Source organism: Cetorhinus maximus, chromosome 8 (genome assembly GCF_964194155.1).
Source record: "Cetorhinus maximus chromosome 8, sCetMax3.hap1.1, whole genome shotgun sequence".
Classification (NCBI taxonomy): Eukaryota; Metazoa; Chordata; class Chondrichthyes; order Lamniformes; family Cetorhinidae; genus Cetorhinus; species Cetorhinus maximus.
In genome coordinates, this window is record NC_135886.1 from 4066624 (window position 1) to 4210802 (window position 144179).

At 46.3% G+C, this 144179-nt stretch overlaps 1 protein-coding gene across 2 annotated transcripts; it reads left to right on the plus strand.

Annotated features, from left to right (window-relative positions):
• Positions 1-7391: 7391 nt before the first annotated feature.
• On the plus strand, positions 7392-119662 carry LOC144683376 (N-fatty-acyl-amino acid synthase/hydrolase PM20D1-like). 2 transcript variants are annotated; one of them, XM_078546329.1, is made up of 12 exons: positions 7392-7705; positions 26117-26349; positions 29044-29130; positions 41736-41869; positions 48672-48791; positions 54470-54545; positions 70901-70962; positions 75622-75700; positions 89611-89682; positions 92528-92693; positions 102047-102146; positions 119632-119662. In XM_078546329.1, the coding sequence occupies exons 1-12, from the start codon at positions 7411-7413 to the stop codon at positions 119633-119635; spliced, it is 1428 nt and encodes a 475-aa protein (XP_078402455.1). In that variant the 5' UTR covers positions 7392-7410; the 3' UTR covers positions 119636-119662. The 2 variants fall into 2 exon arrangements, with proteins under 2 accessions (XP_078402455.1, XP_078402457.1); XM_078546331.1 differs by lacking the exon at positions 119632-119662 and adding an exon at positions 108253-109333.
• The last annotated feature ends 24517 nt before the right edge of the window (positions 119663-144179 follow it).

The window sequence follows — 144179 nt, forward strand, 5'->3', positions numbered from 1 at the left end:
GTTGTGGTGGGTGATTTTAACTTTCCCTATATTGACTGGGCATCACGTAGTACTAGGGGTTTGGATGGTGCAGAATTTGTAAGGTGCATCCAGGAGGGCTTCCTGAGACAATATGTAGATAGTCCAACTAGGGAAGGGGCAATTCTGGACCTGGTATTAGGGAATGAACCCTGCCAGGTGGTCGAAGTTTCAGTAGGAGAGCATTTCGGGAAAAGTGACCATAATTCAGTAAGTTTCAAGGTACTGGTGGATAAGGATAACAGGAGTCCTCGGGTTAAGGTGTTTAATTGGGGGAAGGCTAATTATAACAATATTAGGCAGGAACTGAGGAATCTAGACTGGAGGCGGATGTTTGAGGGCAAATCAACAGCTGACATGTGGGGGGCTTTCAAACATCAGTTGATAAGAATTCAGGACTGGCATGTTCCTGCTAGGATGAAGGATAAGTATGTCAAGTTTCAGGAACCTTGGATAACGAAGGATATTGTGAGATTAGTCAAAAAGAAAAGGGAAGCATTCATAAGGGCTAGAAGGCTGGGAACAGATGAAGCCCGTGGAGAATACAAAGAAAGTAGGAAGAAACTTAAGCAAGGAGTCAGGAGGGCTAAAAGGGGTCATAAAAAGTCACTGGCAACCAGGATTAAGGAAAATCCCAAGGCCTTTTATACATTTGTAAAAAGCAAGAGGGTAGCCAGGGAAAGGGTAGGCCCACTCAGGGATGGAGGTGGGAATCTGTGTGTGGAGCCAGAAGAAATGGGAGAGATACTAAATGAATACTTCGCATCAGTATTCACCAAAGAGAAGGACTTAGCGGTCGATTTGTCTAGGGAAGAGTGTGTAGATAGCCTGGATCATGTTGAGATCAAAAAAGAGGTGTTAGGCGTCTTGAAGAATATTAAGGTGGATAAGTCCCCAGGGCCAGATGGGATCTACCCCCAGAGTACTGAGGGAGGCAAGGGAGGAGATTGCTGGGGCCTTGACAGAAATCTTTGTATCCTCACTGGGTACGGGTGAGGTCCCAGAGGACTGGAGAAAGGCCAATGTTGTTCCATTGTTTAAGAAGGGCAGCAGGGATAATCCAGAAAATTACAGGCCGGTGAGCCTTATGTTAGTGGTAGGGAAATTATTGGAGAAGATTCTTCGTGACAGGATTTACTACCATTTGGAAGCAAATGGGCGTATTAGTGAGAGGCAGCATGGTTTTGTGAAGGGGAGGTCGTGTCTCACTAACTTGATCGAGTTTTTCGAGGAAGTGACAAAGATGATCAATGATGGAAGGGCAGTGGATGTTATCTACATGGATTTCAGTAAGGCCTTTGACAAGGTCCCTCATGGTAGAATGGTACAGAAGGTAAAGTTGCACGGGATCAGAGGTGAGCTGGCAAGATGGATACAGAATTGGCTTGGTCATAGAAGACAGAGGGTAGCAGTGGAAGGGTGCTTTTCTGAATGGAGAGTTGTGACTAGTGGTGTTCCGCAGGGATCAGTCCTGGGACCTTTACTGTTTGTATTATACATAAATGATTTGGAGGAAAATGTAACTGGGCTAATTAGTAAGTTTGCAGACGACACTAAGGTTGGAGGAGTTGCAGATAGCGAAGAGGATTGTCAAAGGATACAATGGGACATAGATCGGTTGGAGACTTGAGCGGAGAAATGGCAGATGGAGTTTAATCCGGACAAATGCGAGGTAATGCATTTTGGAAGGTCTAATACAGGCAGGAATTATACAGAACCCTTAAGTGCATTGACGGGCAGAGAGATCTGGGCGTACAGGTCCACAGGTCACTGAAAGTGGCAACGCAGGTGGATAAGGTAGTCAGGAAGGCATATGGCATGCTTGCCTTCATCGGCAGGGGTATTGAGTATAAAAGCTGGGAAGTCATGCTGCAGCTGTATAGAACCTTGGTTAGGCCACACTTGGAATATTGCGTGCAATTCTGGTCACTACATTACCAAAAGGATATGGAGGCGTTGGAGAGGGTGCAGAGGAGGTTTACCAGGATGCTGCCTGGTCTGGAGGTTATTAGCTATGAGGAGAGGTTGGAGAAACTCGGATTGTTCTCACTAGAGCGACAGAGATTGAGGGGCGACTTGATAGAAGTTTACAAAATTATGAGTGGCATGGACAGAGTAGATAGTCAGAAGCTTTTTCCCAGGGTGGAAGAGTCAATTACTAGGGGACATAGATTTGAGGTGAGAGGAGAAAACTATAGAGGAGATGTGCAGAGGGTAGCAAGTGTCTGGAATTCGCTGCCAGAGGAGGTGGTGGAAGCAGGTACGATAGTGGTGTTTAAGAGGCAGCTTGACAAATACATGAATAGGATGGGAATAGAGGGATACGGACCCCGGAAGTGCAAAATGTTTTTGTTGACGGGCAATATGATCGGCACAGGCTTGGAGGGCCAAAGGCCCTCTTCCTGTGCTGTACTTTTCTTTGTTCTTTGTTCTTTGTTCAGCTTCTGCTGCTTAGCTAATTAGCCTGAAAGCACAGTTTATGTGGTTATCTGAAGCTTCTGTTGAAGTTTTGGCAGTGGAGCAGGAGCAGCTCTGAGGATCTTTATCTCGCGGTTATAATAGAAGCTTAACATTTCTATAACATATGAAGAGATGGTTTGGAGAATCATGGATAGATAAAAAAGCAGGAGGGAGAAAGGAAGTGGCAGGATGGGGGAGTGGGGGAAAGGGGGAGGGATCTTAAGGGAATATTAGAAAAGCAAGACTTGCATTTGTATAACACCTTTCACAACCTCAGAACTTCCCAAAGTGCTTTGCAGCCAATGAAACACTGAATTGTCGCCACTTTTGCACAGTAGAAAATGTGGCCTATGATTTGCACACAGCAAGATCCCACAAATGGCAATGTGAAAATGAGCATATTATCTGTTTTATTGATGTTGATTGAGGCATAAATATTGGCCAGAACACTGGGGATAACTCCCCTGCTCTCCTTCAAACTAGTGCCGAGGTGTCAGCCGTGGCTCAGTTCATAGCACCCTCGCCTTTGAATCAGAAGGTTGTGGGTTCATGTCCCACTCCTGGAAACCAAAAACTGTGATTGTACTCGAAAGAGTTGCAATCTGTGACTGTTGATAACTTGAAAGAGTTTCAAACTAGTGCCATGGGATCTTTTATATCCACCTTAGAGTAATTTAATGTCTCATCTGAAAGATGGAACCTCCAACAGTGCAGCACCACCTCCAGTCCTGGCACAGGGAGTATCAGCCTTGGTTCCTGTGCTTAAAGCAGGGATAGAGTTTGAGAAGGTAGGAGTGTAGTGGAAGAGGGAGCAGCCACTGATGTTTCAGTACAGGGATCAGGGAATGAGACATGGGCTGATATGTACAGGATCTTCAGAAATGGGGCAAGAGAGAAAAGTCATGTGAGAGTTTAGCAAGGGCAGAAATAGATTCTCTGTTGCACAGGAACCCCAAGCATCTTGTAATAACGAGCTTAAACCAATAATTAAAATTAGGATTACGCCTCAAATCTCCACCAGTAAGCAAATTCTCTTTTTACTGGATATGAAGAACAAAAGTGATCCTGCACAAAATTAAAAGCTTCATGTATATCAGGATGAGTCATTACTGGTACTGCCAGCAGTGGAAACAATTCTTTTCAATAACTGGTTAATCTGCTTTAGCTTCAGTTTCTCTTTGGGAAAACATGGACAGTGACCAAAGGGATTAAACAAAACAGTTGTTCGCTGAAATGATAAGCGAAGATAAATATTGAGATAAAAGCAAAGAACTGCAGATTCTGGAAATCCAAAACAAAAACAGAAATACCTGGAAAAACTCAGCAGGCCTGGCAGCATCGGCGGAGAGGAGCACAGTTGATGTTTCGAGTCCTCAAGATTCCCCGAAGGTGTCCGCAAGTATGACCCAGACCTCCCTGTCGCTTGCCATTTTAACACTCCACCCTGCTCTCATGCCCACATGTCTGTCCTTGGCTTGCTGCAATGTTCCAGTGAAGCTCAACGCAAACTGGAGGAACAGCACCTCATCTTCCGACTAGGCACTTTACAGCCTTCCGGGCTGAATATTGAATTCAACAATTTTAGATCTTGAACTCCCTCCTCCATCCCCAACCCCCTTTCCGTTTCTTCCCCCTCCCTTTTGTTTTTTCCAATAATTTATATAGATTTTTCTTTTCCCACTTATTTCCATTATTTTTAAATGTATTTCCACCCATTGTTTATCTCTACCTTTTGGCCTTTTTAGTATTCCTTCCCCCCACCCCACCCCCACTAGGTCTATCTGTACCTTGTTTGTCCTGCTTTCTACCCTTAATTAGCACATTCCTTTAGATAATATCACCACCTTCAAAACCACTTGTCCTTTTGTCTGTGTCATCTTTTGGTTATCTCCACCTATCACTGGCTTCTTGTCCCAACAAACCCACCCGTGTCCCCCGCATCCACCCCCCCACCCCCCCCTCCCCACCCCTTAAACCAGTTTATATTTCACCCCTTTCCTATTTTTACTTAGTTCTGTTGAAGGGTCATGAGGACTCGAAAAGTCAACTGTGCTCTTCTCCGCCAATGCTGCCAGACCTGCTGAGTTTTTCCAGGTATTTCTGTTTCTGTTTTTGTTGAAGATAAATATTGATTTGATCAAGATAGCATAGTGGGTGTTGCAATGGTGTTTGTTTAGTATCTGCTTATTATAAAGCCATTTAAACATGTTTTGAACCCAAAGATTCGAAGTATTTCTTTAATGTAGGGCTGAATTCTGTCTCCTAAGCGTACGTCTTGAGGACCTGCATTTAACTAATTAGTTGCTTACCATGTCTTGTAAGAGCTTAAAGAGGCAGGAGATGCTGTGCATAGTTACAAAGGTGAGAATCAAAGGAAATGGGGCTGATTGTTATTTATAGAACATATGGGGCAGGTACTGGGGAGTGGGTGGAGCCAGCATACCAACTGCATTTATATAGTGCCTGCAACATAGCAAAACGACCTAGACTGCATATCAAACAAATCATGACACCAGTCAAAGACGGAGATATTAAGGCAACTTAAAGGGGGAGGTGGAGAAATTTAGGAAGGGAATTCCAAGCTTAGCATCTAGACAGCTGCAGGTACAGCTGCCAATGGTGGGTGGAGGAGAGTGGAGCAAGCATAAGAAAGCAGAACTGGAGGAAAGCAGAGTTCTCGGATGCTTGCAAAGCGGGAGGAGATTGCAGAGTTAGGGAAGGTGATGGGATTATCAGGGAAGGAAATTGGAGAAGTTGGGGTGGTTTCTCCTTGGAGGGGAGAAAGCTAAGAGGAGACCTGGTAGAAGCTTTCAAAATCATGAGGGGTCTGGACAGAGTAAATGGGAAGAAACTGTTCCCACTCGTAAACGGATGGAGAAGCAGAGGGCACAGCTCTGAAGTATTTTCCAGAAGAAGCAAATGTGAGGCGAGAAAAAACCTCCATCACACAGCAAGTAGTTAGGGTTTGGAATGCACTGCCTGGAAGTGTGGTGGAGGCAGGTTCAATTGAGGCATTCAAGGGGGCATTGGGTGATTATTTAAATAGAAACAACGTGCAGGGTTACGGGGGAAAAGGCAGGGGATTGGCACTAAGTTAAAACGTTCAGAGATTCGGTGCAGACGCGATGGGCTGAATGGCCTCCTTCTACACCGTTAGAGTTCTGTGATTCTGCGAAATCTGCTGTGCTTCTCAGTCTGGCCTATATGTGACTCCAGACCCACAGTAACTCCTAACTGCCCTCTGGAATGGCCTAGCAAGCCACTCAGTTCAAGGGCAAATAGTGGTGGGCAATAAATGCTGGCCTTGTCAGTGATACAAAAATCCGATAAATGAGTTTAAAAAAGAATTAAATCAGAGTGTTGGTGGACAGGGAGCCAACGTAGGCTGCTGAGCAAAGGCACGTTGGGTGAGCGGGGTTTGGTGCAGAACAGTATGTAGTGTTAAGATGACCTCAAATGTACAGGAAAAAAATAGAATTCGGGATGCAGAATATTAATTTTAACTGGAAGAATAGATTAGTGGACACGGTGAGATTTGTCTTGGGACTGAAGGAAATCACTTTTAGACAAAGAATGATCAAAATGTGAAACATGCAGCAGAAAGCCAGAATTCTCTGATCCACATAGATATGGATAATTGGACAATTGAAGCTTTCAAGGCTGAGAGCAATGTTTTTATTTTTTGAGTGAGGGATACAGAGTCAAAGCTGGTAAATGAAGATAAGGTACATTCATCAACCATGATCTAATTGAATGGTAGAACAGACTGAATTATTCCTGTTTCTGTATTCCAAAACTTCCAGATGGAGTAGTGAACTCCGGAATCATTGAGGATAATCATTGAGGATGCAACAAAAAAGACTTGCATTTATGTAGCACCTTACACAACCTCAGGACTTCCCAACTAGAGCCAACGAAGTGCTTCTGAAGAGTAGCTCGCCCCTGTTGCAATGCAAGAAACGTGAGCCAATTTGTGCGCAGCAAGCTGCCACAAACAGCAATGTGATAGAGACCAGATCATGTTTTTGTGATGTTGATTGAGGGATAAATATTGGCCAGGACACCGGCAGCGGGGCGGGTGGGGGGGTGGATAAACTCCACCCCAGCCCACCTTGCTGTTCTTCGAAACAGTGCCAACTTTTATGCCCACCTGCGGCGGGGGTGGGGGGGAGCAGGCGGTTTAACATCTCAGCCGACAGACGGTGCCTCTGACAGCGCGGCACTCCGCGGGCAGTGCCGGCCTTAATTTTTGTGTGTGTGTGTGTGCGCACGCGCGCTCTGGAGTGGGTGGCACGAAGGAAGATGGGTCGAATGGCCTTCATGCTTCGTCATGAACCATGTGGCTCTGTGCTCCTGTTCAGAGTTAGTGCAAAAGTTAGTGCAGAAGTTAGAGCAGAAGTTAGAGCAAAGGCCAGCGCAAAAGCTAGTGCAAAAGTTAGAGCAAAGGTTAGTGCAAAAGTTAGTGCAAAAGTTAGTGCAAAAGTTACAGCAAAGGCTAGTGCAAAAGTTAGTGCAAAAGTTAGTACAAAAGTTAGAGCAAAGGTTAGTGCAAAAGTTAGTGCAAAAGTTAGAGCGAAGGTTAGTGCAAAAGTTAGAGCAGAAGTTAGTGCAGAAGTTAGAGCAGAAGTTAAAGCAGAAGTTAGAGCAAAGGTTAGTGCAGAAGTTAGTGCAGAAGTTAGTGCAGAAGTTAGAGCAAAGGTTAGTGCAGAAGTTAGTGCAGAAATTAGTGCAGAAGTTAGAGCAAAAGTTCGTGCAAAAGTTAGTGCAGAAGGACTACAGCTCCCACAGAGCATTGCAATGTGCAGGGCTGTCCGCTATGATGCGACTCCTGCTCCGCTACATTGCAGAGAATCCCTGAGAGCGGCTGCTCCTGTTAGCATTTGTCTAGCCTGCCAGCCTCTCTGTGTCTGTGTCTGTGTCGCTGGAAGGGAGATGAAAAGTGCCAGGTGGAGAGTTAAAATCGCGCTGGTCATCCTCCTCCTGTCCGTCTTTCTCGCCTTTCTGGCCGCTCTCCTGATCAGGACCTACACCTTCGACCCGGCCGGTCAGCCGGCGTCTGGCTCGCCCGGCGGCGCGGGGACCGGTCTGGCCGCTAACCTCAGCCTGGCGGAGGGGACCCTGCTGCTCCGACACTTGCAAGCGGCGCTCCGCATCCCCACCGTGACCCGCAGCCCCACCGACCTCAACACCCTCGCCCTGCAGGAGTTTGGAGACTTTCTGGCCAAAGGTAACCTTTGTTCCGCTGGGGATGGATGGACAGCCGGATTGACACAGCATCTACATGGATTTACCCCCCTCTGGCTGACCCCAGGGCTTCCCTGTGAGGCTGGGGGGTGGGACAGGTTAAACCAAGGCTGGGGCTCAGCTCGACTTAAAAGTGACACCTGAAGATCAATGTTTCTTGCAAAGGCTGAAAACGCTGAGGGAAAACCTCAAGTGGGTCTGAGGGCATCTGTGCAGGAGCAAAGGAAAGGGAGTGAACGTTTGGAGTCCCTCTTCTTCTTCAGGCTCCTCTCCTTCTTCACCAGGGACTCCAAACATGATAGAAGGTTGGCTGTCTGGCAGGAGGCAGAGAGTGGGGACAAGGGGGTCCTTCTCAGGATGGGCGGCCGGTGACTAGTGGAGTTCCGCAGGGGTTTCGTGTTGGGACCACAACTTTTCACTTTTTACATTAATGATCTAGATGAAGGAACCAAGGGCATCCTGGCTAAGTTTGCAGATGATACAAAGAGAGGTGGAGGGACAGGTAGTATTGAGGAGGCGGGGAGGCTGCAGAAGGATTTGGACAGGTTAGGAGAATGGGCAAAGACAGTGGCAGATGGAATACAACGTGGGGAAGTGTGAGGTCATGCACTTTGGTAGGAAGAATAGAGGCATAGACTATTTTCTAAATGGGGAGAGAATTCAGAAATCTGGAGTGCAAAGGGACTTGGGAGTCCTAGTCCAGGATTCTCTTAAGGTTAACTTGCAGGTCGGTAGTTAGGAAGGCAAATGCAATGTTGGCATTTATTTCGAGAGGACTAGAATATAAAGGCGGGGATGTGCTGCTGAGGCTTTATAAGGCTCTGGTCAGACCACATTTAGAATATTGTGAGCAACTTTGGGCCCCGGATCTCAGGAAGGATGTGCTGGCCCTGGAGAGGGTCCAGAGGAGGTTCACGAGAATGATCCCGGGAATGAAAGGCTTAACATATGAGCAACGTTTGAGGACTCTGGGTCTATACTTGATGGAGTTTAGAAGGATGAGGGGGGGATCTGATTGAAACTTACAGAATACTGAAAGGCCTGGGTAGAGTGGACGTGGGGAAGATGTTTCCATTAGTAGGAGAGACTAGGACCCGAGGGCACAGCCTCAGAGTAAAGGTAAGACCTTTTAGAACAGAAATGAGGAGAAACTTCTTTAGCCAGAGATTGGTGAATCTATGGAATTCATTGCCAGAGAAGGCTGTGGAGGCCAGGTCATTGAGTGTATTTAAGACCGAGATAGATAGGTTCTTGATTGGTAAGGGGATCAAAGGTTACGGGGAGAAGGCGGGAGAATGGGGTTGAGAAACTTATCAGCCATGATTGAATGGCAGAGCAGACTCAATGGGCCGAATGGCCTAATTTCTGCTCCTATGTCTTATGGTCTTAACTCCCTTTTCTTTCCTCCTCCACAGATGCCCTCAGACCCGCTTGACTTTTCCCTAAGCGTTTTCTGTCTTTGTATCATTCCCAGCATCCGCAGCATTTTGCTTTTACATAAATAATTATTTGATCAGATTAGCCATAATAGTCCTGCTGTTGGGATTTTCTGCATATTTTCTAAAAGTGTTTTTTTTTGTGGGGCTGGGAGGCACAGAGCCCTCAAGTTAAAGTGCTTCACAGAATAAATGTGACGTGAATTGAAGGACTAGTGTTGCAATAAATTGGCTGTAGCTACAGGTTGTCGGCAGATGGCTCTCAGTGCCCCCTCTCTCTCACCATGGTCTATACTTGCAAAGTGGCATATAGTGCACTGGGAGGCAACTTTGATTGCTGTTCCTTGGATCATTTCCAAGTGACTCGCCAATGACTGAGTGTTTAAAGCAGGATAGAAATTGCATTTCACACACCCTGGTAATGCATTCTGCTTGTAAGAAATGTTTTAAATATTTGTTTACGTTAGGAAACGTGATTCAATGAACATGTGTGGAAGGATGCTTGACTGGGTCCCAACCGCAAATATGAATGTGCAGAATTGCAAGTGCAAGCCTGATTATTTTGTGCAAAACATATTAAAGAGACACTCTTTAATGTCATGAGAATTGCCCCTACTATTGCTTTGTTTGTGCTCTGCCGACTCATGGTGGGTTTGGCTCTGCCAACCATTTGATATTCCTCCCAGACATCACATGACAGCCTGCGCAATAAGCTTTAATGACCCAACTGTCTACGGTTAGAACAACCAATCCCAGTCTTCAAATTTCTGTGTGTAGTAAATGGAAATAGCTAGCGTTCCTCAATCATCCTGTATTGCCATATCTAATGTTTTCAAAACCCTAGCAGTCAGAGAACAAGCCTCTTGTATGGAGGGCACTCTGCCTATGTTGTTCCGCTCCAGTAGAGAGTGCCATTTTAATCTGCCGTTCCGATTTGTGGCATTATTCAACTTTAGCACAACTAACTCCCATGGCATTGCTCCCGGATGGTGTGCACCAGGCTCTTAATTTCTGCCCATTACTAATGGTCATCAGTGCTCGGCCTGTGAGAGAACACACACCTGGGGCCAAAATGGTGGCTATGCCTTGTCCTGAGAACAAGAAGCTGAGGTCAAGGTTTAGATCAGTGGGGATCTGTCATGTTGGGGTATCTCTCTATTTTTTCTGTGGATATGATAGGTCAGTTAGAAAGGAAATTCTTTTTACAGTAGAATGTGGTTGGGGAAATGATTTCTGTGTAAATTAGAAAGAGGGTAATGTAAATGTATTAAATTGGGAGAGATTCTGACAGAATAACTGCAAGGGTATTTCTAAGCTGCTCTAGTAGTTAAGAATACATGAACTATACCAGTAAGAATAGAGATAGTATTCCAAATATTGGGGAAATAGTGGCACAATGATAATGTCACTGGGCTAGTAGCCCAGAGGCCCAGGCTAATGCTCTGGGGACATGGGTTTAAGTCCCACCATAGCAGCTGGTGGAATGTGAATCCACTTAATAAATCTGGAATATAAAGCTAGTCTCAGTAATGGTGACCATAAAACTATCATCGATTGTCATTAAAAACCCATCTGGTTAACTATTGTCCTTCAGGGAAGGAAATCTGCCATCCTTATCTGGTCCGGCCTACATGTGACTCCAGACCCACAGCAATGTGGTTGGCTTGGAACTGCCCTCTGAAGTGACCTAGCAAGACACTCAGCTCAAGGGCAATTAGGCATCAAATGCTGGCCTTACCAACAATACCCACATCCATGAAAGAATAAAGAAAAAGTTAAGGACTATTGGACAGCGTACACACTAACCATCCCTGTTTCACCTGCAGGTGTGCTTTTGACTATTTGTTTGAGCTTGTTAAAACCCAGAGGTATCGCAGTGAACCACTCAGCATAATTATTATAAGTGAAACCCTTGTTTCCTCTTTCCTTCAACACCCCCCAATACATAAATGGTCCCATTTCAATTTCACAACGCCACACTCCTTTTCCCTGCTAAAATGACCCTGTTCCATTCTCTGATTAACCCCCACTGCCATTCCCAGTGCCCACCTGATGCTGGTACCCATGGTGCCCACTAAGACTGATCCATCTGGGGATACTAGCAGCATTGAATAGGAGCCAAGAGTAACTAATCAAGTAAGAGTTTCTTTAGAACTGTGGGTGTGAGAAGTCCTGTGTGGACTAGAAGATGGGGAAGGGGTAAATGTTTCTGTGAAAGGAGGGAGAGATCCTTAAAACAATCTTAAAGGAGGAGAAATTACTTACTAGTGGTACCTTTGAGAAAACATTAAGGACTGTAAGAACATAAGAAATAGGAACAGGAGTAGACCATTCGGCCCCTCAAGCCTGCTCCACCATTCAGTAGGATCATGGCTGATCTTTTTGTGTTTCGATTTCCACATTCCCATCTACCCCCCGATAACCTTTGATTCCCTTGCCTAACGAGAATCTACCTACCTCTGCCTTAAAAATATTCGATGACCCCGCCTCCTGAGGCAGAGAGTTCCAAAGTCGCATAGCCCTCTGAGAGAAAAAAGCTTCTCCTCATCTCTGTCCTAAAAAGACGACCCCTAATGTTAAAGCAGTGCCCCCTAGTTCTGGACTCGCCCACAAGAGGAAACATCCTTTCGACATCCACCTGGTCACGGGGCACCCATGCGCAAGAACCTTGCTACGTCTAGAATGATCTCATTACAATTTAAAAGCCAATTTAACAAACACGATCATTCAAGTTGTTCTCATTCTGCACAGACAATACTTTACATTTATTTGAAAAGCTCATGCTGATTTAAAACTCCTGACACCACCCGGCGGGGCAATGTGGTTGATTTTACTGCGTGTGCATTATAGGATTACACAGTCCCAGACTGTAGGTTTTGCCAGTCGCTCGGCTGAGACTTAGAGGGCCTATCTATCATTGATCGCTTTTTTGAAAAAAACGGTAAAATTCTCACGAGACACTTTGTAGACTAACATTATACATGGAATCCTGCCAATGACGACAGACCTTGCATCGCACCACTAGCAATGATTATAATGATTAAGTGAAACTTTAGTTGACTTGTGCTGCCCTTGCAGCACCAACAAACGTGTCACAGCTCTTACAATGCATGAGAGGCACAGTGATTGTTGGCAAAGGAGAGAGCTGAACGAGAGAAGGCAGGGAGACAGAGAGAAAGAGAAGTTTTAGGCATGAACAAAGTTAATAGGCAAAACAAAAGGCAAAAAAAACTTGGTCTCGTGTACTTTAATTGTTTGTCCATCTCATTACCTAAAGGAATTGCTAAATGTGACTGGATGCTGAGTAAACTCGTCTTCATGTTGCGTCAATTATATAGTTACGGTTAAGGGGAAGCAGGCAATGGGTATTAATTAGTTAATTGCCTCTGAGCATATATAAAAAGAGACTAGCCCGTGGTGTCCACCGATCTGCTTGAGGCCTTCTGTGACCCATAAGCACAGTGGGGTCTGGCATGCATCGTGAGCCCTGGGAATGACATTTTAACTTGATTAGCTAAGCTTCCTTGGATGTTTTGTTTTAGTTACAGTGCCCCATCAGGGGCTGTCACTCCCTTTTATTAGTTTATGTTTTTGATCATTGGTTTCATTGAAAGAGAATATGAAAGGGAACCGCTGGGACATCGGGGGTTAATAGTCAGGAGGAAGAGATCTATAACGTTGCATCCTGTGAATAAACCTACTGTGAAAGAAAAGATCTGCATCTTGTTTCGTACTTCACCACATGACTTGAATCCATTTAACGTGGTAGCAGAAAATGGTCGCCTAAAGACAAAAGTGTGGAAACTAAGAAAAAAAATAGCTTTTTTTTCAGACAGGTGTTTGCAATCTGAGTTACTTTTGAGGGGAATGCCTGAAACTAAGTGTAAAGAGTCAAGTTGTGATTTCCTACCAATTGTTCTCTGAATCTGGACCTTATGACCAATGTAAAAATGAAGTAGATATGTGAACCTTGGTTACACCCAGACCAAAGGCCTTGACACTGTCACTTCCTAACGAAAGCGGGATCCGGTACAAAGTATTTCCAGAGCTAGAGGCCCATCAGCTGGACACTGAAGAAGGTTTAGATATTCCTTTGGCATTTATGGATAAACTTTATAAGAAAGGTGATCTATTAAACGCATGTGAGGCATGGTCAGGCTTTGATAAATTTAGAAAGACAGATGGTTATTCATGGAGGAATATATGATCAAATATAACAGACTATATACGATATTACAGAAATTCTATTTGGAAATTCCTGGTTCGGTGCCTGCTTTCAAATTGTTGGATTGTGCTAAAGTGTTGCACTTGGATGGGCTCCTGTTCTTAACTAGAGTTAACTTTTCAGAAAGAGAGACACTTTTGGATCAGATGTCTGAGGCTTTAAAAAAAATCCTGGGAAAGCAGTCATTTCCAGCTGCCTTCCTGGCAACAAATGGGACATTCGGCAGGCACAGGAGATGGAGGATTCAATGCTCGCGGCATTTCAGGGGCATTCCGAAATGGGGCACAGGTGCCGATACAACAGGGGAACCATAGAGGAAGGAAACGAGGAGAGAGACTTCTTTGACAGATCTGGCAGACGACAGGAATGCAGTAATATTAATAGAAGAAGCAACCTCGGGAATTCCCGGGGACTTATGAACATGTTTCAGATTCGAAATATCATCGTGCAGTGAATCGTGAGAAAAGAAACAACTGGGTCTTTTGAGGCGATGCACAACATGGAATGTTCAGAAGGGGAAGATGGTTTTCCTCAGTCTGAGGGAATTGTATTGGTTACAAGAAGCTTCGGTCCGGGTAATGAGTGCATTAGGCAGAGATTGATTTAATTGCGCTGTGTTGGACAGTGGTTGCACATCCACAGTGTGTGGGATGGATTGATTGAACTGTCATTTAGATTCACTCAGTGTTAAGGATTAAGGAATATGAAAGCTCCACTTGCTCCAGGACCTGAAATTGCAACACCTCATTGTCACTGAAAAGAGTGGTGATTCCATGCAGAGTAGCTGGGGTGAGCCCCTATTACTTGCACAGATGTAATATCTAGTGAGACAGCTTGCTGCTGAGCAAGCCATCCATGAAGAAGGCACAAATGCAACTGGACATGGGACCTGATAAAGCAATTGCCTTTGTTAAGTCAGCAGGTTTACAATGTACCCAAGCAGAACGTTACTGCATCCCTTTAACAAAACCCAGGGTGGGATTTTCCCGGTTCCGCCGAACGTCAATGGACTTTTGGCTGGGCCTCCAGCTCTCCCAAAGCGGATCTTGGCTCAACAGGTCTGGAAAATCCTGGCCCCAGCTTCATTAATCAGGAAGTATTAATGGCATCAGGCAATAGGAATTTGAGTGAAGGAAGGCAGATTGTCTTAAAGCTACATCAACAATTTGCTCATTCCTCTTGTCACAGGTTTAAAATCCTACTAAAAGGATGCAGAGGTTGTTGATGATGAGCACACAAAGCTTATTAAAGAGATTAGTGATATGTGCAAAAAGTATCAGAGGAGACCATCACGGCCTATTTTAAGTCCCCCATTAGCATGAGGCCATAATGAAGTAGTAGCTATGGATTTAAAGGTATGGGACAAGGGTAGAAACATTTTCATTTTCCATCTCATAGACATGGCAACAAGATTCAGCCTTTCTACAGTAATACATAGTAAAAACAAGAAAGAGCGATTGTAGACAAAATCATGGAAAAATGGATAGGGATCAGACTGGGAGTTATCAGCTAAATTCCTAACTGACAAGTCAGAATTTAACACCATCTGTAGCATCCCATGAGAAGCCCACTTAGTTGTACCAGGTCCTGAGCAGCCAACTGGCGATTCTTAAATGGGATACTGGAGACGGGGCAAGAAATAGCCACAAAACATTTTTAAAATCATTGGCTGAATTTTCCCCCTCGTCGGGGGCGGAGGGGTAGTTGATGGGCGGGTGCGCACAGGCGCGCTTCTGATCGGCGCCCCCAATCGGAGGCGCGGCACCATTTTACGCGGGCGGGCCAATTAAGGCCCGCCCAGCGTGATGTCCGCACAGAAGCGCTATGTACTACCTGTGCGGGCAGGGAGGGGGAGTCCCTAAACCTGAGAGTGCGCTCTTTCACGCATGCGCAAGAAAGGACGCACTCATCTCCCTGAGGCTAAGTGCAGCCTCAGGGAGATCAGCTCCAAATGTTAAAAACCTAAAAATAGAAATGTAAATTTTCCCTAACATGTCCCCTCATGTGACAATGTGACACATGAGTTGGGACATGTCCATAATTGCCCATTTCAACGCACCACCCTGCTCTCATGCCCACATGTCCGTCCTTGGCTTGCTGCATTGTTCCAGTGAAGCTCAGCACAAACTGGAGGAACAGCACCTCATCTTCCGACTAGGCACTTTACAGCCTTCCGGACTGAATATTGAGTTCAACAATTTTAGATCATGAACTCTCTCCTCCATCCCCACTCCCTTTCCGATCCCCCTTTTTCCAATAATTTATATATATTTTTCTTTTCCCACCTATTTCCATTATTTTTACATGTATTTCCATCCATTGTTTTATCTTTACCTTTTAGCCTATTTCGATTCCCCCCCATCCCACCCCCACTAGGGCTATCTGTCCCTTGCTCATCCTGTGTTCCACCCTTAATGACCCTATTAGCACATTTCTTAGCTAATATCACCACCGTCAACACCTCTTTATCCTTTTGTCTGTGACATCTTTTGGCAATCTCCACCTATCACTGGCCCTCTATCCAGCTCTACCTGTCCCACCCCCCCTTAAACCAGCTTATATTTCACCTCTTTTCTATTTTTCCTTAGTTCTGTTGAAGAGTCATACGGACTCGAAACGTTAACTGTGTTCCTCTCCGCAGTTGCTGCCAGACCGGCTGAGTTTTTCCAGGTGGTTTTGTTTTTGTTCTAGATTTCCAGCATCCAGCAGTATTTTGCTTTTATCTTAGGAAAGAAAAAAGCTGCTCAAACAGATCATTTGAATGTTGGCACTGTGCTTGCACGCAAACGAGCGCTCCTCACCCAGTAATGCAAAGTCAGCTCATTTAATTATTTTTCTGGTGCTTCTGTCACACGGGAGCAGCTGGGCCATGAACCAAAGATTTGGACACCATCAGACAGTACCGACATGCCTGAGGTCACCGGCAATTTTTGGTGGGGTGGGGGTGTTGCAGGAGGGCAGGGGGTGGCGACAGGCAATACTTCACAATGTCTCCGTCCCCTTTGACTGCTTCTCCCAAGCCATCTCTAACCCCGCTTTAGCTGCCTCTCTTCACTCCCCATCGAGGGCTGAGTGTCAGCTTTTCTCCTCCTCCGTGAAGCATCTCCACGAACTGGTGCTATGTAAAGACGTTGCTGTTCATGCACTCCTTATTGTATAGCTGCTGCTGGAGGTGCTGTGCCCTCATGCCAAGGTTCCACAGCCTACACACTTTCCCAATCAACATCCCACACCATCAGGGATGCCGGTCTGTAGGATTTAATGAAGGATGCGCTGAAATCACATAAATAGCTCCCTTAAGAGAGGAGAAGCTAATGGAATCCCTCAATTGGGGGCAGCAAAGAAAATTAAAATGCAACTCAAGAAACATTAATAAGCGGGGTGAATAACTTCTCTTGAAGTGACTGCCTGAAGCTTTCCTTATCGTTTTAAGTTGACTATATATGTGGAAATTGTGTCGGGAAGTGAGGAAGAGGAATTTCAATTGCAGTAAAATTGTCCAGTTGCTGCCGCCTTAGTGTGGGTTGCATCAGAGAGTCAAATCTTTAAACTCTGGGGGCTTGCTAACGGCTTGTTGCTAAAGTTACTTGGAATTTGCAACAGACTCTGTTTTTGAGACAAATGATTTCCTGTGGCTGAAGTGAAAGTGTTACTTTTAAAAAAAAAACCCATTGCAAAATTGTCACCTTTTCAACTTAAAGGCAAACAGTCATTTCCAGTACAAAAACAAAAATACCTTGAAAAGCACAGCAGGTCTGACAGTATCTGCAGAGAGGAACACAGTTAACGTTTCGAGTCCGTATGACTCTTCATCAGAGCTAAGAAATATAGAAATGAGGTGGAATATAAGCTGGTTGAAGAGGGGTGGTGGGACAGGTAGAGCTGGATAGAGGGCCAGTGATAGGTGGAGGCAAAGAAGAGATGCCAAATATGTCATAGACAAAAGGACAAAGGGGTGTTGACGGTGGTGATATTAGCTGAGGAAAAAAACAAAAAACTGCGGATGCTGGAAATCCGAAACAAAAAATAAAAAATACCTGGAAAAACTCAGCAGGTCTGGCAGCATCGGCGGAGAAGAATACAGTTGACGTTTCGAGTCCTCATGACCCTTCAACAGTTCTGACTCCACCAAACACATCTTCCCTTCACCCCACCGGTGGCATTCCGCAGGGATTGTTCCCTCCGGGACACCCTGGTCCACTCCTCCATCACCCCTTACGGCACCTTTCCATGCAACCGCAGAAGGTGCAACACCTGCCCCTTTACTTCCTCTCTCCTCATCGTCCAAGGGCCCAAACACTCCTTTCAAGTGAAGCAGCATTTCACTTGTACTTCCCTCAACTTAGTCCACTGCATTCGCTGCTCCCAATGCGGTCTCCTCTACATTGGAGAGACCAAACGCAGACTGGGTGACCGCTTTGCAGGACACCTTCGGTCTGTCCGCAAGCATGACCCAGACCTCCCTGTTATTTGCCATTTTAACACTCCACCCTGCTCTCATGCCCACATGTCCGTCCTTGGCTTGCTGCATTGTTCCAGTGAAGCTGAACGCAAACTGGAGGAACAGCACCTCATCTTCTGACTAGGCACTTTACAGCCTTCCAGATTTAATATTGAATTCAACAACTTTAGATCATGAACTCTCTCCTCCATCCCCATCCCCTTTCCGATCCCCCTTTTTCCAATAATTTATTATTTTATATATATATATTTTTTTATATATATTTTTCTTTTCCCACCTATTTCCATTATTTTTAAATGTATTTCCATCCATTGTTTTATCTCTACCTTTTAGCCTATTTCGATCCCTTCCCCCCAACCCACCCCCACTAGGGCTATCTGTACCTTGCTCGTCCTGCTTTCTACCCTTAATGTCGTCATTAGCACATTCCTTATATAATATCACCACCGTCAACACCTTTGTCCTTTTGTCTATGACATCTTTGGCAATCTCTTCTTTGCCTCTACCTATCACCGGCCCTCTATCCAGCTCTACCTGTCCCACCCACCCCCTTCAACCAGCTTATATTCCACCTCATTTCTATATTTCTTAGTTCTGTTGAAGAGTCATACGGACTCGAAACGTTAACTGTGTTCCTCTCCGCAGATGCTGTCAGACCTGCTGAGTTTTTCCAGGTATTTTTGTTTTTGTTTCGGATTTCCAGTATCCGCAGTATTTTGCTTTTATCTTAGTCATTTCCATAAGTTTTTGTTTCAAATGAATGCCATTGTATTTTAACATTTTATTAATGGAAGTTTAATAGTGAATAGCAATTTCGCAATAACCTTTCACCTTATTTCAATCAAGATAATGGCTCTTTTTTTTCCCTCAATATTATAAATACTGTTATTTAGTCAGGTCGTCGGGCAGTGAAGGAGCTGAATCTTTATACACTTATACACTGGTCTTTATACACTGAAAAGCTTTTATTTATAGAGACACATTACATATTACGGCCAGAATTTTTACCTCATCGGGTGGGCACGTGCCTGACCTGAACAAGCATAAAGTGACGCGCGATGACGTTGGGCGAGTGTCCCGACATCATTGCGCACTGCACTCGTGCGATATTTCAGTCAGCAGGCTCGTGCTGGGGTCTGCAGCATAACCGCCGACAGGTAAAAGGCCTGTTAAGGCTACTAAAGTGCCAATTAAATGTAATTTGTCACTGCCCATCCAACCTTACGGTTGGCGGGCGGGCGAAAAGACCAAGCGGCCTTTGCAATTCTTAGGAAACCTCATCCACCGGCGGGATGAGGTTTCCAACAGCAAATAAAAATAAAATAAAAAATTTTAACTTTTTTAATTAATAACGCGTCCCTGTTCATGTGACAGGGTCACACGAGGGGACGTTTTTTTTAACATTTAAAAATTCTTTATTTTTAATTTTTTAAATCTTCTGATTTAATCTTAAATCTTCTCAGGCAGCTCTGTGCCTCTGGGAGCTTTCCGTTCACGCACCCGTGCATATGCACAAAATTCCTTAATTCGCTGTCTTTGTCTGATTGCGGGCGGCTTCCCAACCACTCTCACTCACCCCTGCCTTGCCCATCCGACAAGGGAAAAAAATCCTGCCCTATGAATCTCCAACCTAACACTTATCATTTCAGCCTGCTCCTATGCCTGTGAGCACAGATGAGTCACCAATAAATGCTCTTCACCTGAACAGAGTTAAACACCCAATTAATGTATAATTGAAATTCATTCTACTGTGACTGGACCTTGGAAGATGGTTTAAATTCCTCTTCCTCCCACACCACGTAACATACACAGATAGCCAAAGTTTCTTTATATTGGTTATAAAAACAGCAGTGTGGGATTTATTGTACCATTCACAGCTATAATATGATAGCCTAAGCTTGCATTCCATCTCAATTTGTTTCTGAATTTCATGCCTTAACAGAATTGCAATCTGTTTTCACAACTGAATATTAATGTCTAACTAAGTACTTTGCAGTAGCATGAAGCAAATATTTGACTGGTTTTTACCAAATCAATTTGAAAAGACACAATTTATTGTGGGTAAAATGAGATCGAGGATGGGTGGTAAGGTTCATCAATGTCCTTTCTAATATGCCTTTAAGAGATAACAGCATGCTATCACTAGAAGGGAAGCGTGTCATGTAATCCAGTCTCAGTTTCACTTTGGCCTATGAGCAGAGCAGAGCACAGCTCAGATGTCTCCAAGCCTTCTACCCATGTGTAAATGTTCTTATGTGCTTAGTCTAAATAAATGAACCCACAACATGTTTACCCAATCCCTTAAGAATGATTGGTGCCTTTATATCATTATAAAAACACAACAGGGAGTTCAGGGGTGGTCAAACCGTGTGGCAGCAAGATTGAGTACTGATATGACATGGGGAACAGCCTTAGGTCATGCCACATGGCATGAGACAACCCTTGACGTTTTGGTCAGTCTGCAACGAGATCGCAGCATCAGAGAGAGTTGAAAATGCAGTGCGGTGAGTGCACAGGAAAGCTTCAAAAAGCTTCGGGATAGTGCTCAAGTAAAGAGCTGGTAAGCAGACAGATCCACAGGTCCCTCGTGGTGCAATGTCAGTTCAGTGAGTGGGACAGCGCGTCGAGAGGACCAGCACTGGGTTTGCTCGGTCAGGAAAGGTGAGTGACCAGGATGTGGGCCAGATTGATGGTGAGCAAGGGACAGTCAAACAAAGAAAAATAAAGTCTTCTTAAGATCGGGCCAGAGAAGGTTGCAGTTACAACAGGTGGCTTTGGGAGTTGCTGGACTATAAATTGAATAAAACAAGGAGGAAAGTCAAAGGGATATTGTTAGAATGTCCACAAAATCCCCCAGTTAAATTGGGATGCAGCTGACCTCCTATCCGAATTCAAAATGTTTGAGGAGCTTACAGAGCTATGGTTTCTTGATTCAGGTGTATCTGAACCAGACAGGCAAGCTATAAAAACTGTGGAAAACCATCACTGAAGGATGGCCTCGTTCAATTCAGCATCTCCAGGAACACGAGACCATTTTGGCCTTTCCAGACTGAGCTCAGCATCTCGCATGGAGTGATTTTTTAAAGGCAGGCAGGTCATCATACTGGAAACTCTGCGACCTGATATTCCTCAACAGCTTCTTCACACACACATGGGCATGGCTCAGACGAGCAGACTTACAAGAGAGACAACTTATTGGCCGGTTATGAACAATGTCATTGAACTCATCGTCGAGAAGTGCAAGGCATGTCTAGAACATATGCCAAGTCAGCACAAAGAACCACTGATTCTACATGAATTTGCTACCCATTCTTGGTCTGAAATTGTATCTGACCTCTTTCATGTCCATGGCGCTGACATCATCGCCATCGTTGACTACTTTACCAAGTACCCAGTTATTCAGCAATTGCACAATTCACCAAGCACAACTGTTGTGCACACTCAGTGCTATTTTCAATTTATTTGGTGTGCCCAGAGAGATCATTACGGATAACGGTCTGCATTTCAGGATATGTGTGAGAAGTGGAATATCAATCAGACGACTACTTCTCCTCATTACCCTAGATCTAACGGCCTAGCTGAAAGAATGATTCGCATGGTGAAATCCATAATTCTAAAATGTAGACAGATGAAGCAGGATCTACACGTTGCAATGTTACATCTGAGAGCGACACCTTTAAGTGTAGCTATTCCATCACCGGCAAAGCTCATGTTTGGCAGACCAGTGCGTACCAATTTACCTACTGTTACTCATTCTACACTCTCAGAAACTAGAGAGCAACTTTTAAAACTGCAAGAGAAGATGACCAACGTGTACGACAAAAATGTAGGTACCGAATTGCCCAGTTTACTGTTGGGATAACAAGCTCTCATCCAGGATCCCAGAGGAGGTATGTGGCAACTAGCTAAGTGACAAGGATTTAATTGGAACCAAGGTCCTATGAACACAAAGGCGCAATGGCGAGATGTAACCGAGGACAAATCAGATCCATTCCAGCTCCTCAACCACCATGCAGTCCTATTGTATCGAGGTCAAGATCCCAAATGCAACCAGGAACAACATCTCAGAATGGCAATCCCCCCCACTGATCACTGTGAGCATTTAAAAACACCTCCAGACAAGGTTACCATCACAAGATCTGGGCGTACCAGCAGATTACCTCTACGTTTTATACACTCATAGATTCACCAGTCCTTTACACTTGTAATCGTAACTAAACATGTACATGTATTGTAAATAGTTATACTTCTTTGGAAGGGGGGAAAGTATCCTTAAAAAGAAAGGGGGATGTTGTAATATGCCTTGAATGGATAGCAGCATGCCATCATTAGAAGGGAAGTGTGTCACGTGATCCAGTCTCACTTGCCTGTGAGCAGAACAGAGCACAAGTTTTCCATCCATGCATATACGTTGCCATGTCCCTAGTCTAAATAAATGAATCCACAACATGTTTACCCAATTCCTTAGGAGTTATTGGTGCCTTTATATCATTATAACAACACTGCACCATCCTGTCACTTGAGAACCACTAAGGGTTGATGGTGAAGCCTAGAATGGCCTGATGTTCAAGGCACCTTAACAGAGAGAACTGTGAAAGAGGTGCTTTGTACTGATCTCTGAAGACAAACCCCTTTCCAGCTGTACTGTTTGGCCGTGTTTACAGGTGAAGCTTTGCGGAAGTTTTTTTTTTGAATGGTTAATTGATATCAACACTTGATTCAATTGGGATTGCCACTTTACAATACAGAAACTGTGGGAGGTGGAAAATATTTGTGCTTTCATTTTTCCAACAAATTAACCTTCTCCAGAACCCCTGCGCTTCCTGTCATTGTCCGTAGATGTTTGCCAATGCAACAGCCTCAAAAATGACGGTAAAGCGCCAGTGGTCACATTTTATGTGGAGTGAGAGGAATCATATGGTGAGCTCTATGACAGCACCACTTACAGGAGTTCCATGTTTCCTATTTGATTACCGCCTAGGCTGGAAAGGAAGGGATATACCATTTCCTGTCTCCGCCTCGTCATGTGTGCAATCAGTCTCCGGGAAGCCTCATCCTTTTCCTGCTGCTTCTCACTGGACACAACATGTGTTTCTCCTGGTTGTGTCACCGTGAAACGTTACACTGAGGCACTGCTGTAATAATTACCGACAATTTATAAAATTGGCGCAGGAAGGCAGGGAAGGAAGTGGGCTCAGGAAACAATAAGCCAGTCACAGATTTTTTTTTTTGTTTGGAAGAATATACTTTATTCATAAAATAGCTGAAAGAATATTACAAAACATTTCTAAATGGCCATCAGAAAAAGTGCAACCATATTCAACTTTTACACATGGATCAGGAGGTGCTTCAGTACAATCAATGAATATTAGTCATTTCAATATGGTCATTTACAGAGAGTCAGTGCAATGGGATTGGAGTTATCGACGTACATCATGTTTTACTTCACAAAAGAGGCTTTTGAATCTTTGGGAATACAAACTGATAAGTGTTCATGGCTAGAGGCTCTATATTCACATCCAATCAACCTTGGCTGACTTTGCAGCACTTGCTCTGTAATTCGACTGTAGAAGTATAACTTGACATGACCTTGGGGTCAGGTAGTGTTTGAAGTGGGGATGTGACTTCTAACAAAGAGCTAATCACATGATGTACTTGTCCTGCATTGACTACAATTCAGCAGAATATCATATTGGGTTAATTGATTAATATACTTTGATTACTTGATCATTGCACATAACCAAACTACAAACTAATTGTCAATAATTATTAAACCTAAACCTTTCTGCAAAAGTCTTTACCCAGAGTAAAAGAGTAAAAGTCTTTACCCAGAGATTAGAATACGGAACTTGCAAAATGGAGTAGTTGAGGTGAATATCATAGATACACAAGGGAATGCTAAATAAACTCACGAGGGAGAAAGGGATAGAAGAATATGCTGATATGGTTAGGTGAGGTAGGGTGGGAGGAGATTCGTGTCAGCATAAAGAGTAAAATAAACTAGCTGGGCCTGTCCTGTCTCTGTCTCTGTCAGTCAGTCAGTCAGTTCTCGATCAGTCCTGTGGTCAGTTCTCAGTCAGTCCTGTGGTCAGTTCTGTGGTCCCCTACTCCCAGCTGAAAAGCAGTCTCTTGTCTTCAGTTTCAAATTCAGCGCACCTGATAGCTCAAAGCCAGTGTTTTCTTTTGAACTCTTTCCAAACCACAACCTGTGTGCATGATCAGTTATGTTTTTGAATTCTGATTTGGTTTGGGCAGCGTATGACCAGTCCCTGATTGGTTTAGGTGGTGCATAATCAGTTTCTAATTGGTTTCTTGAGAGTGCTGGTCATCTATTGATGTAGTTTCCTGTTGACTCCTGTTGATCGGCCCTCTAATATGTCAGTTACTTTGTGGGACTGTTCCCCACATGACAGCTTTTTCTGTTATTTCATTAAATTTAATGATTTTCTACTGAGATAAGGAGGCCTTAAGGTAGTTTTGGTGTCTGCTTGTTTGAGATAAGAGAGAGTAGTATGTCAGTCACACTCAATGATTAACATTTGGACTCGTGAGGTGGAATTGTTAGTTTGGCGTGCAGGCGCGCGCCCGACCTGATCGGATGCAAAATCGCGTGAGAAGCATCCTGACATAATCCCGCGCGATATTTTTTTGATCGGCGGACGGGCGCAAAGCGCACCCGCCGACAATTAAAGTTGTTAAAGTTCCAATTGTGCCCAATTTTTCATGGTGAGTCTACCCAGGTGAATCTACCAGGCGGACTTTGCTTTTTTGATGACACCCCATCCAAGGGTGGGCGGAGGCTTCTGTCATGAAATTTTTTTTAAAAAGTAAAAATGTGTGGATAGAATTTCCATCGCGTTCAGGCGACTGATTGGGGCGTGTGGACATTTTTTTTCCTGGATTTTAAAAACGTTACCCATTGGTTTTAAAGTCTTCAGCTCCCTGAGGCAGCTCTCTGCTGATTGGCTGGCCGGCCAGCCAGCGCGAAATTGGGGTTGGGGGCTGATCACGGACGGCAGTCCATTCCCCGGGCATGCCGACTGAGCCCCCACGCTGACCTAAAAGCCTTGCCCGTGGTTCCAAACGTCTAACATAGGTACAAGTATCCTGTAATGTTGTAATGTTTCGCTCCTGTGCTGTAAATTCTGCATTTTTCAAAGATTTTGCAACATGACTCAAGCTTTCAAGGATATTCTATTCTGAACTATTACTGGCGAGGTTATTTTGTAAGTTCAATGCCATTTGGAATATGCATAATGCCTCCATAAATAAAATGTTAATGGCAGCATTTTTCCTCCCATATCACTTCCCACCTCTGAAATTGAGCTGGCAATCGCTGTCATGGTTTCCTTGGTCTGAGAACTGGGCAGAATAACAGCACGGGCCGGCTTTTCATTTCTAAATTTGATTTTAACCTTTCCACCCTGCGGCAAAAGCGCTGGAGTGGCAGTTTATATTCTGATTGGGGTAAGTGACTTTCTAGTATTGCTACTTAGCCACTTGACTGGCTGCAGATTCTGAGACAGTCTTTAATCATTAAATCACAGAACGGTACATCCGGCGCCAGCTCTTTGAAGGAACGAGCCGATTACTCCCACTTTGCTGCTCTTTTCTCTTAGCCTTGCGATTTTCCCCAAGCACTAATTCAGTGCCCTTTTATATAATAACATCAGATTAATAAACGTATTAAATTTTGTGTGTTAAATTATAGATATTCACGTAGTTTGTTCTACTTTCCCAATCTGGAATAAGACAATTTTACTGAATTGCGTCTGGAAAATATTACAGGTTTTTTTTGAGTGATGGCACATCTTAAGCCAAATTGCTCAGTGCTATTTCAAATATGCTTTGTGGATCCCATGCAGTTATGTACAGGCACTATTCTTAGCCCTGTGGGTTAACAAGACCAAGGCTTTCCCTGTTTTATTTGGGAGGCTTAGGAAGGCACCGGGAGCAGGAAGCCACCAAGACATTTTTAACAAACCATAGACATCTGCCTAGAAGCATATTAAATAAGGTCACAGTGAGCCATGTAAGCCTATTTAGGTTCAACAAAAAACCACAATGCAAACCCCAAAAAATTAGCAAAGAGTTCTTGTATAAGCGTGTCTGCGTTCTTAAACAGACCTATAACAGCATTTCTTTCTTATACCAAGGGGATTTCATAAAGATGTTTGTAATAACCATTCCAACTGTTCCAAAAAAAAAACCTCAAAAACTGGCATGGTACTAATTGCCTGATTAGATGATCTATTTCTTGTTTCTTCGCAGCATTTCCTACTGTGTTCTCCTCGAACCTTGTGCAACATGAGGTTATCGCTAACTACAGTCACTTGTTCACTGTACGTGGGTCAAATGACAGTCTGCAGCCATACATGCTGATTGCCCACCTGGATGTGGTCCCTGCACTGGCAGAAGATTGGGAGGTGCCACCATTCTCCGCAGAGGAGCAGAATGGCTATTTATATGGACGTGGAGCGATGGACGATAAATCATCTGTCATGGTACTGTTTCCAGAGGCTTTATAAACAACTCTAATTGTCTCAATATTTCTGTGTAAAACATATTGCCTGATTCAGCTCTGAAGAATGCACCACTTTCCATACAAATCTGTAATCCCAGTCCATAGAATGTTCCAACACAGAATGTTGGAGAACTCTACATTATTCTTTGTGCCAGAAAAATAGTCACCTGGGGCCCAGTTTATTGAGTTCCCTTTCAAAATGAACACACATTGTGCCGAACCCTTATCAACACACAGCAGACTGGGTTTTATTGTGGGCATGTTGAAAACAATGAGTTTTAGCTGCTTTGCACCCTGCACTTGCAGCAAGCGTTCAGCAGCCTTTCAGAGACAATGTTTTGCCTGTCTATGATGTGAATGTGGCTTTTCTTTCAGAACTGGCATGAGATAAGAAAGGGGAACGATAGGCTATCTCACAGAGGACAAAATGATCCTGAAATCTATATAACTGTTGGAAACGTCAGCCATACTAGCACCAAGTTCAGGCTGTTACCTGATATCATGTTTCCTCACCCGTGCTCTCCGTGACTCTGCAGGGTGGTGTGTAGTAGTTTGCCACACAAGATGTGCAGGCAGCCGTTAGTTTGTTTTGTGCGGTCTGTATGGTCCAGGGAATTCAGGAGAATGGACAGAAAAGCCAAGTAGCATCTATTGGGTACAGCACAATGGAGAGAGGGCAAATAGGAACAAAATACTTCAGAGCAGGAGTAGGCCATTCAGCCCTTCGAGTCTGCTCTGCCATTCGATAAGATCTTGGCTGATCTGATTGTAGTCTCAGCTCCAGTTTCCTGTCCGCCCCCCTATAACCCTTGACTTCCTTGTTTATCAAAATCTGTCTAACTCAGCCTCAATGACCCAGCCTCCACAGCTCTCTGAGGAAGAGAATTTCACATACTAATGAACCCTGTGAAAGAGTAAAAAACCCCTGATCTCTGCCTTAAAATTATTTTTAAACTGTGTTCTTCATTCCTGGTTTCTCCCACAAGGAGAAACATCCTCTCAGCATCCACCCTGTCAAGCCCCCTCAGGATCCTATATGTTTCAATAAGATAACCTCTCATTCATAGAAACTCCAGCGGGTACAGGCCCAACCTGTTCAACCTTTCTTCTAAGGACTAGCCCAGGAATGAGATGAATGATCTCGCTCTGAACCACGTCTAAAGCAATTGTCAGATAAGGAGACCAAAACTGTACACAGTATTCCAGATGTGGTCTCACCCAGGCACTCTGCAAGCAGCAGTAAAAATTTCCCTACTTTTACATTCCATGCCCCTTGCAACAAACGCCAACATTACTTAGGAGGCACGCGAGAAGATGGACTTGTTCTCCTTAGAGTGGAAAAGGTTAAGAGGAGATTTAATAGAGGTGTTCATGGTTATGAAGGATTTTGATAGAGCAAGAAAGGAAAATCTTTCCAGAGACAGACAGGCTGGAAACCAGGTGTAATTGACAAAAAAAAACAGAGGTGAGCTGGGGAGATTTGTTTTAAACTCAGCAGATTGATATGATCTGGATTGCACTGTCTGAAATGGCAGTGGAAGCGGATTCGACAGGAACTTTCAAAAGGGTACTGTATGCGTATTTGAAGGTGAAAGAGCGGTGGAGTGGGACTAATCGGATAAGCTCTTTTAATTAGCCGGCATAGGCAAGATAGGCTGAATGGCTTCCCTCAGAGCTGCATCGTTCAATGAATCTATAATAACACGGCTGTGTTGGAATTTATGGAGTGGATGCTATGATGAGCACAAGCTGTTTGGCATCAGACTGTATAAATTTTCAAATGTTATCTAATATGTGTCCTGGTGAGATAATTTTCCCTGCTGCTTGACATATTTTTTTCAAGAGGTCAGGCAGCGTTCATTCAAGACCAGTCATGAGCCATTCACTTTTCAGGCCCACCACAAGTCAGTCAGCGATTTAACCACCCTTCCTTCCTCACTCCTTCATCCTGGGTTGGCTCAAGTTTGGGGGGGGGGTGTGGGGATGGTGCTTTATAAAGATTGCCTGACTTCTACATTGTCACATACTCCTTTCGTCAGCCTCCCCTCACCCTCCTAGAAATTGTTACTGAGTTCAGGATATTCCAGTGCTGGAAAATGGAACAGTGAAGCCACTGGCCAGCCTATATGATGTGGTTTGGACACCAGCATACCAACGAGTTGTGTCACACGGCCCTCTTGGCCACACTTTACTTCATTCGTCCAGCTTTCATGTGTACAGCATTCAAGCCAGGAGGTAATGGGGAGACCCACTTGCTCCCAAGTCTCCATGAGTGTGATTTTGAGTCAGCTGCCAATATGCGCACATCTGAAGCCTATGTATGCCTTTCATGCTGACCTTTCCCCTCTCCTTTCCCTTAAGTGAAGGTGCTGGGCCTCCCCACAGCAGCCCAGGGTCTCCATATAATTGTGAACAGGCTAGTGCCCTGGAGCGGACACTCCAGTTTCACTGCAGACTGTCGGGTGAAACACAGAACATTGACAAGTGACCTGTTCATGTGATGTAGCATTTTGTGATATGATGAGAAAAACATGCCCACTCACTGGATCTCCAATTGTAGGATTTTTCCCAAGACGTGATGCTTAATCTTCGTAACTCACGAGCAATCCGGAATCTATTTACTGACAAGTCCCCAAGCTGAAACTTACCTATTAAGTTTTTTTTTTCTCCCCAGGGAATTCTCCAAGGTCTGGAATTCCTGTTGAAACGAGGGTACAAACCTTCTCGGACATTCTATATTGGAATTGGGCATGATGAAGAGGTAACTCAAAGCCAAGTGTGCAACTTGGGGGATGCTACACTGTCAAAACTTTCTTTTTATTATTTCTGTGGCTGTAACAAATGTTTTGGGTTTTATTTTGAGGTGAGCGAGATATTTTACTTTAAGGATGGTTTCTGTTTGAGAGAGGAGAAAATAGCTGGCAATGCTGAGAATCTTTGACATTTTTTTTAAAAATGAAAGAGCCATCAACATCTGAATAGGGAAAGCACAGGAAAATGATTCAGGTGTAGACTTTTCACCAGGACTGAGAGATAAACAAGCTCTTCCAACAAGAGAAACAATGTAAGAAATAGGACCAGGAATAGACCACACAGCCCTTTGAACCTGCTGCACCAGTCAAAACAATCATGGCTGACCTTGGGCTTCAACTCCACTTTCCCGCCCACTCTCAACACCCCTTGATTCCCTGAGAAACTAACCACCTGCCTTAAATATACTCAATGATGGTGCATCCCTCTGGGGTAGAGAATGCCAAAGATTCACACCCTTTGAGTGAAGGAATTTGTCCTCGTCTCAGTCTAAATGATCGTCCCCTTATCCTGAAAGGCACCCCCTTGTTTTAGATTCCCCAGCGAGGGGAAACAGTGTTTCAGCCTCCACCCTGGGTCAAGCCACTTCATAAACTTACTTGTTTCAATGATATCACCTCTCATCATTCTAAACACCAAAGAATACAGACCCAATTTACTTAGCCTCTCATCATGGGACAATTCCCAGGGACCCATCTAGTGAATCTTCACTGCACTGCCTCTAATGCAAGTATACTCTTCCTTAAATATAGAAAGCAAAACTGCACACAGTATCCTAGGTGTGGTCTCACCAATGCCCTGTACAATTGTAGCAAGACCTCTCTTTTCTTGTACTCAAATCTCCTTGCAATAAGGATCAACAGGCCATTTGCCTTCCTAATTGCCAGCTGTACTCACATGTTTACTTTTGGTCTTCCTTATATGAGTTCGCCCAAATCTCTCTGAACATCAACAATTACAAGTTTCACCCTCTTAAACAGGTCATCAAGGGTCAATTAGACTTATTACCAAGCGAATTGACCCTGATAATACACTGCCCACACCATAAAACATTTGGCGTGGGTAGCAAGGTGGGAGCTGTCAACCCGATTTTTCACCTGCCTTCTTCAAAGGATGGGAAGGAAGGGGGAGGTTCAATCTTTGCTGCCCTTTGCTGATTGGGGGTGTGCCCCCACCCCTAAGATTGGAACCCCCCCCCTCTCCTAACCACCCCTCTGCGGCCCAAGCCTTAAACTCAAACCCCCACAAACCCCCCTGCCCTTTCCCTGACCATCCAAAACCCTCCATGCCCAGGACCCTGGACTTAGCAGATTTGGTGATCCATGGACCTTCTTACTCCTCTGCTTGCAGTCCCGGCAACAGCCACTAATGCGCTGTTGGCGCTGCTGGGACCGATCAGCCGGCAGCTCCAGAGCACAGGACTTTCTCCCCAGTGAGGGGCAGCAGTATCACACTGGCCTTGTTAAACCCGCCCACAGCGCCTTACGGCTATGGAGAGAGCCAGTGTAGAGCAAGTCGGCTCTGGGGTGAGGGCAGTAGGGGAGGTGCAGATCCCAATAAAATCCCCCCCCTCCACCCTCGAGTTAATGTTTCGAGACCAATGTGACTCTTCTTTGGAACTGAAGAGTTGTAGAAATGTGATGGGCTTTATGCTGTTGAGAAAGGGGGGAGGAGCAGATGAAGCAAAATAGAAGGTCAGGAATAGGTTAGAGGGCAGGGGAGATTAAATGAGAAAGATGTCATGGAACAAAAGGCGAAGGGAGTGGTAGTGATCGTATTAAAGAAACAAAGCACTGGCCTGGTGTGGGTGTGAATAGCAGAATAAAGGTCAGTGCTGTTTCAAAACAAAAACATGAGAATAAGATACAGACTGGCTGTTGGGGGAGAAAGTTCAAAATGGAGGGCAGAGTTCAAGGTCTGAAGTTATTGAACTCAATGTAAAGTCCAGAGGGCTGTAAAGTGCCTAATCGGAAGATGAAGTGCTGTCTGTCTGGCTTGCTCTGGGCTTCAGTGGAACATTGTAGCAGGCTGTGGTCAGAAAAATGAGCATGAGAGCAGGCTGGTGAACTGAAACGAAGAGCGATCAGAAGGTCAGGACTGAACGATGGTATTCCACAAAGCGGTCACCCAGTCTGGCGTTTGGTCTCCCACATGTAGAGGAGACAGCGATGTGAGCCGCGAACACAGTAGACTAAATGGAAAGCAGTACAAGTAAATCACTGCTTCACCTGTGAGCATCTGATGTCCCCATACACTACTCTCTGTCTCTTTGTCTAAGTCATTGATACAAAAAGAGAGACAGACAATAGGCAGAAGTCCAAGCACCAGGAATCCTGTCACCGAGGAAGTTAATGAACTGAGTAGCAAGTGCTTTTAAGAGAAGCTAGAACAAGGTGAACATTGGTGGATGATGTTACAACCAGGCTAACAGGGGTGAACTGACTCTTTGCCTCACGCCTAAGCTGATTATAATAGAGTTTGAATTTAGAAGGGAGGTGATATTGCCAATTTAATATATATTTAACCGTGTATAGCTCAGTGCAAGAAATAAGCCGGCCAGGCTCCTTAAGTTAACAAGTAAGGAGTCAGTTTTATTGCTAAAGGTCACTTGGGTAAAGATGCAGAAATTATTAACAAAAGATTTAAAATGTACAAATCTGACCAACTATCCACTAGTGCAAGGACAACACACAAACAATAACAACCTCCACCTCCTCCTCTGCACCTCCCCCCGCCGCCCCACCCCACCATGCACAGAAAGAGGTAAATCTCTGCAGAGTATCAGAGCTAAGAAAACTTGGCAAGGAGCAAGTAAAGTCAGAAAAACATTGTTCACAGATTGCCCAAAGGCTTGTTTCCAGCTGAAGGCTCCCTTTCCTCAGTGGATCAGTCGGCCTGCTGCCTGCAGTCTCCTTTAAGAACTCTCAGTTTGCAGCAGTGTGGTCTCCTGATGGCTTTTTTAAATCACAAAGAGCTCGACTTTAATGAAAGAAGTTTTAGAAGGAAGAGGGTTAGGTAAGGCTGTTGCCCTATGTGGCAGACTCTCTGATTATATAAGATTCCAGTATCGTTTCTACAGAAAAGAACTGTATCAAGTGATCTCTCTCGCTCAGAGCTCCGTAGACTGTTCCCATAAAAGAAACTTGTGACCTTCACAAGTGCAACATAGCAACTGCTGTAGGCCAGACATTATAAATTTATATTTATGTAACACATCTTCATAACAATGATTTTTTTAAATTTATTTGCTCATGGGATGTGGGCATGTGGCTGGGCCAGCACTTATTGCCTTGTACTAGTTGCCCCTTGAGAAGGTGGTGGTGAGCTGCCTTCTTGAACCACTGCAGTCCATTTGGTGTAGGTGCACCCACAGTGCTGTTAGAGGGGGAGTTCCAGGATTTTGACCCAGTAACAGTGAAGGAACGGTGATATATTTCCAAGTCAGGATGGTGAGCGACTTGGATGGAAACTTGCAGGTGGTTGACATGCATCTGCTGCCCTTGTCCTTCTAGATGCCAGAGGTTGCAGGTTTGGAAGGTGTTGCCTAAGGAGGTGTGGTTCTGCAGTGCATTTTGCAGATGGTACACACTGCTGCCACTGTGCTTCGGTGGTGGAGGGAGTGAATGTTTGTGCATGGGATACTGATCAAGCGGGCTGCTTTGTCCTGGATGGTGTCAAGCTTCTTGAGTGTTGTTGGAGCTGTACTCATCCAGGCAAGTGGAGCGTATTCCATCACACTCCTGACTTGTGCCTTGTAGGTTGTGGATAGGCTGTGGGGAGTCAGGAGGTGAGTTACTCGCTGCAGGATTCCTAACCTATATATAAACGATTTAGACTTCAATGTAGGAGGGTTGATCAGCAAGTTCGTGGATGACACGAAAATTGGTGGGGTGGTAAATAGTGAGGAGGATAGCCTTAGATTACAGGAGGATATAGACAGGCTGGTCAGATGGGCTGTTCAGTGGCAAATGGAATTTAACCTGGATAAGTGTGAGGTGATGCACTTGGGCAGGACAAACAAGGCACGGGAATATATGATGAATGGTAGGACCCTGGGAAGTACCGAGGATCAGAGGGACCTTGGTGTGTATGTCCACCGGTCCCTTAAGGTAGCAGGACAGGTATGAGGAGAGACTGGATAGACTGGAGTTATTTTCCCTGGAGTAGAGGAGATTGAGGGGGGACATGATTGAGGTGTATAAAATTATGAGGGGCGTAGATAGGGTAGACAGGAAGGAACTTTTCCTCCTGGTGGAGGGATCAATAACCAGGGGGCATAGATTTAAGGTAAGGGGCAGGAGGTTTAGAGGTTTAATCCATGTTTTGGATTAAATTGAGGAAGAATTTTTTCACCCAGAGGGTGGTGGGGATCTGGAACTCACTGCCTGAAAGGATGGTAGAAGCAGAAACCCTCATAACATTTAAGAATATTTGGATGTGCACTTGCGATGCCAGGGCATACAAGGCTATGGGCCTAGTGCTGGAAAATGGGATTAGAATAGTTAGGTACTTGTTCGACCGGTGCAGACATGATGGGCCGAAGGACCTTCTTCTGTGCTGTAGACCTCTATGACTCTATGACTCTGACCTGCTCTTGTAGCCACAGTATTTATACCCCACCGCACCCCCCCAACCAATAAACTGAAAGTATATTTAGATTTATTTAGTGCATTTAGTTCTCTGTGCAAATTGTTTTCCCTATTTGCCTATATAATAACAGTGATTACACTTCAAAACAATAACAACTTATATTTATATAGCGCCTTTAATGGAATAAAATATCCCACGCACTTCACAGGAACATTACGGGCAGAATTTTTCCCTCATGGGGCAGGCGGGCACGCGCCCGACCCGAACGAGAGTAAAATATTGCACGATGATGTCAGGTGAGCGTCCCGACGTCATCGCGCACTCTCGCGATTCTTCACTCAGCGGGCGCGCGCGGGTGCCAGAGCGGGTGCCTGCCATTAATGAACAGGGCCACTTAAGGCCCTTAACAATGCAATTGTCTCAGATTTTTCGTTGCCTGTGCGATTTTCTGCTCATCGCACGGGCAAAATGGGCAGGCGGGCAGCCGACACTTCCTCAAACCTCAGCCAAGGCCGGGATAAAAAGCGTCAGCAGCATTGCCAGCGTGAATAGTGAGGAGTTTGGAGACAGTTTGCAGCTGGCTGCTTATTGGTACTTGGCCTCTGTTTGGGGCTTCATTCTTAGCCTCATTTCAGGACTCACTGCTGTCTGCCAGGCCCCTGGAGGATTCAGACCATGTGGACTCTACCAGGTATCTGACAGCCTTCCTTTACCCTGCTAATGGGGATTACGGTATCAGAGAGGGGCAGAAGGGAGAGGTGGCCTTCCAGCTGAGGGACCTGTGGGAGGAGAGGCGCAGGCACAAGAGCTGCATGGCCAGCAGGTTGTCCAAGGCGGAAGGGGCCACAGAAGACACCACTACGCTGCTGCCAGGGTTTACAGGCAGCGATGCAGCTACCTCAATATGTCTGAGGTGCAATGCCAAAGGAGGCTCCGCCTCTCAAGGGAGACAGTGACCTCCATTTGTCAGAGGATCGGCCCTGAGATCAGCTCCGACTGTGCAGGTGGACACCCCATGCCAGTGGCTCTGGAGGTCACAGTGACCCTCAACTTCTATGCCTCTGGCTCTTTCCAGGGGTCAGTGGGGGATCTGTGTGTAATTTCCCAATCAGCTATCCACAGTTGTATCAAGCTGGTGACTGAAGCTCTGTTCAGGCGGGTACTGACCTTTATTCTTTACCGTACGGACGAGGCCAGCCAGGCTGAGCGAGCCAGAGGCTTCGCGGCCATTGCTGGCTTTCCCCGTGTCCAGGGTGCTATAGACTGTACACATGTGGCCATCAAAGCGCCAGCAGGTGAGCCCAGTGCCTTCGTCAACAGGAAGGGCTTCCACTCCATGAACGTGCAGATAGTGTGTGACCACAGGATGCTGATTCTACAAGTCTGTGCAAGGTACCCAGGCAGCCCCCATGATGCTTATGTCCTCAGACACTCCCAGGTGCTGAGGCTTTTCAGTGCTCCAGCCCGGCTGGATGGATGGCTGCTGGGTGACAAGGGCTATCCCCTCAGAAGGTGGCTCATGACGCCTCTCCGCCATCCAAGAACAGAGGCAGAGAAGTGTTACAATACGAGTCATGGCTCCAGACGGGTAGCGGTAGAGACGACCATAGGTCTCCTCAGGACTAGCTTTCGATGCCTGGACTGTTCAGGGGGTGCACTAGAATATTCCCCAGAGCGGGTGTCACTGATAGTGGTTCCATCTGACACTTGCAAGGGGGGGTCCCACTGGAGGAAGAGGATCTTGACGCAGCTGCACAGGGCACAGATGATGAGTCCAGTGGTGGTCGGAAGATGACCATGGTGAGGAGAACGCTGAGGGCGTGGAGCCAGACCTCACTAACCTGCAGGGGGACAGGGACACCAGGGAACCCTTGATCCAACACTCCTTCAGCTAGGCTGCCAATGATCAGCTTCAACTGCACGCCAGGGCTGCCTCCCCCATCCCGGACGTCTGAAAGGACCATTTCATTTGAACACAAAGAGCACCCATTACCTGTGCAATAAAGTTCAGAGCCATGAACGACCAATGAAATAAAAAGGTGAAGCATACTTGGGCCACGATGACAAAACCAGATTTATATCATTTTGAAAAGTGCAAACTATTTACATTAACCTCTCTGGTCCTAAGTCTCAGACCAGGAGACAGTAACCAAACATAAATGAAGATAAAATCACCTGTGACCTGTCCCTCTTGTGCTCATGGTGCCTTTAACCTACGCTTGCAAGTGCTACATCTCGGTGCTCCCCCCTCACTGGCACCGGCACTGGAGACAGCCTGCTGACCCTGCTGTCCTGTTGGCCTTGATGACCTTGGCGGTCGTCCTCTGGCCAGTGGAGCCCATGCTGGCCCCGCCTGGGAGGGAGCGGCTAGTGCCATGGCTGGGATCTCCCCAGTCATTCCAGCCTCATCAGATACCACGGTCACTGGCAGAGGGGAGGAGGAGCTGCTGCCATCATTTGGAGCCACTGAGAGGAGCCCGAAGAGATAACAAGCAGCTCGTGCACCGACATAAGTTTGCTGTGGACCTCCCTGCCCACCATTGATGGGATACTGGGTGCCTCATCCATCTCCCACACGGACACTGACCACCCGAAGTCAGTGCCTGTGTGAGGGTTTGCAGGTCTGAGCGCAACCCCAGGAACCCCACGTTCTGTCCCTGGAGCTGCCTGTCCATGAGAGTCACCACTTTCCCAATGGAGGAGGCAGTGCGCTCGCCTATGATGGTCAATGCTGTGCTCATGCTCTGCATGGACTCCTCCATTATGGAGACCATGGCACGCACACCCTCATGGATCTCCACCAGATCCTCCCACACATCTCGCTGGACATCCAGCATCTGCTGCCTATTGGATGATTCCAGAGGCTCATCATCAGCCTTCGACTCAGCATCGTCCTGGTCTCCAGCGCTCCTCCGACTGCCAGCACCCTGAGCACTCTCTGCCTCCGCCTGCACCTCAAGCGAGTGTGAAGTGCCCTCACCAATGTGCACCGAGATACTAGCCGCCAGTCTAATGCCCTCAGAGGTACTGGAATCTGCACTGGTGCCTGCTTCAGAGAGCGGGTGTGATGCAGGTGCAAGTGAAGCCCGGTGGTCCTCTGGTGTCAGGAGTGGCCCTTTGGGGCCCAGAGAGCGAGTGTGTGCTGGTGAACCTTAAAGGGATAACAAGGACATGTCATTAGTTAAAGTCATCACACTATCACTGTGCATGCCTGGCATCTGGTGAGACAATGGAGATCTGCATCATGGGGCCATTGTCTTCCAACGATCAATGGGGACTCCAGGTTTGAGGCTCCCATCAATGAGGAGACTGCACTAGAATGGTTGCACAATCTGAAAGTTTCACCTCTGTGCACTGCGCCTTTACCTTTGTCTGGCACCCCATCCTCTCCATGCCCGGTTGCACGGGGAACGTGCCGGCTCTTCAGCTCCAGGGCATCCTGCTCAAACCGGGAGAGCAGCACCAGGTTGGGTGGGCCTCCATTTGTACGTGCCCTCTCGGCCTGGTTATGGTTTGTCTTCTCCTGAAAGGACAGAGGAGCATTGATTAGTTCCCTCTCTACCTGCAGCGCCATTGCAGCCTGGCCAACCCCACCTGAGGAACACCTCGCAGGGCACATCCAAGTCATGGCCCTCGAGCCGCAAGGTACTCAGTCCAAGCCGCCAGGGCTCACCCCCTTGACCAGCTGCAGCGTGATTGACAGTTGGCACTCAGACTCTAACACCCCTGAGGCCCACAGGGGGGCGGGGGGGTGGGGGGAAGGCCACACCTTAACACTTCTGCACACTGACCCATGCCAACATGGTACTCATCCTTCCTGAATGCAGCAGGCCACTGAAGCACTTCTGACACTGCACCTAGGAGCGCCACACCACATCTTGGCTGCTCACCCAGGCTGCCACCTCCTCCCATGCCCTCTTTGTGAGTTGCGTTGGCCTCCTCCTCCCATCTCTGGGGACAAGGGTGTCCCTCCTGGCAGCCACCTCCTCCAGCAGGACGGTGAGACACTCATCGGGAAAGTGGGGGTCCGAGCGCTCACCCGACCTGCCCTCCCGCCTGCTGCACTCAAATGCATCATCTGAACAGCAGCCTGCCTGGGCCTTCTTTATACTGGCCGTCATTGGACCCATTGGCTAACAGGTCCCCACCCCTGCTCGGCCTTCCTGGCCAATGACGAGCCTTAATTGGCCTGCCAGTGTGAAATTGCGGTCGGGGCCCGATCGAGAGCAGTGGTCAGTTTTGCAGCCACTCCCGGGCCCACCCAACGAAAGGAAAATTCAGCCCTATAAAACAAGGTATAGCACCTCGCCACTTAAGGAGATATTAGGCCAGATGACTAAAAGCTTGGCCAAAGAGATATGTTTCAATGAGCGTCTTAAAGGAGGAAAGTGAGGTAGAGAGGCGGAGAGGTGTAGGGGGGAAATTCCAGAGCTTGGGGCCTTGGGGACTGAAGGCACGGCCACCAGTGGTGAAGCAGGTATGATTGGAAATGAATAAGAGGCCAGAATTGGAGGAGTGCAGATATCTTGGACGATTGGTTACAAAGCGCTGTGAGATGTCACAAGGACATAATAATGAACTATATAAAAATGCTGTGTCTTCTCTCCTTTAAAGGGCTTGGGAAAGACTTTCCTCTGTCTGTTCCCTCCCCTCCTGCCTTGCCTCAAGTGTGAAGGGCAGTGCAATATTCATTGCTTAACATAAACTTAGTTAAGCCTGAGGCCTTCAGCTTTAAAATAAAATGTGCGTCTTGTGATGTCAATGAATAGCAGTCAGGAGCAGTGGAAATAGCAGCTTTTCAAGAGGAAGAGATGAGAACAGGTTTGCGATGACTGTCACTTCAAGATCAGTTCAACTGAGTAGGGTCACATGATTTGTTCAACCAACGTGTGACTAGCCCTGGAGAATAAATTCCAGGGAGGGGTTCCCTCGGAAAATATGAGGGGCTTGTTGGACACGAGCAGCCATGGAAGCCCTCGTGTAAATAAAATTCCTTTTGTTTGACTAAGAAGCCACCCACAGGGTGTTTTTTTCTGCAAGTTTTGCCTCAGAAGCTTCAAATAAGTGGCCTTCATTACTCAATGGATGAGAGACGTGGTTTCAAAATCATTTTGCATTTAAACTTAGATGTACTGAAACCTCATTATAAGTGCAGAAGGCAGTTTCAAACACCTTTATCATGCATTATAGATCAATTCCATCTGAACAGTTGTGACTCACTGACATCTTATCAATTGCTCCCAGCATGGGTCTGGATTTTACAAGGCTGCTGTGTCCCAGTGTAACGGCCATGCAGTTTGTCTCTTGTGTGTCTCTTAACGATGGGGGGAGGCGATGGTGTAGTGGTATCGTTGCTGGACTAGTATCCCAGAGACCCAGGGTAATTCTCTGGGGACCTGGGTTCAAATCTAGGCCATGGCAGGTGGTGGAATTTGAATTGAATAAAAATCTGGAATTAAAAGATGTCCATGAAACAATTGCCGATTCGCTGTAAAAAAAATCTGGTTCATTAATGTCCTTTAGAGAAGGAAATCTGCTGTCCTTACCTGGCCAGGCCTACATGTGACTCCAGACCTGCAGCAATTTGGTTAACTCTGAACAAGGCCAATTAGGGATGGGCAATTAATAAATATAAGCCAGCGATGCCTGCATCCCATGAATGAATTAAAAAAAAAAATACAGGTCTATTAATGTTCAATGAAACTCTTTGACAAGTAGCTAAGAAACATACAGTCGTTTGTTAGTATAGAACTTGAATATTGCTGAAAAGAGAGACATTTGCCAAACCTTGTGACCCAGTCTTGTGTTTATCATAGCCAGGAAGTTACGCACCCCACCCCCTGCATCCGCCGGGCAAGACAAAAAGCTTTGGCAACATGTCTCTCTTTTCTGAAATAATTAAGAAACATATTGCCACTAATATTACATAAGAACATAAGAAATAGGAACAGGAGTAGACCATTCGGCCCCTCGAGCCTGCTCTGCCGTTCAATAAGATCATGGCTGATCATCTTGTATTTCGAATTCCACATTCCCATTTAACCCCGATAATCTTTGATTCTCTTGCCTAACAAGAATTTATCTACCTCTGCCTTAAAAATATTCAGTGACCCCGCCTCCACCACCTTCTGAGGCAGAGAGTTCCAAAGTCTAACAACCCTCCAAGAGAAAAAAATTCTCCTCCTCTCTGTCCTGAAAGGGCGACCCCTAATTTTAAAACTGTGCCCCCTAGTTCTGGACTCACTCACAAGAAGAAACATCCTTTCCACGTCCACCTTGTCAAGGCCGTTCAGGATCTTATATACTTCAATCAAATCACCCCTCACTCTTCTAAACTCCATTGGAAACAAGCCCACTCTGTCCAACCTTTCCTCATAAGGCAACCCACTCATTCCAGGTATCAATCTAGTAAACCTCCTCTGAACCAGATCCAACGCATTTACACCCTTCCTTAGATAAGGAGACCAAAACTGCACATAGTATCGAGGTGCGGCCCCATCAATGCCCTGTATAACTGAAGCATAACATCCTTACTTTTACGTTCAATCCCTCTTGTAATAAAGGATAGCATTCCATTAGTCTTCTTGTCTTAATATTGCATACGCTGCTGATACCGTAAAGAGAGTAAACACAACAAATGTACTGAAACTGTTTGAGAGGGTAAGGTACATCCAGTTAGTGCTTCCTGTTTTAATATGATGTGAAGCACAAGTACCACAAAAAGATCTTACAATTTTCACAACAAAATCTTAAGTATTGGCCATGAGACATGTTTGGATCCAGAGAGGACAAAGTTGGTTCATACAAACGTACAAATTAGGAGCAGGAGTAGACCATTCAGCCCCTCCAGCCTGCTCTGCCATTCAATAAGATCGTGGCTGATCTGATTGTGGCCTCACCTTTCCTGTCTAGCCCCTTTACCCTTTCACTCCCTTGTTAGTCAAGAATATGTCTACCTCTGCCTTAAAAGTATTCAATGACCCAATGAACTCTTTGGGAAAAAGGGCTCTACAGACTCACAAGCCTCTGAGAGAAAAAATTTCTCCTCATCTCCATCTTAAATGGGAGACCCCTGATTTTTAAACTGTGTCCCCTGGTTCTGGTCTCAGAAGGGGAAACACCATCTCGGCATCTGCTCTGTCAAGCCCCCTTAGGGTCATTCTTCTAAACTCCAATGAGTCCAGACCCAACCTGTCCTCAGGTTTTAGACATTCAGACCTTAGGTGTCAGCTCTGGCTCAGTGGGTATCACTGTTGCCTTCTGACTTGGAGAAGTGTAGAGCCAGGAACATAGCAACAGTTCTGCCATCCAGAGACTTGAGCAGAACGTCCAGGGTGAGAGTGCAGCAGTGTATGAGTGTGGCACTGTCAGAGGTGCTGTCCTTTAGATGAGGTCATAAGCTGAGGCCTTCTCATGTCGGTGTAAAAGATTTTGTGCCATGATTTGAAGAAAGCAGGGGAGGTCTCTCTGCTGTCAAGGCCAATATTTATCTCTTCAGCGACATTCCTGAAAAAGCAAATCATTTGATCATTATCACATTGCTATTTGTGGGACCTTGCAGTGCACAAATTGACTGTCTCATTTGCTACATTTCTGAAAGCACTTCATTGGCAGTAAAGGGCTTTGGGAAGTCGCAAGGTTTTTATTTACTCTTTTTTATGGGATGTGGATGTCACTGGCAAGGCCCATCCCTAGTTGCCCTTGATTTGAGTGCTTGCTAGGCCATTTCAGAAGGAATTTAAGAGTCAGCTACATTGCTGTGGATCTGGAGTCACATGTAGGTTAGACCAGGTAAGGATGGCAGATTTCCTTCCCTCGAGGACGTTAGTGAACCAGATGAGGTTTTATGAAAATCAACAGTGGTTTCACGGTCACCATTACTGAGACTAGCTTTCAATTCCGAATTTTAATTCTGAGGTTGTGGAAGATGTTGTTTAAATGGAAGTCTTACTTTCTTTTGTACAGGTTGGAGGAAACAGCGGAGCCAGGAACATAGCAACAGTTCTGCAGTCCAGAGGAACAAAACTCTCCTTCCTTCTGGATGAAGGCTCAGCTATACTCAGTGGAATCATACCAGGACTGGACAAACATGCTGCAGTGTAAGTACCTCAGCATCCCCCCAAGTTCAAACAACATCTTCTCCTGTCACCCGCCAAAAGGAAATTCCTTTGCATGAACAGCTGATACCTACTTAAACACAGAATGTAGAATTCCTTAGCATGTAATTAGCTGCTGATCCTTTCCCAATGAGCCTGTAGAGGAAATGCCCAGAACGCATGTTGGACTGAATAACTTTTTTGGGTTAAAATCTGCAAATGTTCTCTTATGCAAGGCTATAAGTTTATACAGAAGTAAAAATTAATTGTTAATCATGTGAAAGAGCTGACATAGTCACACTTAACACCCATCCCTATGAGGCACAATTTATTAATCACAAAGCCTTTTATAATAGTATAGTAATCACCATTTGTTATTCCGGTCTTTCGGATAGTTGGAAAGTGTTACAATTATGAGGTTGATAAGATTATGGGACCGTGTCTTTAATTTGTAAAGTGAAGGGAAAGTCATGTTCCTTGTTCTGAAGCTTTCCTGACAGCAAGCCTGGGTGGTTTTATTGTTAGAAATTAAAGGGGGTCCAGATTGTTTGACTAGGAAGCATATGCAAGGTGCTTATGCTTGGAGACAATGCCAGCAGCCTATGTGCTAACAGTGGATGGACCGGGAGTCTCAAAGTCTCCGAAAAATGTTGGATTGTAAACAGTTGTGCTTTAATCTGTCCATTTAGTTCCAAGCTAAAAGAGAGTTGGGCTCTCAATGCTGATAGTTAATCAACATTGCTAGCCGGATGCAGGCCCATGTGAGTCACGTTACCATGGAAATTGGCTTTGAGAGGGGAAGAATTTCAAAGATATTCCTAAAAACATTCAGTCACAGTTAGACTACCAGGGCCAGGAGAGAGAAAGAGAGAGAGAGAGAGAGCAACAAGTGGCTGAAAGTCTCTGGTTCACCACGCAGGAATGTAGGCAGAAGCCTACACTTGGACTGGAAAGACCAAATCTATGGGATGTTGAAACAAGGCTGGAAAGTTTGCCTAGCTTTAGCTAGAGGGAGAGGTCTCCAGGAAAAATTGTACCATGAAAGACAGCTGTGGAGTTAAAAGATTCTGGGCTGGGAAAGGAAAAGTTCAGAAGGAAACCCTTGGAAACTAAGAATCACTTTGGACTGACTTTGGGAGAACGGAATGTCTACTGAAAGGCCAGTGTTACGTAGACCCGTGCAGAGTGCGTTTTTTGGTTGTGCTAAAGTAAAAAGGGGAGGGAGGGTATTCCGTTCTGTGGTTTAAAGTATAACTTGTCTACAAAGATAATGTTTAGTCAACACAAAAACAAAAATACCTGGAAAAACTCAGCAGGTCTGACAGCATCTGCGGAGAGGGACACAGTTAACGTTTTGAGTCCGTATGACTCTTCACCCGAACTGTTTAGTCAATGTTGCTTTTGGTCTTTTGTTACATTCAACTTCTAAAAATGAAACCCTGTGCCATTCTTTCAGCTACTAACTGGAAGCTCGAATTTCTTCTTTAAAATTATCGGCCTCCACAGGATTGTAACAAAAGAATATAAATTTCACTCAGTCTTCCCCTGTGCCCGCCCTCTACCCCGAGATGACTGAAAGGCTGGTTACTAGTTCAATCCTGAAATAAAACCTCATGGAATTTAACTCTGAGCATGGTGCTTTCTCAGTTAGTTGTGGCATAAATTAGGTATTTCCAGCTGTTATCTGGGAGTGAACATTTTTCCGTGCCAACATGTCTCCAAATCAAAGGCAAAGGAAATGCTAGGCACTCTTTTGTTTAGACTGTTGCCTCCAGCATAGTTCAGCCTTGTACTCAAACGAGTCTTAGGCATTCTTCATATCACATCATACAGAGAGGGCGTTGCTAAAGTTTTAACCGCGGTTAAAAGATATGGAGAGCCCCGCAATCTCTGCCTTCTGCATCCTAGCTGGGTATCGCAATTACATTGCAGGATAGACACCCCAGGCCTTTGCTGTGTGTGCACCAAGGAAAACATTCCCTGAATTTGCACGCGGCTGTCCAGATCGGCCTCCGTGACTTTGGTGGAAGGTCTGGAGGAAACCCTGATGAAACAGTGCAAATTCTCCAGGGGCTTCCCCCAATTTCTCTGGCGAAACCCCCATGGGAACTTCAGGTGAGGGACGTCATTGTCTTGTTGGACAGCCTCTTTCGCTAAAAACGAGATGCAGGGATGCAGCGCATCTCATGCTCAATGCATTGTGCTAAAAAATGTAGTAAATAGGAACTTTTTAAAGTATTCACTGATAGGTCTGTAAGGAGTGAAGACTATGTGTTTGTGCTATTGTTCATTGCTCCCAAAGCCATAGCTTCCACCCGTAATCCTGGTGAACTGACTTAGCTGAAATCCTAAAGAAAAACATAGGGGTGTTGGAGGTAAATACTTCCAAACATGAAGAAAGGAGGACCTCACATCCAACACATCAAGTACTCTTTGAAAAAAGAAGTGCAGAGCCCTAGACAGAAATGTCCCACCATTGTACATGCCGCAACACAGCAACCTGCCAGCAAGTCATTCTGATGTCAAGTCTTGTTTTTATTAAAGCAGAGGCTGAGTGTAAATAACAGTTTGGGTTGTGGGGACTACCTAATGTGTTGTAAAAACAAAAGAGTGCCTGTACATCCAACAAAAACATTTAAAAAAAATAACAGGCTTAAGGGCCACCTCCCTGCTATGGTGGAGACTTTAGCTGCTGCTAGTTCTACAACAGTCATGTGTGCGCAACAGTCATGCTTTTGCAACTCATCGCACTCTGCACATGTTATTCACCAGCATTGAGCTTGACTATGCTTTAAGCCACAGCCTGAAATCACAGGAATATCTTGGAATGTTTTTAGCATGTTACAGGGCTGTATATTTAAATGTCAGTGTTGAATGTGCAGAACATAAATCATCATTACAGTTCCAAAGTTTCAAATTAAATTGACCAATAAACATTCCCACTGAGTTCACTGTTGGATTTTGAGCCAGAAATTGCACTCCAGTTATGCAAGACTCAATGAAACTGAAAAGTATTCAAACACACAGATACCACAAAGCCGGCTACAAATGTTATGCACTAAATCACATTGGAGCAGCTCACAATGTAGACACTAAAGTTGACATCCACTTGTTGTGAAAGCTGCTTTGTGTGTCTAATTAAAATACCTACCCCACCAGCACAAACGTAAAACTAACTATAACATTTGAGAGATTCTGCTGCAGCATTTTGTTCTTTTGTGTGTTGATGTACAAATTGAAGAAAATAATATTTGTAATGAGCAAAATTCCTAGCTTTGTGCTATGTGAAAGTAATCATAGCCACATTTATACTGTTGCCTTCAGCATAGTTCAGCCTTGTACCCAAACGAGTCTTAGGCATTCTTCATATCACATCATGCAGAGAGACCGTTGCTAAAGTTTTAACCGCGGTTAAATGATATGGAGAGCCCCGCAATCTCTGCCTTCTGCATCCTAGCTGGGTATCGCAATTGCATTGCATGATAGACACCCCAGGCCTCTGCTGTGTGTGCACCAAGGAAAACATTCCCTGAATTTGCACGCGGCTCTCCAGATCGGCCTCCATGACTTTGGTGGAAGGTCTGGAGGAAACCCTGATGAAACAGTGCAAATTCTCCAGGGGCTTCCCCCAATTTCTCTGGCGAAACCCCCATGGGAATTTCAGGTGAGGGACGTCATTGTCTTGTTGGACAGCCTCTTTCGCTAAAAACGAGATGCAGGGATGCAGCGCATCTCATGCTCAATGCATTGTGCTAAAAAATGTAATAAATAGGAACTTTTTAAAGTATTCACTGATAGGTCTGTAAGGAGTGAAGACTATGTGTTTGTGCCATTCTCCATTGCTCCCAAAACCCAATGGATAGCATCATTCATTTTGTAGCAGCCCAGGCATAGCTCACCCCCAGGTAAGGTCTAATACAGGTGGCAGGGTCGAAAAAATGAAATGCATCCTGCAAGCCTTGAGCATGTTTAGAGACTCCCTGGTTAGGGGGAGCCAAGATGCCTGCCACAGTGCAGTATTCTCCAGGTGCTCTCCCCCACCCCCAACTCTCCACCCCAACCCCCCCCCGACCTCGCCATGAAAAACCCAGCAAGCTGACAAACTGGAAAATGAGAGAGGAGGCCAGGAGCATCTCCCCATCCCACCTCACTTGTGTCAGAATGTTCCCTCACGATGACAGGTCTCCTTCCACAAAGGAGTGAGCCGGTTGGGTCCAAACCCCACTCCAAAGGCTTGAAATCGTAATCCAGGCTGATATTTCAGTGCCATTCCAAAGCCCCGTTTCCCTCCTTGCGTTGGACACAAGAGATCCCACTTGACCCTATTTGAAGATGTATTGACCAACATTTCTCCCTCAGGCAATGTCACTAAAACAAATGATTTGTTCATTTTCCCCAGGGCAATTGGAGGTTCTTTGTTGAACACAAACTAGCTGCTGTAATTGCTTTTTTAATTCATGGGCTTCATAAATATTTTGAAAAAACTCAGCAGGTCTGACAGCATCTGCGGAGAGGAACACAGTTAATGTTTCGAGTCCGAATGACTCTTCATCAGAACTAAGAAATATAGAAATGAGGTGGAATATAAGCTGGTTGAAGGGGGGTGGTGAGACAGGTAGAGCTGGATAGAGGGCCAGTGATGGGTGGAGGCAAAGAAGAGATTGCCAAAGATGTCATAGACAAAAGGACAAAGGGGTGTTGACGGTGGTGATATTAGCTAAGGAATGTGCTAATGGGGACATTAAGGGTAGAAAGCAGGACGAGCAAGGTACAGATAGCCCTAGTGGGGGTGGGGTGGGGGGAAGGGATCGAATTAGGCTAAAAGGTAGAGATAAAACAATGGATGGAAATACATTTAAAAATAATGGAAATAGGTGGGAAAAGAAAAATATATATTTAAAAAATATATTAAAAATTATAAATTATTGGGAAAAGGGGGGATCGGAAAGGGGGTGGGGATGGAGGAGAGAGTTCATGATCTAAAGTTGTTGAACTCAATATTCAGTCCGGAAGGCTGTAAAGTGCCCAGTCAGAAGATGAGGTGCTGTTCCTCCAGTTTGCGTTGAGCTTCACTGGAACAATGCAGCAAGCCAAGGACGGACATGTGGGCATGAGAGCAGGGTGGAGTGTTGAAATGGCAAGCGACAGGGAGGCCTGGGTCATGCTTGCGGACAGACCGAAGGTGTTCCACAAAGCAGTCACCCAGTCTGCGTTTGGTCTCTCCAATGTAGAGGAGACCGCATTGGGAGCAGCGAATGCAGTAGACTAAATTGAGGGAAGTGCAAGTGAAATGCTGCTTCACTTGAAAGGAGTATTTGGGCCTTTGGACGGTGAGGAGGGGGGAAGTAAAGGGGCAGGTGTTGCACCTTCTGCGGTTGCATGGGAAGGTGCCGTGGAAGGGGGTTGAGGTGTGGGGAGTGATGGAGGAGTGGACCAGGGTGTCCCGGAGGGAACGATCCCTATGGAATGCTGCCAAGGGGGGTGAAGGGAAGATGTGTTTGGTGGTGGCATCATGCTGGAGTTGGCGGAAATGGCGGAGGATGATCCTTTGAATGCGGAGGCTGGTGGGGTGATAGGTGAGGACATGGGGTACCCTATCATGGTTCTGGGAGGGAGAGGAAGGTGTGAGGGCGGATGCACGGGAGATGGGCCGGACACGGTTGAGGGCCCTGTCAACCACCATTGGTGGAAAACCTCGGTTAATGAAGGAGGAGGACATGTCAGAGGAACTGTTTTTGAAAGTGGCATCATCAGAACAGATGCAACGGAGGCAAAGGAACTGAGAGAATGGGATGGAGTCCTTACAGGAAGCGGGGTGTGAGGAGCTGTAGTCAAGGTAGCTGTGGGAGTCGGTAGGCTTGTAATGAATATTGGTGGACAGTCTTATCACCAGGAATTGAGACAGAGAGGTCAAGGAAGGGAAAGGAGATGGACCATGGGAAAATGATGGAGGGGTGGAAATTGGAAGCAAAATTAATAAATTTTTCCAGGTCCAGACGAGAGCATGAAGCAACACCGAAGCAGTCATCGATGTACCGGAGAAAGAGTTGTGGGAGGGGGCCGGAGTAGGACTGGAACAAGGAATGTTCCACATACCCCATAAAGAGGCAGGCATAACTGGGGCCCATGCAGGCACCCATAGCCACACCTTTTATTTCTCTATTTCTTAGTTATAATGAAGAGTCATACGGACTTGAAACGTTAACTGTGTTCCTCTCCGCAGATGCTGTCAGACCTGCTGATTTTTTTCCAGGTATTTTTGTTTTTGTTTCAGATTTCCAGCATCCGCAGTATTTTGCTTTCTTCATAAATATTTTGTTAGTTGTCAAGTGCTCAGCTACATATGAAAAGCGCGGCATAATGGAAATTTTTCTATTGTTTAATCTGAATCGCTCAGTGTGATTACTATCGTCTGATGCATTGACAGCTACCTAACAACCTCCATTTTAGACTTTGGCATGAACCATAGCTCCTGATGTTGGGCTGCAAGGTGAGGGCATTGTAGGGTCAGCCTAGAAATACAGCATTCTAGGTTGAAATTATTCAACCCCTTAAGACCTACCTCTGCGACCGAGCTGTTGGTCACCCCTCCTAATATCTCTCTACGTGGCCCGGTGTCAAACTTTGCTTGGTAACACTCCTCTGAGGTGCCGAGGGAAGTTTTACTGGGTCAAAGACGCTAAATAAATGCAAATTGTTGTTGTTGTAGGCAGCACATAATCATTGTTTTCCTTGCTTTTGTTTAAAATGGACGTAATGCACTGAATTTTAAGTTTAAAAACATTGTGTGTCTTATTCTCTCCAGTATAGCTACCTCTGAAAAAGGATATGTTACCATTAGTCTGAGTGTGAACATGGGAACTGGCCATTCCTCAATGCCAGCGAAGGAGTCCAGCATTGGAATCTTGGCTGCTGCAGTGTCCAAGTGAGTGACAGACTGGTGCATGCAATCGTCACACAATTCTCACGGTATTTCTATACTGTTTAATGTATGATGTTTCCTCCCTTGTGTAACCTTTTTCTGATCTTCCTCAGTTCCCTGCCTTAATGTACATTCTTCACAGTGTATTGAGCAGAAAATGATACATGACATTTTAAGTGAAGAAAGTTATCAAGTTTGTAGGCATTCTATTGTCTGTAACGATTTATTTTTGGTCTCTGTCCAGCCTGCTAGAAGGATGCTTGGATCTTAGTGACATTGCTTAACTCTGCCCCTACCTCACAACCAAAAAACCTAATGCCTGCTTTGGTCACTTCTAGACTTGATTTCTCCAACGTCCAATTCCCCGGCTTCCCAGCCTCTGGCTCCCATCTTCCACAAAACTCATACCTGTCCAGAACTCGGCCACCTGCATTCTCACCCACGCTAAGTCCCACTCACTCCCCGCCCTGTTTCTATTGTTCCACACTGGTTCCCTGTCCCTGAATGCATCAAGTTCACCCTCATCTACAAATAACTCAATGACCTGACCCCATCCTACCTCCAATACCTTTTCCATACTTAACGTCCTATCTCATGGCCTCCGGTCCTCCAACTCTGCCCTCCTGTCCATGCTGTCCAATGCGCTGTCCATGACAGAAACTTCAGCTATCTCAGCCCCACTTTCTGGGACAGTCTCCCTGAACCCGTCTGTCCCTCTGCCTTTAAAAACCTCCTGAAAATCCATCTCTTTATAGACAAACAACAGTCATCACTCTGACCCCCTCCAGAAAGGGTCAGTTTCAATTTTTCTTCCTCTGTGAAGCGCTTTGGGTTGTTAATTATAGTTTTATAAATGCAAGCTGTTCAGCTGTCCTTGGCCCTCTGTCACGTCTCCTTTGTAACCAAGATGTGCGCAGGATAACCCTGAGCTGGGCCTCTCACTCTCCACAATTTTTCCTCCATTCTTGTGAGGAAGTGCTGCTCTCAATCACACTCTCCATTGAAACTATTTTGCTGGGATGGGAATCTCACCATCAGAACATTAGTTACAGATGAAGAAAATGCCTTTTTAGGCGTCTATTACTTCCTCTGATATCAGTATTAAAATGGATAGAGAATTAAATCTAAACGAACCACATGTGTGCAGCCCTTTTATCTGTAATAGGTTGACAATGGAATCTCGTCCTAATGTACATTGTACAGTAAGCACAGTGTCTACACTGAGATTTGTGTTTGGGACACAGAAAGGCTTTGCTTCTGTTTGTCGGATAGAACAAGGAAGAGTAGGGAAACTGACAGTAGGATCAATTTGTGTTTCTCCAAAGTTTATGATATGGCAAGCAATCAAGACATGAGTGGAGATGTCTTCAAGCTGTGCAGTCCTGCCTCCCTAACAAAGACACTTGTTTTCCATGTCTGAACATTGTGTGTGTGCCATTTTCCCCCTTTTGTGTGTCAGCTGTGGCTCAGTTAGTCGCTCTCTTGCTTCTGACTCAGACGGTTGTGGTTGCAACGCCCAGTCCAGGATCTGAGTCCAAAGTCAAGCACAGTACAGCTGGAGTGCTGCCCTGCCAGAGGCCTGAGATGTCAACTGGAGGCCTTGTCTGCACTCTCGGGTGGATGCAAAAGCTCCCATGACACCGTTTCTCAGAGGAGTTACCCCCAGTGTCCTGGCCAATATTTATCCTTCAATCACCATCACAGAAACAGATGATCGGTCATTATCACATTGCTGTTTGTGTGAGCTTGTGTGTAAATCGGTTGTCACATTTCCTACATTACAATAGCGACTACACTTCACAAGCACTTCATTGGACGTAAAACACTTTGGGGTGTCCAGTAACTGTGATTGCACTATATAAATGTAAGTCTTTTTTTCTTCTGCATACATTCCGGCAGTGTTTCAGATGCACGCAAAAGCCATTGACCCTAGCTGCCCCCTCCACCCCACCTCCCTGCCCCCACTTTCCTGGGTAAATCCATCCCATATCACTAGCTGTGAAACAGTTTGCAAGTGAAATTGTGAGTATTCTCTCTTAACCGGAGAGCAGTGGAGGCAGGGTCATTGAATATTTTTAAGGCTGAGGTAGATATATCCTTGACTAACAAGGGGGATGGGGTCAAATGATATCTACTTGATTGGCGCCACATCCACAAACATTCACTCCCTCTACCACCGACACACACAGTAGCAGCAGTGTGTACCATCTGCAAGATGCACTGCAGGAGCTCACCAAGGCTCCTCCGACAGCACCTTCCAAACCCACAACCACTACCATCTAGAAGGACAAGGGCAGCTGTCAGATGAGGACAACACCACCTGGAAGTTCCCCGCCAAGTTAGTCACCATCCTGACTTGGAAATATATCCTCCACTGACTCTGGGTCAAAATCCTGGAACTCCCTTCCTAACAGCGCCGTGGGTGTACCTACACCACACGGACTGCAGCGGCTCAAGAAGACAGCTCACCACCACCTTCTCAGGGGCAACTAGGGGTGGGCAATAAATGCTGGCCTAGCCAACAAAGGAATTAAAAAAAAAATATCAGAGGCAGGCAGGAATGTGGAGTTGAGGCCACAATCAGGTCAGCCATGATCTTATTGAATAGCAGAGCAGGCTCGAGGGGCCAAATGGCCTCCTCCTGCTCCTAATTTGAATGTTCGTATTAATGGCTAGGATTTTTATGTCGGCGTGCGGGGGCGGGCCAAGCGCGCCGAATTGTAAAATGACGCACAGTGACGTGGGGCGTGCGTCCCGACATCACCGTGTGTCATTCCGATCTTTCGTTCGGTGGGCGTGCACCGGAGGTGGCTGTGCGCCCGCCGAACTGTCAAAGGTCTGTTAAGGCCGTTAAAAAACCAATTGAACTAATTATCAATGTTGTCCATCCAACCTCAAGGTTGACGGGCAGGTGAAGAGCCTAAGCGGCCTTCGCATTTTTCACGAAACCTCATCCACGGGAGGTTTCCTGAAGGCTTTATTAAATACTTTAAATATTTTTTTTCACAGTTCACATGAGGGGACATGTCTGAATAATTTTCATCTGAATTTATTTGAAACCTTCAACCTGAACTTAATCCCCCTGAGGCTGCTCCGTGCCTCAGGGAGATTCCTGGGCTCTTTTGTGCGCAGGCCCCGACTCTCCCTCCCGCCCGCACAGGTAGCGCTGAGCGCTAACGGCCGTGCGTCACGCTGGGCGGGCCTTAATTGGCCTGCCCATGTTAAAATGGCGGCACGGAGCCGATCGCGGGCGGCGATCGGCTCGGTGCCCTCTCCTCACCGGCCCGCCCGACAGGCAGAAAACCCTGCCCCATGTCTGAGATCATCCGCTCTGCTTGTTGGCGTGCTCAGTGCAGCATCGGAAATGAGCAGATGTTCGCAATTCAACGAGGGGAAATACCACAGAAAAACATCAGAGCGCGGAGAGGAAATGGAAGACCAGCTGTGGAATGACAGGAATGATTAGCAGGTCACGGATCGACGTTCACTGGCCCCTGGCTGTGTTCCTTCAAAACATTTAGCTCGAGATTCTACTGCTCTGACACAGCTTGCTTCACAACGCAGTGAAAGACAGGGATTAAAAACAAAGCTAAACGCTGAAGCCCTGATTTTAACTCGGGTTGGGAGTGAGGCCAACGGGGGGGGTCGAGATGAATGGCAAACAGTCCACCCATCCCACGCAGCATGGGGGATCGGTCGGTTAAGGGCCTGGGCTTCGACTACGTGCTTGTGCTGAGTCTCTCGCTCCCGACAGGGAGCTCCGTAGGTGGAGGGGCAGAGACAGGACTTTGGGCAGCGGGAGGTCTGAATGGCCTCGGGCAGTCGGATGAGGTGGGCAGGTCGGGAGGGCATCATGGCGGGGGCTAGAGCAGCTGGGAAGCTTGGGCAGGGGAACCCCGAGGGTTCCTTGTGGGACCTGGGGGAACTCTCCCGGCCCACGTGGAAATCGTTTTTAAATAACTGCTTTTCTGCGCCCCTTCCGGTCCTGGATCACTCGCTGCCAGATCGGTCTGGCGAGGAAGACACACTGGCCTCCCCACTCAGACCTGAGATGAAAGTTTTCTCACGGCCCGATCTGCATATTTAAAGCAGGACTTCCCACACCACAGGGAGCCACGCCCACCTGCTAAAACAACAGGAGGTTAAAATTACATCCCAATGGGGGTTAAGTCACTACCACAATTTGCTTGCTCGCCTGGGTTAAAATCGGGCCTTCTGAGTTCCGCTAAATGTAAGCGCCCTGAGTTTGTCTATAGGCTCAGGTACCTGCGTCAGGTGTAGGCAAACTGGAGCGCAGTGAATGGCCTGGAACATCCCAGGAATTCTTCCCCAGGTTTTTCCTGAACAGCCTGGAAACGGAGCTGATTATTGCCGCCTTTGGGCGGGGTGGATTGGAGGCACACGCGGCCATCGGCCAGTGTCACTTTTTCTGCCTGCTTCAAGGTGTACCCATGGTGTCCCCACTGACTCCACATGCCTCCAGCTCAGCAGTGAAGCTCCCCCAGGTTCTCTCAGCTGGGAAGCAGGCTGGACTATCTGTTTCTCTGCTCCGTATGTAGAAATTCGCAGCTTTCGGACACTGTATCATCTGCTGCTTCCAGCTGGACTCATCACTGCTTTGAAACTACAAAAGCCAAATTTAGCTCCCAATCACAATTTACAAAGCTAGGGTATTGAATGGGAAATGAAGTCATTCATCTTTGAGCCTTTGTCTGCTATTCAGCTACTTCAGCAGTCTTGGCATACTTATACTGCAACAGAAGCATTACCTGCCCTTTCATCAATCATTGCACAATTGTGGGTGGTAATATAAAGAGGTAATTGGCACCTTTTACATACTCATTAACCTATTTGCATAACAAATACAAAAAGCAATTTATCACGAAAGCAATACTGCAAACCATCCATCACTTGAAGAGCAAAAAGAAATACTTGCATTTATATAACACTCTTCACAACTACAGAACATCCTGAAGTACTCCACAGCGAGCAAAATACTTTGAAATGTAGCCACTGTAGCAATGTAGAAAACACAGCCGCCAATTTGCACACAGCAAACTCCCCACAGAGAGCAATGTGATAATTACCAGATCTTCTGATTCTGTGGTGTTCATTGGGGGCTAAATATTGGCCAAGACAACAGGATGAACTCTCCTCTTCTTCAAAAAATGTGCCATGGGATCTTTTACATCGAGGGGGCTCTGGTTTAACATCTTATCAAAAAGAAAGCCCTCTGACAGTGCAGCATTCCCTCCATACTGCACTACACTGTCAGCCTTGACTTTCAAACTTAAGTCCTGAAGTGGGCCTTAAACCCACAACCATCTGGTGCAGAGGCAAGAGTGCTCTCGCTGAACCATGGCTGACACATAGCGTAAACTCCAGCCAATCCATAAAATGCATATAGCTAACCTAAGATTTTATTGTACCAATACTTCACGACTTTGATAGACTAGATTGAATCGCGTAATAATACAATTAGTGGTAAATGTAGACCCATTTGGATACCTCCCCCATTGATTTTTAAAAAACACAGACAAGTGAAGTCCATTACCTTCTGCATTGTCAGAATTCCAAGGCTAGAGATTTCTAGCCTTTGAGAAATTTCTCAGAAGGAAAGACTTCACAAGCATTTGTAAAGGTGCTTTGTAATACTGGAAACTATTTCTCTTTATCTCCAGATTGGAAAATAACCCAATGCCCAGAATGTTTGGGCAAGGACCAGAGCGTGGACTGCTTGAACACCTGAGTCCTCAGGTATGATTGTCTCTGTAGGAAGCGTTGATCAGGTGTACGATGGAAGGACAATTCCTTCATGCTTCAAACAGGAACATTCCTGTATTACACTTTCTAGACAGACAGTGATTTAAATACAGCTTTAGAGTGGCTGCATTTTCAAGATGTGTTTTTTTGCCTTTGTGGGAGAAAAGCAATACTTAAAACTGTCTGTTAACTACACCAGACATTATCATTAGCCTATGATTGCTGCTGGGAGTGGGATTGGTAGAACCATTGAGGTTGATCACCATTTGGCCTAAAGCTATGAGATGACGAAAGCCAATAATTAATTCTCATGGTTGAAGTGTCACTAAACTTCCTCTCTCATCCAAATTCAGCTGTTTTACCTCAGGCATCGCCACATGGGAGACACATATGTTGTGCATTAAGTTTCTCAGAGTGCCTAGCCTGCACTTTGATCTGCTGATAGGTTGGGTTGAGGTAGGTGCATTGAAACGAGGCATTTCAAGTTGACCCTAATGGCCTGTTTCTGTGCTATATATTCTATGTAATTCTATGCATGGGTTTTCCCTGTATCTCCACTTCCTGCTTTGATTGCCAGTGTTGTGCAGCTCCTACAACACCGAAGAAGCTGGACACTGTCCAGGAGAAAGCAGTCCGCTTGATCGGCACCACATCCACAAACATTCACTCCCTCCACCACCGACGCACAGTAGCAGCAGTGTGTACCATCTACAAGATGCACTGCAGGAATTCACCAAGGCTCCTTAGACAGCACTTTCCAAACCCACAACCACTACCACCTAGAAGGACAAGGGCAGCAGGTAACTGGGAACAACACCGCCTGGAAGTTCCCCTCCAAGTTACTCACCATCCTGACTTGGAAATATATCGCGTTCCTTCACTGTCGCCGGGTCAAAATCATGGAACTCCCTCCCTAACAGCACTGTGGGTGTACCTACACCACATGGACTGTAGTGGTTCAAGAAGGCAGCTCACCACCACCTTCTCAAGGGCAACGGGATGGGCAATAAAATGCTGGCCCAGCCAGCGAAGCCCACATGCCGTGAATGAATTTTTAAAAACTACTTTAAGGCAGCGGAATAAATCTGTGATAATATTGCCCGTGTAACATTTCATTTGAGATGCAGTCAAAATATTTTTGACCCTATATTGCTTTTATACAGTTGAATTATTGTGAAAATCAAATATCATAACATTAGTTACTTCTATGTCTTCAGTTTTTTTGTAAATGCTTAACCACTAAATAAACTTGATTGTTAATTTTAGCCTGAATAATATCATGATATCCATTGTATTTTGATATGGAAAGGTGAATGCCCTTTAGTTTCCAATGCAGGATGCCATGGTAACAAGATAGCCATTAGATCTGTGTTCTTTCTTCTTTCATGGGATGTGGGCATCACTGGCAAGGCCAGCATTTGCTGCCCGTTTCTAATTGCCCTTGAGCTGAGTGTCTTGCTAGGTCATTTCAGAGGGCAGTTAAGAGTCAATCACATTGCTGTGTGGCCAGACTGGGGTAAGGATGGCAGATTTCTTCCCCTAAAGGGCATCAATGAATCAGATGGGTTTTTATGATAATCAATGAGAGTTTGGTGGTCACATGGTACTGAGACAAGCCTTTAATTCCAGGTTTAATGATTGAATTTCAATTCCACCGGCTGCCATGGGTGGGATTTGAACACATGTCTCCAGACCATTCTGGGCTCTGGATTACTAGTCCAGTGACATAGCCACTGTGCCACTGTCTCCCCTGTCCTTTTCATGGAGTCACTGTGGTGCATCCGCCCGGCCGGGGATTACGTGCTTAGCACATTTAGAGTGATGGTCAGACCGCAGCTAAGAAATACACAGGCAGAGAGGGAATGGGTGACCGCCAGACTATCTAAGAGAAACAGGCAGGTAGTGCAGGAATCCCCTGAGGCTATCTCACTCTCTAACCACTTTTCCGTTTTGGATACTGGTGAGCGAGATGGTCCCTCAGAGGGACTGTAGCGAAGGCCAAGTCCATGGCAGCACAGGTGACTCAGCTGCACAGGAGGGGAGGAGGAAGAGTGGAAATGCTATAGTAGTCAGGGATTCCATAGTCAGGGGAGCAGACAGGCATTTCTGCAGCCGTAGACATGACCCCAGGATGGTATTGTTGCCTCCCTCATGCCAGGGTCAAGGATGTCACAAAGCGGCTGCAGGACATTCTTTTGGGGGAGGATGAACAGCCAGAGGCCGTGGTCCACACTGGGGCCAATGACGTAGGTAGGAAAAGGGATGAGGTCCTGAAAGCAGATTTTAAGGAGTTAGGAAGGGAATTAAAAATCAGGACCTCCAGAGCAATAATCTCAGGATTACTCCCAGTGCCACGTGCTAGTGAGCATAAGAATAGGAAGATTGAGCAGTTCAACATGTGGCTGAAGAAATGGAGTAGGAGGGAGGGCTTTAGATTTCTGAGGCATTGGGATCGGTTCTGGGGCAGGCGGGACCTGTACGAGAAGGATGGGCTACACCTTAACAGGACTGGGGCTAATGTCCTCGCGGGTAGGTTTGCCAGTGCTGTTGGGGAGCGTGGCAGGGGGGTGGGAACCTGAGGGGAAATTCAGAGTGGAGAGGAGAGGAACTGGCAGCTGGAAGTTAGGAAGTTTTAACTGATAAGGAGGATATATTGGAGAGTATTATCAAGGTGGATAGAATACTTGGAGACTTTGATAGAATTAGAGTAGGCAACAGTAAGTCATTAGGTGGGGTCAGAGTAAGAGGATAAGTAAAAAAGCATAAATAAGGCTTAATGTGCATGTCTGTGAATGCATGGAGTGTGGTTAATAAGATTGGTGAACTACAGGCACAGGTTGACAAATGGAAATATGATATTATTGCTATAACCGAGATCTGGCTCCAAGAAGGTCAGGACTGGGCGTTAAATTTTCCTGGGTGCAAGGTGTTCAGGAGAGACAGGAAAGGAAGAAAAGGAGTGGGGAGTGGCAGAATTGATTAAAGATGACATTACAGTACCGGAGAGAGAGGATGTTTCAGAGGGGCCAAGGAATCTCTTTGGCTAGAGGGAAATGGAAAAAGTGCAATAACATTGATCGGTGTAGTGTATAGATCACCAACTAGTATAAAGGATATAGAGAAACAAATCTGCAAAGAAATTACAGAGAGGTGCAAGAATTATAAATTATAATGGGGGACTTCAATTATCCAAATATAGACTGGGATAGGAATAGTGCAAAGGGACAAGAGGGGCGGGAGTCCCTGGAATGTGTTCAAGGTCATTTTCTGCAGCAGGATGTTTCCGGTCCAATGAGAGGGAAAGCACTGTTGGATCTGGTCCTGGGGAATGAGTTAGCCCAAGTGGATCAAGTATCAATGGGAGAGCATTTTTGGAACAGTGACCATTGTATGATAAGGTTTAAGTTTGGCCATAGTACAAGGAACAATCCAGAGCAGGGAGAATTAATCAGAGGATAGCCAATTCTGATGGGATGAAAATGTCACTGTGAGTTGGAATCAAATGTTGGCAGAAATGATGGTGCTTGAACAATGGGCTATCTTCAAATAAAAAAGTATTGCAGGCAATGTCAAAGCATATTCCCTCGAAGGGGAAAGGTAGGACAAATAAATCCAGAGCGCCCTGGATGACAAAAGAGATAGCAGAGAAGATGATAAGGACGAAGTAGGGAGCAGGGGAAGAAGTAGGAAGAAGGGGGAGGCGATGGTGTAGTGGGGGAGGCGATGGTGTAGTGGGGGAGGCGATGGTGTAGTGGGGGAGGTGATGGTGTAGTGGGGGAGGCGATGGTGTAGTGGGGGAGGCGATGGTGTAGTGGGGGAGGCGATGGTGTAGTGGGGGAGGCGATGGTGTAGTGGGGGAGGTGATGGTGTAGTGGGGGAGGTGATGGTGTAGTGGGGGAGGGGATGGTGTAGTGGGGGAGGGGATGGTGTTGTGGGGGAGGCGATGGTGTAGTGGGGGAGGCGATGGTGTAGTGGGGGAGGCGATGGTGTAGTGGGGGAGGCGATGGTGTAGTGGGGGAGGCGATGGTGTAGTGGGGGAGGTGATGGTGTAGTGGGGGAGGTGATGGTGTAGTGGGGGAGGGGATGGTGTAGTGGGGGAGGCGATGGTGTAGTGGGGGAGGCGATGGTGTAGTGGGGGAGGCGATGGTGTAGTGGGGGAGGCGATGGTGTAGTGGGGGAGGCGATGGTGTAGTGGGGGAGGCGATGGTGTAGTGGGGGAGGTGATGGTGTAGTGGGGGAGCTGATGGTGTAGTGGTATTGTCACTGGACTGGAAACCCGGGAGTAATGGCCTGGGGACTTGGGTTTGAATCCCAGATGGTGGAATGCAAATCTAATAAAAACCTGGAATTAAAAAGCCTAATGATGACTGTGAAACCATTGCCAATTGGTATAAAAGCCCATCTGGTTCACTAATGTCCTTTAGGGAAGGAAATCTGCTGTCCTTACCTGGTCTGGCCTACATGTGACCCCAGACCCATGGCAATGTGGTTAACTCTTAAATACCCCCTGAACAAGGGCAATTAGAGATGGGCTGGTTGAGCCAGTGATGCCCACATCCCATGAACAAATGAAAAAAACAGATGTCAGGTAGAAAATACAATGGAGAATCAGAGGAGCATAGACAGGGTAAATAGAAACTGTTCCCACTCAAGGGAGCATCAAGAACCAGAGGGCATAGATTCAAAATAATTGCCAAAAGGTGTAAAAGCGATGTGAGGAAAGATGTTCTCACCCAGAGGGTGGTTGGAGTCTGGAATAAGACTTCCTGAGAGAGGTGGTGGAGGCAGCTTCAACCGAGGTTGCAAAAGGGAATTGGATTGCTACCTGAAAAGAGAGAAAGTGCAAGGTTACGAGGATAAGGCAGGGGAGCGGGACTAGGTAGAATGCGCTTTCAGAGATCCAGTGCAGACATGATGGGCTGAATGGCCTCCTTCTGTACTGTAAAGATTCTGCTTTCAATTCAGGCGGACTTGAAAGGGGAAAAATGAAAGCCAAAGGGAAAAAATGAATTCAAATCCTGCTCAAACAGATGTCATGGTCACAGAATTCCTTCTAATCTCATGCCACAAATTAGGAACTCAGAGAAGCAGCATAAACAACCATTTGTGGCTATTTTTCAAATCTTAATCTGATCTTCCATCAAACGCACTAGGAACTTCAAAAGATGAGGCACGGAAGTTCCATATTGTCCGAGAAAAGGTTTTTTTTTTTGTCCTTCCGTTTATTTGATCTTTGCATTGACTGGGGTCTCAGCACCAATAGCTTTTGTAGTTTACTCCTGTTGTATAAGATCAGAGTTATGGAGTTTTCAATCGGAGGCACAGATCCATTTTCAGTCAAAACTCGCTCCTCCGTCCTCACCCCTTTGTTTATCCCCTTTTTTCATATTTTTATTTTTTAATTTTTATTTTTCATCCACTTATTTTTATTTTTATCTATTTTCATTTTTGTTCATTGTTTTATCCCCACCTTTTATCCTATTTTCAATTTTTTCCCCTCCCCCCACCCCCACCCCCACCCCCACAAGGGCCATCTGTCACTTGTTCATGTCGTTCTTTCCAGAGTGCTTACCCTTGTCCTGCTATTACCACATTCTGCTTTCTGACCTTAATGCCACCATCAGCACCTCCTTTAGTCAGTACCACTACCATTAACACCTCCTTTGTCCTAGAGTTCATGACCTCTTTGGCAATCTCTCCTTTGTTCCCACCTATCGCTGGCCTTCTATCCAGCTCCACTTGCCCCACTCCCCCCCCCACTAAAACGGTATAAATTTCATCACATTTTCACTTTTCTTTAGCTCTGAAGAAGAGTCGTGCGGACTCCAAACGTTAACCCTGTTTTTCTCTCTCTCCACCGACGCTGAGTTTTTCCAGCATTTTCTGTTTTCGTTTCTGTCAAAACCTGGTTTCTTGAAACATGCAACTGCATCAGGAATCAGCTCATTTGAATCAGAATAAAATGAACAGCAGAATCAAAGCGACAAGTTGAAAATGAGTTCAGTGACAGTCTCAGGATTAAGCAGCTGGATATTCTTGCTATTAGTCTTATCTGTACCAGAAACTCAGATGTTGCAAATTTCTAAAAAAAAAAAATACTGCATTCCTCTTGAGGTTACGCTCCAAATGTGTATGGATGTTTTTCAAACTGGCTTACATCAAGATCAGAAACAATGTTTTCCTTGAACTGCAATCTCCACATCTTAATGTTCTAAATCGTTTGCATGTTTCTCCTTGCTCAGTTCACAGCTGGACACCAAGGGGGAGAGTTTTCCTCCCGTTGGAGGGGAGGGGGGGGGGAGGTTGTGCAGGGGTGGGCCCCCCAATCAGGTCCGCGCCGCCATTTTACGTGGACGGGCCAATTAAGGCCGTCTCAGCGTGACACGCGCCTTGGAGCGCTGAGCACTCCCTGTGAGTCCCTGAGTCGGGGCCTGCGCTCTTTCACACAATCGCGCACGAGAGAGAGCACGGAAATCTCCCTGAGGCCACAGAGGTGCCTCGAGGAGATTAGTTTAAGTTTTTCAAAGCTGAATCAAGAAAAGAAAAAAATTTTAAAACATGTCCCCTCATGTGACAGTGTCATGTGAGCTGGGACATGTCAATGAATTCTTTCTTTTTTAATTTTTGCTCAATTTATAAACACTTCATGAAACCTCATCCCGCCCGTGGATGAGGCTCTATAAAAAAATGCGAAGGCCGCCTGGGCTCTTCGCCTGCCCCGCCTACCATAAGGTTGGACGGGCAGCTCAGTTTATTGGTTTAATTAGTTTTTAAATGGCCTTAATAGGCCTCTGACAGTCGGCTGTGCACCCGCCGAACAGAAAATCTAAATGACGCGCGATGACGTTGGGACGCACGCCCGATGTCACCCCCGCGTCATCTTACGCCTCAGCGAGCAGGCCCCTCCCCCGCTCACCGAGCCGAAAATTCTGGCCCAAATGTTGTCTGTTTGTGTCCAGGGCATATTTTGTTCACGAATAATGATAGGAAATGGTTATGCAGATATTTTTGCATCAGTGACCCCCCTCAGTGTTGGTCCGTTAGATATACTGTTCAGCCCAGTCAACACTGGCCTTACAACCAGAGATTAAGACCCAGATTTTCATTCTTAGGTCAGGTGCACTGAGTTGGAAGAATTCCCGGCATCACGAACACTGTATGTGTTGCACAGTATGTAACATATGTAATAATAAGAGTATAAACAAAATCTTCAATTGTATATCTTGATATCTTTAGTAGATGACCTTACAAAATTTTTTAAATCCTTACTTCTGCAGACCTGATGACCGATCTACCTTAGATGACCCACCCCCATAATCGTGGAACTTCCTGTTATGTTGAAATGTTTTTTTTTCATTCATGGGATGTGGGCAGCATTTATTACCCGTTCCTAGTTGCCCCAGCTCAGAGGGCATTTAGGAGTTAACCATATTGCTGTGGATCTGGAGTCAAATTTAAGGACAGCAGATTTCCTTCCCTAAAGGGCATTAAATGGGTTAGAAAATCCATCTAGAAAACCAGATGGGTTTTTAACAAAAATTTGACAATGGTTTCATTTGATTTTTTTAAAATTCTAGATTTTTACTGAATTCAATTCAATATTCTACCATGCGCTGTGGTGGGATTTAAATCCAGGTCCCCAGGACATTACCCTGGGTCTCTGGATTACTAGCCCAGTGACAGTACCATTACGCCATCGCCTCCCCCCCCTCTGTTAATTTTAAATGTCAGTTTCGTTTTAATGGTTTACGGGAGCTCACATCTGCTCCCCTCCTGACGACTGTGACATTATCAACTGGGAGGGAGGGTGCAGAGCGACACCAAGCAAAACAGGAGGGCTCACGACTTCAAGCCGGCCAGAGGGGTCACTCGAGCTGCCCAGCCTGAGGAAACCCTCAAGCTGCAGGGCAGGGATGTCGGTTTCCCAGCCCTGTGATACGGTCTCTTGAGGCGTGACAAGTTTGAGGACGTAGAGGCCGGCTGTATTGTGTGGAGTCCCTCCAAGCTCTCCCAGCCGAGGATGTCACCTGAGCGGCTTAATGGGTGGCGTCACCAAAGAAGCATCACTGCACAGACACGGGGGTTTAAGAAGCTCTAGGCCAGAAATAAAGTTAAGGTTTTCGCAGAAAGAAACTTTGCTCAGACTATTATTTTCTTGCAAGTATTCCTCCTATCTCTGCGATTTCCACAGCAATTGAGCCTGACCCATGAAAATTGGATGCTTTTCAGCTGCTCAGGGAAATAAGGTTCCTGAACTATCCTGGTGTTTGGTTTGGAGCAGAGATCAGTGTTATAGGTCTGGAAGCTGTGAGCCAGGATGGGAGTGTTGACAGCATATGTGTGTCTTGTGAAATCTATGCAAGCTGCCAAATTTCACTAAGCTTGTGCAATCATGAACCTTGCACTTAAAACCAGTTATTTTTTTCCTTTTCATATGTTCTCAAGATATCGGTGTCACTGGCAAGGCCAGAAGTTGTTACTCATCCCTCAGTGCCCTGAGAAGGTGGTGGTGAGCAGCCATCTAGAACCGCTATAGCCTACGTGGTGAAAGTGTTCGCAAAATGCAGTTCGCTATGGAGTTCCCAGGATTTTAATCCAGCAACAATAAAGGATATATATCCAAGTCAGAATGATGTGTGACTTGAAGGGGAGCATGGAGGTGATAACATTCTCATGTACTTGCTTTCCTTGTCCTTCTAGGTGGTAGAGATTGCAGGATTGGAAGGTACTTTCAAAGGAATCTTGATAAATTGTTGCGATGCATCTTGTAGACAGTACACACAACAGCTATGGTGCACCAGTGGTGGAGCGAGTGAAAATTTAAATCAATGGCTGGGGTGCCAACCAAGCACCCTGCTTTGTTCTCAACAGTGTCAAGCCTCTTGTATGCTGTTGGAGCTGCAACCATCCAGACCAGAGGAGGGCATTCCCCTACACCCCTGACTTATGCATTGTAGGTGGTAGAGAGGCTTTGGGGAATCCGGTGGTCGGTCACTCATTGCAGAATATCCAGCTTCCGACCTGCTCTAGTAGCCACAGCCTTTATGTGCCTTGGCCGGTTCAGTTTCTGGTCAGTGGTGACCCTCAGGATGTTGATGGTGGGGAACTCAACTCCTGACTCCCCAAAGCCTGTCCACCAAGGCACAGTTCAGGAGTGTGATGGAATACTCTCCACTTGCCCACTAAAAAGGATTGCAGCAGGTATCAGTGAAAGGCTGGTCAGTGCGGGAAAACAGCATTACTACAACAGAAGTTTAAAAATAATTAAGACTAACCTCCTAGAAGGTTAAAGCAGCTATGGATTCCAAATTCACATTACCCGAAAGGTGTGCAGACTAAAACCTCTAGGTGTAGAGAGGATAATGAGAGAATCTTCACACACAAGGGCTACCAATGAAATCAAGGAATCTCAACAAGAAGAGGAACATAAATGTTACCTGGGTGAGATCAAAGACCCCAGATGCACATTCTGAAATGAAGACATTTGTGTCTATGGACATATCACTAATTTCAAATTGGATACAGTTGCGAGTATAACTGACAGTGGAGGACATCAATCAATAGACGTTCAATGATGGTACCAAATCAGAGCCCCTCGAACTGTCCACCTGCACTGAAGACCTGGGTTGGGATTTCAGCGCTGATTTTCTGACACTCTTCCCCGAGTTTGATAATCTAGCCCATTTCCAGGAAGACAGGAGAGAGTAAACTTGTTCTCACCAAATAGGTAATGAACCAGTTAGACCAACAAGTACTTCAGTATGACCTCGCTCCTTCATCACTTTGTGCGTCTGCTGAGAAAGTTGAAGACGAAACTCGAGCGATAGAATACGCTGTTACAATACCACATTCATCCAACAGGGGTGACCCCTTTGTAAGTGCATCCACACCTATCCATCCACCAAAAGTGATAATCAAGGATGCTAGCAGTCAAATAAGTCCAGAGCTAGAGACAGAATCAATCCATGCAATACCCACCTCTACCGTGTTGAAGACACTGACCTTACTGCTGCACTAGCGCTAAAGTAATTTGAGAGTAACAAAGATGTTGGTCAAGAGGTTTCCCCAAAGCTTCCTATCCTACTTAAATAATTATTTCCAGAGGCAGCAAACCAGGATTGCCCAAGAGTTCACAAACACGGGGTTACAAGGAGTCATCACTCCAGAATTAAAGAAAGATGGACAAAACTGTCAAAAGGAACCAGGCTCAACTCAACAGACAAGGATAGGGAACATATGAAATGCAAAGAGAGGGATAAACCCACAAAATCCAATCATGAGGGAGAGAGACAGCCGACTGAGAGAGGTAAAACAGCAAGGAGAGGAAAAAGGGGATCAAGTCTAGATCCAGAGAAGAGACCAAAGAAGGGAAGGAGTAATTGTCCAAAGGGATGGCAATCAACAGAGATCCTATTTAGTACATTCTCTGGAAGGTACTATAAGAAGGAACAGGAGAAAATTTATCATAAGTCCTCAAAGAGAACCATCCATCATGTATTTGGAAGAACCAGATGTTGAGTCACAAACTGACAATGCACCAGATACTGCAACTCTTACCGAAGACCAAACAAGTCAAAGCAAAGAAGTCCTAAGAGAGACTACTGATCTTCCAAGCCTGACAAGGATACGATCAGGGAAAAGTTACAGACTTGCAGGGGGAAGGTGTAGGATGTAAATATAAATATAAAATATATATGCACAAAGACTTGAAGGAAGATGTAGTTTTAGAGTGTTCAGGGTTGAAAGGATTATTGTGTGGGACGGGAGAAATGATACTGCCCATGTGATGATGTTAGAAACACATGATTAAGAATCAATAGGGAGAATGCTCATGGCTTTGAGTAATACCCAGTCTTGTATATCTGTACATAGTCATGTATATCCAATAAGCCAGTAATAGTTCAGACATACCTACTTTTCAGCAAATGTTCGTTAGCCAGTCACAAGCAACATACAATACCTTCAACAGCACTTTCCAAACCTGCGACCTCTACCACCTAGAAGCACAAGGGCAACAGACAAATGGGAACGCCACCATCTGCAAGTTCCCCTCGAGCCACTCAGCATCCTGACTTGGAAATATATCACCGTTCCTTCACTATCGCGCGGTCAAAATCCTGGAACTCCCTCCCTAACAGCACTGTGGGTGTACCTACGCCACAAGGACTGCAGCGGTTCAAGAAGGCAGCTCACCACCATCTTGTCAAGGGCAATTAGGGATGGGCAATAAATGCTGACCCAGCCAGTGAAGCCCACATCCCATGAATGAATGAATGGATAAAAAAACTGGATGCATTATTTATGAGATAAGCTGACCTTACAACTGTCACTTGTGTTTTAGTCTGAAGGGGGTTGCGAAAATGGTTTTCATCTTCCTTACGACTGTTGTCCCGACAGAACAATTTTGTGTCATAGAAATGGCTTGTCTTTAGTGCAAATTCAGGACATAATTGTGCAAGAAACCAGCCTGTAATGTCGGTGCAAAGGTCAAGGCTGTGATAACCACAATGCTTTCCTAACCTGTTGCCACACACAGTCTCCTAGCACATCGCTTCCAAACTTCGGTTTGATATTCCAGTGCACTTTGATACTTCAGTTCCATTTTCCGCAATAAAGTCATTCACAGTTGCAGCACAGGGACCAGCATACTCATTCTCACAGCTCCTACATTCTGGCCCACCCTTGTTTCACCTTTTCACGCATATGTGATCCCTGGGGAAAGAATTCAGCCGGCCGCTCACGCAATGGAAAGCAGCATTGGCTATGAGCAACATAGACGTTTTTTGTCCTTTTCTTCAGTTTCATATACCCTACTGGGAAAAGTGGATTGCCCCTAAAACCTTCTTTCACTTCTATTTCACTGTGAAATCCCGCATTGTGCAACGACTCGTTATGCTGTAATGCCTTTTGAGACCTTCCCCCATGGGAATCTAGGGCTGGATTTTGCCCTCGTTGGGTGGGTGCGGCAGGCGGGCCGGGTTGTAGCGGCAAAACTGACCGCCGCCCGCTATCGGGCCCCGACCGCCATTTCACGTTAGGCCAATTAAGGCCCGCCCAGCGTGAAACACGGTTCACCACTGGCCGGGAAGGGCCGGGTGGGGGCAGGGGCCTGTTAGCCGCCTGATCCAATGGCGATATAAAGAAGGCCCAGTCAACCTCAGGAAGGCTGTCGGGGAAGGACATCAGGCTGCCATTCTGAAGGTGCACTCGAGCGCAGCAGCAAAGGCCAGCCGGGAGGGCAGGTCGGGTGAGTATTCGGCCCCCCTCGCTTTTCCGATGAGTGTCTCGCCGCCCTGCTGGAGGAGGTGGATGCCAGGAGGGACACCCTTGTCCCCTGAGATGGGAAGAGGAGGCCGCCACACCTCACCAAGAGGGCACGGGAGGAGGTGGCAGCCCCGGGTGAGCAGCCATGACATGTGTGCAGTGCCGGAAGCGCTAAAATGACCTGCTGCGCTCAGGAAGGGTGAGTACCATGTTGGCGTGGGCCAGTGTGCAGAAGTGTTAAGGTCTGGCCGTCCCCCCGCCGCCCAGTGGACCTCAGGGGTGTTAGAGTCTGAGTGCCAACTGTCAATCACGCCTGAACTGGCCAAGGTGAGCCCTGGCGACTTGGACTGAGTGCCTTGCGGCTCGAGGGCCACGACTCGGATGTGCCCTGCGAGGTGTTCCTCAGGTGGAGTTGGCCAGGCTGCAATGGCGCTTCAGGTAGAGAGTGGACTAATCAACGCTTCTCTGTCATTTGAGGAGAAGACAAGCCATAGCCAAGCGGAGAGGGCAGGTACTGGTGGAGCCCGCCCAACCTGCTGCTGCTCTCCCAGTTCCAGCAAGATCCCCTGGAACTGAAGAACCGGCACACTCCACGTGCAACTGGGCAGGGACAGGTGGGGGTGCCAGGTGAAGATAAGAGCACAGTGCACAGAGGTGAGACTTTTGGATTGTGCAACCATTCTAGTGCAGTCTCCTCATTGATGGGATCCTCGAACCTGGAGGCCCCATTGATCGTTGGAAGACGATGGCACCATGATGCAGATCTCCATTGTCTCACCAGGTTGCCCGGCATGCACAGTGACATTGTGATGACTTTAACTAATGACATGTCATTCTCTCTTTTAGGTTTGCCAGTAGGCATCCCATCTGCAGGCCCCGAAGGTCCACCCCTGATGCCAGAGGACCACCGGGTGTCACTGTCACCTGCATCACACCCGCTCTCTGAAGCAGGCACCAGTGCAGATACCAGCACCTCGGTGGGCATTAGATTGGCGGCTAGTATCTCGGTGCACATTGGTGAGGGCACTTCACACCCACTTAAGGTGGAGGCGGAGGCAGAGAGTGCCCAGGGCGCTGGCAGTCGGAGGAGCGCTAGGGAACAGGACAATGCTCAGCCGAAGGCTGATGATGAGCCTCTGGAGCCATCCATTAGGCAGCAGATGCTGGATGTCCAGCGAGATGTGCGAGAGGATCTGGCGGAGATCCATGAGGGTCTACATGCCATGGTCACCGTGATGGAGGAGTCCATGTGGAGTGTGAACACTGCGTTGACTGTCATGGGCACTGCCTCCTCCATTGAGAGAGTGGCGACTCTCATGGAGAGGGAGCTCCAGGGACAGTATAGGTTCCTGGGATTGCGCTTGGACCTGCAAGCCCTCACACAGTTGGTCAGTGTCAGTGTGGGAGATTGATGAGACACGCAGTATCCCAGCTAGATGCCCGTCCATCAATGGTGAGCAGGGAGGTCCACAGTGAGCTCACGTTGGCGCACGAGCTGCCTGTCGTCTCTGCGGGCTCCTCTCAGGGTGCTCAGGAGGAAGACAGCAGCTCCTCCGCCCCTCTGCCAGTGATCATGGCATCTGATGAGGCTGTGGCGACAGGGGAGATGCCAGACGTGGCACTTGCCGTTCTCTCCCAGGCGGGGCCAGCACAGGCTAGAGGACGACCGCCAAGGTCATCAAGGTCAACAGGACAGCAGGATCAGCAGGCTGGCTCCAATGTCGGTGCCAGTGAGGAGTGGGCACCGAGATGTAGCACTCACAAGCATGAGTTAAAGGTACCATGAACACAAGAGGGACAGGTCACGGGTGAATTTATGTTCATCCCACAGGTCTGGTCTGGGACTGAAAATCAGAGAAGCTGATGTTAATACTTGGTAATTGTCAAAATGATATAAATTTTGTTTTTGTCGTCATGGCCTGAATATTCTTCACCTTTTTATGTAATTGGTGCAGGGTACGCCAGTATGTAATGCTGGACATACGCGGCTCTGAACTTTATTGCACGGGTACTAAGTGTTCTTTGTGTTCAAATGAAATGGTCCTTTCAGGTGCCCAGGATGAAGGAAGCAGCCTTGGTGTGCGGTTGAAGCTGATCTTTGGCAGCCAGGCTGAAGGAGCGTTGGATCAAGACGTCCCTGGTGTCCCTGCCTCCCTGGAGGTTAGCAAGGTCTGGCTCCACGCCCTCAGCGTTCTCCTCACCATGCTCCTCTTCTGACTCACCACTGGACCCATCATCTGTGGCCTCAAGATCCTTTTCCTCCAGTGGGTCCCCCCTTGCCAGTGCTAGATTACAGAGAGAGCAGCATGCAGCCACAATTAGTGACACCCGCTCTGGCCAGTACTGTAGTGCTCGCCCTGAATGGTCCAGGCATCAGAAGTGCATCTTGAGAAGCCCTATGGTCATCTCTACCACCGCCCTTGTGGAGCCATGACTCGTATTGTAACACTTCTCTGCCTCTGTTCTCAGGTGGCGGAGAGGTGTCATGAGCCACCTCTTCTAGGGGTAGCCCTTGCCACTCAGCAGCCATCCATCCAGTCAGGCTGGAGCACTGAAGAGCCCCGGCACCTGGGAGTGTCTGAGGATGTAGGCATTGTGGGAGCTGCCTGGGTACCTTGCACAGACTTGTAGAATCTGCATTCTGTGGTCACACACTATCTGCACGTTCATGGAGTGGAAGCCCTTCCTGTTGACGAAGGCACCGGGCTGACCTGCTGGTGCCTTGATGGCCACACGTGTGCAGTCGATGGCACCCTGGATATGGGCAAACCCAGCAATCACTGCAAAGCCTCTGTCTCGCTCAGCCTGGCTGGCCTCATCCATACAGTAATGAATAAAACTCAGTACCTGCCTGGACAGAGCTTCAGTCACCAGCTTGATACAGCTGTGGACAGCTGATTGGGATACTCCACACAGATCCCCCACTGACCCTTGGAAAGAGCCAGAAGCATAGAAGTTTGGGCCACTGTGACCTTCAGAGCCACTGGCATGGGATGTCCACCCACACAGTCGGAGCTGACCTCAGGCCCAATCATCTGGCAGGTGGAGGTCACGCTCTCCCTGGAGAGATGGAGCCTCCTTCGGCATTGCACCTTGGACATATTGAGGTAGCTGCATCGCCGCCTGTAAACCCTGGCAGCAGGATAGTGATGTCTTCTGCAGCCCCTAAGTGGTTTGTTAGTTAATGGCGGGCACCACTCCGGCACCCGCACACGCCCAACGAGGAAATATTGCATGAGATGATATCGGGACGCTCGCCCGACCTCATCGCGCACTATTTTACTCCTGTTCAGGGTGGGCACATTCCCATGGGATGAAAAATTCAGCCCCTAGTGTTCCTTCAGTTCTACGGCAGTGACACAGGAGCCAAAGTGATTTGGTTGCACTGAACTCTGCAGCCTGTGAGCTGGCTGGATCATTGTTCCCTTTGGTAGATAGTATTGGAGCTATTTGAGTTTGTAAAGATAATTTCACCTTGGGCTCTTCATGAATAATCTAGCACACGAGTTGCTGTGTATAGAGCGCTGCCTTTAACAAGTAGGCCAACAGTTGGAAGTTGAATTTACAAGTTTTTTTTATTGTTATTTGCAACTTGGATTTAGAAAGCATTATTAGCATATGGAAACCTTCTAAAGTACTTCCCAAAGACATAGGGAAACAATGGATGGTGAGCTAAAGGAGGTGTATGGAGGGGTAATCAAAAACTTGATCAAGAAATGGGCTTTAAGGAGATTCTTAAAGGAGAAGAGTGGAGAGGGAACTCCAGAGTACAGGGTCTAACTGGCTGAACACTAGGAATGAGCCCAAACCCTTTATTTTAATGATGGACATATTGATCACTAACGCTCCCAAACAATAAAACACTGTGCAAAAACGCAAGTGCCTTGGGATATTTAATTACATTAATGGTGCTGTACAACTGCAAATTGTGGTCGTGCAAGTGACAAAGTGCAACGTGCAGTTAAAGTCCGTGAATTAATAAACAAGAACTGAAAGAACAACAAATCTAGCAACACTTGACTGTGTTTGTGATCTTAATGGCTCAATCTGCACCGTGTACATAAACATCCTTTCCTGTTTTGCAGCTTCGATTCCCTCTGAATGTAGTCATGGCCAACCTGTGGCTGTTTGCTCCACTTGTCAGCAGGTAGGTAATGAGCAAGACATGGCACTAATCTCTCTGCACTGATCTCATTGTAGTACAGCAAAAGATTATGTACTGCTGACCTGTCATTAATGACCTGGGCGGGAATAGGCAAAAATTAAGAGTATGGACATTGGATTAGGCTAGATTAACATGCTTTGATAATAAGGTTTTAGGTTTTTTTTAAACTTCCCTTTTTTTTCCCCTTGATTTTTTTCCTCTTTATGTCACCCACCATCTTTCCACCTTCTGTAGGTGAGCCACTGTTCTGCCAGTCCATGTTGCCCAGCTGTAAGCTTTGTACGACCCTTCTTTGAGATGATCATCCAGCTAGAAGTCAGCTGTGGCTCAGGGGTAGCATTTTACCTCTGAGTCGGAATGTTGTATGCTCAAGTCCCGCTCCAGAGACTTGGCTGACGCTCTTAGTACTGAGGAAGTGCTGCACTATCGGGTGAGACGTTTAAAACAAGATCTTAACTGTTCTTTCAGGTGGGTGTGAAGATTCTGTGATTGCATTCACAGAAGCCCAGGGGAGATCTCCTGGTGCCCTGGCCATTATTTATCCCTCAACATTAACATTAGTTCACATTACTGAAGCTAAGTATCTGGACATTGTCACATTTCTTTTTGTAGGAGCTCACTGTGTGCAAATTGACTGCTGCATTTCCCTAAGTTACAGCAGTGACTGTGCTTGAACAATGTGCTTGATGGCTGTAACACACTTTGAGGCATCCTTGGTTTAGAAAAAATTACAATGTAAATATATGTCATTCCTTTCCTGGCAGTATCAACTCCTTTATCTCTGGTAAATGAGAGTCTGATTATCAATCTACATCATCAATTCAAACTTCTGCCCCTGTGAGTTGACAGGTCCTGGGGTTGTTCATCATCTTTCCATCCAGGTGTAAAAATCGCATTGCCAATTGTTCAGCCAGCATCAAAATCACACGCTTTGCATCTATAATGAGCCAACAATTAACAATCTACTCCTGATTTCAACCATACAACGACAGGAATGCCTGAATAATTTGCATAAAATTTACATCACAGCAACAGGTCTCATTTATATAGTGCAGAAGCTTGGGCAACTTCAAGAAGAGAGGAACAACGACTGGATACTAATGAGATACGGATACTGGGATGGATGTTTGGAGTGACGAGAAAGGACAAAATCAACTCCCGGCACGTCAGGGGGTCAGTGAAGATTATGGGAGCATCGAAGAAAGTAGCTGAGAAGAGATTGAAATGGTGTGTTGCAGAGAGAGGGGGGGAAATGTGGTGAGGTGATTGGATGAGGATGGGATCACCAGGAAGAAGGAGAAGAGGAAGGCCTAAGACCAAATGGAAAGATGTGGTGGCGAGAGCGGGATTGGAAGAGGTGGCTGACAGGAGGAGATGGAGAAGGATGATCAACCTGGATCAATGTGGAGACCTCAAGTAAAATGGGCGAAGTTGAAAGAAGAAAAGAAGAAGCAGGCAATTCATCCCAGCTGGTTTATGCAAGTGTTAATGCTCTACACGAGCCTCCCTCCAACTTACATCAACTAACCCTATCAACATGATCTTATATTCCTTTCTCATGTATTGCCCCTTAAATGCATCAAAATTGCTGTTAAATTTGTATTTTTAAATTAGCACTAATTTGTTCTCTTTAGACTTTTTTTTGCCAATTAAAGGTCACAACATCACAAGCTGCACAATTTCCCACCTTGGGATCCTGACTCAGGCACAGGATCGAGGCTACAAAGCGGAGAATCTTTCCGGTTAGACCTAATTGGTGGGTGTAATGACTTCCCACTCAGAGCTAGCCTGACACTGACCACACCCATTTCACATTAGCTCTGATATACAGAGACCTTCATTCCACTAGTCTAGGCTGGAGTCAAAGTCCAGATCAACAGTGTGCTTAAACCCTTGTGCCAACCCATAACAACATCCTTCATAAATATAGCGGCTTTAGTGTAGCAAAAGACAGATGCATTGCCAGAAAAATTTAACAGAGGCACATAAGGTGGTATTAAGACAAGTGACCAAAAACTTAGTCAAAGGGTTAGGTTTTAAAGAGCATCGTAAAGAAGGAGAGAGAGGTAGAGAAACAGGGAGGCTTAGGGTGTGAGTTACAGAGCTCAGAGCCTAAGCAGCTGAAGGCAAGGCTGCCAACAGTGGAACAATGAAAATCAGGGGTATCCACTCACTCTTTTGGAGTTTAAGAAGTTGCAGCACTGGCAATGAATCAATTTCTTTTAATGCTTTACAATTCTGTTTCCATTTATTTATTCATTGTGGGTGGGGCAACAGTGGCATTGCTCAGCATAATCAAGATCTTACAGTAGAGGTTTTGATCAGCAAAGTTCATGTTCAAATGATTGATATATTTCTGGGTGCAGAGTCTTTACAGGTTTAAAATAAATAGATAAACCCCGGTACAATGAGAATAGAATGAGGCGCAAGCTTATGATAAAATTAGGTGTGGTGCGTTAACCTTTATTGCAAGAGGATTTGAGTACAGGAGTAGCAAAGTCTTGCTTCAATTTTATAAAGCCTTGGTTAGACTGCACCTGGAGTACTGTGTGCAGTTTTGGTCCCCTTACCTTAGTGTAGTAGTTATGGTTTTATTTAGTGTGTAATGTACCTTTAAGAATAATACATGTTAGGCAAGATCATATGATCTGTAGTAGAAACCAATAGGAGAGTAGCATGGGCTACTTTAGCAGTGAATGTAGAGATAGAGTTGGAGTTGAAAGCACACGTGTAGTTGCTGCTGGGTATATTATAAATAAACTTAAAGTTTTCATCCAAGATGTGTCTGCAGAAAAACTCTATCATTAATAGTACAACTCGGCCACCCTACAACACTTAGGAAGAATATTATTGCCATGGAGGGAGTGCAATAAAGGTTCACCAGACTTGTTCCTAGGATGGCGGGACTGTCCTGTGAAGAGAGACTGGGGAAACGGCCTGTATTCTCTAGAGTTTCAAAGAATGAGAGGCGATCTCATTGAAACTTACAAAAAACTTAAAGGGATAGACAGGGTAGATACAGATAAGATATTTCCCCTGGTTGGGAAATCTAGAACCAGGGGGAACAATTTCAAAATAAGAGGTAAGCCACTTAGGACTGAGATGCGGAGAGATTTCTTCACTCAGAGGGTTGTGAATCTTTGGAATTCTCTACCCCACAGAGCTGTGGAAGCTCAGTCATCGAGTGTGTTTAAAGCAAAGATTGACAGGTTTCTAAATATCAATGACATTCAGGGATATGGGGATAGACTGGGAAAAAGGCATTGAAGTGGATGATCAGCCATGATCATATTGAATGGCAGAGCAGGCTTGACGGGCTGAATGGCCTACTCCTGTTCCAATGTTCCTATTTCCAATTAGCATTTATTTTTTAATTTGATGTTGGGCAATTCTGGCAAGGCTGGCACCTATTACCCATCCCTAATTGCCTTGAGGATAGTCCTTCAATGTTGAGCTGGTATATTCTTGTTGCAGGCCCTGTTTCTCAGTTTTTTTTGTCCTTGAGAGAATTCGTTTACCAGGGAGCCCGGTGACCAGGAATCAGTCACCTTTTGACAGCATTAGTTTGGAGGTTTTCAAGTTGGAAACTTTACTTTAACAGGAGGAGCACTAGGAGCTAATCTCTCTCCCAACTGTGACTGTGGTCATCCAAGTCAGACCATTGCCCACCTACTGAACTTTCTGTTCTGAGAGATCCATTTCTGATAGCGTCACAACTAGTCACATTCCTCCAGCTGCAGCCAGTGCATTGATCTGTTAACCTCGGCATTGAATCATAACTGCTTCCCCAGCCATGCGAATACAAAAATGAAATTGCCTTGAGAAGGTGGTTTTGAGCTACCACTTTGCACTCCTGTGAGTCTCGTTGCCAGGGCTTCCACAATGGCGAATTCCAGGATGTTGGCCCAATAACCATAAAGGAACGGTGATACATGTCCAAGTTAGGAAATTGTGTGGGACTCGGACTGGGATCTGAGAGGTGATGGTGTTCCTACGCCATTGCTGCTTCTGGTGGTTAAGGTCATGGGGGGTGGGGGGCAGATACTGAAGGAAGTTTGATGAGGTGAAATTCTGGGTTGAGAGGGTTTCCACTAAGGAGAGATTGAGTAGAATGGGCCAATGTTCTCTGGAGTTTAGAAGAATGAGAGGTGATCTCAGTGAAACATAGATCCCAAAAGGGCTTGACAGAGTGGAGGGTGAGAAGTTGTTTCCCTCTGGCTGGAGAGTCTAGAGCAAGGGGTCATAGTCTCAGGATGAGGGGTCAACAATTTAGCACCGAGATGAGGGAGAAATGTCTTCACTCGGAGGGATGTGAACGTTTGGCATTCTCTACCTCGGAGGGCTGTGGGGAGCTCAGTTGCTAAACAAACTCAAGTCTGAATGTATTGGCTTATGGACACCAGGGGAATCAAGGGACATGAGGAAAGGGCAGGAAAATGGAACTTAATGATCTCAATAAACGGCAGAGCAGACTCAAGCGGTTGTATAACCCACTCCTACTCCCACCTCTTACTTTCTCGTGTTTTCATGAGGTGTTGCAATGGGTCCTGTAGATTATACTTTATTACTTGCTTCCCTGATAGGAGGACACAGCAGAAAGCAAAAAAAACTTATGTTTTATTTTATATCTCCTTGTAATAGAATGATGGAGAACGAACCAAGTACAAACAGTCTTGTCCGGACGACCACTGCAGTGACAGAGTTTCATGCTGGAGTTAAGGTAAAAAAATCAACAATATAAAAGTGTTCTTCAGGAATCTAACTATTATATATTCTTGACTGTGTTTAGCTTTGGTCCCATTTATTAGGAGCTTCATGCATTTGCTCTTTAAAGCTGCAGTCAATCATAAGTCAAAACACCCCAGTCGTTTGGTCTGGTTTTAATTTGTCTGAAGAATTTGACAGTTCTGAACTTTAATAGTCAAAGAATCTGAATCAATCACGATCAATTAGCAGAGATACCAGGTGAGAGCAGTAAAGGATGGTGGGATGTGATATCTCTTCCATACGAAGTTTTTTTTAATTGGGGGGATATATTTGTAAGATTTTGGCTGTCTGCAGAACCAGTTAAATTTCTAAATTTGATGCCCCTTTGGAGATTTGATTGGAATCTCACCCCCTTGCTCCTTGGGCTGGGGTATGTTTCCCGAGACACTCCACTACCGGGCCCCAGTGACCATCCAGCAGCCTAGGTTTTAACAGCTCCCCAGTGTAGTTCCAATTTAAACTGCCTGCTGCCCACTTTCCTCTACCGCCCCCTCACCTCCGCCACTCCCCCCGCTTCCAACATTATCCGTTAGAAGTGGTGTCGGGTGATATGGGAAAGTCTGTTGTAATCACCGAGGGGAGAATTTTCTCCCCGTCGGGGGAGTTGGGCAGGAGCAGGATGCGCAGCCGGTCACTGCCCACGATTGGCTGGGCACTGCCATTTTATGGCGGGCGGGCGGGCAAATTAAGGCCCGCCCAGCGTGACACAGAGCTGCCTCAGGGAGATTAGTTTAAGTTCAATAAAATTTAATAAAGGGGAAAAAAAAATTTTAAGACATGTTCCCCTCACGTGAAACTATCCCATGAGCTGAGGCATGTCTATTCATTTTATTTAAAATTTTTACAAGACTTTAAAAACCTTCATGAAACCTCATCCCACCCGTGGATGAGGTTTCATGATAAATGCGAAGGCCGCCTGGGCTCTTCACCTGCCCCCCTGCCCACCTTAAGGTTGGACAGGCGGCTCAGTTAATTGTTTCAATGGATAGTTAACTGGCCTTAAAAGGCCTTTGACAGTTTGGTGGGCGCGCAGCCCAACGTCACCGCACGTCATTTTATGCCTCAGCGAGCAGGCCCTACCCCCCGCTCGCCGAGCCAAAGATTCTGCCCCTAATTTCCAAAAATTTGCACCTTTACAACGCTGGGTTTACAGGACACCAGTGCACCTCTGAAATCCAGCAATCCTATGGGCAGGGGGGAAGCGAGGGATTGCAGACCATGCAGAGATAACTACAGTAGAATAGAGGTTTCCAAAGTCTGTCATAAGCGATTGCTTTCCCCTCTTTTCCCCTCCTTTCCAGGCCATTTCCCTGACTGAAACCAGGGAGTGTACTGAACTAATGCAAATGACCCTGACCCCAAAAATTAGCTGAGGTTTGTGGCAAATAACAACACAAGAAATGGGAGCTAGAGTGAGCTATACTGCCCTTCAAGCCTGTTCCATCATTCAGTATCTCTCTCTCCATTCCTGGGATGTGAACATCACTGGCTAGGCTAGCATTTGTTGCCGATCCATAATTGGTGGTGAGCCACCTTCTTGAACTTCTTGTAGTCCATCTGCTGTAGGTACAACCTCAGTGCTGTTAGGAAGGGAAGTCCAGGTTTTTGACTGGGTGACAGTAAAGGAACCATGATATATTCAAGGCTATGGGCCAAGTGCTGGTAAATGGGATTAGGTAGGTAGGTCAGGTGTTTCTCACGTGTCGGTGCAGACTGGATGGGCCGAAGGGCCTCTTCTGCACTGCGTGATTCTGTGACATATTCCAAGTCAGAATGGTGTGTGACTTGGAGGGCAACTTGCAGGGGGTTCTCTTTCCAGGTGTCTGCTGCCATGACCCTTATAGGTGGTAGTGGTAACAAGTTTGGAAGGTGTTGTTGAAGGAGCCTTGGCAAGTTGCTGCAGTGCATCTTGTAGATGGTGCACATTACTGTCACTGTGCATCAGTGCTGGAGGGAGTAAATGTTTATGGTAGTGGAAGGGCTTCCAATCAAATGAGCTCATCTTCCACAACTCCACTTTCCTACCCTTATCCCATATCCCTTAATTGTCTTAGTGGCCAAAAGGAAAGCAAGTGGAGCCCCCAGCCCATTGATCCAATATCCAACAATGAAGTATATTGAATGAAAGTGCAAACCATTTATACCTGACATCCAGACATGAGCAATTTGGCTAAGATAAGGCTAAAGCATTCACAACAATCTTCAGCCAGAAGTGCCGAGTGGGTGATCCATCTCAGCCTCCTCCAGAGGTCCCTGGAAGATGCCAATGTTCAGCCAAGTCGATTCACTCCACGTGATATCAAGAAATGGCTGAAGACGCTGGATACTGCAAAGGCTATGGGCCCTGATGATATTACGGCAATGCTACTGAAGACTTGTGCTCCAGAACTTGCCGCGCCCCTAGCCAAGCTGTTCCAGTACAGCTACAACACTGGCATCCATCCGGCTATGTGGAAAATTGCCCAGGTATGTCCTGTACACAAAAAGCAGGACAAACCCAACCCGGCCAATTACTGCCCCATCAATCTACTCTCTGTCATCAGTAAAGTGATGAAAGAGGTCATCAACAGTGCTGTTGTAGTGTGGTCTTGTCGCCTATTTGTAATAGAGTTGATCTGCAGACAACTTTCTTGGTGGAAACATTAGGTTTATTTACAGTGCATCCAGAAGCAACTATATTTGTGCTTTCAACTCGATCTCTATCTCTACACTGACTGTGGATGTAGCCTGCGCTGCTAACACATTGGTTTACACAGATCATGTGATCTTACATCGCAGGACTATTTTTAAACATGCCGTCTAACATTTAACAAAACCATAATTACTACATTCCTCCCCCTTTAACTTTACTGTACATATTGTATTTAAAAGTATATTTATCTCATGACATAATATTCACACAGTCATGAAATTTACAAGTTCAGTCTGTCAGGTGGTTTCCTGATCCATGTGGAATGTCGGAGCTCCACGGGTTCAGATTCTTTTTCAGGAACCACATTCTCTGGAACCGCATTAACATCAGGTACCTCAGTGGCACTTGCACTTCAGTATCTTCAGCTCTGATAGAGACATCAGACATGTCAGTCCTTGGTTGAGCATCTTCAACAGGAAACACTGGTTCAGTAATGGTTCCAGGTGGAACCATATCTTGTTGTGGTATCTCTCTCTTTCTTAAATAGTCCACATGCTTACGGGTGATCCAGCCTTCCACTTCCGTGTGGTATGATAATGGTCCAGTCACTGCACTTACTATATCTGGTGCTATGACCGAGTAGTTGGTACGACAGAGTTACTTAAAAATCCCAGAGGGAAACTTTAAACAACTGTCATAACCTATAATTTTAAGTGTTATGTTTGAGATGCAACTCTAAATTCAGGAATCAGACCACCAGTTCTCGAGGTTTTACATTAAAATAAATGAAACATTTTATTAATTTACACAGGTTTAAATAAATACACATGGCTACAAATGACTGCTATCATAACTTTTAACAAATTCCCAAACTGATCTCCATTAAGGCAACAGCAACCCATAGGGGAGAATTTTCTCCCCATCGGGCGGGCTGGGCTGGAGCGGGCGTGCAGCCGATCACTGCCCGTGATTGGGTCCGCGCCCCCATTTTACTTGGGGGGGGCCAATTAAGGCCCACCCAGCGTGACGCGCACCCGGAAGCGCTGAGCGCTCCCTGTGTGGGTGGGGGGGAGGAGGGAGAGTCGGGGCCTGTGCTCTTTCGAGCATGCGCATGAAAGAGTGTAGAAATCTCCCTGAGGCACGGAGATTACCTTGATTATGAAAAATTGAAACAAAGAAAAAAAAGTTACTCAAACACGTCCCCTCGTGTGACAGTGTCACATGAGCTGGGACATGTTAATGAATTTTAGTAAAAATTTTTATTAAACTTATAAACCCTTCATGAAACCTCATCCCGCCCGTGGATGAGGTTCCATGAAAAATGCGAAGGCCGCCTGGGCTCTTCGCCTGCCCCCCCGCCAACCTGAAGATTGGACGGGCAGCCCTGTTAATTGTTTCAATTGGTTTTTAAATGGCCTTAATAGGCCTTTGACAGTTCAGCGGGCGCGCAGCCGACTCCGGTGCGCGCCCACCGAACTGAAGATCGGAATGACGCCGGGACGCACACCCGACATCACCGCGCATCATTTAATGCTTTGCTGAGCGGGACCCGGCCCCCACATGCCAACCTGAAGATTCAGGCCATAGACTTAACCAGACACCAGACAAAGCATTTTCACCTTATGAATTCAAAATGAGGTTCTTTTCACTTTGGTTCCTGTGGAGCCAGTTGGAGGCTTTCAGCTGTGTTTCATCTCACATTGCCTCTACTCTGCACACCCGAAAACTGCTGAAGTTGTACCTAGCACCCCCATTGAATGTAAATTCTCATTGTATCACCAACCTCTTTGAACTCCACCTTTTTACAATAAAACCCCTTCCGTAGCACCAATTTTATCAATAGTATAAAAATGCTGTTTGGTATCTGTTAGCTAGGTGGTAGTTTTCACCCACTTCTTGAGTGCTCTATTGAAAAAATGCAAATACACCCATCTCTCTTGCATATCAAAACTAGTACACATCAAAGCACCCAGACTAGCTGGCTTTAATCCAATTAAGCCACATACACAGACTAAACCTCTATTTTAAAGAAAAATATTTTCGAATAATATTATATACATGAATAGCTTCATGACACCAGGTAACCACTTTGGTCCTAACTGAAATTCTTCACACATATAGCTTCTTCAACAGTAAATTGTCTCTCATGACTATGCAAGTCAAACTGCAGCTTTTTGGTTTCCTTGACTCTTCTCCACCTCCCCATCCAAATTTAGAAATATTAGGCTCAGTCTTGTCAAAGTCAAAACTGCCAATCGCTAAAAGACTGATTGTTTCCATATCAGTTAAAGTTGTTATTCGATTTAGCTGCAAAATTATTTCTTCCTATTTTTCAGTTAGCGGGGGCTGTTTCCAGCTTTGCGGCCGAGTTTCGCTTTTTCGTGCCGCTTTGTTCCCGCCCGATTTGGAGCTCGGCGCCATTTTGTGCCCCTTGTATTGCTTGTGAATCGCTTACGGCACATTCCATGGCCAGTACTATTTCTAATGCCTTCTTAAACTCCAGATTCACTTTAGCCAGCCATCTTCTCTGTGGTGTCGTCTTTCACACCACATACTAAACGATCCCTGAGCATGTCGTTCAGAGTCTCGCTGAACTCGCAGTGTTCCACTAGTTGCTTCAATTTCGCCACATAGCTAGCAATTGTCTCACCTGGGGCTCTATTTCACAAGTTGAACCAGAACCTCTGCATCATTACTGAGGGCTTGGGTTGAAAATGTCCCTTCTCGAGGTCCAGCAATTCTCCAAAATTCTTCGAATCTGGGGCACTGGATACCATCAAACTTCGAATCAAATTGTAGGTTTTGCTCCCACAAGTACTCCAGAGGATCGCTCGCCTCTTCCCTTCCCCCGTGATTTTGTTCACTTGAGAGAAGAACGTGAGGAGTTCTATATACTGAGATCAGTCATCTACGATCAGCTCAAAAGGGATCAATTCTTCTGAATTGTGGCATTTCGGATGAGTATGTCTCCTGTTATTTTAAACAGATGTTGATACTCACAATCACTGGGCAAGGTACAGTAGCGATTCCAATTTATCCTGATTTATCCTTGTCGCCAGTTTGTTGGAGTGTGGCCTTGTCACCTATTTGTAATAGAGTTGATCTGCAGTCAACTTTCTTGGTGGAAACATTAGGTTTATCTACAATGCAGCCAGCAGCAACTACACGTGTGCTTTCAACTCCATCTCTATCTCTACACTCACTGTGGAGGTAGCCCGCGCCGCTAACACACTAGTTTACACAGATCATATGATCTTACATCACAGGACTATTCTTAAAGGTGCCACCAACAGTTAACAAAACCGTAATTATTACAAGTACTAACAAGCGACACTTGCTTAGCAATAACCTGCTCACTGCCGCTCAGTTTGGGTTCTATCAGGTTCACTCAGCTCCTGACCTCATTGCAGTCTTGGTTCAAAAATGAACAAAAGAGCTGAACTCCAGAGTTGAGGTGAGAGCGACTGCCCTTGACATCAAGGTAGCATTTGACCGAGTGTGACATCAAGGAGCCCTAGCAAAACTGAAGCCAATGCAAATCAGGGGGAAAACTCTCTGCTGGTTAGAATCATACCTAGCACAAAGGAAGATGGTTGTGTTTGTTGGAGGTCAGTCATGTCACCTCCAGGACATCGCTGCAGGAGTTCCTCAGGGTAGTGTCCTCGGCCCAACCATCTTCAGCTGCTTCATCAATGACCTTCCTTCCACCATAAGGTCAGAAGCGGGGATGTTCACTGATGATTGCACAATGTTCATCATTCGTGACTCCTCAGATACTGAGGCAGTCCCAATGCAGCAAGACCTGGACAATATCCAGGCTTGGGCTGACAAGTGGCAAGTAACCACACAAGGGCCAGGCAATGACCATCCAACAAGAGAGGATCTAATTATCGCCCCTTGACATTCAATGGCATTACCATTGCTGAATCCCCCACTACCAATACCCTGGAGGCTACCATTGACCAGAAACTGAACTGGACTAGCCATATAAATACTGTGGCAACAAGAGCAGCTCAGCAACTGGGAATCCTATGGTGAGTAACTCACCTCCTGACTCCTCAAAGCCTTTCCACCATCTACAAGGCACAAGTCAGGAGTGTGATGGAATACTGTCCACTTACCTGGATGAGTGCAGCTCCCACAACACTCAAGAAGCTTGACACCATCCAGGACAGCACTGTGGGTGTACCTACACCAGAGGGACTGCAATGGCTCAAGAAGGCAGCTCACCACCACTTTCTCAAGGGCAATTAGAGATGGGCAATAAATGTTGGCCTAGCCAGTGACACCCACATCTCATCATTGAATATAAAAAAATTGTGTTTATGCTCATGAGTTTATTTTAGATTATGGTGATTTACAGCATTATAGCCTCCACTCAGTTTAATTATCCTGTATTCCTGCCCAAACCCTCGTAACATAATGCAAGGAAGAGGCTGGAGCCAGTTCAGATAAACATACTACTGAAATTTATGGGATAAAGCTTTATGCTCTGGCCACTTCCCCTGACCTCTTTAATGTCCCATTGAACAAGTAGCTAGACTGTGTGGTGAGTGCTGACTCACTGTGTATCTTTAAGAGAGAGTTGGACTGATTCCCTTCTGAGATGGAGATCCTGTCATGTAAGAAGTAGGAACAAAATAAAAGAACATTCTGGATGTGTACTCGTCGACTAACTTCTGTCACAGGAGAGGAATTTTCCTGACTTTGTGCTCCTCTCCCAATTGGCCTTATTTTTTTTTTTGCATCTCCCAGGAGTCTACATGGCACCAGGGGGTGGGGAAGGAAGGTCCAGTTTTTCTTTGAAAAGCTTTACTCTAATTGTTGTCATGGACACTGTTGAGGAGTCTCTTTCTCTCTCTCTTTCGCTCTTTCCTGGCTTTCACCAGCAACATCAGGTGTAAGGATCTGACCTGAGACTCAACCCCAAGATACCACACTCTACCTTCTCTCCTCGCCCCACACTGCACCCCTCGCCAGGAATCATGTGCCCGACAGGAAGATTAACAACCCTGGAGCAAGTGTCAGATGAGAGTAATGACACGTGTATCAGCTGTTTGCATACAGAGTCACTACAGAGAATCCTAACAGAGTTAGGGTTGGCAGCTCTAGTTGGATGTAGTCTTGGTGGTTTTATCATGTGATAAAACCCCCCCACAATTCTGGATGGCCTGCCCACTCTCACAACCATTTTTTTTCCATTTCCAATACCGGCACTACTAATAGATGATAAGGTTCACATGTAATGGAAAACACGTTTCTTTTAAAATCATTTTGAGAATGTTGTCCTGGATTGGTCACTGCAGTATCCAAGAGATGAAATGTTGCAAATACTCACCTGATCAATATTTCCAGCATTTTCTGCTTATATTTCAGATTTCCAGCATCTGTAGTATTTTAGCTTTGAATAAATCTTAATTCCTGGAGACACCAGGACAATCCTAGAGGTTTGGAAATCTTACACAGAGGAGAGATCCTATACCTTATGGCAGTGATAAGATTGGTACCTTTTTGAAAAAAAGTATTAAGAAAATTAAGGCAAGAATGTTATTTTCTCTAGCATAGAGCAAGAACACTGACTAAAAAATTGTTCCTCCTCGCATATTTTGAATCCCCTTAAATGACTGCTAGGTTCAGTATTGCTGGGAGCCCTGCGTTGGACGTTTCTGGAAAGAATTGCTAACAAAGTGAAATTAAGCGTTGTCATTAAAAAGAATCTGGGATTGTTAGCATCAGATATGAGGGGAAACTGTTTTACGCAGCAATTGGTTAGGATCTGGATTGCACTGCCTATGAAGGCAGATACAATCCTAGCTTTCAAAAGGGAATTGGATAAGCACCTGAAGGAGAAAACTTTGCAGAACCAAAGGAAAAGTGTAGGAGAGCGGGACTGCTTGTTATGTCACAGCAGTTGGTAAAGGCTGAGTTATTTAAAACCCCAGAGGGAAACATAAACAACTGTCACAACCTATATTTTCAATTGGTGTGTTTGAGATGCAGCCGTGAATTCAGGAATGAAACCACCAAGCCTCCGGAGGTTTTTCATATAAATTAAATTAAACATTTATTAATTTTACAAGGTATTAAACACACACACTTCTACAAATTACTACCATAATAACTATTGAACAAATCCCCAAATTAATCACTCCTAAAATCCGCACCAAGGCAACAATAACCCGTAGACTTTAAACAGACACCAGGCAAAGCACATTTTATCTTACAAATTCAAAATGAGGTTCCTTTCAATTTGTTTCCTTCGCGGGCAGTTGTAGGGCCTACAGGCAGCTTAGACACCACATGTCTCCAACTTCCACACACAAAACTCTTCTGTATCTACCTAGCCTTCCCCTTGAATACAAATTCTCATTGTATCACCAGGCCCTTTGAACTCCACCTCTTCTAACAATTAAACCCCTTTCATAGCACCAATTTTATTAGTAATATAAACATACTGCTTGGTGTCTCCTAGCTAGGTACAAGATTTCACCCCCAGTCTTTAAATGGTTTATTGAACAAAATGCAAATGTCCCCTCTACCCTTACTGTTTACATCTCAAAGCTACTACACATCAAAGCACCCAGACTAGCTGTCTTTAATCCAATTAAGACACACACAGACACAGGCCCTACCACAAGTCCAATTTAAAATAATTTCCGATAACATCATATACATTAATATCCCTTCTTAAGATGCCACTGCTCTTGCAGAGAGATAGCATGGACTCAATGGGCCAAATGGCTTCCTCTGTGCTGTAACCACTCTATGATTTGATTCTATGATTCTTTCTTTGTATCCCTTTCTTCTCTTTTTATTCCCTTCTTTCATTTCTCTCTCTCTCCCTATTCATAACTTTTTCCCACCATTTGCTCATTGTTGCAAATCTATGCATGAATAATTCATATTTCTCACCATTAAAAGTTCTAATCAATTCCATTAGTGTGAAATTATTAATGTTAGTGTTGTCACTGATCCATAAGTAGAATTGGAGATGTTGGGTGGGGGGCAGATGGACCTTTTTGCATGTGTTGGTGTATCTGGTATCATGCATTGTAAATGGATCTATAACACAATTGGATACTGGGCTGCAACAGAGAATATGGGAAACTCTTCTTATCTACTAGTGCTGTTGGATCATGGAAAAACGTTTGGGTCCTTGAAGGTGTTGTGACCACAGCAGATGTTAATCGCTAAGCAAACCAAATCCCAGAAGGAAATTTTTTTTTATATTCTGAAAACGAGATGAAAACGTACTGATCTCAGCAGCAAGAAGTCCAGTGACATTTCTGGGATTTTAAAAATGAAAAGTAAAAGTTTTATGAACAAGAGGGAAAAGAAAACTTAAGCACACAAGATTACAGTTACACAGTTAAGATTAGTCTAATGAAACATTCCCCTAAAAGGCTCCCTAATGGGACAGACCCACAAGTAAACATCTTCCAGGCAACACTCTCTTATCGATGTTTAACTATAAAAATCCAGTAATATTACCCAAGGAAAACTGCTGTAGCTTTAATAAAGGCATACCACATGACCTCTTAATTCTCTTCCACTCTGTTGTGAAAACCCAAGACTTCAGAACAAGACTGCTTTTTTCAGCCCAGGACTTTTCTAGCTTGACTGGATCGCTGATTCAAACTACATCTTTCTCCCAGCCTAGAGCTGTTTCCAGGAGATCTTCCTCACACATCCAACAAATAACAGCCAACTGCCAGTCCCTGAGCTCTCCACAGTAATACTAAAATACCTTTTCCGCCCCTTCTTTCATCTCAGGTTCCATTGTTCTCACACCTCTTTGAAACTCTATTCCTCCCAAATATAAAATCTTTCATGTTTCTATTTTGTCTCTACTTTTGGTTCAATAAAATGTAATATATCCTCTTCTATTTACCTGTGGAGCTCCCGTAAGATTCAAAAATGTTTCTTGTAACCTTTGACTTCCCTTTGATGCTTGAACGAATTCTCAATTTATCTAAAATGCACATAGTAGAACCAACCTATTTACTTGTACCTCAAACCTCCACCCCCACCCCCCCGTAATATCTTATTACAAATTCTCAAACATACCGCCTCTATCCTTTCATGTCTTAAACTTTCCAGACATCCTGCCTCCAGTAACCTTTCCCCAGCTGAATCAAATAATGTGCACACGGACACACAGCCTTCTTCACAAAATAACACCATACTTCCCAAAAATATTTTGCAAAATCCATTCTCACAGAGGAGAATATGTAACTCTGGCTTTTGGTTTTTTTAAAGGCTCATCCCCGCTCTGCAATTTTCTCCTCTCCTGAAGCTTTTGACTCTTGACGTGGGTAAAGTTCCATTGATGTCAGTAGCCCCCGCCCCCAGTACGTCACCTGAGTAGCCATTTGTATATGAGCTATTCGACCAAGGAGGTTTTCTCAGCCGACAGCCTCACAAAGACAACTTCCAGCCAGAGTCACTCATTCAGTAATCAGAACCCTGATTGTTTAAAGGCCCCCTTCCCCAGACCAGCCCTGAAGCCCATCATTATGTCCAAATTGGTGAGTTGATTCAGCCAAGACATGTTGTTGAACCTGGGTCATTCTGAACTGGATAGCTTAATATTGCATGAGGCATCGTCTTCAAACGCTGACCATAATTTTTACTGGTAATTAATAGTAAAATAGTTCTCAGTCAAACTGTGATAATTACATCAAACTCTTTCGAGTTAACAGTCACAGATTGCAACTCTTTCGAGTACAATCACATTTCTTGGTTTCCGGGAGTGCGACATGAACCCACAACCCTCTGATTCAAAGGCGAGGGTGCTATGAACTGAGCCACAGCTGACACCAGGTGCACCGTGTGTTTTCTTTTATAATTGAATGAAGGTTCGGGCAATTTGCTACAAACTGAGCTTTCGTGATTTTGAATCTCAGTTGAACACTTCGATTCGATTGCCATCATGAAAATCACTCGCTACTTACAATCGCTGAATCATAGAGCAGTGCACAACAGGAGGAGACAATTCAGCCCATCAGGTTGGCGCTGACTTTCTGACCGTGAATCTACTGAAACTGCAAAGATTAGAGTAAAGAGAAGAATGGCTGGAAAATTAAGCACCACAATTAGTTCACGGATAACGTGGGACGGAGTTTTACATCCACGTCGTGGTGGGGGCAGGGCCCTAAAACGTAAAGAGCAGTTAGTCGGTGGAGTAGGGGGGGTGTCACGCAGAGGAAAGTGGGTCGGGAATAGACAAGAAGGCAGGAAAAAGCGGATCAGAGGTGGACAGGAAGCTTTAGGGCAACAAGCAATGATAGGATTGCCCATTCTTCTAATGTCAGTTTTACTTATTGGAAAATTCAAAGAATGTGTTCAATGTGTGAGATTTCCTCAGGGTTAACTAATCAATCCCCACTTCTCTTTTCTGTAAGGCAAGCTCTGCTTTCTCTGTTACGTTTATGATGGTTATTGAGACGCATGTATATTTCCAGTGTTTTTTATTGGATGTAAGTACAGATTATAGCCGCATCAAATCAGCCAGTTAATACCAGCAGGATTACAATCTACAAATTGCTGTAAATTTAGCAAGGTTGGGCTGAGTCTAGATAGAAACAGAAAATGCTGGAAGTGTCCAGCTGGCCTGGTAACATGAGCAGAGAGTGAAACAAGAGATAACGGTTCAGATAAATGAGCTTTCGTTAGAACTGAATCGTTAGAGCTGCTTCGTTATGCTCAATTAGTACCTACAGTTTGCCACAGTCATGACAGAACAACCAATTTAGAACAGCCCTCGGGCATCTCTGTTCTGTAGCATGAATCACATTGGTTTCAGCTGCAAGTGAATTTCGATCCCGATGACTTCTAATCATTCAGCAACTCCACCAGCATTAACATAGGGACACTGCAGTCAACATCAAATGGAATGATACGAACCTTTTAGGGAGGAGATTTAGAGCATCATATAGAAAGTTACAGCGCGGTAGGGGATCACTCAGCCCATCGTGTCTGTGCTGGCCCTTTGAAAGTGCTATCATGCTTAGTCCCATACAGAGGCCCCACCATTGGTCTGTAACCCTGTAACATCCTCGTGCTCAAGCACCTGTCTAGCCCCCTTTTAAAAATTATTTATGGAATCGGCTTACGCCACTTTTTCAGGTAGAACATTCCAGATCCCGACATCTTGTTGAGTGAAAAGAATTTCAGGATCTTCCCTCTAGGTGTTTTGCCGATGATTTTAAATCTAAGGCCCTTGCCTGATCACCATCTGACATGTGTTAAAGGAGGAGTTCAGCCTGAAATAAAGTTCCAGAGATGAGTGACGTCAGACTCAAACCGTTAACTCTGCTTCTCCGTCCACAGATGCTCCCAAACCTGCTGATTTTCTTCCAGCACTCCCTGTCTTTATTTCAGATCACCAGCACCCACAGAATTTTGCTTTTATTTTAGTTCACCTTGAACCCTTTGTGACCCTGGGCCACGTTCCTAGCTCAGGATCAACTGCGTAATCCAGGTGACTGATCACCAGTGTCTCGAAAGGGAATCCTCACCTCCGGGCTGGAGCCTGTCCTAAGCAATGGGTTGCTCCTGGGTAGACGTCCACTGAATCCTCCAGCATAACATTCTGAACGGGCTCTGAATGAACCCCGGCAACCATCGAGCAGGAGAGGTTGGGAAAGGGAGAGTTGGCCATCTCTCAGTCAGGCCTCGCCACCTCACAGCTTGGGCTGGGGAGGCAAAGCAGGCACTATCGCACCAATACAAGAGCAAAAATACTGCAGGTGCTGGAAATCTGAAATAAAAAGGGAAAATGCCGGAAAAAAACTCAATAGGTGTGGCAGCGCCTGATAAAGGTCATCGACCTGAAAAGCTAACTCTCACTCCTCACTCTACAGATGCTGCCTGACCTGCTGAGTTATTTCCAGCATTTTCTGCTCCCATTAGGCTGCATCACACCCGTCACCCATTATACTCTAGATACTGAGTCCCAGTAAGTACAATCGAACCGACAAAGCGGCTGCAGACGCTGACCCTGCCAGTCTCGACCATGTGGACCTTTTATTCACATCAACTTCCGAAACGATGATCATTTCTCTCACGTACTCAGTCCTCCTTACTGTGATCCAGGATAGCTGAAGCTGATGTGGAACAAATCCTGTTGTGTAGGTCCCGAGTTTGCGGCGCTTTGTGTAAATAGCGTCGGTGCTTTACATTCTCCATAACTTCTACTTCAATTATTTTCTGTTTTTCTTCCTGTTCAGGCAAACGTGATTGCTCCTTCCGCGAGGGCGACAGTGAATTTCCGACTCCACCCTCTGCACACACTGGAAGAGGTATTCCCAATATTAATCGAGGTTGTGGGGGGTGGGGGACGACCCTAAATGGGAACTCCTGTCTTTAATTTCCATTCAGTTGCAGAGGTGGGATCGGAGACAGGCGGGCCTGCAGTTTTCCATTACCAGCTGGTGTACCGGTCACCGGCCTGTGGTCAGCCTCCGGACAATTTTCACGGAGTACGGATTAGCGGCGAGGGTGACAGTTACCTGCCCGCGGTAGCCAATTATGACGCGCAAAGGGCCTGTTAAGGCTGCTTTGCAGGCGCCAACTGAAATACAGCCAAGGGATGGAGGCGGCAGATGATCGGCAGGGAGAGGCGGCACTCCACTAGCCTAAGGAGCCCTGCCCCCACCCCGCACTCGCCGCAGCATAAACCTACTCCTGCGGCCACTCCATGTCGACGGCCTTGCAGCTGACCCTCGGTGTCTTAAAAAATTTGTAAGAGCTCTTCAGACGGCGCCTCCATCTTGAGGCGTCCACTCTTTTTCCCACCTGCATCAGCAGCTCCCACCTCTCATGGTGGGGCTGCCAGTCTCATGGTGTTAAAAGGCCTCCAGTTGGCCCTCAAGCCTCAGGAGCCCACCCGACGTCCTTAATTGGACGTAGCTCACTCAAGCGGCCACTTTTAATTGGTCGCTTTCTCCAAAATCACCCTCTGGGTCCCTGATGGTGTGTATGGCTTTCCAACCGCATCTCCTTCTAACAACAGGACCAGGACCCACAAGCAAAAATCCAGCCCCGTATTTCAACTAAGCAAATGCCTCCAATTGCTGATTATTATTGTTACCAATGTTAATGAACACATCCCAGTATCTTGGAAATAATTTTACAGTATTCATGCCGTCTAAGGGGTGAACTTGCTCAAAAGCCTTTCGCCAAAGTTCGGCAGTAATCGTGTGTGAACCGGCATTTGGCTACAGTTAAGGTGGACACTCCTTGAGGGATTTACCTCCAGTGTGAGTCTTCCTTTCATGTCTCCCAAGTTGCTTAGTGATAACCGTGCAGTAACAATGCCCTAAAAAAGTGTGGTGTCCCTTTGTGAAGGGGGTTCAGTGTCTCCCTGTCTTTTCAGCTCACCACTGCAAAGAAACGAAAGAACGAATGGTAACACTTTTCCATTACAGCCGTATAACCACTATGTGTCCATTTGGCTGAGTAATTGCTCAATTGCCTCGGAGTCAGAAGGTTGTCGATTCAAAATTCCCTCCAGGTTCATGAGTCTCAGGTCTAGTCTAATACTTCAGTGTGATAGTGAGGGCGTGCTGCACTGTCAGAGGTACTGTTTCTGGATGAGACGTTACACCAAGCCCTTCCCAATTCTCTGCTTACGTGAATGTGCGCCACTATTTGAAGAACAGGGCGGTTCTCCCATTGTCTTGGCCAACATTTATCCCTCAACCAACAATCACCAAAACAGATGAACTGTGGACATTTATCGCATTGATGTTCTAGGATCTTCCTGTGTGCAAATTGGTTCCCCCTTCCCGATCAAGACCCATTTATACTAATTAGTAGTGCACAGATCAACCTCAGTTCAGATACCTCCTGCTCTATATGGTCTTATTGGTATTTACTGAGCAGGCTGGCACACAGACAACAGACCCTTGGATGAGGTACCACAGGGCCTCAGGAATTTGTAATTCCAAACCCTGACACAACTCTATGTTCAGTAGAAAGAGAGAAAAAAGGACAAAAAAATTGGGGGTGGGGGAAGTGCCATCTTCTTCTTAGGCAGTCCCTCAAGATCGAGGATGATTTGCTCCCACTCCATTTCGATGGGTTCTGAGGTGGCTGGGTAAGCCCAGCGCATGATCTGCAGACTCTGCCTCATGTGGGGCAGGTGGTGTTTGAAGGGTGGGGTAGATGAGTTGTTTGGAGGCTTGCGCGCTCCCTCTGACACCTCGACGAGGTCTCTCGATGTGCTTGGTGCCTTCCTGAATGAACCTTCTCCATTTTGATCAGTCACAGGCCAGGGACTCCCATGAGTAAGGGGGTGTGTTTCACTTCTACTCTACTATTCAGCCTACTCTATGCACGAGCACACAATGCACTGACATACACCATATTGTACATCCAACACAGAATAATATTAGCTAAAAGGACATTATTAGGTGCAAATGATAAGGTTGAAATTCTCTAATGAGAGTTAATGTAATTAACGACTCCCTAATGAAATTGCAAGAACCTGCAGCTTTGAGATATGTAATTTCTGAGGCTATATTAATGTAAGCAGATCATTAATTGTGAAAGAAAAGAGACTTGTTTTACATTAACAGAGGAATCGTACCTCCAATGCTGGCACATTGCATTTCTGGGCTCTGATGTTACCTGAAGTAACTTATGAATCACTCCAGGTAGTAGTGAACAAACAGCCCATGAGATTAAGATATTTGCTTTATTTCCACTGAATGCAGGTACCACTCCCCTATATTTTTTTTTACTGAATCTTTAACTCCCTTGCCACATATAAGACATTGCAGTGACCCTGTCCTTCAGGTTTATGTTGGAGCATCGATCTGGGGTTTCAATTCACGGGAATGTGGGAATGCCTGGATTAGTAAAGTTCATCAAATTCACCTTCCACCATCCTGGATAACGGAGTCATTGATTCAACCTGGCAAACCATCTCTTATCAAATACTCGAAATGACAGGAAGAAATCCCCAGTGGTGGAAAAGCCATCAGCCCAAAGTCACCTTTTGCCCCCCCAAGCATGTTATAAATCTCTTCACTGTTAGACTGAATGCAACAACTCAAAGCCGATGAGCGATTATCACAAAATATTTTCCGTCGGTTGTCAATGAAAGCTAATGAATTGTGTTACATCCGCCTTTCTTTCCAGCTTCTCCATCAAGTTCAAAATATTATTTCTGATGACCGAGTGAAGATTGAAGTTCTAGAGTACCATCCCTCGCTCCCGTTGAGTTCTTACAATGACAACTCATTTGGGTATCAGGTCATCAAAGGAACAATTCGAGATGTTTTCCCTGAAGTAGCCATTGCTCCAGGTAAGAGGAATTCCTGAACGAAAGGGTTTGCTTTACATTTAAATTAAAACAATTATGATGACTAGATTCCCACAACGTGAGAGATATTGGCCGGCTAGTTTTCCATCCCTGATAATGCTGAGTGGTTTCCTTGGCAACTGCTAAATAGTCTACAAAGTTCAAGCCAGTTAAGTATATAATTGCCATCTGGATTTGTGACTAAAGTGGTTTTGGAGTCTATATTGGTGCATCATAGTCATCTGTTATTGTGGAAATGTAAGCCATAAATTACTAGTAAGTGTGGAAAAATGACACAACTGGGGTTGAGGCCCAGACTGATCAATATTCAATCCAGCCTGGGAAGGAAAAAAAGGGAGGGGTGAGTAAGTTTGTGCAAGCCTCTGTCTCTGTATGTTTTTAACTTTGCAGAAGTTCAGCAGAAACCCATTCCTTCAGTGATGCAACCCTCGCGAACTCTCTTAAGCTCCTCTCCGGCCCCTTCCGCATTCGCCTAACCATTAGGCAGCCGTGCTTCAGACTCTAAAATTCCTCCCCTAAACCTTTCCACCTCCCTTTATTTCTTCTAGTCTACCCCCCACAATTAATGTCTTTGACCCTGCTTTAGATCATCTCCACGCACATATCCTTACTTGGCGTGGCACCCATTTTTTCCCCTGTGTTTCTGTGAAGCGCCATGCTAAACAAATATTTTTCTACTTTGTAAGTAAACAACATGATTACATGTTATAGTTTTTGTAAACTCCTATCCTTGTTTATCCTCCTAAAATATATTACGTTGCTCTTATCAACATTAAATTGTATCTACCACCGGTCTGCCATTTCCACGAACCCATTTGTCTTCCTGAAGTCTTTACAATCCTTTCTACTGCTTGTGTATTATCATTAAATTTTGAGATTATGCCGTCTAAGACCAAAACCAGATGACCTATATATAGCAGGAGGAGCACCGTCCCTAGTACCACGTCCAGTTGTCCACCAACCCAAGCAGCACACATTCACCCTAAGGGCAGAATTTTCTGCTTGATGCCTGAGGGAGCGAACGTCCCGACGCCATCGCGATGTTTCGCTGGGCGCGCGCACGATGAAGTTCGACGCGTGCCCGCCATTAATTAACGGGCCGGTTAAGGCCCTTAAATCGTCAATCGATGGCGATTTTCAGCCGCCCATGAGATCTTCGGGTCGGCGCACGGGCGCAACAGGCAGGCGGGTAAGAGACTTTTTAATCAAACTCATCCCCGGGTGGGATAAGAGGGCTCAGTGGGGTTGTCAATCTGGTCTGTGAAGTATTTATTACAGAAAGTGTTTTAAACCTGCCTCTGTGATCGGTAGCAGCTCAGATCGATTTCCAGCAGCTTTCTCTGTACTTTGAAGCTTCAGCTCAGCTCTCTGCAGACAGTAATCTTTATCGGGCCTACAGCTTTCCGGAGGCCTCCATTTAGCCTGGGTATGGGTTCTGACATCTCCACTGGAGGCAGCTCCCCTGAGGAGGAAGGGAGGGACAGAATGAGGAGGAGGCCAGGAGTGGACAATCAGCCTCCAGGAGAGCCACCTTTGGGAGGCCAGGCGCAGGCACAAGGGGCGCAGGGCCAAGAGGTTGTCCAAGGTGGAAGGGGCCGCAGAAGACGCCACTATCCTGCTGCCAGGGTTTACAGGCGGCAAAGCAGCTACCTCAATATGCCTGAGGTGCAGTGCCGAAGGAGGCGCTGTCTCTCAAGGAAGGCAGCCAACTATATCTGTCAGATGATTGGCCCTGAGATCTCTCCTAACTGGGTTACATGTGACACCCCATGCCAGTGGCTCTGAAGGTCACAGTTGCCCTCAACCTCTATGTCACCGGCTCCTTCCAGGGCTCAGTGGATGTCTCCCAATCAGCTGTCCATACTTGTGTCAAGCAGGTCACAGACGCTCTGTTCAGATGTGCATTGACCTTCATCCACTTCCGCTGCGACCAGGCAAGTCAGGCACAGCGAGCCAGAGGCTTCGCGGCCATTGCTGGCTTCCCCCATGTCCAGGGTGCTATAGACTGTACACATGTGGCCATCAAGGGGCCAGCAGGTGAGCCCGGTGCCTTCATCAACAGGAAGGGCTTCCACTCCATGAACGTGCAGATAGTGTGTGACCACAGGATGCAGATCCTACAAGTCTGTGCAAGGTACCCAGGCAGCTCCCACGACACCTACATCCTCAGACACTCCCAGGTGCCGGGGCTCTTCAGTGCTCCAGCCCGGCTGGGTGGATGGCTGCTGGGTGACAAGGGCTATCCCCTCAAAAGGTCGCTCATGACACCTCTCCACCATCCAAGAACAGAAGCTGAGCAGCGGTACAATAGGAGCCACGGCACCACAAGGGCTGTGGTGGAGAGAGTCATCGGTCTTCTCAAGATGCGCTTCCGATGCCTGGACCACTCAGGGGGCGCACTCCAGTACCCCCCAGATCGTGTCTCGGTGATAGTGGTTGCATGCTGTGCTCTCCACAACCTTGAGCTGAAAAGGGGGGGCGCAGTGGATGACGAAGATGTTGACGCAGTGGATGCGGCTGCACACGATGAGTCCAGCACTGATTCTGAGGATGAGGAAGCACAGGGGAATGACGAGGGGCTAAACACTGACCCTGGACTACTCCAAGGAGGCAGGGACAACAGGGAGACTTTAATCCAAGGAACCTTCAGATAGCTCCACACAAATGGATCAGCAGGACCAGCCTTGCCTGGTGTTTCCATACTCGCCACTTAAGTGTTAAATCTGCCAGGTCATCAGCTGCAACTAGGGGCTTTGGACATAAACTTCAATGTCCACTCAAACACTCATGATGTGTATGTAAAACATACAAACGCAGAACAAAGGAGCCACCCTCAGCCATGGTAACACATCTGGTTTTAACTTTCACCATCAGAAGTTCTCACAAAGTCAAAACAAAACAATGAATAATAAGCACCTAATCTCGGGCCAACACAAAAGCACCAGTGATAAACCCGTGGTGTGCCTAATGTGCCTTATGTTTATGTTTTCGGGTGCTACGTCTTGGTGCTGCCCCATTGCTCGGAGTGGTATCTGAGCCAGCCTGCTGACTCTGCTGTCCCATTGGCCTCAATGACCTTGGCGGTCGTCCTCTGGCCCGTGGAGCCTGTGCTGGCCCTGCCTGGGAGGGAGCTGCCTGTTCTGCAGCTGGCACCTCCCCAGTCACCGCAGCCTCACTGGATGATGCAGTCACTGGGAGAGGGGCGGAGGAGCTGTTGCCCTCATCCGGAGCGCCCTGAGAGGTCCCCGCAGATACGACAGGCAGCTGCTGCGCCAACGTGAGGTCGCCCCGGACCTCCCTGCTCACCGTGGATGGATGGGCAACGAGCTGGGAAGTTTGATGCCCACACCATCTCCCACACTGGCACTGACCAGCTGTGGCCACTGGCGCTGTGAGGGCTTGCAGGTTCGAGCATAACCCCAGGAGAAGCTGCTTGTTCTCCTGGAGGAGCCTCTCCATGAGAGTCTCCACTCTCTCCATGGAGGAAGCATGGCGCTCTGACCTGAGGCTCATTGCATCAGCGATGCTCTGCGTGGACTCCTCCACCACGGACACCAAGCGATGCACAGCCTCGTGTATCACTCCCAGATGCTCCCGGCTGCATTTCCTGCAGCTGCTGCATTGGGGATGACTGCAGAGGAACATCATCAGGCCCCGACTGAGCATGTGCCTGGTCCCCTGCAATCAAGAAAAGTACAGCACAGGAACAGGCCCTTCGGCCCTCCAAGCCTGCGCCGATCATATTGCCCATCAAACTAAAACATTTTGCACTTCCGGGGTCTGTATCCCTCTATTCCCATCCTATTCATGTATTTGTCAAGCTGCCTCTTAAACACCACTATCGTACCTGCTTCCACCACCTCCTCTGGCAGCGAATTCCAGACACTCACTACCCTCTGCGTAAAAAACTTGCCCCGCACATCTTCTCTATAGTTTTCTTCTCTCACCTCAAATCTATGTCCCCTAGTAATTGACTCTTCCACCCTGGGAAAAAGCTTCTGACTATCTACTCTGTCCATGCCACTCATAATTTTGTAAACTTCTATCAAGTCGCCCCTCAATCTCCGTCACTCTAGTGAGAACAATCCGAGTTTCTCCAACCTCTCCTCATAGCTAATAACCTCCAGACCAGGCAGCATCCTGGTAAACCTCTGTACCCTCTCCAATGCCTCCATATCCTTCTGGTAATGTGGCGGCCAGAATTGCACGCAATATTCCAAGTGTGGCCTAACCAAGGTTCTATACAGCTGCAGCATGACTTCCCAGCTTTTATACTCAAAACCCCTGCCGATGAAGGCAAGCATGCCATATGCCTTCCTGACTACCTTATCCAACTGCGTTGCCACTTTCAGTGACCTGTGGACCTGTACACCCAGATCCCTCTGCCCGTCGATGCACTTAAGGGTTCTGCCATTTACTGTATAATTCCTACCTGTATTAGATCTTCCAAAATGCATTACCTCGCATTTGTCCGGATTAAACTCCATCTGCCATTTCTCTGCCCAAGTCTCCAACCATTCTCCAGTCCTCTGGGACCTCACCCGTACCCAGTGAGGATACAAAGATTTCTGTCAAGGCCCCAGCAATCTCCTCCCTTGCCTCCCTCAGTACTCTGGGGTAGATCCCATCTGGCCCTGGGGACTGATCCACCTTAATATTCTTCAAGACGCCTAACACCTCTTTTTTGATCTCAACATGATCCAGGCTATCTACACACTCTTCCCTAGACAAATCGACCGCTAAGTCCTTCTGTTTGGTGAATACTGATGAGAAGTATTCATTTAGTATCTCTCCCATTTCTTCTGGCTCCACACACAGATTCCCACCTCTGTCCCTGAGTGGGCCTACCCTTTCCCTGGCTACCCTCTTGCTTTTTACATATGCATAAAAGGCCTTGGGATTTTCCTTAATCCTGGTTGCCAATGACTCTTCATGACCCCTTTTAGCCCTCCTGACTCCTTGCTTAAGTTTCTTCCTACTTTCTTTATATTCTCCACGGGCTTCATCTGTTCCCAGCCTTCTAGCCCTTACGAATTCCCTTCCCTTTTCTTTTTGATCCTTCGTTATTCAAGTTCCTGAAACTTGACATGCTTATCCTTCATCCTAGCAGGAACATGCCGGTCCTGAATTCTTATCAACTGACATTTGAAAGCCCCCCCACATGTCAGTTGTTGATTTGCCCTCAAACATCTGCCTCCAGTCTAGATTCCTCAGTTCCTGCCTAATAATGTTATAATTAGCCTTCCCCCAATTAAGCACCTTGACCCGAGGACTCCTGTTATCCTTATCCACCAGTACCTTGAAACTTACTGAATTATGGTCGCTTTTCCCAAAATGCTCCCCTACTGAAACTTCGACCACCTGGCCGGGTTCATTCCCTAATACCAGGTCCAGTATTGCCCCTTCCCTAGTTGGACTATCTACATATTGTCTCAGGAAGCCCTCCTGGATGCACCTACAAATTCTGCACCATCCAAACTCCTAGCACTAAGTGATTCCCAGTCAATATAGGGAAAGTTAAAATCACCCACCACAACCCTATTGCTTTTACATCTTTCTGAAATCTGCCTACATAACTGCTCCTCAATCTCCCGCCGGCAATTGGGAGGCCTATAGTAAAACCCCAACATTGTGACTGCACCCTTCCTATTCCGGAGCTCTACCCATATTGCCTCGCTGCATGAGCCCACCGAGGTGTCCTCCTGTCGTACAGCTGTGATATTCCCCTTAACCAGCAGTGCAACTCCCCCACCTCTTCTACATCCCTCTCTGTCCTGCCTGAACCATCTAAATCCTGGAATGTTTATCTGCCAATCCTGTCCATCCTTCAACCAAGTCTCTGTAATAGCAATAACATCATAGTCCCAAGTACTAATCCAAACTCTAAGCTCATTTGCCTTGCCTGTTATACTTCTCACATTGAAACAAAAGCATTTCAGACCCCTAGTCCCACTGTGTTCAGTAATTTCTCCCTGCCTGCCCTTCCTCTTAGTCCTACTGGCCATATTCACTGGTTCCCAGTCATTTATTTCACCTGCTGACCTATTGCTCTGGTTCCCACCCCCCCTGCCATACTAGTTTAAAGAACAAAGAAAAGTACAATCCTCCGACTGCTGGCGCCATGGGCACTCTCTGTCTCTGCCAGCTCCTGCAGCGATTGTGAAGTGCCCTCTCCACTGTGCCCCGGGACACTAGCCGATGTTGCAATGCCCACCGAGGTGCTAGTATCTGCGCTGGTGCCTGCCTCACAGAGATGGCGTGAGAGGGGGCATCTGCAGCTCCTCCTGGCGGCCATGCTCTGATGATACTGGAATGAACAACAAGGACAGTGGATCAGTTAGCGTGCACACAGTGACACACTTCATCCCTTTCCCCCTGGCTCATTATGTGCTCAACCTTCCAGAACATATGGACACTAATATTGGTGGGGTGGCAAATAGTCAGGAGGATACCCTAACATTACAGGCGGATACGGACGGGCTGGTCAGATGGCGTAAGGAATGCCAAATGGAATGTTATGTGAATAAGTGGGAGGAGATGCACTTGGGCAAGAGAAACAAGGTACAGGAATACACGAGGAATGGTAGGACAGTGGAAAGTAAGGAGGATCAGAGGGACCTTGCTGTGCATGTCGACAGGACCGTTAAGGTAGTGGGACAGGTACATAAGTTGTCTAAGAAGCTAAATGCCAGACTTGCCTTTATTAGCCGAGGAATCGATTATAGGAACAGGGAGGTCATGTTGCAAGTGCAGAAAACGTTGCCGAGGCCACAGCTATAGTTCTGCGTGCAGTTGTGATCAGTGCTTCACGGGAGGGATGTGATTGGAGTGGAGAGAGTGCAGAGGTAGTTGACCAGGATGCTGGCTGGGCTGGAGAGTTTGACTTATGAGGAGACATAGCATAGACTGGGGATATTTCCCCTGGAGCAGAGGGGATTGAGGGGTGACATTATTGACGTTTATAACATTATGAGGGGCCTAGATAGGGTCGACAGAAAGGAACTTTTCCCCTTGGCGGAGGGATAAGTAACCTGGTGGCATAGATTTAAGGTAAGGGGCAGAAGGTTGACAGGTGGTGTGATGAGCAACTTTTGCACACAGTAATGTGGTACTCACTGCCTGAAAGGGTGGTGGAGGCAGAAACCCTGCTAACATGTCATAAATATTTGGATGTGCAGTAGTGATGCCAAAGCATACAAGGCCATGGGGATAGTGGTGAGAATTGGGATAAGGCGACTTTGGAAGGTGGTTGACACGCGCATCTTCAAAGGGCCGAGGGACCTTTGTCTATGACCCACACGTCTGTCTTTATCAGTCTGTGAATGAGCAATATTGCAACAATAACGATTCCAACAATCATCGATGCTCTGGATGGTGGGAAGACAGAGCAGATGTCACTGTTGGTCTCAAATACCTGGCCGTTCCACTCCAGCCTCACTGACACCTGTGGACCTGGGCGCATGGCGCCTCTCAAGCTCCAGGGCCTCCTGCTCGAAGCAGCTTAACGTCATGAGCTGGGCCTGACCGCCTCCAGTCCTCGAACGCTCAGATACATTGTGAGCATTCTCCTGAAAAACAGAGAAGAACATTCATTGCGGCAATTCGCACATGGACGCTGCACGCGCACACCGCACCCCAACCACAGTGGCCCATATCAGGCCTCCAGGGCCTCATCTCCCCGCTACTGCTGATCAGTCACAGAAAGATAGTACACCTGCTCCCACTCCCCAAACAGCCAGTTTGGACTCATTCTGCGTCCATCACGTTAGGAAACACACGGTCATAGCTCCCATGGCAAGGAGGCACAACTAGGTGCAGTGTCGAGGGTAGCAGATGGCTCTTGGCCACGACACCTTGAGGCTCCCCTTCCACAATCTCATCACCCTGAGTAGGACATGTGTTGGAGTTCTGAGTATGCGACTAGCTGCATCTCCTGCAGGTTGCCCCCAGACTAGTCATGTGCGACTAAGAGTAACACATGGTGTGGGGGAGAACTCACCTCCTCATGAACCACTCAGGCTGATGTAAGCATGGGCACTATCGGCTTAACCACCCAGCGTATGAAAAATGCAGACACGACATGAAGACTGTGGTGGGGGGGTCCTCAAAGGCCAAGGCTACCTGCTGGGTGAAATGCCCAATGCCAACATGGTCCTCACCCTTCCAGAGCGCAACAGGTCATTGAAGTGCTTACAGCACTGGATCCAGGTGCACCACATCGCGGGAGCTCACCACCTCTGCCACCTCCTCCCAGGCACGTTTTGTCATGTGGGGTCCTTGTCCTCCCACCCTGGGGAACCAGGACCTCCCACCGTGCAGCCACCTCCTCGAGGAGGGCAACAAGGCAATTATCTGAAAAGCGAGGGGCGCATTGGCCCCCCCGCTGGCCTATCCTGCAGCCTGGCCCTGCTCCTGGGGCTGACCCTGCAGCCTGGCCCTGCTCCTGGGGCTGACCCTGCAGCCTGGCCCTGCTCCTGGGGCTGACCCTGCAGCCTGCCCCGCTCAGCCGACCCCCTGTGGTGTGACCCGGAAGTGGCCGTTGTGAGCAGCCTACAAGAGGCTGCCAGGCCTTCCTTTATACAGGCCGCCGGGTGGCCATTGGACTGGGTGGTCTGTGCACGCCCGCCGCAGCCACACTCCCGCTATCCTCGAGAGTCGGAAATGTGCTGGGCGGGCCTTAATTGGCCCACCCACGCAAAATGGCGGCACGGCCCCGATCACGGGCGCCGATCGGTTCCACACCCGCCCGCCCGCAGCAGCTCCAGCTCCTCCCGCCTGACAGGCAGAAAATTCTTTAAATCTTTAGTTTCCCTCTGTCGACCATTCTCTACCCACGCTGCTATAATCCTCTGATAACATCCTCTTGGATTTTTCTGACCAGCTCCTTGCGGCCCTACCCAATCGAATGTCTTCTGAAAATCCAACACTGTTTGAAGTTGTGGCTTTCTACAATGTTCTCCTGATCTTTGACTGTGATTTAGTGGAAATCTTTTGAGAAAAATCAAAAGCGGGCATTTTTGGTCATCTGTGGCTGCTTTTCCAATGGGAACCATCAACCTCCTACCCAAGTTACAGAGTAGATTGGGAGGACACCCAGGAAATTTCAGGGGTACATCTACTGCACTCTATTTAGCTATCCGGTTGCTCATTTCACCAAAACGAAGTATTAAGTTTGTCAAATGTGACTTGCCTTTAACAAGCGGCTGAGAAATGGTATCTGATACAAGAGTGATATTAATAGGTTTATCATTCATGCAGTGAAGGTCAAATAAAATAAGGAAAACATGGTCTGTTATTTGCTATTAATTTTTTTCTTTCTCCTGCTTTGCCGCTAGGTCTCTGTATTGCGAGCACAGATACCAAACACTACCTGAACCTGACCAGGGAACTCTATAGATTTACACCAATGATAGTGAAGCAAGAGGACCTAGCTCGGTAAGAAGTCATCACAACGACATTAATCAAGTTTTAACCGTTCTCTTTTTGAGCTCCAAGCCCAGCGACACTGATCATAAGCAACTCTTGGCCATTGCCTCGTGTTGAAGGATGCTGGTATAGTGAATGTGGTTGCCCAGTGAGTCTGTTTTTACCTGTCTGGTATCGATTCATTATAACTAGCTCAGTGAATAATTTTCTAACTTTATACAGAGAACACAGGACAGATTAGTTTGACGTACAGGACTGTGGCAAAAAACAATAAACCAGCCAACCTGAGTCTGAGTTTCAAGTAAATAAAGATTTTAATTCAAGCTTATGCTGGGAGAGATGTACCCTGGTTAGTTTCCAGGGTAAAAACAAAAATGCCTGGAAAAGCTCAGCAGGTCTGACAGCATCTGCGGAGAGGAGCACAGTTAAAGTTTCGAGTCCGTATGACTCTTCAACGTGTTTCCAGGGTGTCTCTCTCTCTGACACAAAGTCTGTGTAAAAAAAAATGTATAGCTTTTAGTTATCATATTTCACTACACTGCTTGGTACAACCTTCAATTACTTTAACTCAAACATCACAAAACCTAGTTAATGAGCTGGACGAATCAGATTCGTATATGTGCCCTGTTATCTAACCGTTTTGCTCTCGGGGAATTCTGTTAGCACCTGGTGTCCAATAGCCCCCTGTCTGTCCTCTTATCTCCTCAACGCCTGGTTTACCCGAGCTGTGAAGGCCTTTGAATCTTACAATTTGCATCCTCATCTAGGTTCCCACAGTCATGGCTGCGTATCCCATCATGCTCAGAGAGGGCTGGCTACATTGTCTACTCTAAGGCTTAGCTATTATAAATGTTTTAATCTCAACAAATGTGAAATCGTTTCAGTTATCCCACTTCAAAAGTGTGTTTTACTTCTGAAGGATTTTCTGTACAGTTTTGGCGCAGTGGGTAGCAGCCCAGCCTCTGAGCCAGAAGCTCCAGGTTCGAGTGCCACCCCGGGACTTGATGGTCAAGGAAAGGTGCATTCCTAATGCAGCTGAGCAGGTTGATTATCAACCTGCAAATCCTTCCAGCATGCCTATGGAAGACAGTAAGAGCAGGAGAGACTCCTGGTCAAGCCATACTTGATGCAGAGCAGAGCCCCTCATGCCACAGCCTCTGGCTTCAGGCCAACAATCTGTTCCCATAAAAATAAGCTACGGAAACAGACCTAAGATTGTGCACCAACTGCCTCATGCACCTCTAGACACAGGAAGATAATTGAGAGAGAGAGAGAGACAGATCATTAACTCCTTCTTATGATTCCATACAATGACAGTTTCAAACCTTTTAATCTAATCTGTCTTTTTATTCTTGTTCCTCGTGTTTCTAACACATAATTAACTGTCTTGATATTCCCAATTGCGCGCTTGTATCTCAATTGCACATTTTAATTTTAGATTTTGAAGCAAATTGTTCGACTCCCCCGGCTGTTACCTTAACCCTCTGCCTGTCATCTTAACCACAGGGACTGCAGCGGTTCAGGAAGGCAGCTCACCACCACCTTCTCAAGGGCAACTAGGGATGGGCAATAAATGCTGGCCCAGCCAGCGATGCCCACATCCCGTGAATGAATTAACTCATTGCCCACCACCTTAACTCACCATAAGTGTCATTCCTGCCAGGCCAAGGGGTTAAAATACCCCCTGTATAATTGCAGGTGATGTTAAATACCTTCTCTTCTGCCACATTCATCCCCTTGCTCTTCCTGAAGGTGTTGGTTCTTTTCTGAAGCCTGATCCAGAGGTTACTGGATGAGCAGCTAAGTGGGCAGGTCAATCGTGTGTGAACCTTAGACGAAATTTCAGTGGACTGTTTGACCTGTAGGGCATCACCACAGCCAAGACTTCATTTTCACCTAAAGGCCACCCACACCCACTCCGGACAGGGGACAGCAGTTAGTGATCGGGAGCAGGAGGCCTGACTACTGGTCCTCTTCCCAGCTCAGGTACGTGAGGCTGACAGTAACTGTCTCTGCAGCCGTTTTGACAGGCAGAGACTGGGAATGGAACAGGACCTGTTCATGGTCTGCATGGCTTAGCTATGAATCAACAAACTGAATCACCAAACAGGCGGACTAGTGTGAAACCTTATTCACACTAGTGGTAACTCCCTTCCAAAATGGTGCTGATTCATAGATCATTGTACATGCTAGATCAGGATTGTCCAGCCTGTTCGCCTGGGGGGTGGGGACACATTGTCCAGCCTGTTCGCCTGGGGGGTGGGGACACATTGTCCAGCCTGTTCGCCTGGGGGGTGGGGACACATTGTCCAGCCTGTTCGCCTGGGGGGTGGGGACACATTGTCCAGCCTGTTCGCCTGGGGGGTGGGGACACATCTCAAAACTTTTTTCATTCAAGGGGCAAATTTCAGAAAATTAGTTTGGCACAAAATCAAACATAAATTTTTTTAAAAACTGAGGTGTGAAAATAAACACGGTGCTGCGTGAAGCAACAGTGCGCAGTAAATAAAGATTTAAATCCAATTAAAGTGTGATCGGGTGAGAGAGTGTGTGTCCGACTCACTCCCAAACTCGGGGTTCACTCACTCACCCTCACCTACTGTGAGGGTCCACACTCCCCTCGCCCACACTCCCCTCGCCCACACTCCCCTCGCACACACTCCCCTCACCCACACTCCCCTCGCACACGCTCCCCTCGCCCACGCTCCCCTCGCACACACTCCCCTTGCACACACTTCCTCTGCTCCCGCACACTCTCTCTCACTCCCACTCTCATTGCCTCACACTCATCAGCCTCCCCTCCACACACTCACCCCCCATACACACTCTCACCCTCCTCACACTCTCTCACACCCCCTTCACCCCCTCACACTCTCACAACCTTCTCACTCTCTACCACCCTCACACTTTCTTTCCACCCCCCCCCCTTTACACTATCTCTTCCCCCCCGCACCCCCCTCACATTCTCTCTCTCTCTCTCTCTCATATAGTCCCCAATCACTCACTCACTCAGATGCCAGTGGGCATCACTCCAGCTGCCTCATGCCCTGCTCCAGCCGACCTGGGCTCTCCACCCCCCAGAATCTCCGCTCCTCGGGACCCCCCGCCCCCTGGCCCTGGCTCCCTGGGCCCCTCAACCCCACAGCCCATTGGCTCCCCGGCCCCTCAGCCCCACAGCCCATTGGCTCCCCGGCCCCTCAGCCCCACAGCCCATTGGCTCCCCGGCCCCTCAGCCCCACAGCCCATTGGCTCCCCGGCCCCTCAGCCCCACAGCCCATTGGCTCCCCGGCCCCTCAGCCCCATAGCCCATTGGCTCCCCGGCCCCTCAGCCCCACAGCCCATTGGCTCCCCGGCCCCTCAGCCCCACAGCCCATTGGCTCCCCGGCCCCACAGCCCATTGGCTGCCCGGCCCCACAGCCCATTGGCTCCCCGGCCCCTCAGCCCCACAGCCCATTGGCTCCCCAGCCCCACAGCCCATTGGCTCCCCGGGCCCTGGCCCACAGCCCATTGGCTCCCCAGCCCCACAGCCCATTGGCTCCCCGGGCCCCGGCCCTCAGCTTGCCCTGGGTTTGGTTCCCCAGGCCCCGCTGCTGGCTCACTGCCGCTGCTCCGCCCAAACACAGATTGTTTCTCTCCCACGTTCGACGCTGATAGAATCAGTATTGAGCCTTTCGGCAGCAAACGTGGGCAAGAAGCAGCCGGTGATCGGAGGAGCAGCTCCGTGTGGAATCTCCCAGTCAAACTCACCTGTCTGACGGGAATCTTAAAAACTGGCCCCGGGGGGCTGCAAAGAGTGGGTGGGGGGGGGCTTCACGGACCATGTCTGCGTCCTGAGCTGTACATTGGACAGGCTGTGTTAGACACTGAGGCTTCCAGTTGGGGAGCGAGCAATAGGGAGGTTTTATCAGTGCAGCCAAGTTGCCATTGGGCGAAACTAAGATCCCAAGTCATGCAGATAGAGATTAAATGATGCAAACCCCTCCAATTCGGCTACACGTCAATGAGACAAACTCTGTCCAACCTGACAAAGCTTCCTGGTGATTGGATAGAATTCCAGGAGATAGCCCCTGAGGAAAATTCTTCTCACCACCAATCATTACACTCATATAGCACCTTTAACATCGTAAAACACCCCCCCAAGGTGCTGGAGCCACATTGGGGATGGGCAGGATTTGGAGGACCAATCAAAGTCCTTCCAGCTTGAAAGGAGCGTCAGGCTGCGCTAGGAGGTGAGTAAAGGAGAGGGCGCTTCAAGATGGAGGCACCCGCTCTCTGCCTTACTTAACTTTTTTAAAAATGGATCCTGCAGCCGGGCGACCCTTGTGAGGGGCGGAGCCGCTCTTCAGGGGGTGGGACCTGTGGCTGCTCCTTCCACCCAGGCAGGCAAGGAGGAACCCCAGACCTGCCCAGAGTCCTGGCCTCCTGGTCCTGCCACCAGGTGCCCACCTCCGGAGACGTGACCTGGCCCCCCCCCGCCACGTCAGGGCAGGAAGATCCCAGTCAGCTTCCTTTCGTTTGCCTCTTAACGAGCTGTGTCAGCCACCCCATTGCGTGCAGGGCCAGAGAGGGGGGCGTGGGCCTGGGAGCTGCCACACCGGCCAGCGGGGGGCAGTTTTTAAGCTCCCACCCGCCTCAGCTCCTGACCCCAGGGTGGGCTCCCTTGCCCCAAAAGAGTCGGTCACCCGCCTGACAGGAAAGGCGGAACTTTCCGGTCCCGTCCGCCACAGGACTGGAAATTCCCGCCCAAAGTCAACGGACCTTTTGCGGGTCCCGCCAAATTTCCCGTCCCACCCATGGTGACTCCCACAGTGGACGGGAGCAGAAAATCCCAACCCGAAAACTAAAATATTTGCTCACTCTGTCGCCCAGATACTGTAATAGAACAACCTGTTCCAGCTGCACCTCTAATGATGATCTTGACCTTGGTGGCGTTGATTCATTCTATCTTTTTAACTGATTTTGTATCACGAGATGGTTTAGTCATATTGTGTGGCCTAGTCACACAGTTGTAGTTGGCTGACCTGCTGATTGGGTAAACGCCTTCCTCAGTGAGACTCACCAGGCTGTGAGATCCCTGACCTGTGCCGTGAATGGGTTTCAATGCTCCAAGCTACAAAGAGCAGTCTCCCTTTGGACTCACGTACGAATCAGAGAATTGCCCCCAAAAGTGATGACTTGGACCTTTGATAACAGGGTGAGTTCAATCGACAGTGCAAAGGCTACTGCAATTCTGATCAAAGAGACAAGTCACGTGGAGTAACCGAACAGCGAATGCAACAATGATACGGACATGCAGTTGGGAGCAGGAGTAGGCCATTCGGCCCCTCACGCCCACTCCCGCCATTTGATAGGATCATTGCGTACAGTTCTGGAATCCGCATTATAGGAAGGATGTAATTGCACTAGGGAGAGCGCAGAGGAGATTTACCAGACTGTTGCCTGGGCTGGAGAGTTTTAGCTGTGAGGAGAGATTGGATAGACTGGGGTTATTTTCCCTGGAGGAGAGGAGATTGAGGGGGGACATGATTGAGGTGTATAAAATTATGAGGAGCATAGATAGGGTAGACAGGAAGGAACTTTTCCCCTTGGTGGAGTGATCAATATCCAGGGGGCATAGATTAAAGGTAAGGGGCAGGAGGTTTAGAGGGGATGTGAGGAAGAATTCTTTCACCCAGAGGGTGGTGGGAATCTGGAACTCACTGCCCGAAAGGGTGGTAGAAGCAGAAACCCTCATAACATTTAAGTAGGATTTGGATGTGCAATTGCGATGCCATGGCAAACAAGGCTATGGGCCTAGTGCTGGAAAATGGGATTAGAATAGTTAGGTACTTGTTTGACCGGCGCAGACTCGATGGGCCAAAGGGCCTTTTTCTGTGCTGTCGGCCTCTGTGACTCTATGATTCTATTTCTGATCTGAATGTGGCCTCAGCTTCATTTTCCTGTCCTGACCTTTTCAAAAGTAACCTCTGGTCCTCTGATGCTCCTGTGCACAGTAGCGTTGTGTGGTATAATATTCAATTACAACTCTACACATTAACTTGAACAGTCATCCTGACAAACATTGAATAATGGTTTTTAAAATAGCACTTCTTATCTTCCTCTCCTCTCTATGCAGGATACACGGCGTGAATGAAAGACTATCTGTAAAGAACTATGAAGAATTTGTCAAATTTTACTTCCGTCTAATGCAGAATTCTGATTTTTGGAAACTACCGCTTCCTCGCAGTGCCTTGGGTGACTTGTAGCGAGTAAATCCCCAGATTGACACAGCCTGAGGTTTACCAACATAATTCATGCGGGTATAGTTGGATTACATTCCCATGAAATCCAATGAAAATTCAACTATGATTATCTCTCCCTTAAGGAGATTTGTCATTCTTTGTAGACCTTGTTTAAGGGTTGGTGATGAAGGGATTAACACAGTTAGTACAAGAAATAAGAATATTGAAATACCTCAGTGACGCGGTGTATAAAACAGGGCTCATCTTTGGTCCGTGCTGTGTTGGTTTAGTGCGCTTGGAACGGGAAAGGTAAGGGTGCGTGGGGTCAGGGGAGAAATCAGCCAGGGTAACCCCTTCCGAGCGCATCGCAGCAACTTAGAACTGGACATGTTCGCGTGTGGATGGGGGAAGGCAAAGGAAATTGCTCGTTTAGACTCGTTGGCTAAAATGGTCAAGAAGAACCAGAGGGATTGGAGAATTGCCGCCTCCTGTGAAACAGTGACGCAACACCATCTACTGCCTATGTGATCCAAGAGGCACGGAGAGCAAAATTCGAAAGGAAAATACATTCTCAAAACATGCAAATACCCACAAATTGACATTGTTGCATCAAAATTTAAAAATATGCGTTTTACTATTGGCCGAAGAGAAGAATATGTAGTCTTGTCTGAATGTATCTGCTTGGCAAGTATTATCAAACACCTTTTCGGCGATGCCCTTTGTGTATTTAAATTTAGTGATGTTTTCACAGTAATATTTATACTTGGCTGCACCCCTTGGCCGAGGGCAGCCATACAGTGAAGTGTGTATTTAAAAATTATTCATTCAGAAATGATAAGCTGTGGATTGAGACCCCCTTGTGTCAGGGCATTCTTCCGTGCCATTCTTATGGCTTCATAACACTATTCTTAGTTTTACCAGATAGTATTATAATTATTACAATGATAAATAAATAAAGCAGATATTTGGAACCCAGTTGTGTTGCTGTTCCTTGCATTCTTTGGGGAAGAATTTTCCCCCCATCGGGGGTGGGGGAAGTTGAAGAGCAGACGTGGGCAGGCGCGCCTCCGATCAGCGCCCCCGATTGGGGGGGTGCGCCACCATTTTATGTGGGCGGGCCAATTAAGGCCTGCCCATCGTGACGTCCGCCAGGAAGCGCTATGTGCTCCCTATGCGGGCGGGGGTTATTCCCTGAGCCGAGAGTGTGCTCTTTCACGCATGCGCACGACAGCACTCATCTTCCCGAGGCTAAGTGCTGCTTCAGGGAGATCGGCGCCAAATTCAAAAGTGGTCAATGCCCAAAATTAAAATTTCCCTGACATGTCCCCTCATGTGACACTGTCACATGAGTTGCGACGTGTCCATCGCTTTCATTCAAACTTTTGTTAAATTTTTAAAAACCTACATGAAACCTCATCCCGCCCGTGGATGAGGTTTTATGCTTTTTCTGAAGCCCGCCAGGGTTCCCAGTCTACCCGCCAGCCTTAAGGTTGGACGGGCAGGTCCATTAACGAGCTCAATTACGTTTTAAATGGCCTCAATAGACCGTTGACAGGTCGGCGGGCGCACAGCTGATTCGGCTGCGCCCCCACCGACCTGAAAATCGAAATGACGTTGTGAGTTCCGCCCGGCGTCATTTTAAGGATATTGAGGTCGGCGAGCGGGCCCCGACCCCCCCCTGCTGACCGACCTCAATATCCTGCCCTCGAAGTAAAAGGACAACCAAATGTTGAACACCTGAGGCAGGCCGACACTTTGAGAAGCTTGTCCTCTCATGCTGCTTGTCTCTAATTGATCTTAGTTCCATAGATTGTAAGGTTATAGGAACATGAGAAATAGGAGCAGGAGTAGGCCTTTCAGCCCCTCGAGCCTGCTCCGCCATTCAGTCAGATCATTACTCATCTGATTGTGGCCTCAGCTCCACTTTCCTGCCTGTCTCTCATAACCCTTGATTCCCTTGTAGATCAAAAATCTGTCTAATCTGAATACAAGTCTAATGTTCCTTCAGGCAGTTTATCTGAAAGGACCATTGTCTCTGTTTCAGTCTTCTATCCTTAAGACAGTCAACTCAGCTGGTCCGAAACAGGTCTTCTGAAGCCAAATTTATGATATGCTGTCCGACCAGAGGCTTTAAAAAGAAACATTGCTGCTGGTAAGACCACGTTCAGTGCCCCGACAATGTGGTCGTGAGCAGTCTTCCTGTGATGGTCCAATTAATGTGCCTGTGTGTGTAAAGTAGGTACCGTAAGCACAGAACGCAGAGCTTTATTTTCTGTCCACTCCTAATCAATAGGCAGAAGATCTATCTTACATCATAAGAGCGAACCACTTGTCCACTTTACAACCCCACCACTTCTCAAAGACATTTATGTCTTTAACCCTACGGAGGTGCCCTGAGTTTTGTGAAAGGCGTATTCTGTATACATTAATTTTGCAGAGTTTGATTGCCAGTCTCTGTGCTCATACAGATTACGAATTAGGAGTCGGCCACTTGGCCCTTCGAGCCTGCTCCACCATTCAATAAGGTTATGGCTGATCTGATTGTAATCTCGACCCCACATTCCTGCCCATCCCCAATAACCTTTCACCACCTTGTTAATCAAGAATCTATTTACCTCTGCCTTAAGGATATTCAAAGACTTTGTTTCCGCTGCCTTTTGATGAAGAGATTTCCAAAGACTCACGACCCTCTAAGAGGAAAAACTTCTCCTCATCTCTGTCTTAAAGATTGACCCCTGATTTTTAAACAGTGACCCCTAGTTCTAGATTCTCCCACAAGAGAAAACATCCTCTCCACATCCACCCTCAGGATCTTAAAGGTTTCAATCAAGTCACCTCTTAGTCTTCTAAATTCCAGTGGATACAAGCCTAATCTGCCTAGCCTTTCCTCATTAGACAATCTACACATTCCTGTTATTAGTCTAGTAAACCTTATCTGAACTGTTTCTAACGCATTTACATCTTTCCTTAAATAAGGAGGCCAACACTGTACACAATACTCCAGACTGAGGTCTCACCAGTGCCCTGTACAACTGAAGCATAACCTTCCTTGTGTGATCAACTCCCCTCTCAGTAAATGATAACATTCTATTAGCTTTCCTAATTCATGCAGCCAGGCAGCCAGATCCCTTTTGAATCTCAGAGCTCTGTAATCTCTCACGATTCAGATCATTCTTCCTGCCAAAATGGACAATTTCACATTTGTTCACATTAACCTCCATTTGCCAAATGTTTGCCCACTCGCTTAACCTATCTCTGTCCCTTATTTAGATATCTATAGAAACTCTTACTATCCGCCTTTATATTACTAGCTAGCTTTCTCTCATACTACAGTTTTTCCCTCATTAATCTTTTTGTGATCCTTTGCTGTTCTTTATATTCTTTCCAATCTTCTGACCTGCCACCCGTCTTTGCATAATTATATGCTTTTTCTTTAAGTTTGATACTGTCTTTAGCTTTTTTAGTTAACCACGGACGGTGGGCCATCCCCTTGGAATTTTTGTTTCTCATTGGAGTGTATCTATTCTGTGTGTTCTGAAATTGGAATGCATCTATTCAGTGGCAATGTCTGCCACTGAACCTCTATTGACCTATCCCTTAACCTCATTTGCCAGTTCACTTTAACTAGCTCCGCTTTCATGCCCTCATAATTGCCCTTATTTATGTTTAAAATACTAGTCTTGGACGCACTCGTTTCTCCCTCAAAATGAATGTGAAATTCAGCCAAATTATGATCACTGCTACCTACAGGTGCCTCCACTATGATGTTATCAATTAATTTGACCTCGTTGCTCAAGACCAGGACTAGTATAACCTGCTCTCTGGTTGGCTCCAGGACATGCTGTTCTAAGAAACTATCCTGAAAACATTCTATGAACTCCTCATCTATGCTACTTTTGCCCATCTGATTTTTCCATCTATATTTAGATTAAAATCCCCCAGGATTATTGCTGTACCTTTCTGGCAAGCTCCCATTATCTCTTCTTTTATACTCCCACAAGTGACTTCTTGCCTTAATAATTCTTCGCCTCAACCCAAACCGCTTCTACATCCTGGCTTCCTGAACTTAGATCATCCCTCTCTAATGTGCTAATGCCATGATTAATTAACAGAGCCACCCCTCCACCTTTTCCTAACTTTCTGTCCTTCCTAAATGTAACGTACCCTTCAATATTCAGGTCCCAATCTATATCAGCCTGTAGCCATGTGCTTGCAGTGGCTACCAGATCATACTTATTTATTTCTACTTGCGCTGTCTGCTCATCTGTTTTGTTTTGAATGTTATGTGCATATAGATACAGAGCCTTTAGTTTTGTCCTTCTATTATTTTTGTAACATCTAGCCTTATCTGCTGATTCACTCTTAGATTTTACTCTCTGTCCCTTCCTGTCTTGGTTTGTTTATCATTTCCCAGATTAATACCTGTCTCTCTTGCCTTGTCTCTACTCTTTGGTTTACCACATCTTCCTAAATTTGATCCCTTGCCCTCACTATTCAGTTTAAAACCCTCTCTACTTCCCTAGTTATGTGACTTGTGAGGACATGAGCCCCAGCACGATTCAGGTGTAGACCGTCCCAACAGTACAGATCCCACTTTCCCCAATACTAGTGCCAGTGCCCCGTGAACCGGAACCCACTTCTCCCACGCCAGTCTTTGAGCCACGCATTCATCTCCCTAATCTTATTTGTCCTATGCCAGTTTGCACATGGCTCAGGTAATAATCCAGAAATTAGTACCTTTGTGGTTCCGCTTCTTCATTTGGTGCCTAGCTCCTTATACTGACTATGCAGAGCCTCCTTCCTCATCCTGCCTATGTCGTTGGTACCGACATGGGCTACAACCACTGGATCATCCCCCTCCCACTGCAAGTTCCTCTCCAGTCCTGAGCAAATGTCCCGAACCCTGGCACCGGGCAGGCAACACAGCCATCTGGACTCTCGCTCTTTGCTATGGAGAAGTGTCAATCCACCTCACTATATTGTTCCCTGCTACCACTACATTCCTTTGTGCTCTCCCCACTTGAATGGCTTCCTATACCTTAGTGCCATGGTCAGTTTGCTCATCCACCCTGCAGCCCCCACTCTCATCCAAACAAGCTGAAAGAACCTCAAACCTATTGGATAATTGCAGAGGCTGACACTCCTGCACTCCTGCCATTTGGGTCCCCTTACCTGCCTCGACTACAGTCACACCTTCCTGTCCAAATAACAAGATCCTATCCTAACAGGTATGATAGCCTTCTGATACAAAGTGTCCAGGTAACTTTCCCCCTCCCTGATGTGTCGCAGTGTCTGCAGCTCAGCCTCCAGTTCGATGACTCTGAGCCGAAGCTCCTCAAGCTGCAAAAACTTACTGCAGATGTGCTTGCCCTGGATAACACTGGTATCCAGGAGCTCCCACATGCTGCAGCCATGAGACATCACCTGTCCTATCATACTTATGTGCTTTAATTAATTACTTAATTATTTTATTCAATTATTTATTTTCTTTTATATGTTTATTAATCTTATCACACTTTCTGTACTGTTTTAGACCTTAGGAATAGAATAGACCTTGACCACTTACCAGGTACTCACCAAACAACTAGCCTCTTCCCCTGTAACAGAGCAAAAACCAGTTCCTACAGGGTGAAAGAGAAACAGCAAAGGGGCACCACCCTCCCCTCTCATTGAACTCTCTCAGCTCACCAAGCTCCCACACTACATTAAGGTCATGCACTCATTGCTGGTCATACTGGGAATGTCTGAATTTATATGTTCTAAACAAAGGAGCTAGCTGAGTCCCTGGGTCCTCTTTTCACTCAATCTTCTAGTTGCTTGTCTCTGGGTCCTCTCGCTCTTCATTGATGGTGACAGTTGGGTAGCAGTATCACATTGATCCTCTGCCCTTAAGAGTAAGTAACAGAAGGAAGGGGGAGAACTTGAAAAGTTTAATTTAGATTCTTTTATGGGGAATGAGATCGATCTGCCCTATAATGGCAACAAACTAAGTAGGTCTCTGGCTAGCAATGATTGGTTTAAGGAGGAGGCGACAAACAATTTGGGATGCTTGGCAACGCTTCACACTAACTTGGTTAGTAATCGGCTCATGCAATTCTCTTATGACAAACCGGCAGTTAATGACTAACTATTGAAGAGCAATTAGTTCCTACACGAGCTAAGGAGATGTAAAATCATGTCCAGTGTGAAAATATGTTTGGTCAATTTAGGCTCCAGGGTACAATATAAACGTGAAAATGAACATGTCGACCAGGTTTCCACATAATTCAGCTCATCTTCAGCAGACAAAGAAAGGTTACACTAAGAAATAGATTATCTGGCATTGCACATACGCAATACTGTTTGAGTTAATGCCATATACCACAAATGAATATAATATGGAACTGATGAGCAATTGGGTTTAGCGGCATGCTCTGTTCCTTTAATGGTTGGTTCCAGAGCAACTTGAGGCAATGTTCACCTCACCCGTCCATTTACCTAGCTACCTCTCTGTCCGGCATTCAGCGGGTGGGTGCGAGAAATGCTGGTCACGTTTCGAGGCGTCACTCGCGACGACTATCCTTCACATATTGGTTTAAGTCACACCATTCCAAGCCTCTGGCCTGCTCCCTATTTAAAGCCAGTATAACAGCCTTCAGGACATGCCTCCACCCACCTCATACTGCTTCTCCCCCCCCATTCCCAGAAAATGGGAAAATGCAAAAACCCCAAGTGGGAAAAACATAGAGAGAATGAAAAATGGCAGGAGAGAAACAGGAGGAAGAGAGTAAGAGTGACTTCGAAAGCAGCACGACAGATACAGAAGAGAATTTTTATTTTTGACTGTGAACGGTGCATCAGTTGATAAAAAATAAAGAGCTTGCATTTTTATATTACTTTTCAGGAGAAGCCAAAGCACTTTATAGCCACTGGAGTATTATTGAAGTATAGTCACTGTTGAAATATGGGAAGTGCAGCGGCCAATTTGTGCACAGCAAGCTCCTACGAACAACAATGTGATAATGTCCAGATTGCCTTTGTTAGTGATGTTTGTTGAGGAATAAATATTGGCCAGGACACCAAAATACAACATCTGTACTCTGTTCAGCGTTGATTATGTGCTCAAGTCTCTGGAGTGGGATTTAAGCCCCACAGCCTTCTGACTCAGAGAATGTGACCAACAGAACCATAACTGACAGCTTAATTATGATATAATGTCTTTTCATTACATAACACTCCCCTCATTTAAAACAATGCGACCTGAACTGGAAGCAATGAGGAGGGTAATTTGCAGCCATGGGCAGTACACAGAGGATTAATTGTTCTGGCAGCTGTGATTAGGCAAGAATTGGTTACAGGTCAGTGATGAAATAATCAGACAACCAAAATTATTCCAATCCATCAGGAGATGAGTGCAGATCGCACTGGATATTTGATGGTCTAATGTTTAAGGTCTGCAATGCCTCAAAATAAATGATACAAATTAAATCCCACACAAAAAAAAGCAGTGCTGCGAGAAACAGAGTTGATGTTTCGAGTCCATATAACCCTTCTTCTGAAGAAAAGGCTAACTCTGTTTCTCCCTCCACAGACGTTGTTAGGCCTGCTCAGTTTCTCCAGCATTTTCTGTTTTTGTTTCAGATTGGAGGGGGCATCGAATGAAGCTTTTTTGGTTAGAGCTTAGGAATAAAAAGGGGCAGCCACATTGTTAGGTGTTTATTATAGACCCCCAGATAGTCAGCGGGAAATTGAGGAGCAAATATGTGCACAATTTTTGGAGGTGTGTAAAAACAATAACAATAGGGTAATTATATTAGGTGATTTCAACTTTCCCAACATTAATTGGGATAGACGTAGTGTTAAGGGCTGGGATGGAGTGGATTTCTTGAAATGTGTACAGGAGAACATTTTAGGTCAATATGTAGAGGGTCCAACAAGGGACGGCGCAGAGCTGGACCTAATTCTGGGGAATGAACCTGGACAGGTGGCTGAGGTGGTGGTGGGGGAGCATTTTAGTGATAGCGACCACAACATGGTACAGTTTAAGTTTGTTATGGACAAAGAAATCAACAAGTTGCAAAAAAATGTTTTGGATTGGGGGAGAATGGATTTTATTAAAATAAGGCAGGATCTGGCCAAGGTAGACTGGGAACAGCTACTTGTGGGGAAATCTACAGAGGAACAGTGGGGGGTGTTCAAAAAGGAACTGGGGAGGGCACAGGCTCAACATGTTCCCTCTAGGGTGATAGGAAGGAGTAACAAGCCCAGAGAACCATGGATGACCAGAGACATTCAAGTTATGATGAGAAGGAAAAGAGAGACTTTTAGCAGGTACAAGGGAAGCTAATCAGCGGAGGCATTAGTGGAGTACAGAAAATGCAGGGTGGAGCTTAAGAAGGCAATTAGAAGAGCAAAGAGGGGATGATTTGTGTCCTAGACTGCTGAGGGAGGCAAGTGAGGAGATCGCAGGGGCTCTGACCCAAATTTTTAATTCCACTCTGGCCACTGGGGAGGTGCCAGAGAACTGGAGAACAGCTAATGTGGTTCCGCTATTTAATAAGGGTTGTAGAGATAAGCCAGGGAACTACAGGTCAGTGAGTCTCACGTCAGTGGTAGGGAAACTATTGGAGAAAGTTCTGAAGGCGAGTATCTATCTCCACTTGGAGAGGCAAGGTTTGATCAGGGATAGTCAGCATGGCTTTGTCAGAGGGAGGTCATGCCTAACAAATTTGATTGAATTTTTTGAGGAGGTGACCAGGTGTGTAGATGAGGGTAGTGTAGTTGATATAGTTTATATGGATTTCAGCAAAGCCTTTGACAAGTTCCCATATGGGAGACTTATAAAGAAGTCAAATGCACATGGGATACAGGGTAATTTGATAAGGTGGATTCAAAGTTGGCTTAGTTGTAGGAGGCAGAGGGTGATGACAGAAGGATGCTTTAGTGACTGGAAGCCAGTGTCCAGTGGCGTACCACAGGGATCTGTGCTGAGTCCCCTATTATTTGTCATTTATATAAACGACATAGATGACTATGTGGGGGGTAGGATTAGTAAGTTTGCGGATGACACAAAGATTAGCCAGGTGGTTAATAGTGAGTTTGAGTGTCTTAGGCTACAGGAAGATATAGACGGGATGGTCAAATGGGCAGATAAGTGGCAGATGGAATTTAACCCTGAAAAGTGTGAGGTGATACACTTTGGAAGGAGTAATTTGACAAGGAAGTATTCAATGAACGGCATGACACTAGGAAGTCCTGAGCAACAAAGGGACCTTGGCGTGTGTGTCCATAGATCTCTGAAAGTGGAGGGGCATGTTAGTGGGGTGGTGAAAAAGGCATATGGGACACTTGCCTTTATCAATCGAGGCATAGATTACAAAAGTAGGGAGATCATGTTGGAATTGTATAGAACCTTGGTGAGGCCACAGCTGGAGTACTGTGTGCAGTTCTGGTCACCACATTATAGGAAGGATGTGATTACACTGGAGGGGGTGCAGAGGAGATTCACCAGGATGTTGCCTGGGATGAAACATTTAAGTTATGAAGAGAGGTTGGATAGACTTGGGTTGTTTTCGTTGGAGCAGAGAAGACTAAGGGGCGACCTGATCGAGGTGTACAAGATTATGAGGGGCATGGACAGGGTGGATAGGGAGCAGTTGTTCCCCTTAGTTAAAAGGTCAGTCACAAGGGGGCATAAGTTCAATGTGAAGGGCAGGAGGTTTAGAGGGGATGTGAGGAAAAACCTTTTTACCCAGAGGGTGGTGACGGTCTGGAATGCGCTGCCTGGGAGGGTGGTGGAGGCGGGTTGCCTCACAGCCTTTAAAAAGTACCTGGATGAGCACTTGGTACATCATAACATTCAAGGTTATGGGCCAAGTGCTGGTAAATGGGATTAGGTAGGTAGGTCAGGTGTTTCTCACGTGTTGGTGCAGACTCGATGGGCCGAAGGGCCTCTTCTGCACTGTGATTCTGTGATTTCCAGCATCCACAGTATTTTGCTTTTATTTTAGAAAAAAAACAAGTGCTCTTTGTAACAATGCATTTTGTGTTTCACTTTATGTAAGTGTTCTTTGAACAATGGGGTTGCAAAATGCTAGAATGACACCAGATGGCTTCATTCAGTGCTTCAATCGCTGCAAAATAGAATGAATAGGATGAATCAGAATCTTGCACAATTGAGAAATAATATTATTGTATTCCACCCTCTTTCACCCTTTGATTCAGTCATCATGTAGAGTTGGAACAGCACAAGATTTATTAATGGCATTCTGCCTTTACCCATTGCTCGCTATAATGATTAAGGCAGTAGATCCTGTGACATGAAGCCACGATAGCAGCCCCAAGGGTCAGGCTGATAGATCACAGGTGAAAGGCCAATAAGTGGGGAGATGGAGTGAGACAGCAGCAGCGACCTTACTGGAATGCAGCCATCAGTCCGTACTCCTTCTCTGAATACCGAGTTCTTGCCAAACCACGGCCCTAATACTTTTTTTCAAATGGCCATTCTTCAGATAAAATAAAGGGCACCATTCTAAAGGGGGGTGCAGGAGCAGAGGGACCTGGATACATTTGTGCATAAGTCTTTGAAGTTGGCAGGACAGGTGAAGAGAGTGGTTATTAAGACATACAGTATCCTAGGCTTTCTGAATGGGGGCATAGAGTACAAGAGCAAAGGGGCTATGTTGAACTTGTAGAGGACAGTAGTTCGGCTTCAGTCGGAGTATTGCTTCCAGTTCTGGGCGCTGTACTTTAGAAAGAATGTGAAGGCATTGGAGAGAGTGCAGAAAAGATTCAAGAGACTGGTAACTGGGATGAGGAATTTTTGTTAAGAAGGTAGATTGGAGAAGTGAGGACTGTTCTCCTTGGAGAAAAGAAGACTGAGAGAAGATTTGATAGAGATGTTCAAAATCATGGAGGGTCTGGACAGATTAGATAGGGGGAAAATCTTACTTCTCGTGAAAGGATCAAGAACGACAGGGCACAGTTTAAAGTAATTGGTAAAAGAAGCAGAAGTGACCTGAGGAAAAGCTTTTTCATGCAGCGAGTGGTTCACGTCCGGAATGCACTGGCTGAGAGTGTGGTGGAGGCAGGTTCAACTGAAACATTCAGAAGGCAGTTATCTAAAAAGGAAGAATGTGAAGTGTTACCGAGGAGAGACCAGGGGGGTGGTGGGGGAGTGGGGGTGGCAGGGAATGGCGCTTAGTGAATTGTTCATTCAGAGGACAGGTGCAGACACAATGGGCTGAATTCTGTGATTCTGTGGCATCCGAATCAGGACAGCGAGTGTTTTGCAGGTAGGATTGCCAATCCTTCGGGGTTGTCCTGGAACCTTCAGGAATTGAAGATTAACCTCGAGACGCTGCTGCAAGAAACCTCGGAGAAATAAAAAAAATCGTCGGGGCATCGAAATTACGTTGTTTGCTTTTTAATTTCTTTGAATGCTTTCATTTGTTAATTATTTAATTAATCGTTTTTCTGCGTAGAATGGCTGGAGACTGGAGTTCCTGTAACAACTCCTCCAGGACTCCGGGAATTACGCCCACTGGACCTGGCAGCCATAGTTGGCCGATGTGCTCATTTTAATTTTTCCCAAACTATTGGAACGGCTGGCGTTTGTTCAGCCAAATTTCTTTTTCCAATGCTGACGGCCTAAGACATGGGTTTTCAAACTCACCCTTTTCACTGTGTTCCCCATAGTTGAAGATTTGGTTCCCTCCCCCCCCCTCCCCACCCTCCACCCAGCAGGGTGCACATTTTTAACACACGGTGTTACAGTGGTGGGCAGCCTGCGGCCCACCCGGGTTCTCTGAGTGCCGCCCCCCACGAGACGGTTTTGTTGACTGGTGCCCACGCGCAGGGCTGCCAGATTCCGCCGCTTTCCACCTGCCTTGGTTTTTTTCCCCACAGGTAAGAGTGAAGTGATGCACACGCAAGGCGAGGACACGTGAGGTGAGGTGCGCTCCCTCTGTGCCCGATCAGTCCATTCGGCACTGCCCCGCAAATTCTTATTCACGGGGTCATGGTTAGCGCACATGCCCGATTCCAATCTTACGGCCCACTGAGACGAAGGAGGGCCACTCATTCACTAGCCTAGGGTGCCCATCACTGCAGTGTTACCTTATACCATCCTCTAGTGGCCACATGCGGTACTACATGCATGTCAAAGCTGATTAAAAAATATGATCGTGCGCAATATAAACTCATGGTGAGCTTCATTCACACTTCTGATTATTTTCTGTCAAACACCGGAATTTTATATCGGAACCAAATTAAATGCTCAGTCGTATGTCCAAATAATTGCCTCGTTTTATTCAGGTAGGATCCTCACCACACCTTGGCATGCTCCACCACTGGCGGCCGTGTCTTCAGTTACCGAGGCCCTAGGTTTTGGAATTCCCTCTCTAAACCTCTCCTTGCCTCCGCCTCTCTCTTCTCCTCGAAGACGCTCCTTAAGATCTACCTCTTTGACAAAGCTTTCGGTCACCTGTCCTAATATCTCCTACGTGGCTCCCTGTCAAATTCTGCTTGATAAAGGTCTTGTGAGATGCCTTGGGGGGTTTTACTACATTCAAGGCACTATAGAAATGCACATTGTTGCTGTTATAGATATGTTATAGACATCACCATGGGGCAACGGTGGTGCCGTGCTAATGTCACTGCCCTAGTAATTCAGTGGTCCAGGCCAATACTCTGGGGACATGGGTTCAAATCCCACCACGGCAGCTGGTGAAATTTAAATTCAATTAGTAAATCTGGAATTTAACGTTAATTTCAGTAATGGTGACCATAAAACTACTATTGATTGTCATAAAAACCCATCTGGTTCACTAATGCCTCTCCCTGAGAAATCTGCCATTGTTACCTTATCTGGCCTCCACGTATCTCCAGATCCACAGCAATGTGGTTAACTCTTCTTCAGAAAAGAGCACCATGGGATCTTTTACACCCATCTGAGAGGGCAGAGGGGGTCACAGTTTAGCATCTCATCCATAAGGCAGAGCCTCCAACAGTGCAGTATTCCCGCAGTACTGCACTGGGGTGTCAGATTCCTATGCTCAAGGACTGGAGAGAAACTTGAACCCACAACCTCTTGGACTTAAAGACAGAAATGCTACCAAGTGAACCGCAGCTGACAGTCTTTCATGAGCGCTCTTTACAGAAGTTGGGTTGCAGTATAATATGGTCTGCCCATCCCCCTGACACAGGAAGCTTCTATATCAGTGCAGTATACTCCAGATAATGATGCCACAGTTGGTTGTCTTTGAATGCGCTGCTGCTGCATGGACGGGAGTTAGACTGCCAATCTTTCATTTTCATCAAGGCCCTGAGCAGATTTTGAGCCTCAGGGTTTGTACCTTACTGGGCGATGCTTCTAGGGAACGCTAAGTCAACAGACGCCCTTGTGTATGCAACCAAACTCCAAGAAACCAGATTTACAATGCAGCCTGAGCTTCAGGTTTGAAATCCTCGATCTGCATTTCTAACCAAATTTCTAACCCAGAAGGTTGAAGATCACCAGCCTGATACCAAAGCCATTTCGCAGCAACATAAAAGCAGCTATGAAACTGCAGCTTATATCAACCTATGATTCCCATTGGAGGCAAAGGCCTTACTGGAGTTTAGCAGGAAACGCTAAGAAGTTGACAATTTGAATTCATACAACGAAAGAGTGCATTAAGCTGGAGCTAATCTCTGAAAAGGGTACAGTGCTAGCAGGTCACTATTGCAACAACTAAAATTATAGATTTGGTGGGATTATAGAGCTAGTAACTCTAATTAAATAAAAAGACTCAATACTTACTACATGGAACATAGCCAGCAATAAAAGCACACTATAGTCTGCTGTATAGCATTAGCAAAGGGATAAGAATCACTCTGCTCTTTAAAGCTCGTAATGTAATTTGGGGAGATGGGAGCATATACAACGTACATTGCATCTTTCACAACATCAGGACAACCTGGTAAAGTACTTTATAGTCAATTAAGCACTTTAGAAGCGTAGTAATGTGAGAAAGACTGCAGCCAATTTGCACACCACAAACTTCTACAGAAAGCAATGAAATAAAGACCAGATAATTTGCTTTTAGATGTTGGTTGAGGGGTAGATATTGCAGCCATCCATCAATAAATGTTGTCAGTTTCCCTTTCCTGATTTTGAAGGTTGTATAGAAGTTTGGGGAAGGTATCTCAGGAGTCACTTGGCTTGGCCACTGGCCCTGCCAGGTGAGAGGCATGAGTTCAAATGCTAGTTTCAAATTCAATTATAGGGACTGAGCCTAAATAAAGTTCTTATGGTTCAATGGACAAAAGTCAGTATAATACAGGGGGTGAAAATGGCCCTGGGCAATAGAAACAACAATTTGTGTTTATATAGCATCTTTAACATGATAAAATGTCCCAAGGAGCTTCAGAGGAGTATTATGAAGCAAGATTGGATACCGAGTCACTGAAGGAGATACTAGGGCAGGCAACTAAATGTTTAGTCAAAGAGGTAGATTTTAAGAAGCGTCTTAAAGGAGGAAAGAAAGACAGAGAGGCAGGGAGGTTTAGGGATGAAATTCCAGTGCTTAGGGCCTAGGCAGCCGAAAGCGTGGCCACCAATGGTGGATGGATTAAAATCGGGGGTGCTCATGAGGCCAGAGTTTGATATCTCGGAGGGTGGTGGGCTGGAGGAGATTGCAGAGATAGGGAGGGTCGAGACCACGGAGGGATTTGAAAATAAGGATGAGAATTTTAAAACCAAAGCGTTGCTTCACTCAGGGTCAATGCAAGACGGCGGGAGCGAATCAGCAGACTGCTTCACACCTCCCCGATTTCTCTTTTCTATTCAGGACAGGCTGCCAGTTTGTTGTCACCGTTATTGTGTTACCACCTGTAACCAAAGTCACTTACATCTGAAAATAAGGCAATGTTAGAAACAAAAATGGCAGTAAGCATGAAATGCTTGAGTAAGCACGGTCAGGCATGCGACTGACCGACCAAGGCTCCTTCAATGGCATCTTCCAAACCCACGACTACTACCATCTAGAAGGACAAGGGCAGCAGATAGTTGGGAACACCAACACCTGGAGGTTCCCCTCCAAGCCACTCACCATCCTGACTTGGAAATATATCGGCCGTTCCCTCACTGTCGCTGGGTCAAAATCCTGGAACTCCCTCCCTAACAGCACTGTGTGTGTACCTACACCACATGGACTGCAGCGGTTCAAGAAGGCAGCTCACCACCACCTTCTCAAGGGGCAGCTAGGGATGGGCAATAAATACTGGCCCAGCCATATCCTATGAATGATTTTTTTTTTAAAACGTGGCATATAAGCCATACACCTATATTTAAAATGTTTCAAATCACTAAGGGTTCAGATACAGTGGCCGGAATGTTCCAGCCCCTCTCGCCGATGGGATCTTCCGGTCCCACCAGCGAGAATGGAGATTTCAAAGCCTCACCGGCCCCACCGCAGGGGTAACCTGTCACCGGAGCGCTGGATAATTCCAGCCAGTAAAGCTGAGATCATTTCTAATGGCTGCACGATCAATAATCAGAGGGCACAGAGTTAAGGTGATTGACAGAAAAAAGCAGAGGCGACACGAGAAAAAATACTTTTATGCAAACGTGCGGTTAGGGTTTGGAACACAGCGCCTGACAGGGGGAGGGGACGGGAGTTTTCAAAAGGGAATTGGGTAAATAATTGAAGGAGAAAGACAATTGCAGGGATATGGGGGAGGGACCCACGGAGTGAGGCTAACCGGAATACTCCTCGAAAGAGCTAGTACAGGTTTGATGGGAGAATGGCCCCCTTCAGTGCCCTGCTATTCTATGATTCTCTGCTTTGTATAGGTTGTTGGGGCCTGTAAATCCAGGGAGAGTGCATCTGCAGTATACCCAGTTGCCTAGAGTAAGCGCGCCCCTTACGCTATGCGGCCAATACACCACGGCCAGGATTTAACGTTGCAGGGATCAGTCTCGCGACCCCAACCGACCCCGCGTGAAATCACGATGCGAGAAATGTCGGGCGCGCATCCCAGCGTCATCGCGCCTTCGTGTCATATTACGCGTGGGAGTTGGAAGCCCGCCCACTAACAATTAAACGCGCAACTAAGCCCATTAAAAAGCCAATTGATTGAAAGTTTACGTGGCCCGTGCAATTTTGCGGTCGGCCGACAGGCCACACGACCAGGCGGCCATCCCGATTTTAATTGAAACCCAGCTCAGGGTGGGATAAAAGTCAACCAGAGCCGTGGCTCTGTGAATGGGTAAGGGTTTAGGTGAGAGTTGGTTGTAGGTGCTTTTCTGACAGCTTGTTGCATTTCCTGTGTTTTCTGGAGGACTCTTTGGCTCTCACGCTTTCTTAGAGGCATCCTGCCCAGTGCAGACTTCAGGACGCTATCCTGTGCCATCTGCCTTCCAGTGTGTACTCCGCTGGAGGGACCTCCTCCTCTGAGGAGGAGACAGCCAGAAGGGAGAGGAGGGCCGGTGTCCGCAGGCAGCATCCTGGAGAGCGACCTGTGAAAAGAGAGGCGCAGACCCTTGGGGTGCAGGGCCAGCAGGAGGTGCAAGGCGGAAGTCTGCAGAAGACGCTGTTATCCTGCAGGGACAGTCTACAGGCAGCACTCCAGCTCCTGGACATGTCGGAGGTCCAGTGCCCGAAGGGCGCTCCGCCTCTTTAGGGAGACTGTGACTTACATTTAACACATGATTGGCCCAGAGATCGCCTCAAACTGTGTCAGTGGCCACCAGCTGCCAGTAGCTCTTAAGGCGACAGTGCCCCTGAACTTTCTCGCCACCAGCTCTTTCCAAGGGTCAGTGGGAGATCAATGTGGCGTTTCCCAATCTGCTGCCCACAGCTCCGTCAAGCTGGTCACTGACGCTCTGTTCAGAAGGGTCAGTAACTTCATTCACGGCCAGACCAACAAAGCCAGACTAGCTGAGTGAGCCAGAGGCCTTGCTGCAATTGCTGGGCTCCCCCACATCCAGGGTGCCATAGATTGCACTCATACAGCCAAAAACTACATGGCTGTAACCAGCCGGTGAGCCATGTACCTTCGTCAACAGGAAGGGCTTCCACTCCATCAACATCCAGATTGCTTGTGACCACAGGACACAGATTTTGCAGGTCTGCACCAGGTACCTGGGACAGCTCCCATTGTGTGTGCACATCCTGCAGCACTCCCAGGTGCCAAGTCTCTTGAACACTCCAGCTCAGTTGGATGGTTGGCTCCTGGTGACAAAGGCCATGCCCTGAAAAGGTGGCTCATGACACCACTCCAACATCCGAGAACAGAAGCGGAGGTGAGGTACAATCGAAGTCACGCCTCTACAAGGGCAGTAACTGAAAGGACCATTGGCCTGCTCGAGATGAAGTTCCACTGCCTGAACCAATCAGGGGGAGCATTGCAATATCCCCTTGAGCTTGTCTCGCTTATTGTCATTTTGTGCTGCGCTCTGCATAACCTGGATCCCTCAAGGGAAGACCTTTTGGAGGATGAAGACAATGAAGCAGCTCTGTAGGCCGCAGAGGATGACTCAGCTGATGAGTGAGGACATGGCTGCAGGACTTATGAACCTTGCAGGAGGCAGGGAGACCAAGGATGCCTTGATTCTCTGTTCATTCAGCTAGGCATCCAAGGCATGGTTTGAAAGCGAGGGCAAGAGTGATGGTGCCTCCTTACTAAACACTCCTGATGAGGCCAACCTGTAACTCCTATATCAACTAACTACCTCTGAAATAAAGTTTGCAGCTGTTCCCGTTTGTCACAAGCCAGTCCCCTGCTCAACACCTATGAGAAACATAAAGCACAGTCAGAACATGAAACGTAATAACATCTTTAAATGGTGGATATATTTACACAGTTTGAACATAGAACATGGTTCAGCTGAAGTAATATCACCTGTGACCACTCCTATTGTGTTCATAGTGCCGTAAACTTCCGTTTGCAAGTGCTGTGTCTTGGTCCGAACCCTCTCGCCCTCACCCCCACACCTCGCTGGCGCAGCATTAGAGGCAGCTGCTGCTGACTTTGATGTCCTGTCAGCCCTGATGACCTTGGCGGACATCCTCTGGCGGGCGGAGCCTGTGCAGGAACCGCCTGGGAGGGAATGTCCGGTACCATGACTGGGCCATCCTCAGGCATCGCAGCCTCCACACATGCTATAGGCACTGACAGAGGGGCACAGGAGCGGCTGCCTTCATCGGAGCACCCCGAGAGGAGCCTGCAGATGTGACATGTGAGATTGGTTTGAACCTCCCTGCTCACCGTTGATGGATGGGTACCTAGCGGAGTGACTAGGTGCCTCATCCATCCCTCACAGTGGCAGTGACCTGCTGAGGTCATTACCAGTGTGCAGGCTTGCAGGTCTGAGCGCAGCCCCAGAGACCCCTGATTATGTCCCTGGAGCTGCCTCTCCATGAGAGTCGCCACTCTCTCAATGGAGGAGGCAATGCACTCAGAGCTCCAGGTCAACAGAGTACTCACGCTTCGCATAGACTCCTCCAACACAGCGACCACAGTACGCAGACCCTCAGGGATCTCTGCCAGATCCTCCCAGGCATCCCACTGGACATCCAGCATCTGCCACCTGATGGACAATTCCAGAGGCTCAGCATGGTCCAGGTCACCAGCAGTCCTCCAGCTGCCAGCGCCCTGGGTACTCTCTGCCTCCGCCAGTTCCTCATGCGAGTGTGATGTGCCCTCACCACTGTGCACTACCAACTGAGCAGATGCACTATTGCCATTAATGCACCTGTGTCTGCGCTGGTTCTTGGTGCAGAGAGAGATTGTGACACGGGTTTATCTGTCGGTGGCTCCTCTTTGGGTGTCAAGGGGGGTCTCGGTGTCTGTGGTGTGTCGTGAGGATGGGACATCGGAGGGAGGAAGAGAATATGTCAGTTGCGAACATCATTACTAAGTGACTGTGCAAGCACAACTCACTGAGGCACTGTGATTGGACAAGCAGTGGGAGCTCTGGATTTGAACTTCTCATTGGAGATGCCGCGACCCTACATTTCGTACACACTCCACCAGCCTCTCACCTGCCCACTAGACTCTTACTGTCCTCCGAGACACCTGCATCTCCGTGACCTGTGGACCTTGCTCCTCACTGGCATTCCATGTCCAGGGCATCCATCTCAAATCTGCAGGGGATCAGGATTTTGGGCACCTCACCACCCGCTTGTGCGCACTCCAATGCATTATGGCTCTCTTCTCCTCTACGGACAAAAGTGCATTGATTTGTCCCTCCTCGAACTGCAACATCATACCACCCTTGCACCACCCCCTCCGCCAGGAGAGCCAGTCTGAGGTGCCCATTGGATTGGCACGCCTCACCCTTCTGTATACTCAAGGTAGCAGACACATCTCCCACCCTTGGCCGGCATAGGGATATGTGCCATTTGGCACTCTTCATCTCACACCCCTGAGTGCCACGATGAACGGCCACCCTCCAAAACTTCCAAACACAGTTCCATGCAAAGTGGGTGCTCACCTTTATGGATCGCTGAAGATCATTGAACCTTTTCCGGCACTGGATCCACGTGCGTCGCACAACATCATGCCTGCTCACCCAGGCAGCCAGCTCATTCTGAGGCCTTCTGCATCAGTTGGGGTGGCCTCCTCTTGCCATCCCCGCAACATCAGAATATCACGCTGGACACTCACTGCCTCCACGCGACTGTGCAGGCACTCGTCAGAGCGTCGTGGGGCAGAGTGCTCACCAGCATCGTCCTCCCGCCTGGTGTGCCCAGCGGGTGATGAGGCCATAACTCCTGCCACAGATGAGACTCTCTCCTGGACAGCTCCCTCAGGCTCCTCACCAACTCCCGGCAGCCTTCAGCCTGTACGGTTTTTAAACCCCCACTCCGGGTCCCCATTGGACATTCCCACCCCCACCAGACGCGCTGCGCCAATGTCCAGACACGTTTCACGCCGGCTGGGCCTCAATTGGCCAGCCAGGGTAAAATCACGGGTCAGTTGCGATGGCGGCCGGAAGAGGGTACCGCGTCCAGCTCCAGACCCGCCGATCGCCCGCGCACAACATGCGCAAAATTCAGGCCCATGTTTTACAGCTGGTAACTCATACACTGTGATTTCTGCCCTCTTTTGACTCCAGGTTCCTCATACAACAGACTTTCGTGGAATGCCTAAGTGTTGTAATTTTTACATCCCAAAAGACCAGTAAAAGATTATTGAGTGTGTGACTTAAATTGTACATGGTAGTCACATGAAGGCTGCATTAAATTTAGCTTGAAGGTTACCTGCAGTTATTATTTTGAGCACTATTTTAAATCAGTGCTGGCAAAAGAAGATGGTACAATGTGTTTGAACAATGTCCTTTCAACCTTGGAGTCAACCCAAAACTAGCAAGAGGAATGTCTTTTTCTCTCTATGAAAGGGACTGAAATGAAGTATATTTTGGGAAGGTTCCACTAGTTGCTGATGAGCATGAGTCCACAGTACAAAACCTCCTGCAGTTTGGCATTAATTTGGCAGTTTTACTCAGTGAGATCACAAGAATCGCAGTGTCGGAAATTAAACTTGTTGGGGGCACGAGGAGAGGTTACCTTCTGAGGCTGGAGTTAAGAGGAGTGGAAGAAGCTTTACTGTGTATTTAGCTCATAAACCTGACTTACCCCTTGAGTACTTTTGTGGATCCAAAACACAGAAAAAAATGTTTTATTCTTCAGCATTGTCATTCCCATCTTGAGAAGTCTGACAAGATCACCAGTATTCAAATGAAACTGTTTGGCAAAATAAAGTAAATCTCGGTTACTTGGATTAAAATCCAACTCAGGTATGTGGGATAAAGATGTCACTTGGAATCTCCGCAGAGGGTCTCTGGATCTTTCACATAACTTTAAAAAAAAATGTTCCTAGGATGTGACCATCGCTAGTAAGGCTGGCTTTTGTTGTTGGTCTCTTATTGCTCTTGGGAAGGTGGTGGTGAGCCTTCTTCTTGATCCATACTGCAGTCCACCTGGTGTAGGTACACCCTAAGTGCTGTTTGGAAGGGAATTCCAGGTTTTTGATCTAGAGATAGTGAAGGAATGGTGATATATCTCTAAGTGGCTTGTGGTTTGGTTTCCACTTTGAATATTATTTGGAACTCTTTTCGTGTGACTTGTGTCCTGTTCTGGACTGGGAAGGTTTATGAGTGACTTAGGTCTAACTCAGGAATGTTTTTTCAAAGACTCTTTTATTTACACTATAGTACATCCTAAGCTTCTAGGTAAGTACATCTCTCTCTTGTACAGACTATTCCATCTTCTCTTCTCAATCTCTTGCATATGATTACTGATGTCACTGTTAAATCATGGTACAGATCACTACCTCATTACCATAACTACTAACCCATTATTCTACACTAAAAGACAGGATGGTGTGTGGCTTGGAGGGGACCTTGGAGGGGGTGGAGTTCCCATGTGTCTGCTGCCTTTGACCTTCTAGGTGGTAGAGGTTGCAGGTTTGGGAGGTGCTATCGAAGGAGCCTTGGTGACCATTTTTTATTCTTTCATGGGGCGTGGATGTTGCTGGCTGGGCCAGCGTTTGTTGCCCAGCCCTAATTGCCCTTGAGAATGTGGTGGTGAGCCACCTTCTTAAATCACTGCCGTCCATACCATTGAGTGGCGTGCTAGGCCATTTCAGAGGGTGTTTAAGAGTTAACCACATTACTGGAGTGTTGCTGCAGTAGATGGCACACACTTTGGCAGGGGATCAACAGAAGCTCTGGAGAAATGGAGTAAAAGCCAATGTACCCTGTATCAGGAGAATACCAGGGAAATTCGACCCCCATCAGCCATTGGAATCATCACGTTTTAAAGCACTGAAGGTGTGCTTTCGGCCCATCATGCCTGTGCCAGCTCTTTGAAAAAGCTTTTCAATTCATCCCACTCCTATGATCTTTCCTCAAACCTCTTCAAGTGATTCAGTTCCCTTTTTAACGTTATTGTAGACGCCTTTCGATACAATCCATTCCAGATTAAAATAACTCCACGTTAAAAAATCTCCTTATTTCATCTCTCAGAGGGAAGAAACCACAAGCTCCTCTGTGTGAGCGGAACAAACGTTTGTGCCTCAGGGGTGAAATGCAGTGTGTCTCTTTTGTCGTGACTCAGCATATTCTGAACTTCAGTCTCATTTTTATCTTTTAAAAGTGGCCACAAAAGATGGCCATCTGGGGATCACCTGATTTCTCTTGTGGATTGAAACCAGCCCCCTGGCTGAAGAGGGAACAGAAGGAAATTTGCAGGCTGATGTTGTATCAATGCCTTCCCTGAAACTAATTCAAAAGGGTATTATCAATTGAATGGATAATTCAATGGATAATTCAATGGCTAATTCAAACACAAAGGCCGAAATCTTGTTCTCTCACTGGTGGCAAGTTTGGAGGTTGGAAGGGCATTTACATAGGGCGGGGTGGTGGTAATCCAGAACCCTGCCGCTGTCCTGCCTTCGCCCGCATTAAATTCTGAGCGGGAAGGTCCATGGTCGACCTGCCTGCCCCACTGCCAATTAAAGCCCTTAACTGGTCAATTAGTGACCACCTAGGGGCCTCATCCTGCCTCCCGCTGGTATTAACCCAGCTGCGAGCAGGTCTGTCACCGTGCGGCGCACACGACAGGTAAAACCGTGTGGCCGGGTTGTCACCCCCTGGGCGGGTGGTACATGGGGGAGGGCGCCACTCAGAGGTACCCCCTGCACTTGCTGCTGACCACACCACCTCCCCCCCACCACACCCCTCTCACCGCGACCCTGCATAACCACCCTCCCTCCTGAAAAATCTGAAAACATGTGCTTAACTTTTATCACAAGACTGATTCCCAGTTTGAAATATTTTAGTTACCAAAACAATCTCAAAGAACTGAACTCCACACTTTAGAGAATTGCAGACTCATGGGGTCAATTGGCTGAGGTTTAGAAGATTCATTTAGAGGGAGTAGGTTGTGTTTGTGTGGATGGTTTGTTTCAATAGGGCAGGGAACTACCAGGACTCTCAAACTCAAGTCATGTAAGGCCAGAGCTAGGTTTCCCAGAATAAAGAGGACCTGCAGAAGAAGCTAACTCGAGCAGTGGATGCCGATTCTCTGAACTAATTCAAGTGAGAACTGGGTTTGTGCGTGGCTGGGGTGGAGATCACCTTGTATAAAAGGTAGATATTGTATCATATGCATCAGGACCTATTCTCCTGCACTCCTCCCAATTGTTGAACAGAGTCGCAGAGGAATTTTCCCAGACTACACCCTCACAACCCTGCACCCCATCTCACCCCGTGATGGGCCTGGATTTATAATCTGTATTTTAACCTCTTATATGGCATTCAGCTGGGATGGAGAGTGTCAGTATTATGGTGTACAAAATATTGCAGTTTTGTGGGTGAATCAGTGTGTTTTTTTCTGTCATATATATATTAGCAAACCAACTAATTTGCAAGGCCCTTTTCCAACTTTACACTCCCAATGCACAGCTTCATGGTAACAGTAAAATCGATGGGATGGAAACTGGGCAACCGAACCAAACACAACTGAACCGGTCGAGTTAAAATCAGGTCTTGGACGCCTGTTCTTGAGAACTTTTGCAGTATGAAGTCATAGTTATTACCAGGTTAATTCCAAGTTACAGGAATGAAACGTCTCATCTTTTGCTGCCTGGCATTGGGCATGAAGAAGTTTCACTGTTTCCTCGTAAAAATGTCATTTTATGAGCAGATCAGATGTGGACAGAGTTACAGCAACTATTGGGTTCATAAACATGACGCGTAGGGCAGTCCTGGCAAATTGGAATAGTTTTTATTCGGTGCTTTTCTGGGACATGACATGGTGCAGCCTCCCTCAAAAGGGTTAAAGACGATAATGGGCGGATCTGTCCCCACAGGAAACGAGGAAGGAGGAGGGAGGGCCTGAAAATTTGGTGGGTTGGCAACAGAACCGATACCCAACGCCATCCTACGTTCTGGGGGTGGGGAGGGCGCAATGTCGACATTTCAGCCCCACCTCCACTTGAGACCCTTAAGCGACCAATGACCAATCACTTAAGGGGCTCTTCCCGCCTCCACTGCAATGTTCCCAGCTCCAGGCTGGCCGGTCGACATGCGGCCTAGACGCCCAGTTAAACTGTGCAGCCTGCAAGTCAGCTGGGAGGGTGGGGAGGGTTGGCGGTGGATGTCCCTCAATCTGCACTAATCTGTGCACGATCGAGGGCATGGGCATGGAGCGGAGGGTTGCCCCTGACAGCCACTCTCCCTGCCCTTGCTGCCAAACTCCATGGCACCCCTCTCCCGCGACCCGCCACCCCACAAGACCCCCCACCCCAACCCTAACCCCACCCCCCGCAGCAGCACTTATCTTTCTCCTGGATCGCTCTGTGTTGTTCTGGCAGCGGCCGTGGCCTTTTCCATAGTGCTGCCAAATGCGAGAGCTGCCAGTCTCTTTCAGTAAACATATATGCTGATCAGAACCTGATGACCCTGTAGATACAGTCTTCTCCTGATCAGCGTCTGAAAGCTTAAATCCATCTTCCTTTCTGAAGTCATCTTTTCTGATCGGCTGGTCTCCCTTTGCTCTTGCTTCTCAGTTAATTGTGTGGGCAACCTTCTCATGCAGCTTATTTTAAGCTGTTGAGCTGCTTCCTATGGTCCTTGGCTTCCCTCTTTTGTCAATAAGGCTTTGTTTACTTCGCAGGCAATATTTTCAGAGGCTTGACAACTCCAGCTGTCAGGAACACATGGGATCTGAAGCCCTTGACTGCTTTTTTCCTTTTAATAAAGACTTGACTAGAATGTCAAGTTTGGTGTCCTTGGAAAAGGTCAAGTGCCTCAATTCTAATTGTCGAGTTGATAATTTGCCTGATTGCATCTTGCAATTAATTGCATGACTTAACTTACTGCCAGTTATTTTACAGTTTTTACAAAAGCAAATGAGCTTATGTTAATGCTTGGCATTGCTACCCTTAATCAATTGCCCAAATACCTTTAAAGCTGACCCAGTGCCAAAGTCAGCTCTAAGATGCTTTAATAGGCTTGGAACTATGCGAGTGACTTCCTGTCACAAGAGTCAGAGTAACCTTTGAAATGTTCTGGGAACCACCTTAGTATTAATCCTGAGCCTCTCTTAATTCTGATCATTTGATTCTCAGCAAATTTGAAGGAGTTCCAGATCTACGAGGGATCCTCTTAGTTAACAGGACTCCAGATGTGAGCAGCAACAGAAGGTAACCAACCAGCAAACCCAGGTGTTCAAAGATTTTTTTACTGATGTTTACCCAGTTTAATTTCAAAATGGCCACCAAGACGGTGTAACAACTGCAAGAACTTGATGACTCGGCCTGTTGGGTCACATGATAGAGATTGTGTGGACACCGGAAGGAAAGTTACATGTTCAAAGGGGAGCAGACAGAGAGTGACAAACAAAAGAAAGACAGAGAGAGAGAGAAGCTAAAGCATTAGTTAACTAGGATAGGATTAGGTTGTAAATGAAACAAACCAATTAATGTGAGTTCACAGCATTTACCTGGTTATGAAATATTCATTGCTATTTTTGTAGTATAAGGGTCTGACAAATATAGGGTTAACGTAGGACTGAGTAGAGTACCGCCCACACAATGATGTAAGGGAACAAAGGACTCACACCCAGCGGTCAGTTTAGTGTTGGACAGAGCTGTGTGCACAAGCAAGCATGGAGACAGCTCCTAGCTTGAATCCTTCACTGTATATATGTACATAGTTCTTGTAGTTAATAAATACATACAGTTAACCTATTTAAGACTATGAAGACTTCTTTAATGGTATCCAACACCCCGCGATCATTTTCAGTAGATATTTCCTAACTTCTGTCTTCAACACATATTGACATATGAATTGGTGCAATGGGAGGAAATAAAGCAAAAGAGATCCAGAGACAAAAAGAGAAACAAGAAAGTTTGGGAGAAGGAACTTAGGGGGCAGAAAGGGAGATAGCGACTGAGAGAATGGAGATAAATAACAACTTGTATTTATATGGTGCCTTTAACATAATAAAACACCCCAAGGCATTTCATAGGAGTGTTCCAAAGCAAAATTGACACTAATCCACATAAGGAAATGTTAGGATCGGTTGCTGAAAGCTTAGCCAAAGATGTACATTTTAAGGAGCATCTTAAAAGGAGGAAAGAGGGGTGTAGAGGTTTAGGGAGGGAATTGTAAAGCTTAGGACATTGAAGGCACGACCATCAATGGTGCAGCAATTAAACTTGGGGATACCCAAGAGGCCAGGATAAAGATGAGAGAGAGAGAGAGAGAAAAAGAGACTTGGAAATTAAATATAAACAACCGAGAGAGAAATTGGGAGAAGAAAAGCAAGCCTCAGAGGGTAAAATTTTCTTCTGTGTATTGTTTGTAGGGAAAACACAAACGGGAGTAGAATTTCGAAACCATGCCCAGACTCAGCATGGCTGAGGCAGCGTGCACCCAGACTCAGAGGCCCGAGGCTGGCCCGAATCTGGGCCTTGCTTTGTGTGTGTTACACCGGCAACTGTTGCAAATCCACAAGTGGGTGACGAATTTCGTGCCACTTGCCTCACTTGCATTGACTTAGATGCTAAGTCCCAGGAGGGAGGTTGGAAACATATGGTGGGGAGGTTGACCGCGACAAAATGTGGAGTCATAATTGCACTCCTACTTCCTTTGGCTCCGCAGGAAGATGCATAAAAATAAAGTCACCCCTCACTGGTGGCCCCAGGAGGTGCTAAAGAATCCTGAGCAGAACAGGCCCAATGAAAAATGAACGCAACTCATACCAATATCCACCTTGGGTTTGCGAACAATGTGTCGGGTCAATCAACCCTTACAAAAAGACAGTGCGAAAAGGAAAATGAGCAACAGAGTGAGAGGCGACAAAATGTTTGTAAAAACAGCAGAATCAAAGGCAGACCCGTAAAGAGAGAAAGGAAACAAAATTCAAGAGAGAAATAGCCAGAAAAAAAAAACAAACATGACACAGAAAGATGAATTAAGTTTAAAAACTGTTAAATATGCATTACTTTGGCTTACTGGTCTCCAAATTTCACCTGCATTTCTTTAGCAACTTGCATACATGCAATCACCTTAGATTTACTCTTTAAACAATACAACTGTTCCTATTCTTGTCCAGGTGCATTCTCACTCGTACATGACCACAACAAAATATATTAGAAGACTGACAAGGAAATGCAGGAAAACAATTGTAGTCTGCAGGAAAAAGCCTGGTTATGATCTGGGAACACTGGACTTGACAAGTAACTTCCTCTCAACAGCATCAGGTTTCTTTTTCAGATTGTCTGGGTCAGAATTCAGTGCATGCCAGGTCACAGCTTTACAAAGATTCAGTCACTGAAGATTAATTTGTGTTGCCAGTAACACCGAAATCAATGATATTACATCATATTTACAGCATGGAGACACGCCATTCTGCCCAACAGGTCCTTGCTATTGTTTGTGCTCCACACAAACCTCCTCCCACCCTATTTCATCTGACCCTATCAGCATATCCTTCAATCGCATTCTCCCTCATGCACTTATCTAGTTTCCCCTTAAATGCATTACTGCCATTTGTCTCAACCAATTCATGTGGTAGCAAGTTCCACAAACTCTTAGCTTTTTGTTTTTATCCATAATCTCTGAGTTCATTGTGCAAGAATATTTCACTAAATGCAATAAGGGACTTTGTCTCAGATTTTCACAATTCAGTTGGCTGGAAATCATTTCCAACTCTCACCGGAATTAATAAGTCACCTTGTAACTCACTGAAAAGCAGGCACATGTCAACAAACCTGTGAATGACTAAATGTTGCATCTGGAGTTTCTCTAAACTTGTGAAATCAGGAATTACTTTTGGAAATGGACCTGTTTGCCTCAGCTTGAGTTATATCTTTATGCAAGTTCGTTTCTCTTAAATGGTGTTGATCAATTATCATCAAGCCAATTAATTGAGCAAGAGCGATTCACCTGTGAGCACTGATTTTGCCATTCGATGTGCAAATCTCCATTGATTTGGTTTCTCTTTCAGCTTATTTTTGCCTCCCCCAGGGGTTAGCATTACAAGCAGTTGAGGAGGGTGTTGTGTGACCCTCTTTGATGCCTTTAAATGACAAACAACCGGGATACAGCATCACATAAAGATACAGGCAAAATACTGCAGATGCTAGAAACCTGAAACAAAAACAGAAAATGCTGGAAAAACTCAGCAGGTCTGACAGCGTCTGTGGAGAGAGAAAAACAAAGTTAACGTTTCGGGTCCTCTGAAGAAGGGTCATACAGACTCGAAACGTTAACTTTGTTTTTCTCTCTCCGCAGACGCTGTCAGACCTGCTGAGTTTTTCCAGCATTTTCTGTTTTTGTTTCAGGGTACATCATAGTTGGACTAATGAAAAACAGACACCAAACAATTAGAAATGATTATTTTTATTCTTTCATGGGTTGTGAGCAACACTGACAAGGCCAGCATTTGTTGCCCATCCCTAACTGCCCTTGAACTGAGTGGCTTGCTAGGCCATTTCAGAGGGGCAGTTAAGAGCCAACCACATTATAGTGAGTCTGGAGTCACACTTAGACCAAGTAAAGATGGCAGACTTCCTTCCCTAAAAGGCATTAGTGAACCAGGTGGGTTTCTACAATAACCAATGGTAGTTGTTGTGGTCACCATTTACTGAGACTAGCTATAAAGTCCCAATTTGTTAATTGAGTTTAAATTCCACACCAGTTGCCATGGTGGGATTTGAACGCATGTCCCCAGAGCAGAGGCCAACTAGAATTTTCCAGTCAGCCATCAGGACTCCAAAGCATCAGGGAACAGGCCAGCAGCCTGAGAGCTCCCTCCCGGCAGTTGGCGTGGTGGGGGGGGAGGGTGAGGTGTGGTGGGGGGAGCGGTGGGGGTTGTGGCGGGGGTCGGGGGGAAGAGGGGGTGTCAGCTCTCCAGGCAAGCTTTGAAATCCTTCCTGCCTGTCAGGCCTCAGCTGCAGCCAGAGGCCGGAGGCCACCCCATAGAGGGTCTCGCACTCAACAATGGTGGCCCAGCTTCTGTGGAGATTTTTAAATTTAAAAATTAAATAGTTGGTGCCTCCATCCTGAAGCACCCCTCCCTCTATTGAAGGACCCCATAGTGAGGATTATCAGCAATGAACAATGCAGTTGTTGGGCCTTCACCACTCAGGATTCTTCAGTGGTTCCCACGGCTGCCAAATCCAGAAAGGGATTAAAAATGTATCTGTTTAGAAGCAGGATAACCCCTCCGAACTCCACAGGTGTCTCAGTCAACGTACCCATTCCCCCACTCTGACCCCCTCCCCATAATCCATTCCAATTCCCCTCTTGAGGCTTACCTCTGGGCCTCTGTTAGAAATGCCAGCAACCCAACATATATATATACCAGTACTCAAAGGAGTTGCTTATGGAGCTGCATCCAGAGTCTGTGGCTTATGAGTATGTTATTGTGATCTGAGGATCAATTTATATTAATCCTCAAGCCTGTTGATTTGGGCTCATGCTAGTCATGCAGAACCAAGTCCCAGACCCAAAAAAGCACCAAGATTTATATTTAGGCCCCTGTGTCTTGTAAACGTATTTTATTTCTTTGATTTCTTGTGTTGTGCCTCATTTTGTGCCCCACACATATCACTCCTATCAATTAGCCATCCCCAGTAGGGCACTTTTTTTTGGAAAAATATACTTTATTCATAAAATATCTGGAAGAACGTAAAACATTTCAAAATCGCCATCACAAAAAGTACAATCAGATTCAACTTTTACACATGGATCACGAGGTTCATCAATACGATCAATGAATATTACAATCATTTCAATATGGTCATTACAGACAATCAGACAATGGTATTGGAGTTATCAACATACATCATGTTGCACTCTGAGGTCCTTCAATACAATTATAATACAATTAGTATTCAGTGCGTACATTTATTGTGAGCTGTACAGCCCGAGGGGCTCTCAACAGTTCCCAGCCCCTCGGTGCACTGTGGCAGAAAGGTCTTAGACAGCGACCTTTCCCCATTGCGCCTTTGCGGCGGCTGCCCCAAGCTTTAGTGCGTCCCTCAGCACGTAGTCCTGGACCTTGGAATGTGCCAGTCTGCAACACTCGGTCGGGGACAACTCTTTGCGCTGGAAGACCAACAACCTTCGGGCAGACCAAAGAGCGTCTTTCACCGAGTTGATGATCCTCAAGCTGCAGTTGATGTTTGTCTCGGTGTGTGTCCCTGGGAACAGCCCGTAGAGCACAGAGTCCCGTGTCACAGAACTTCTCGGGGTGAACCTCGACAGAAAACACTGCATCTTCCTCCAGACTTTCTTTGCAAAGGCACAATCCACAAGGAGGTGAACAACGGTCTCGTCCCCACCACAGCCACCTCGAGGGCAACGTGCAGAGGGGTTCAGACTCCTGGCGTGTTGGAAGGATCTGACGGGGAGGGCCTTCCTCACCACCAGCCAAGCTACATCTTGGTGCTTGTTGGAAAGTTCTGGCGATGAAGCATTCTGCCAAATGACTTTGACAGTCTGCTTGGGGAACCATCCCACAGGATCCACCCTCTCCTTTTCCCGCAGGGCCTCTAAGACGTTATGTGCCGACCACTGCCTGATGGACTTGTGGTCAAAGGCATTTCTCTGCATAAATTTTTCCACGAGGGACAGTGCTTCAGCACTTTAAAAGTAATCCTATTTATTTTCCTGTTTGTGTGGCTGTTGTGTTTCTGTCCATTGCCCCTTGTCCTGTACCATGTTTTAACTACGGGCACTTTTCAAATTTTCTGTTCTAAGGAAGGCTCAATATCCAAAATGTCACTGACTCCTGTTCTCCCTTGTGAAAGACTACCTGACCTCCTGAGTGTCTCCAACATGTTTCAGCCTCCTGAGGCATTACACAATGCTTCAGCACATCACCAAGGAGATGGTTAAGCTCTCGTTAATGTTTGCAGTTGCTGACGATCGAGATTCTTTCCACATGTTAATGTGCATTCCAAAAGTCAAACATAACAAGGTTTTGAGTACATTTTGCCCTAATAGGTCTTTTCATTTCACAATAACAACGACATTGTGTACGTCTTATCAATCTGGCCCTACTATAAATGACAACTGAAACTACATTCACGAGAGGCTAAATATAGTTAGTGTGAAATGTGTTACTCCAAAAAATCAAGGTGTGTTCCCTCCATCAGAAGAATGCTAACAGCTAATATATCAGCAGTCTTCTAAAGCCAAAAGATCAAGTTAGGAACAGGAACATTCACTGTTATTTTCCCTACTCACAAAATTCATCCTTGAATCAAAACTAAGAGCAAACAATTCCTAACCCCCAACTATCCGAGGTCTTTTGTGGCCATGTAGAGTGTTGTTAGCTTATATGTTGTCTCGTGAAAAGGCCGAGGGTCTTGTATGGTTGAACAATAATTGTTTATTAATAACACATAATTATATACATATATACGGGATACAGTCCTGACTAGGCGCTATCTTCATGGAGACTTCTACCAGAATCACTACCACGCCCATGTCACTCTCTCTATGTCATAATGTGGGTGGTACTGTTTCCCCAGTCCCACATTAACCCTTACAGTTCCAAACACCCTAATACTCAACTGCCCCCCAAGTCTTTACCCAAATGTATTTATAATAATAGTTACATGTTACCCCTTCTCTCCCCAAGTCTCTGACTTTACAGGTTCAGGTGGTCTGGAGGCTTTACGACTCTTCCAGATCTTGTTATTTTCAATTTTGGAGGAATGGTAGTCCCAACCGGCTTGGGTTGACTTTGTTGGTTTGGAGTTGATGTTGGTATTTCAAATACTCAGGTCTCACCATCTGTTTCTCGTCTTACGTTCCTTAACGTTGAATTTTTCTTTGTCAACAATCTGTCTTCCTTGGTTGGACACCATGGGCTTACCCCTCTCCTTCGGAGGGAACGTTCACTCCATTCATTCATAGAGTGAGCTCGGGTTTTCTTTCCTGGTGGGGTCTGCCATGTTCTTCCTGGTAGTTGAAGGTTTACCTCTCTTATGTTTGTTTGTTCTTCATCCTTGAGCTCAACCTGCAGTTCAGCTTCTAATGCTGCGCTCTGTTTCTTCATGTGCACTTGTGTCTCCCTGAGTTTTGTCTTGGTGAGTTGGTGGCTGCTTCTCTCCTGCTTCGGGATTGACTTCACGTTGTGCTTGTGAGCTTGAAGCTCCAGCGTCATTGCTGTCATTTTTCCTGGCCCTGAGATGGCAACTATTCAGGCTCAACCCTCTGCTGCTGCTCCTTCTCCTCTGTGTCTTCTGTTTTCAGTAAGTTGGCGCTCATCTGGAGGTTAGGCTGGTCTGACCGAAGAGGAGTATTTTCTGCTGTCTGCAAAGGAGCTAGATTGGCCGTCTCTGCAAAGAGTGAGGACAATTCTGAACGGAAGTCCCAGTCGAGATCATCAGCACTGGTGGACCTCTCGGGAGTCTCTAATTCAATGTAGGTGACTACGGTGATTGTTTTGATGTCGTCTGCTGTTCTGAGAAAGTACAGGGCAGCACAGGCATCTCTGCTTAGGAGAGAGAGAGGAGTTGATTGTGGATGACGTACAGAATTTTGACGATATGCTTGTTGCCACACCAGAGCAGCTCCTGAATCATGTCTGTAACCGGTAGTTGGATTCCAAAATGTGAATTTGGGATCCTTAATTACTCCCACGCGCGTGGTTGCCGTGCCAACCCTGGATCTGGTTGCAGCGTTCTTCAAGCTGTGTTAGTTAAAACAATCGGTCTGCCTGTGCTGCCTGATTATTGCACCAAATTTAAAAGCTTATTTCAGCATGTTCTTTGGAGTTTCCTCACCCTTTTTGTGATCTCGCTAGGTCCTTTGACTTTGCTTTCAATCGGGTCTTGCAAAGGACCTGCCCGTGCTCTGGTGGAGTGCTTCTCACGCTGCACAGTGGATCTTTCTGCTGCCCGTCACCCTCCAAGCCTGTAGTGGAGCTTCTTGAGTGCTTCTTAGCTGTGTATTTGAGGTCTTAGGTGCACTTCTCTCAGGTCAGACTGCAGTTTCTTTACTACTTCATCCTTAGGGAATTTGGGGTCCGTCACTCGCTGCCACCATGTTGCAAGGTTGTATGTTGTATCATGAAGAGGTCTAAAGGCTTGTATGGTTGAATGATAACTGTTTATTAATAATACATAGCTATATACATATATATATATGGGATACAGTCCTGGCTACGCGCTTTCTTCTTGTTGATTTCTACCACTCCTATACTCTACTACTCCCATGTGACCATCTACATCATAATATGGAGGGTACTGTTTTCCCAGTTCCGCATTAACCCTTACAGTCCCAAACACCCAAAACTACATACAGCCAATTTGAATACTCCAACTGCACCATTGCAAAGCATCCTGAATTTCACAGGGACTGTCAAGACATTTGCAACTTCCTGCTTCATATTTTAAATGGGTGTTGAGGAGAGATAAAGGAGTTTAGGATTGACCTCTTTGGAAAAGGAAAGTCTTTGAGGTGACAGAATTAAGGTTTTTAAGTTTATGATGGGAGCTGATCAGAGCAAAATGTTCATGAGGAATATAAGTTACAAAATGGAGGAGTTAGAAGTGAAAATGAAACGAATTTGGATAGTAGGTGTTATTTTTTGGCTTCTTTTACCCTTTCTAACCAAATGTTTTTGTCTTCCAAATTTCAGAATATCTGAGGTGCACGTTAGCTCCATATGTCCTTGAGTGTTCCGATTTCCCCAATAACGGAGTAAAATATTGTATTGAAATTAATGAACAAAGGTCATTTTTAGATCGCTATGGCTACCAATTTAATCTGTGCCTCCCTGCTTTCCTTGTCTTTGAAAGTGGTGGAGCACCACTACACCAGACCTTGTTTTTGGCTTTAACTGCCAAGCAAGTTTATTAAATCTTAATAGGACAAGCAGATAGTCGCAGCAGCATTACATTATTTTACAACAGTAGTAAAGCTTTGTTAGCTCCTCGTAAAGTAGAAAATAATAAACAGTTCGCAATGTGTACTAAAACTAAGGCTACAATTGCTTTCTATGTAGTGATTTTTCAAACTTTCTCACAACACTAGCTGAAGTTGTCCCACTTATGGAAAACAGGGACCCCCCCAATGAAATCCTCTAAAACAGTAACTGAGGCTTTGCGAATAGGCCTAAAGAAAGATTTGCACTTGTATAGCACCTTTCATGACCTCAGGATGTCCCAAAGTACTTTACAGTCAATGAAGTATGCATAACTTACCAAACTTTATTGTAATTCTTAACATTACTGTACTCACCTACAACAACAACTTTTGTGTTCATATAGTGCCTCTAACAAAGTAAACAAACTCTCCAACTTGCCTGAATTTATCTGAAAAATGAATACATCTTTTGGGTTATTATGTTTAAACAAAATACAATGGCAGCGCCAGTACAGAGAGGCATGAAGCAGAAACCTCGAAGGAGTGTTGGACAACTGTCGATACAGTATTTGAAAACAGTCCCTTTGTGATCAAGGCCTGCACCTGCAGTTTACCCGTAACAACAAAGTTTCTATTGCTATTTTTATTTTAGGTGCAAAAAATAATAACTTTGATTTCCTGTCCCTGAGGCGCTAGAGGGAAACGAGTGCAGCTTCCTCTTAACTGACAGATGCCATTGCACCCAGTGTAAGTTACCTTCCGAATCCCTTGCAGAGCTGAGGCTGTGCAGAGAGATGCTGACAGTGCAATCAAACCCTTGGCCTGACTGATTTGATTTCTTTTTTTATTTTCTTTCATTCATTGCATTTGAGTGCCCCCTGTTCTCTTGTAGGCTGAATCCTGCTTGGAAACAATCATCATTGTCTAATTCAACACATGCAACAGGATTTTTCATTCTGCATGCAGGAGCGTGCCTGACATGCTGACGTGTAAAATGACGCGCGATGATGTCGGGTGTGCGTCCCGATGTCATCAACGCTGAGTTACGATGTTTCGTTCGGCAGGCGCGGGCCAGATTTCAACTTCCCCAATATTAACCGGGATAGCCTTAGTGTGAAAGGCTTAGAGGGGGTGGAATTCTTGAAGTGCATCCAGGAGAGCTTTCTGAGCCAGCATGTAGAAAGTCCTACAAGAGAAGGGGCCAGTACTGGACCTAATGTTAGGGAATGAAGCTGCACAAGTGGTAGAAGTGTCAGTGGGGGGGTGCATTTCAGGGATAGTGACCTTAACTCTAAGATTTAAGGTAGTTATGGAAAAGGACAAAGATGGACTGGGAATAAAGGTCCTGAATTGGCTTCTCTGACCTGGTCAATGTGTCTCTTCCAGATTCCATAGGAAGATTCAGCATCATAGGTCAGTGGTCTTTGATGATTCTTCCCCAGGAGCCAATTTGTTGTTCCACAGTAATTTTGGACCCAAACAGACTGATCCAGATTAAACTCACGAGCTGGTTTACTTGTGTCATGTGACCTTTTCTGATCCAAGTTGCTTTGAACCAATATTTTCTTTCAAATCTGGAACACAGCAAATCCATTCTGATACGCAGTCATCTTCCAAACATCAGCCCAGCAGGAGATACACCTGGTGTTGAATGTGGAGTGTTACAATGCATCATCAAAAAGTTCTTCAGCTTTAAGTTCCAATCTGTTTAGAGCCATAGAGTTATACAGCACAGAAACAGGCCCTTCGGCCCATCGTGTCCGTGCCAGCCATCAAGCACCTATCTATTCTAATCCCATCTTCCAGCACTTGGCCTGTAGCCCTGTATGCTGTGGCATTTCAAGTGCTCATCTAAATACCTCTAAGTGTTGTGAGGGTTCCTGCCTCCAGCACCCCCTCAGGCCGTGTGTTTATTGAATTTAAATTCCATCACCTGCCGTGGTGGGATTCAACCCC

Bases quoted from the DNA above. Each gene is read 5' to 3' on its own strand.
- LOC144683376 (XM_078546331.1), top strand. From the start codon at position 7,411: ATGAAAAGTGCCAGGTGGAGAGTTAAAATCGCGCTGGTCATCCTCCTC. The intron at 7,706-26,116 runs GTAACCTTTGTT...GTTTCTTCGCAG, and splicing joins TGGAGACTTTCTGGCCAAAG to CATTTCCTACTGTGTTCTCC. The intron at 29,131-41,735 runs GTAACTCAAAGC...TCTTTTGTACAG, and splicing joins GAATTGGGCATGATGAAGAG to GTTGGAGGAAACAGCGGAGC.